General features: G+C 37.8%; 8 protein-coding genes, 1 long non-coding RNA gene and 2 pseudogenes across 15 annotated transcripts; 1 reads left to right on the forward strand and 10 right to left on the reverse strand.

The window, feature by feature from the left end:
- Positions 1-25,065: 25,065 nt before the first annotated feature.
- Positions 25,066-28,062, reverse strand: LOC110754770 (uncharacterized). The gene is made up of 2 exons (XM_088246757.1): positions 25,891-28,062; positions 25,066-25,334 (listed from the first exon to the last, which is right to left on the reverse strand). Exons 1-2 carry the CDS (start codon positions 27,119-27,121, stop codon positions 25,066-25,068), a joined length of 1,500 nt encoding a protein of 499 aa, XP_088102883.1. The 5' UTR covers positions 27,122-28,062.
- Positions 28,063-28,206: 144 nt separating this feature from the next.
- Positions 28,207-28,769, reverse strand: LOC148297392 (protein RALF-like 32). The gene has a single exon (XM_088246144.1). It carries the CDS (start codon positions 28,685-28,687, stop codon positions 28,346-28,348), a length of 342 nt encoding a protein of 113 aa, XP_088102270.1. The 5' UTR covers positions 28,688-28,769; the 3' UTR covers positions 28,207-28,345.
- A 2,857-nt stretch (positions 28,770-31,626) lies between these two features.
- Positions 31,627-35,996, reverse strand: LOC110754778 (selenium-binding protein 2-like). Its single transcript, XM_021955890.2, has 7 exons — positions 35,704-35,996; positions 35,011-35,206; positions 33,844-34,071; positions 33,381-33,612; positions 33,157-33,264; positions 32,707-32,979; positions 31,627-32,114 (listed from the first exon to the last, which is right to left on the reverse strand). The coding sequence occupies exons 1-7, from the start codon at positions 35,858-35,860 to the stop codon at positions 31,833-31,835; spliced, it is 1,476 nt and encodes a 491-aa protein (XP_021811582.1). The 5' UTR covers positions 35,861-35,996; the 3' UTR covers positions 31,627-31,832.
- A 917-nt stretch (positions 35,997-36,913) lies between these two features.
- Positions 36,914-39,192, reverse strand: LOC110754776 (Pentatricopeptide repeat (PPR) superfamily protein). 2 transcript variants are annotated; one of them, XM_021955888.2, is made up of 2 exons: positions 38,662-39,192; positions 36,914-38,493 (listed from the first exon to the last, which is right to left on the reverse strand). In XM_021955888.2, exons 1-2 carry the CDS (start codon positions 39,029-39,031, stop codon positions 37,199-37,201), a joined length of 1,665 nt encoding a protein of 554 aa, XP_021811580.1. In that variant the 5' UTR covers positions 39,032-39,192; the 3' UTR covers positions 36,914-37,198. The 2 variants fall into 2 exon arrangements, with proteins under 2 accessions (XP_021811580.1, XP_021811579.1); XM_021955887.2 differs by having other exon boundaries at positions 36,914-39,192.
- Positions 39,193-41,768: 2,576 nt separating this feature from the next.
- Positions 41,769-51,948, reverse strand: LOC110754781 (putative acyl-activating enzyme 16, chloroplastic). Of its 4 annotated transcripts, XM_088245233.1 has the most exons (20): positions 51,853-51,868; positions 51,707-51,726; positions 51,281-51,550; positions 50,417-50,608; positions 49,868-49,982; positions 48,991-49,078; positions 48,360-48,562; positions 47,481-47,599; positions 46,972-47,121; positions 46,633-46,700; positions 46,158-46,263; positions 45,140-45,298; positions 44,776-44,829; positions 44,617-44,697; positions 44,023-44,160; positions 43,512-43,671; positions 42,739-42,818; positions 42,501-42,646; positions 42,055-42,112; positions 41,769-41,963 (listed from the first exon to the last, which is right to left on the reverse strand). In XM_088245233.1, exons 1-20 carry the CDS (start codon positions 51,854-51,856, stop codon positions 41,871-41,873), a joined length of 2,304 nt encoding a protein of 767 aa, XP_088101359.1. In that variant the 5' UTR covers positions 51,857-51,868; the 3' UTR covers positions 41,769-41,870. The 4 variants fall into 4 exon arrangements, 3 of the variants coding, with proteins under 3 accessions (XP_088101359.1, XP_088101357.1, XP_088101365.1); XM_088245231.1 differs by having other exon boundaries at positions 51,281-51,726; positions 51,853-51,871; XM_088245239.1 differs by lacking the exons at positions 41,769-41,963; positions 42,055-42,112; positions 51,707-51,726; positions 51,853-51,868 and having other exon boundaries at positions 42,497-42,646; positions 50,417-50,668; positions 51,281-51,417.
- Positions 51,949-63,125: 11,177 nt separating this feature from the next.
- LOC110754769 (exopolygalacturonase pseudogene) lies at positions 63,126-64,355 on the reverse strand (annotated as a pseudogene).
- Positions 64,356-67,646: 3,291 nt separating this feature from the next.
- LOC110754768 (F-box/kelch-repeat protein At3g06240-like) lies at positions 67,647-68,416 on the forward strand (annotated as a pseudogene).
- Positions 68,417-75,277: 6,861 nt separating this feature from the next.
- LOC110754783 (F-box protein At3g07870-like) lies at positions 75,278-78,090 on the reverse strand. The gene is made up of 2 exons (XM_021955895.2): positions 76,761-78,090; positions 75,278-75,571 (listed from the first exon to the last, which is right to left on the reverse strand). Exons 1-2 carry the CDS (start codon positions 77,932-77,934, stop codon positions 75,549-75,551), a joined length of 1,197 nt encoding a protein of 398 aa, XP_021811587.2. The 5' UTR covers positions 77,935-78,090; the 3' UTR covers positions 75,278-75,548.
- Positions 78,091-103,200: 25,110 nt separating this feature from the next.
- On the reverse strand, positions 103,201-106,242 carry LOC110754784 (F-box protein At3g07870-like). Of its 2 annotated transcripts, XM_088252053.1 has the most exons (4): positions 105,374-106,242; positions 104,950-105,214; positions 103,708-103,769; positions 103,201-103,628 (listed from the first exon to the last, which is right to left on the reverse strand). In XM_088252053.1, the coding sequence occupies exons 1-3, from the start codon at positions 106,103-106,105 to the stop codon at positions 103,732-103,734; spliced, it is 1,035 nt and encodes a 344-aa protein (XP_088108179.1). In that variant the 5' UTR covers positions 106,106-106,242; the 3' UTR covers positions 103,201-103,628; positions 103,708-103,731. The 2 variants fall into 2 exon arrangements, with proteins under 2 accessions (XP_088108179.1, XP_021811588.2); XM_021955896.2 differs by having other exon boundaries at positions 104,950-106,242.
- A 3,317-nt stretch (positions 106,243-109,559) lies between these two features.
- On the reverse strand, positions 109,560-111,406 carry LOC110754786 (uncharacterized). 2 transcript variants are annotated; one of them, XR_015837030.1, is made up of 2 exons: positions 111,292-111,406; positions 109,560-110,750 (listed from the first exon to the last, which is right to left on the reverse strand). It is a non-coding gene; the product is annotated as an uncharacterized LOC110754786 (long non-coding RNA). The 2 variants fall into 2 exon arrangements; XR_002526383.2 differs by having other exon boundaries at positions 109,560-110,901; positions 111,292-111,405.
- Positions 111,407-112,321: 915 nt separating this feature from the next.
- Positions 112,322-127,338, reverse strand: LOC110754782 (putative acyl-activating enzyme 16, chloroplastic). The gene is made up of 18 exons (XM_021955894.2): positions 126,910-127,338; positions 126,307-126,498; positions 124,316-124,430; positions 123,218-123,305; positions 122,545-122,750; positions 121,322-121,440; positions 120,748-120,897; positions 120,355-120,422; positions 119,527-119,632; positions 117,068-117,226; positions 116,705-116,758; positions 116,544-116,624; positions 115,473-115,610; positions 114,693-114,852; positions 113,557-113,636; positions 113,275-113,420; positions 112,821-112,878; positions 112,322-112,741 (listed from the first exon to the last, which is right to left on the reverse strand). The coding sequence occupies exons 1-18, from the start codon at positions 127,132-127,134 to the stop codon at positions 112,649-112,651; spliced, it is 2,238 nt and encodes a 745-aa protein (XP_021811586.2). The 5' UTR covers positions 127,135-127,338; the 3' UTR covers positions 112,322-112,648.
- Positions 127,339-142,791: the final 15,453 nt, after the last annotated feature.

Genomic DNA, 142,791 nt, shown 5'->3' on the forward strand with positions numbered 1-142,791 from the left:
AAAAGCTTTGGACGTTAAATATCCCGTTTGTTGGGTATTAGGGTCGTTTTTTTTTCTTTTTTAATTAGGAGTAAATTGGCTTTTTGTTTTAGGATGATGTGTCAACATTTAAATCCCTTAGATTAAATTTTAATGAGGTGGCGTATGGAGAAAAAAAGTAAAGCAGATCATAGCAGAGAAAATCAGAGCAGAGGATCTGAATCCAATATATTGAATGAAAGTGGCTTTTAAATAGCCTTACAGAACAGAAAGCAAAAGAACACGATCCCATGACTAACAGTCCCTGATATCAAGGGATCCTCCTAAAGAAAAGTTCAAACCTTATCTACTTCCTTAAAACAAAGTTTATTTCAACTAAAACTAAACAACTTTAACAAATAGTAAATAATAACTTTTCATTCTCCCTTAAATTGAAAAGCAATTAAGCTTTCAATTTAAAGACAAACTTGAGCAGATCCCCAGCAATTTCCGCATCTTTACGAATGCCTCCAACTTTAATGGCTTGATTAGGATATCAGCAACCTGCATATTGCTTGGACAGTGCTCTAACTCAATTACTTCATTTTTGACAAGATCTCGAAGGAAATGGAATCTGACATCAATGTGCTTGCTCCTCCCATGCATTACTGGATTTCTGGACAGCTTAATAGCAGAGCTATTGTCACAGAAAATCACAGTAGGCTTATCTTGTTGAAAGCACAGTTCTACGAGCAACCTTCTTAGCCAAACAGCTTGACTTGCACTTGAAGTTGCGGCTATGAATTCAGCTTTTGTTGTAGAGAGAGTAACAACTGGCTGTTTTTTCGATGACCAAGAGATAGCTGCTAAACTTAGCATGAATACATATCCGGATGTACTTTTCCTATCATCAAGATCACCTGCATAGTCACTGTCGCTGAATCCCATTAACTCACCCCCAGCTTCCTTCTTGTTTATAGTTTCCTTCTTGTAGAATAGACCAAGGTCTGTTGTTCCTTTCAAATAGCGAAGCACTCTCTTAGCTGTCTGATAATGAAGTTCAGTAGGTGAGTCCATGTACGTGCTAATAAGGCTCACAACAAACATCAGATCAGGTCTGGTAGCAGTTAAGTACATTAGGCTTCCCACTATCTGCTTGAAGTGAATGCTATCGACTCTTTCTCCTCCCGCATCCTTCTTAAGCTTTGTTCCTGGAACTATAGGATTTTGGACAGAATTGCAATCTTCCATGTGAAATCTTTTGAGAATTTCCTCAGCATATTTCTTCTGTCCAATAAAGACCCCATTGCTTGTTTGCTTCACTTCAATTCCAAGAAAATAGTGCATTTTTCCCAAGTCTGTCATCTCAAATTCTTCCATCATGGACTTCTTGAATTCTTTGAACATATCTTCATTATTTCCTGTGAAAATTAGATCATCCACATAAAGGCATACAATAAGAATCTCACATTCTTTACCATGCTTGACAAACAAAGTGTGCTCGTATGGGCACTTGGTGAATCCAGCTTTCAAGAAGTGTGACTCTATACGACTATACCAAGCTCTTGGAGCCTGCTTTAGTCCGTATAGAGCCCTTTTTAATATGTAGACCTTCTGTTCTTTCCCTCTTTGCACATATCCAGGGGGTAGATCGATGAACACTCTTTCATTGAGCTCTCCATATAAAAATGCAGACTTCACATCAAGTTGATAGATTGACCAATTATTTTGTGTAGCTAAGGATATAACCAAGCGTATGGTATCATGACGAACCACAGGGGCAAATACTTCTGAATAATCAATACCATATTCTTGAGTATAACCTTTAGCTACTAACCTGGCCTTGTACTTGTCAATCTCTCCATTTTCTTTGAATTTGGTCTTGAATATCCACTTCACTCCCACTGTTTTTTCCCCTTCAAGCAAGTCACTCAACTCCCACGTATCATTTCTTTCAATAGCTTGTATCTCCAAGTCCATGGCTTTTCTCCACTTTGAACTCTTCACAGCATCATCAAAATTAGCGGGATCATTCCCACCAGTCAAAGCAATTTGAGCAATGTTCTCATTATTTGAGAGCTCATTACCGCTCACATAATCTATCATCCAGCCAAGGGGTCTTCTTTGCCTTGATACATTTGGTGAAGCTTCAGTAATTCTTGGTGAATTGTGTCCAACAGGTTCATCTTCTACTTCTCTGGTTGTGACTTCTTCAACACCATTCACTGCTTCAATTTCTTCAAGATCAACACCAGCTCTCTTTTCTTGTTTATTGTTCCAGTCCCAACCATTAGCTTCATCAAATACCACATCTCTACTGATTATGATCTTTTGAGTCTTTGGATTGTACAGTCTGTAGGCCTTTGACTCTTCACTGACTCCGAGCATCACACATTTTGTGCTCTTATCATCAAGCTTGGTTCTTAGATTGTTTGGAGTGTGAACATAAGCCAGACAACCAAAAACCTTAAAATAATTCACTTGAGGTTTTTTGCCACTCCATGCTTCCTCTGGTGTTACATTCTTCACAGCATGAGTAGGACATCTGTTTAGGATGTGTGAGCTCCAATTCACAGCTTCGGGCCAAAATTTCTTTGGGACCTTCATTCTTGCTAGCATGCTCCTTACCATGTTCATAATGGTACGATTTTTCCTCTTGGCCACATCGTTTTGTTGTGGTGAGTAAGCTGCAGTTAATTGCCTGTGTATACCATTCTTCTCACAGAAATGAACAAATTCATTGGAAGTAAATTCTCCACCCTTGTCAGTTCGAATAGCTTTAATAAACACACCAGTTTCTTTTTCAACAGAGGCTTTAAATTTCATGAAAACTACTAGAGCTTCAGACTTCTCAGTAAGAAAATATATCCATGTTTTCCTACTAAAATCATCAGTAAAGGTTATGAAATACCTTTTGTTGCTGTTGGAGATTGGGTTAACAGGTCCACATATGTCAGAATGCACCAATTCAAGTATTTGTGTGGCTCTCCAATTGCTCTCCTTAGGAAATGGCTCACGATGTTGCTTTCCCACCATACATTCTTCACAAACTTTTGAAGGGACTTGCAGTGGAGGAAGACCTTTCACCATATTTTTTTGTTGGAGTGCTTTGAGACCATTGAAGTTTAGATGTCCAAATCTATAGTGCCACAACCACGTGTCCTCTTCTGTTGTGGATTTGAAACACATTTTCTTTTCAGCTGCTGATTCAGTTTTGAGCAAAAACATGCGGTTGGAAGTCATATCAGCTTGAATGATCAAACCTTTATCAGGATGATGAATCTGACAAGAGTTCTTTTGAATCAAAATGACAATTCCTTTCTCTTGCAACTGACCAAGACTGATCAGATTGCTTTTTAACTCAGGAACATAAAATACCTCAGTTATACAGTGCTTCACTCCATTGACTTCAATCCTTATGTTGCCTTTTCCCATGACACGAAGACTGGAGTTGTTTCCAAGCTTCACATTATCCCTGAAAGATTCATCCATTTTTGAAAACAGCTTCTTACTTCCACTCATGTGATTGCTGCATCCAGAATCCAAGTACCAAGTGCTGCTCATTTGATCACCTTCATCTTCAACATATGCCATCAGCAACATTTCTTCCTTAGTCTCAGCCACATTAGCCTTATACTCCTTCTCCTTCTGAGGACATTCATACTGAAAATGTCCAAGTTCATGACAATGGTAACACTCCACAGTTGATTTGTCAAATGAACCTTGTCGGCCTCTCCCTCTTCCACGACCTCTGAAACTGCCTCGACCTCTTCCTCTTCCTGGTGAATAAGTCTCTTGACTAACCTTTAGATCTTGCTTTTCCATTTCATGGCAGGTCATCCTTTGTTCATGTACCAGCAGACTACTTTGCAGTTCATCAATTGAAAGGGCATCAATATCCTTTGACTCTTCAATTGAACATACAACATAGTTGTACTTAGGTGTCATAGACCTGAGAATCTTCTCAATCACAATGACATCTTCCATTCTATCTCCATGTATCCTCATTTTGTTTGCAACAGTCAATGTTCTCGCAAAATAGTCAGTGACTGTTTCTCCATTCTTCATTTGCAACATCTCGAACTCTTTGCGAAGAGCTTGCAGTTGTGCACGTTTGACTCTAGCCGTGCCTTGATACTTTTTCTTCAAGGAATCCCAGATATCCTTTGCCGTATCCTTCTTCAGAATTGTCTCCAAAATTGCTCGATCAATGGCTTGAAACAAGTAATTCTTGGCCTTCAAGTCTTTGAGCTTCTGATCCTCTAAGATTTTTTGTTGAGCTTCTATCAACACCGTTCCTCCTGCATATGCTATGATTCCATTCTCCACGAGACTCCAGTATTCTTTAGATCTCAAAAAATTCTCCATTAACATGCTCCAATGGTCATAGTGACCATCGAAGCGTGGGATGGACGGTTGAACAAAGCTGCTTCCTTCAGTCGACATTGATACTTGCTACGGCAAGAGTTGCTGCTTTCTTTGCTCTTCAGGCCCCAATTTGGTGCTTTGATACCAATTGTTAAAATATCACTTATAATTGAGAATGTAGAGTAATATATTGAATGAAAGTGGCTTTTAAATAGCCTTACAAAACAGAAAGCAAAAGAACACGATCCCATGACTAACAGTCCCTGATATCAAGGGATCCTCCTAAAGAAAAGTTCAAACCTTATCTACTTCCTTAAAACAAGGTTTATTTCAACTAAAACTAAACAACTTTAACAAATAGTAAATAATAACTTTTCAGTAGCATGGTGCCGATCAAGCTCAAGCGTTCGAATTATCTGCCCTTGTGTGCTCTGTTTGCCCCAATTCTTCGTCGCTACAAGCTTCTTGGACTCATTGATGGAACTGAGCCTTGTCCGGTGCCATTTTTACCAGACCGATCACTCAATCCTGCTTACAAGAGTTGGTATGAGAAGGATCAGAATCTTCTCATCTGGTTCAATTCGACACTCTCTGAGGAAGTCATTCCGTTTACTATTGATGTTTCTTTGTCCAGAGATTTGTGGCTCAAACTTGAGCAGCGCTTTGGTGGTGTTTCTGATGCTCATATTCATCAGCTTTGTTCTCGTCTTCAGAGTATTCAGAAAGGCTCCCAATCAATGGCTGATTATCTGCAACAGATTAAGGAAATTTCTGATTCCCTCATTGCAGCTGGAGCTTCGGTTTCGGACAACGATCTTATTGCTGCTACACTGGCTGGGCTTCCTGATGAGTTTGAATCATTCATTGATTCTATCATGCTTCGTCTCTCTTCAACATCTCTTGATGAATTACATGGATTATTACTCACAAAAAGGAGCTTTACATGACTCGAAGGAAGAAAATTGCCTCATCTGCGACCACTGAACCATTTCATGCTCTCTCGGCCCAAGTCTCACCGCCTCTTCTTCCTACACCACCTCAGGCATTTGCTGTTCAACATCCACCCCTTTAAAACTCTTTTTGATATAATTCCAATCGTGGCAGGAACAATCGATTTTCCAACAATCGAGGCAACTACAATTCTGGCAATAATCAGGGCAACTACAATTCTGGCTATTATCAGGGCAGCCACAACTCTGGCTTCCCTTCTGGTTTCAATCGTGGTCATAATTCCAACTCTCGTGGTTCCTTTTCCTCTGGTGCTCGTGTTCCTTGCCAGATCTGTGGAAATACAAGTCATGAGGCCATAGACTGCTATGATCGCATGAATCCTGAAATTTATGGTAAAATCCCTCCCACCAAGCTTGCTGTAATGTGTGCGCACTATACATCAAAGCCCTCTCCTTCCTGGCTCATTGACTCTGGCGCAACTTCTCACATTACCAATGACATCTCCAACATCTCCTCTCCATCTCCTTACACCGATGAAGACAAAGTCTATATTGGTGATGGTAAAGGTCTGTCCATCAACCATATTGGTTCCTCTTTGTTACATACTCCCAGTACTTCTTTTAAATTGAAAAATGTCCTTCATGTTCCTCAAATGAAGCACAACTTGTTGTCTGCTTTTCAATTTGTCAAAGACAATTCATGTTCATTGACACTTGATTCTGATGGATCCCTTGTAAAGGATTGTTTTACGGGGAAGATGCTTTTGCGAGGACCAGTTAGAGATGGATCCTATCCTTTGCAAAGCTCTCCTTCAACTGGTACTCTTCTTCAATTTCTTCATCAACATTTGTCAGTATTAAAGCTCCAGTGAAGATTTGGCATAGTAGATTGGGTCATCCCTCCTCCAATATCTTTCGAAAAGTGATTTCTGTAAGTGGTTTTCAGTATTACTTGCTGTTAGTAGATGATTACACCCGATATAGCTGGTTCTTTCCCTTTAGAAGAAAGTCTGAGGTGTATTCTACCTTTGTTACTTTCAAGACATATGTGGAAAAATCTGTTGGTAATCAAATAAAGGCTATCCGTTCTGACTCAGGGGGTGAATTCACTAGTGCTTCCTTTCAGTCTTATCTTAATTCGCATGGAATTTCTCATCAGTTCAGTTGCCCACATACACCTGAACAGAATGGCTGTGTAGAACGAAAGCATAGGCATCTTGTCGAAACAGCCAGAACCTTGTTAGTAGCTTCTAATGTTCCTAAAGTCTATTGGGTTGAAGCTCTATCCACTGCTACTTACTTGATCAACAGGTTGCCCATTTCTGGTCTTGCAAAATCTCCATGCGAGTTTTTATTTCATACATTCCCAGATTATACTAGGCTAAAGATTTTTGGGTGTAGTTGTTACCCTTGGTTAAAACTTTATGTTTCCTCTAAACCTGATGGCAAGAGCACGCAGTGTGTTTTCCTTGGATATAGTTTACAACATAAGGGTTATAGGTGCTTAGACATGACCACTGACAGAGTCTATATCTCTCGACATGTCTTATTTGATGAGAAGTCGTTTCCCTTTACTGCCAAGTCCGCATCAACCTCTGATTCTTTCCCTCCTATATCTCCTGTTATTGACCTGCAATTTCCCATTCCCACCTCACCCTCTGTCTTACCAAGTTCTCCCTCCATCCATCCTTCTTCACATGCTCCTCATCCTAGTGAATCTGTATCACCACACAATTTCAGCCCTTTGCAATCTCACTCCTCTTCTCCATCTTTACCAAGTCAAAATATTCATCCTATGGTTACAAGATCAAAGAATGGCATTTTTAAGCCTAAAGCTTATACTGCTACCAAACACCCTTTATCATCCTCTCTTGATTATGTGCCAACAACCTATCATCAGGCCTCTAAATTTGCTGCGTGGAGATCAGCCATGCAAGCTGAATTTAATGCCCTCCAATCAACTGGAACATGGATCTTGGTTCCTTCTTCTTCATCCCATAATGTTGTAGGTTGTAAATGGGTATTTAGAATCAAGAAAAAGCCTGATAGGACCATTGATAGGTATAAAGCCCGGCTCGTTGCCAAGGGATTTCATCAAAAAGAGGGCTTGGACTATCAAGAAACTTTTAGTCTTGTGGCAAAGCCTGTCACTATCAGAATTTTGTTAACTTTAATTTTGCTGTGCAATTCAATTGGTTTCTGCATCAACTCGATATTAGTAATGCCTTCCTTCATGGTGATTTAAAAGAAGAAGTATTCATGCATCAGCCACTTGGCTTCATTGATCCAAACTTTCCAAATCATGTGTGTCAACTCAAAAAGTCCTTGTATGGCCTCAAATAGGCTCCCAGGGCATGGTTTGATAAATTGTTTCAAGCTCTCAAGTCTCTTGGTTTCACTCAATCATCATCTGACGCATCCCTCTTTGTTCTCAAGGTTCCAGTTCTTGTTATTGTCCTTGTCTATGTGGATGACATCTTGGTTAGTGGTCCAGATTCATCAGTGTGCAATCTTTTCATCAAGAAACTGAGCTCTTTGTTTCCTGTAAAGGACTTGGGTCCCTTACATTATTTATTGGGCCTTGAAGTTCATCGAACCAACAAGGGACTCTTTCTCCATCAGGGCAAATATCTGATGGACTTGTTACAAAAGACAAAAATGGAGGGTGCTAAGCCTTGTTCTACACCTCTTGGTACTACCAAATTGGATCACAGTGGTACACCTTTGGAAAATCCCACAGAGTATAGATCCATTGTGGGAGGCGTACAATATTTAACTTGGACTCAGCCTGATATCTATTTGCAGTTAATCAAGTCTGCCAATTCATGCATACTCCAACTGATTCACATATGCAGGCAGCCAAGCGAATACTCAGATTTCTCAAAGGTACATCTTCACATGGTATATGGTTTCATAAAGGTCCTCTCACTCTATCAGCCTACTCTGATGCAGACTGGGCTGGCTGCACTTTTGATAGGAGATCCAAGGGTGGATTTTGTGTGTTTCTTGGCTCAAACTTAGTAAGCTGGAGTGCTAAAAAGCAACCTACAGTAGCTCGTTCGTCTACTGAGGCTGAATATCGATCCCTGGCTCACACTGCTACTGAAGTTACATGGATCTGCAAAGTCTTTAGAGATTTTGGTTTCTCCTCCTCTGTTAAACCTACCATTTGGTGTGAAAACATTTCTGCTATCTCCCTTGCATCAGACCCTGTTTTTCATGCCAGAACCAAACATGTGGAAATTGATTACCATTATATACGGGAGCTGGTTCTTGCAAATCTGGTTACAGTTCAATATGTTTGCAGCCAAGACCAGATAGCTGATATTCATACTAAATCTTTGTCTAAGAATCGGTTTCTCTTTCTTCAATCCAAGCTTTCTCTTGGAACTCCTAGTCTTTCCAAGCTCAGCTTGAGGGGGTGTAAAGATAAAGATGCCAAGTCAGCTCATTTAGTTTGTTAAGTTGTTATGTTGTTACAGGTTGTTAGAGAAAGTTTTGTATAGCTTTGGTTATATATATACACCTCAAATGTAAATGTAATTAACAAGGTTAGTAAATGAGAAGAGGATTATTCAGTAAAACTATTCTTCTGTTTTCCTTTGGTTTCTTTGGTTTCTTTATTTCCAACTCATAGAACGGTAGGAGGGACAACACAGGTAGAGGGACACAACGAATAGGAAAATGAAAGAGATACCAAATGAGAGCAGTAAATAGGGCTTTTGGACCTCAATTTTTTATAGGGAAAGGAAAGAGAGAGAGATCATGGCGGGGAGGGATATCGACGTAGAGAAATTGAGAGAGAAAGACAGAGATGGAGTTTGAGAGGAGAGAAACTGAGAGGTCGGAGAAAGAGAGAGGAAGTTTGAGAAAGGTATCCATTCTGACCGAAGAAAATAGCAGATTGTTTGAGAGGAAGAAGAAGTCTGAAAGGAAGTGCGGGAGCGTGAAAAAAATTGGAGGGAGTAGGCTTCCTTCCATTGCAACAGTTTCACTAAGTTTCGCTTAGGATTGCTTTTTCTGATCCGTTAGATTAGATCCAACGGTGTTCTTTCGTAGAGGTTCTCAAGTAGAAGTCTCCACCAGAGAACAGCCCAAATACCAAAATAGGAGGCCCCAAACAACAAAAGCATCCATTTTTGCCTACTGTTAGTTGGGCATCTATTTTTATGTTTTATGTTTTATTCTAAATTATATTTTGGAATTTGCATATGGGTGGCGTCACAGTGAAAAAGTGGGTCAAACTCTCCTCCTTCCCCCAAGTGACAATATTAAATCGAAACTCATGTCTCATCCATAGCCATGTATAAAGACTGAGTTATTCAATTAACCAGTGGTTTCCAAACCTTGACTGGTAAAAAATGAATATGTTGATTCATACATAGCGAGGATTAGATTTTATCTGTGATGGGCTAGTTTGTTTATTTTCTGTGACCTATTCAAGAGGCAATTGGAACAATTAACTAATAATCATTTCACTGAAGGGCATGTAATGAAAGGATAAAAACAAAATGAATATGTTGATTCATACATAGCGAGGATTAGATTTTATCTGTGATGGGCTAGTTTGTTTATTTTCTGTGACCTATTCAAGAGGCAATTGGAACAATTAACTAATAATCATTTCACTGAAGGGCATGTAATGAAAGGATAAAAACAAGAAGGGAATCTTTGTTGCCCTTTGTATCCAGCAGCCCTTTCATGTTTCAAGTTTTGATCGAATGCAACAGCTTAAGGTGTATGCCCAATACCCAGAAGTAGAAGACATCAGACAAGATCAAACATCTTCACCTACAATGACCTAAATGAAGTTTTCACTAGTTAAAAGCATTTGCCATAGCCCCATAGAACCTACTTGAATTACCAACTAGTCTTTGGTCTAGTGGTATTTGTCTCCAATTGGTTAGACGAGGTCCCAAGTTTAACTCACATGGATGGTGAGGATGATATAGAATTGTGATGAGTTCGATATATCTAGTTGTGAGTATACTAGCCCGTTATAAAAGTACATTGTAAATATCCTATCATTTGTCCCAAAAAAAAAAAAAAAATTTACCCCTGCATAATTGGATATTGGTAGCTGTATTTAATAGCCAACGGGTAACTGAGCATATAACTATAAGTCTTCACACACTTTAATGTGGAAATCAAAGTAAAATTTCACTGTTTAAACCATATGGCATAAATAATTTTATGCAACAAAGATAGTATCAAGCAAGGAAAACTAGCTAGAAAAGTGTATTCGAAATGACCTTTGTAGAAATTACAAACCAACAAGAATTTGAGATACTGGATATGAACAAATCACAAATTCATAAAGGTAGATCCAACACTTGATAAAGAGAAAAAAGTAACAAAGCAATTAACCAATGATGCCAAATGTAGGGCATCCCCGTATCAGAGTCTCCCTTGCAAACATAAAATGCAATCATTCAAATGTTCCACTCCTAATTAAACTCCATCTTGCAATGATTGGCTAACATATAAGGATACGTCATCAGGTCAAGTGGCCAAGGAAAACAGCATTGGTGGTTGTCTTGGTCTTCCTTGCTATGTGCAATTTCAAACATCTTAATTACTTCATGATTCTTTTTTTGTTGCCACAGTTAGGAAAGGGGAGGGAGTATTCTCACACACACACGTGACACGCACAGTGTAGTTAGGAAAGGAGAGGGCACACACGCATAGTGCCATGGGGGATCGAATTGCATACAACTAGCCTGCATGCCAACAACTCTACCATTGAGCTAAGACCCCATTGGCAATTACTTAATGATGTTTACCTTTGTCAATTAGTTTCAGATAACCTTGGTGTTAATTTGTCCCCATTCAATTTTTATTAGTTCATTTAAGTTCATTTTTCCTACATAAGGTTATAGAAGATGGATGGAGAAATACAACAGTGGTGGAATTAATAACAACACTCCTAATTATAAAAGTAGAGGTATTAGCAAAGATGGATTGCTGTCATGCCATACATGCTGTCATAATGTACACACTGGCTGGATTCTTATTTCTTTTACAAGGCAGTAGTCAAACAATATGGATAGAATATTTTCAGGTTGTATTTCATTCTCCAAAAGGAGGTATTTATAATACAAAGGATATAACCCTAGTAGGGTCAAACTAGGAAATAAGACAAAATCCTAATTACATAATATATGTACAAAAGGAAAGAAATATAGTCCTGATAAACTAGGAAATAAATCTCCTAATTAAGCTAGAATCTTGCTAACACTCCTCCTCAAGTTGGAGCAAAGATGTCACGTATGCCCAACTTGTCAAGCGAGTTGAGAAAGACTGTGGTAGACACAGCTTTCATAAGAACATCTGTCAGTTGATACTTTGATGATATAAACGGAAAAGAAATAATTTCAGCATCCAACTTCTCTTTAACAAAATGTCAATCAACCTCCATGTTCTTTGTACGATCATGTAACATAGGGTTATGCGCAATTGCAATTGCAACTTTATTATTACAATACAAATCCATGGGTTTTTGGGGTCCAAACCCAAGATCTCTCAACAATCTTCTCAACCATAGTAACTCGCACACACGTTGAGCCATCCCAAGGTACTCGGCCTCGGCACTAGACCTAGACACCACTTTTTACTTTTTACTCCTCCAAGTAACAAAGTTACCACCAACAAATGTGAAATACCCAAACGTAGAACGTCTATCAGTGACTGAACTAGCCCAATCAGCATCTATATGCACTTCCACATCTGTATGACCATACTTGCAAAACATTAACCTCTTGCCAGGAGTTACTTTTAGATACCTCAAAATGAGCATCACAGCACCCATATGATCTTCATTAGGAGAATGCATAAACTGACTCACTACACTCACTGCATATGCAATATCAGGATGTGTATGAGCTAAATAAATTAGTTTCCCGACAAGTCATTAATAACTCTCTTTATTTGTAGGGACTTGATCAGGATACAACCCCAACTTATGATTATGTTCACTAGGAGTATCAATTGGTTTACAATCCAACATTCTAGTCTCTGCAAGTAAATCCAAAATATACTTTCTTTGAGACAGAAATATACCATGTTTAGATATGGAAACTTCAATCCTAAGAAAGTACTTCAAATCACCCAATGACTTCATCTCAAACTCGGAAGCCAGATACTTCTGAAGATTTTGCATTTTTGCCTGATCATCTCCAGTCATAATCATATCATCAACATAAATAATTAAAGCTGTCAATTTACCTTTATAACGCTTTAGAAACAAAGTATGGTATGAGTTACTCTACACATACCCAAATTTCTTCATAAATGCTGCAAATCTCCTAAACCATGCTATTGGAGACTGCTTCAATCCATATAAGAACTTTCGCAGCTTACACACAACACCCTCCTTAGAGGTTATAGGAATACAAGGAGGGAGATCCATGTAAATCTCCTCATTTAGGTCAACATGTAGAAACACATTTTTGACATCGAATTGCAATAAGGGCCAATCGCGATTAGCAGCCGGGGACAATAGTACACGCACAGTATTGAGCTTTGCCACTAGAGCAAAGGTCTCCAAATAACTCACTCCATAGGTCTGAGTATAACCCTTCGCTACCAATCTAGCCTTGTAACGGTCAATGGAACCATCAACCTTATGCTTCAAAGTAAACACCCATATGCATCCAACAACTTTCTTCCCTCATGGAAAAGCAACTAAATCCCATGTTTTATTCTTGTTCAAGGCATCCATTTCAACATTCATGGCATCCATCCATTTAAGGTTAGATAAAGCATCCTGCAGCTTAGTTGGCACACATACACTAGATAATTGACACAAATATGATGCATATGACTCAGACAAACGATGAGCTGACATATAATGGCTAATGGAATACTTAGACTTAGCATGTATATCAGGAGAATATTGTACTTTAGATTTCCCACGAGTGGTTCGTGGGGGTAACTGATAAGTTGACACAGACAGATCATTAGAAATTACCTTACTTGATTAACTATCACGAGTAGATTGGGGCACTGGTAGGGCAGAGGGGGGTATTGCATCAAACTCATCTATACAAGAATCATTGTCACTATTTTCATACACAGGCGACTGGTCGCTTGCTTTAGTGCGACCAGTCGTTTCGACACCGAAAGCACCTGCTTCATCTCCAGATATGGGCGTCGGGTCGAGTTCCAAAGGGCCACATGTCGTTTCTTCATAGAGACCACATGTTTCATCTTCAAATATGGGTGACCGGTAACTTGCTTCAGTGCGATCGGTCGTTTCCTTCCAGAGAGCAGTATCTTCAAACACCTCATTCTTCAATTCAAGTCCAAGATTCTCCAATCCATGACTCTCCAATTCACTCCTCTCTCCCCTTGAATTGGAGAGGATGGAGAGACATAATAGGATACTTCTTCATGGAAAGTCACGTCCAAAGTAACATGCACCTTCTTGGTAGGTGGATGATAGCACTTATAACCCTTATGAGTAGAAGAGTAAGCAATAAAGACACATCGCATAGTACAAGGATCAAGTTTACTCCGTTGATGAAAGTAGACATGAACATAAGCAACGCACCCATAAACTCTAGAGAGAAACTTGGAGACGGAGACAGGAGAAACATAGTCACCAAACACAACATGCGGAGTCTTGAAATCAAGAACCCGACTAGAAGTACGATTAATCAAATAGGTAGCAGACAAAACAACATACCCCAAGAGATGATGGGGAACAAACATGTCCAACATAAGGGATAGAACATGAACAACATGCCCCAATGTATTGTTCACATATTCACCTCCGTTATCAGTCCGAAACACTTTGACTCGAACATGAAAAGGGGTAGACACCATGGCACAAAAATTAGGAAGAATAGAAGCAACATCATGTTTATTCTTCATCAAATACACCCATGTTAAGCGAGTATAGTCATCAATAAATGTAACAAACCAACGGAAACCATTAGAAGTCACACGAGCAGGTCCTCATACAATATTTAGTAATGTAATTCCAACCAACATAATAAAACACACTTACCAACGTTTTCTTACTATATTAAAAGTAGATAAAAATACTGAAACTCCCACGATTGAGTTACTTGTTTAAAGTCTTGATTGAATACCACCAGATTTAGTAACCCTCTTTAAAAAATCCTAATAGTCTTAATGGAATACCCCAAGAATTTTTAGATTATTTAAAAATCTTAATTGAATACCACAAGACTTATTTATCCCAAAATAGTCTTTTAAAATCCCAATTGAATACACCCCCCTAACTCTCCATTTTGAAGGTGCGGCCTTCGAATGTACTAAATCAAAAGGCTTTGCAGCTTTACTGTCACTCAAAGGGAACACAATGCGATGGCTCTTGGCCAAAATACATGTGTCACACTTAAAGCTGGACTCATCATAAGAGCGGAATAAAGATAGAAACAGACGCTTAAGGTAGCCAAACGACAAGTGTCCCAAGCGACGATGCCATAACCAAATTTGTTGTTTGTCTTTGACACTGCAACTTTGAACAATATTAACGATACGATCACGAACTGGTGTAGAAGGCAATGTCAAATAATATAACCCCCCCTATCCGTTTACCATGCCCAATCGTCTCGTGAGTCTTGAGATCCTAAAAAGAGCAATGTGTAGGATATAAAGTAGCAGAAGCATTAAGTGATCAAGTAATCGACCAATAGATAACATGTTACAATGGGTATTGGGAACTAGTAACGTACGAGACAAGGATAGAGTAGGACTGAGGGAGATTGTGCCCTCGCCAATAATTGGAGAGGCCAAGCCATTAACGCTAGTTATGTATGGGTCACGGGTGCTACTAGACAACTCATCAAAAAATTAGCATCATAAGTCATATGATCAAAAGCACCAGTGTCAATTATCCAAGTATTGGAGCCAATACCTGGAATAGAGTTAGAAACACACAAATTTGCAAAAGCAGCAGCAACATCAGCAACAATAGAGTTCTCACCCATGATTGGAACAGAAACTCAACAAATCGTGGTAGAGTATACAATGGAACACAACAGAGGCACAAATATGACATATGCACAAAGACAACAAAGGCATGAACACGACGGAGTACACAGCAGAACACAACAAAGGCACAAATACGGCAGATGCACTAAGACAGGAATGGCACGAACACAGTAGAGGCATGAACACTATAGCACAACACACAAACTCAGGAGGGCACACACGACACACGTTGAGAAAAAAAAATATGGAGCTAGAACACGAGTGGGCACAACACAAAGGTCACCAGAAAACCTGGCTCTGATGCCAAGTCAAACAGTATGGGTAGAATATTTTCAAGTTGTATTTCATTCTCCAAAAGGAGGTATTTATAATACAAAGGATATAACCCTAGTAAGGTCAAACTAGGAAACAAGATAAAATTCTAATTACAATATCTATACAAAAGGAAAGAAATATAGTCCTAATAAACTTAGAAATAAATCTCCTAATTAAGCTAGGATCTCGCTAACATAGTGAAAGTTGACACATTATTATTTTGCACTACCAAATATTAAAAGTAAATAGCAATTGCAAGAGAGAGTTTTGACAACACATCTTAAACCCATATATATCTGATGTGCAGTCACCACCAGGGTATCTCATTTCATGAGCCAGTGTAGGACCATCATGTTCAGCTCCAAAGTCAACGAAAAATTTTGGGTTTATTACAAGACCGTCATTCTCAGTGTTAACATCAAGTTGTATTATGTGAGATCCTTTATCCAAAAGGTCCGGGTAAAACTGGCGATCCCAAGTACTGAAGAGCGAATTGTGGATGTAAAGTCGCTTCCCATCCAAGCTTAACTGGATCATCTGTGGTCCATCTCTCAACTTCTTTCCCTGAATGGAAAACATAAACTCTATCAATCTTACAAGGCAAACTATATTGCGAGGATATATATATATATATACCGTTTGAAGGACTGGATTATATGGCTTAATAGTTTGGTGGCCTAAAAACTACTTGGATTAGATTATGTCCGAGCATGCCAGTCCCACATGTATTAGGATTATGAATCCCACCAAAAGGTTGAGATGTTGAATTGGATTATGTTTCGGCTTGAGCTTAGGAAGTGGAGGCTTTGGACCTGTGAATAGGTATATATGGTTTTGATGAGGTTCTAACGGGTTTGGGAATTATGATCAGTTTGTGGGACTCTATGTGGGGGAATGAAGAGAATATTTGTGGGACTTGAACTGAAAAGACTGGGACTCATCAAATATAGGCATGGGAAGGTCTTACTTGGGGTATTTTAAATTTTGACTTCTCCCAAATTACGATTGTGCCACTGCACTTCCGTAGATCATAACTTCCTCGTTAAAACTCCGATTTGAGTCCAATACATGTCTACGAACTCGTATCGACGCACTATACACAATGGTACTACTAAAATCCCCAAATTTTTTTCCAAACAAAAAGTCAACTTTTAAACCTATTAAAATATTCTCGGGGTAGAATTGTCTTTTACTTGAATATTTTAATAATTATATTCTAAGTCTCAAAAGATGTTGGAAATGTCACAAGGATTTGTAGGATATTCGTTGGATTTGTTGGTGTATTTTTCTGATTTATTATTATGATTTTTTTTGAAGTTAAAGCATTAGAAAATAGTAATAAATGGAAGAGAATGGCAAGTGGCAGCGCTGATGACTTGTGGTGCTACGCGAGAATAACACCTGTCTAAAGCATTGATGATGCAACATTAAGGTGCTTCCACTTGTCATTCTTTTCCATTAATTACTATTTTTCGATGCTTTAATTTCCAAAAATCGTAATAAATTAATAAAAAATCATAAATATGTACGGAAAAATCCTATGAACTCCTTTTAATTTTTTCTTCATCTCTTAAGCATTAAAATATAATTTTGAGATAAAAAAAATTCAAATAATTTCTCAAACTCAAATTTATTTATATACTAACTACACACCAAGTTTAAGATCATTACTCTTCCTCACTACAACTCTTCCTCCAATTATTAATTCAAATTTTGATTTTCATGCCTCATAGTTGAAGATAATGTCGCATGAAATTTGTAGAAATTAACGATGTATTTTTTTGATTTTTTAATTAATTGTTTGTGAATTTTTAAAGATAAACAGACAAAATAAAACTCTGTTGACACGTGGCGCTACACGAAATGACGCTTGTCAGAAACACTGATGATGCACTTTTCTAAAAATCATAATAATTCATTAAATAGCATAAAAATACACACACAAAAAACTCTACAAACTCAATGTGACACTTTCCACGTCTTTTGAGTTCATCTTAAAACATTCATAAAAACACTAATGAAGACTTAGTCAAAAAATAAAAATAATATTATGAAACTTTAGTGAATAGTAAATGAAGCGATGTTGAAGCTCTAGCGAATCCTTTTGAAGCGTTTACAAATTTTTGGTGGCAAACAAGTAGTGATGCAGCATTGCAATTATGACTTGTGTCATTTCTCTATTATTTGTAAAATTTTAAAATTTTAAAATTCATGAAAATATACGTAAAATTATTACAAGTTCCTAGGAACAACTCTTCATATTTGAATTGTCAAGGGAACCAAAGCTTTACACAAGGGCCTGCACAAATTAAATGAACATAATAAAAATAAAACCAAGCTGCTAAAATTCCAATATTAAACCCAAAAAAATAGAAGCCACAATTTAACATTTAGAGGAATACTCAACAAAAAATGCAGAAGTACCAAACGTGTTTAAGCAATTTCTTTTTCTTTTCTTTTTTCTATATTTGATTACTTTCACAGCAATCACGAAATGAATCCTTGTCCAATCACAAAGGCAACCAAAGCTTTAAACCAACGCTGCACAAATTAAATAAACACAATACAAATCAAACTAAGCTCCTAAAATTCCCAAATTAAATAGCCAAAATTAAAATAAGCTGCACATATATTGCCCTTGTTTCGAATAAAAGGGTAGCCACACTACTACAAAAAGGGCAAAAGACGACCAAGAAACAACGACGGTAGACCAAAAAACCATCGTTGTTTTTTAAAAGACGACGGTAATAGAAACCCGTCGTAGAAACATATCTTAAACACCTAAAAAACCGGTATACGCATAGATACTTTTAAATCACGACGCACCAAATTAAAAAAGCGTCGTCTTATCATTCCCTATAAACCACGACGGTTTGTTAAAATGACGACGTACACATTTTTTACCATTATACGTTTATCATTATCTATAAACCGTCGTCTTAATTTTAATTGGTTTTTAAGATTTATTTATTGGATTTTTTTTCCTACGGAGGTAGATAACCCACGACGGTTTATATAGGAAACCGTCGTCACTATCAAATTAGAGTGAAGTCTTACCAGAATGAACTCTGTTCCTCATCATAATCGAACCAACACACGAAGGCAATGTTTTAGAAATGGATGATGTGTGCGTCTTTGTGTCTTTGAGATACACAAAGGCACACACACATCCACATCCAAAACATTTGCTTTAAAAATGACGGCCGCAACAGAAAGACAATTTTGTAATAAATTGTCCTAAACAGCACTACTGTATGACATTAATTTTGTAATAAATTGTAATGTGTTTTCTTCACTTTCATTATGCAGGTTTTGGCCACAAAACAATCAGTACATAAAATACTGGTTCAGTATTATAAAACGACGGTCCTCATAAAACTGTGAAAAACATACGTCTATTTTCATAAAATTGTCAATAAAAAATGACGTTTTGGAGCATTCAACGACGGCATTGTATTTACCGACGTCTAAAAGCGAAGTAAAATTGAAGAAAGACGACGGTATTGTGAAACAGTTATTAACGATATCACGTCGGAGAAGCATAAAGAGCCGACATGTAATTACAAATAACAAGACTCCAGTACCATAATACCGATGTCTAAAAGGCGAGATATCAAACCTGAACTTTACAAAAGACGACGTCTTAGATCATGAACTCGTCCGTAACAACTCAAAAATCGTCGTCTTAAAATTTTACCACATCGCTTGTTATGTCATAAACGAATTGAAAAATTAACAATTCACGACATTATTTGAAATCCATAGGTAAATTTGTCGACGTAAAATGATATTTGGACGTCGTTCTTTTACAAAAACAACGTTATATGGGAATATCCGCGTCTCTTTTTTATTCTTATGTCGTTAAATATATTTTCCACGGCGATTGGCTGACAAACTTCGCCGTCTCATATAGATTAGACGACTATTATTTTGGTAAAGACGACGTATAAATTTAGAAACATGGCTGTCTTTTACATGATGACGACGTTGTATATAAAATACTACGTCGTTTATAGAAATAAATATGTCGTAAGTCATGAGCCTAACATATTTTTCACATCGTTTATTTTCAGATCATGTCGTTAATATAAATTTATACGGCGATCGACTGGAAATTTTGCCGTTTTAAAAATATTAGATGACAGTTTTGTGTTTAAAGATGACGTATAAATTCTGAAACACGGTTGTCTTTTAGTTGTGGACGACGTTGTTTATTCAATATAACGTCGTTTATAGAAATACAAGTGTCGTAAGTAATTACCGTAACCGCTATTTCCACGTCAATATTAATGGAAAAAACGAAGTGGAAAAATCATTTAACGACGGTGATATAAATAGATGGGACATAGTATGTTTTAATAACGTCTTATTTTATTTATTTAAAGACGTATTGTTTTATTTACACGACGTTTTTTTGTATAAAATAGGTCGTCTATTCTTATCCTTGACAATTTTTTAGCTCATTTTTCAGTATACAAACGTCGGTTGTTTTTTGTTAATGACGTTGTTTGTTATAACAACGACGGTGATTTACCGTCGTGGTTTTACTTTGGAAAAGATGTCGGTCGATTTCACGACGGTTTGAAAACCCGATACACGACAGTGAATTCCCGTCGTCTTTTGCCTTTTTTGTAGTAGTGGCAGAGGGGTGAGAAACATGAGAAAAAAAAAAGATGAAGAGAAGTTACCCCATATACCGGTTGAAATGATACATAAATGACCCATTATCCCCATAGACAACCTGAAATATGCAACAAACATGATACACAATGATATCAGGATAGAAAAAAGTTTCTCACGTAAGAGGTGTTTTCTCAAGGTCCTGAATTTTAAACAAAATTGGTAGGGACATTGACATTCAAAAGTAAATTTAACAGAGATGTTGCATATGTGTCATAGGGTGTATAACCATATCCATGATGATACATAAATGACCCATTATCCCCATAGACAACCTGAAATATGCAACACGCATGATACACAACGATGTCAAGATAGAAAAATGTTTCTCACATAAGAGGAGGTTTATCAAGGTCCTGAATTTTAAACCAAATTGGAAGGGGCATTAAAAAATACTTACAAAGAACAAAGTTGACATTCAAAAGTAAATTCAACAGAGAAGTTGCATATGTGCCGTAGGGTGCATGATGATACATAAATGACCCATTATCCTTATAGATAGCCTGAAATATGCCCCATGATACACAATGATGCCAGGATAGAAATAAGTTTCTCACGTAATAGGTGGTTTCTCAAGGATACACAATGATGCTAGGATTCAAATAATTTCTCAAACTCAAGTTTGCTTCTATGGTAACAATAACACTAAGTTAAAGATCATTACCCTTCCTCTAATTATTATTACGTTCACGATCTCTAGTCGAAGATAATTTTGCAACGATTTTGTAGAAATTACCAGGGTATTTTTATGACTTTTTATAAATTTTTTGGGAAAATTTTAAGGTTAACGCATAAAATTGAAACTCTAATAACATGTGCCGATCACAAGAATGACACCCATCAGAAGCACCGACGACGCACCATTCAAGTGATGCCACTTATCATTCTCTTACGTTTATTACTATTTTTGAATTATTTAACTTCCAAAAATCATAATAATTCATTAAATAGCAAAAAAATACATAAAAAGAAGAAGAAAAAAAGCAATTCTACAAACTTCTTGTGACACTTTCTATATCTTTTGGGTTTATCTTTTTTCAAATTAATTGTAGAGAGGATATCACAATAGTGGTTCACATCTAATGTAGAATTGGTTAAGAAGTGGGAATTACCCCACATCCAAAGGCCACCAAGATTATTATCAATGGCTAGAGACATCATTCCACCAGCTTTAATAGAACAAACCTGATGTAGACAGCTTTGGCAACAACAAAAAAACTAAAAACGAGTCTCTTATCTTCATCAGGTATTTAATGCATCGATGAAACAATTCTTTCCATACCTGTAATGGCATTTCACTCTTCGTCGCAGATCACACCTTAAGGAACCATTCCAACAAGCAAAGCACCAAAAAAATTTCTCCATTTACACAAGGTTGGCCATCCATTCAACAATTAAGAATGTAAACGATATAAACAAGAAGCAAATACAAAGAACTAGGGATGCACTTTCCATAACTAAATTCTTTCATTGTGGAGAATTAATGAAAGCTGTAGCCTGTATATAACCCTATACTGAAGGATACATATGTTGTAACCCCAACACCAAACTGATCCATCATATGCCATCACACAAGTAAAGTTAGAACAGAGTAGAATCATGTCCGCCATTCAACTATTTTGTGTGTGTTGTTAGTTCAAAAACGATTCAAGCTAAACCTATTTCTAGATGTATATTCTTGGTTCTGATTTCTACTATCCTCTACGATTAGTTCACAAGTTATTGTGAAGCCTACAAGAACTAAGCAATGAGCTCCACTCCGACCAAGCATGTCCACCACACATGCGTAATGCTCTATTTTTGGATCAATTCCATACAAGCTCTGCATCTAGTTGAAATATTTTAGCCCCTCCTTAACCAACCTAGCATGGCTACACGCAATTAGAACTCCAATAAACGTAAAGCCATCAGGCTTCTGCCCCAAACTTACCATTTCTCCAAATAGCTCTAAAGTTCTTCCTGAACAGTGTGATGAACTTTAAGCATCTAGTGGATCCTCCAATAAGGATTCTTGTTTGACTTGCTTGAGAAAGAATGGAAAAATTGTGAAAACAAAAACTAAGAAAAGTGAGGAAGCCTACAAGCATACAACGTGCAGAAAGAATCACAAAATAATTTAACAAAAGCCTTATCTTTGTGCAACACCAACATACCATCTAACAATCAAAGATTGAATAAACTCACAGTAATAATCTAAACAGTTCTAAATGCCCATTTCATAATAGAATTGTCACTTTTTTGAGAACCCAATTACTAGTAAAAACATCAAAATCTGACTACAAGCTAAATCTCACCAGCAAGAGCAAGACTGTGGTAAGCACCAGCGGCATATAATAACCCAAAAGCGATTATGGTAGAAATGACTATTTTCAAGTCCTGTGTAGATCTGAACCCTTAAAGCCCCAAATTAACCCAAATCCACCATGAACACCATTGATTTGTAAGGATCCCATTAAAAGTCCTAAAATGGATTAAATAAATTTCAACAGATCTATACCCTAAACTATAAACACACCATTCACCCATTTTAGCCCTAGAAGTTTCTAGGTTGACAAAAACATGTTAAGATTTAAGGATGATGACAATTAAATAAGAAGAGCTTGATCAATGAGAGATAGATGAACTTGCCGAAGACGACGTCATAGGAAATGGGAAAGGACATGTGGCCATAGAGGTAGTCAGAACTGCTGGAGGAGGCTGACGACAATGATTAGGACTTTGCAAACGAGCACTCTGTCTCTAAGACCACTGTTAACGATGGCTTTGAGAATTCCAAAGCTAGAGTTGTATTTGTACTTGGGCAAAGAGAGAAGAAGGGGGAGTAAGAGAGAGGGGGTTTTATTTGTAGGTCTGCTAAAAACGAAAGAGATACCAAAAGAGAAATTGAGATAGCAAGACATGAGGGAAACTGAGAGAGCAGAGAAAGAGAGAGTGAGTTCGAGGAGAAAGGTATTGATTATGACTAAGGAAAATAGGAGATGGTATTGAGAGGGGAATCTGGGAACAAGAAACTCTGAAAAAGAAAGGCGCGATTGGAAAACGGGTGCCAAGACACGGGGCTAGGGGAAGCGCAGCGTACCCGTTTTTATTGTAAGTTTTTTTTTTCTTCAGCTGTTCAGATGATTTTGGATGGCTAGGATTGATTCTCATATAATGGCTAGGATCTATACCATTTCTCCAAATACCTATGTAGTCTCTCTCTCTAGCCCTTTTTTTTTTCTTTTCGTTTTTTCTCTTGTTTTTTCCTTCGTTTCTCCTTCTTCTTTTTTCTGCGTTTATCTTTTTTCTCTCACTACTGAAATTTCCTACTTCCATAAGGTAAATTTATCCCAAGGAGTTTTCAAATCCTGAATTCGTCCCTGAACGGAGTCATGATTTCATCTTACAAGACCTCTCTCAACACAAAGAGAAATCTATCCTCTAAGATAGAGAGAATTAAAGACCGATTGACAAGAGAAAATATAGAGAAAAAGAAACGAGAGTTTTAACGGTATTTATTATCAAATAACTTTAGCATGTGATAATAATAATAACAAAAATATCACAAAAATGCTTATATGTTGTAAATGGGGATGGGGCACTAGGTGAAAGTGAAAGCAAAATTTATAATTAAGTTGAAGACTTTGTTATGAGCCTATAGGCTAGGTATAACGACGTAATAAAAGATGTGGTTGGAGTCACTAGTGCTAAGAAGAAATGAGTCGGTGCATTACGTCTATAAATGAATGTAGTGTATTTGAGATGTATCATAAAAGTATTTACAATTCTACTATTATATAATTTAGTACTCTATTCTCTCTATTTTAGAATAGAATATTATTCATCTTATAAATATATGTAATTAAAATATTCATGGTTCCTTTGTTAAATATATGTTTCTTCTATGAATAGATTTTGGAGGCCTTAAAGATGTGACAATGTGGTTATTGACTGTTGTCAAATAATTTATATCTATACATTATTGCTTTTGGATGTAGGCCTCTCTTCTTATAGAGTCCACATCACCATCCTTGTCTCAGAGTGATCTTTACAGATGCTTAAATAAGAAATTTGAAATAATTTTTATTGGAATTCCTTTCTGCAGGGGTCTTGGCTTCTAGCAAGGTCGCTGAAGTTGCAGATGGTTCTTCTAATGTCCGAGAGGTATGGAAGCTTTCGTTTAAGTAGTCATGGAATTCATCACCAATTTGAAGAATCAAATATGCAGACAAGGAAGTAGAGAATATTTGGTCATTAGATAATTTATCTTCTCTAAACCTCTTTTATTTTTCTTTTGATTTACTGTGTCTATATGCAGACAAGAAGGATGTAATGCAAATTCTTACTTTTTCAGTCCCAAAATAGAAGTTTTTCTTTAATTATTTATATTTAGTTGATTTTTTATTTATGGGTTCATCGTTCATGTTTCTTTTAGAGTGCTGCTAAACGAACCCTAAAATTAACTGAGTATACCCTATCATCAAACTATTTATTAAATTACTAATTTACCCTAATATAAAATTACCAAAAAGAATATATTGAATTGTGAAATAAATATAATTTTAATAAGTACACCCTACTCACCATATTCAACCCTAATCAAACATAGAAAAGTTTTCATATTGCTTGGTGCCCATGAACAACGCCGCGAGTATTGATGAAGGCGCAAGGAGGTGTCGTTGAATGGTGTATAGCAGATAGGAAGGGATAGATAGCAATGATTCTAATCCAGCTAACTTGCAACAGTATCAATCTTCGATGAGTGACGAAGAATTTTTCCTTTGCCGAGTAAAAAGCGATCTTCATGATCATCTGATAAGGCAAACTTCCCACATACTTTAAATAGATCAACCTAGAGGAAAAATGAACTTGATTCTGTCAGCTGCAATATAGCCTTCATGACAAAAGAAAAAGAATTAAATTTAGTCACTGAATACAAGTAGATTATAACCAAACAAGACAGCAAGCTGGATATCAACCAACAAATAATCATACAAGTAGGTTTACTTAATTTAAGGTTGAAGAAGATGAGAAAGTATGGAATATTAAATAAATTGCAGACATTGAGATTTCCGCTGGCCTCTTTATAACACCACCAAAGTCTTCTATGCCCTTGCTTTCCTACCAAAGTAAAATTTTTAAATAAATTGTAGACATTGAGATTCATGAGTGTAGAAATTGCAACAAGCAAGAGCTGGAAAAGTATAACACTCATAAAAAGAGAAACCTGGTTTAGGATTGGTATTAGGGTGTCGTGTAATAGAGTGTATTAGGGTGTACCAAGGGTATTTTTGGTAGTTAAATAGGGTGTACTTAGTTAATTTTACATTTTGATTAAAATATTAGGGTGTACTAAGTTAATTTTAGGGTTCGTTTAGCAACACTCTTCTTTTATTATTGATGCTGAATTTGTTGTGTTGCAATATTCATTGAATATAGGTATTAAAAATTCTTGATATCTCTTCATTCTTGAACTTACACTATGAACTAAGAGCAGTGTAAAGATTTGGATGTGGTTGAAAGTTCATGGGAGAGTTTCACTAATATTGCTTGGTCATACAAGTTTAGAATCCAATGAAATAATTAGCAGTTAAAAGATTTAACAGGATTGTAACTAGTTCTAGCGGTCTCATGGGAAACTATTTTGCAGATACAACATGCATTTTAGGACGCAAACCTCTCAAAGCTTTTAGGGTTTCCGCATCAGGCATCACCCCTTGTTCGATCATTTCCTCAACGAGCCTCGAAGCTTCACCCATCCTTTTAGCTTGCATATAGCCGTTGACCAAGGCTTTATAGCAAGAAGCAATGTCCGGAGCATGATCTTTTATCACCATTAAATCAATGACCTTCTTTGCCTTATCCATTTTGCCATGAAAACAATAACCATCAATTAGCATACTGCAAGTTATTTTGCTCAGCTCCATACCATATTTAACTTTGGCCTCAACTACTTTATGAGCCTCTTCTGGCATCCCTCCTTGGAAGAGAGCATCCAAAAGTATTCTCAAAGTTATGATATTAGGTAAGACTCCCTGAACTACCATTTCATCAAACAACCTTGTGGCTTCAGCCCATTGATCCGTACGGCACATGCCATAAATTAGAGAGCTGTAAGTGACAACGTTAAGCCTCATACCTCTTTGGGACATTAGCTCCAACACGGAGAGCGCTTCCTCTGTCCGTCTCTCCTTGCAAAGAGCATGTATTACAGTGTTAAACGTTACAACATTTGGTGCAATTCCTTCATCCAGCATTCTATTAAACAACCTTGTGGCTTCTTTCCATTGCGCGGAATGGCAGAGGCTATTAATTAAGGAGCTGTAGGTGACGACATTAGGCTTTACACCTCTAAGGAACATTTCTTCCAAAAGGTTAAGTGCCTCTGCCGTCTTCCCTTCCTTGCACAAAGCATCCAACACAGAAGTGAATGTAACAATATCAGGGAAGGCTCCACAATCAATCATGTTTCTAAATAGCAGCACAGCTTCTTCCCACTTACCAGACTTGCATGCTGCAGAAATTAAGGAAGTAAAAGTGAAAACATCAGGCTTTATGCCTTTGTTTTTCATTTTTTCAAACAGAGCAAGTGCTCGTGTCCAAAGACCCATGTTGCATAATCCATAAATTAATGAAGTGTAACTGATGATATTTGGCGCAACGCTTTTGTTGATCATATCTCGAAATAGGGTCAGCGCCTCATCTATTCTTCTATCTTTGCATAAGCAGTCAATGATTGGATTATAGCATTCAGGGTTAGGCTGAAACCTTCCATCTTCATACATTTGCTCGAGTATCTCAAGCGCCATACATGTTTTCCCATCTCTGGACAACCCATTAATTATAGTAGCGTAAGTGATTTCACTGCATGCTAATCCTTTCTCTTCTATTTTCCGGAGTAACTCCATTGCCTCAGAGAGCGACCTACACTTGCAAACCCCATGAAGCAAAGCATTCAAAGTATAAGCACTGGGCTGAAGACCATGTTTAAGGATAGTCGCTCAAACAGAGAAACCCAAGTCCACCCGATTCATACGGCACAAGCAATTGATAACAACATTCAGTGTATCGACTTCCGGGTGTAAGCCAACACAAGCCAGCATCTGTTTATACATAGAAACTACAGTGAAACACTGATTCATCTTGGAGAGTGCCCCAAACAAATGATTAATAGCCGAAATCGAGGGAATGGGTTTCATTTGAATTACGGAATCGAAGTGACCCAGTGCTTCATCTAACCCAAGATTACCAGATTTACAACGCGCTTTTACCAAATCCTCAAAATCAATGGTTTCCTTAACACTAACAGTATGAGAACGATTGACAGCAAAAGAGCAAAACTGGCTTCTGAAAAAGACGAGCCCAAACACAGAATAGAGAGAAGAAGGATTACCCTTTTGGAGAAGCGTGAGCCCTGGAGCTCTTTTCGCCATAATTTTCGTCATCATCGACCAGCTCCTAAGGCAGAGCAAGCAATTCACGATTTTTTTGGTCGAAATGAAAGAAATTTCATTGGCAAAACAAAGATAAACATAACAAAACAAAACTCAACCTAAAATACCAAAATAAGAGGCCCAAAACAACAAAAGCCCACAAAATAAAAAAAATCCCAACACCTAACTCTAAACAGAACAAGCCGCTGTCGCCGCCACAAGAAGAGTAAGTGAGAGGGTTTGGTTGCTTCAATTTTATGTCCATTTTTAACAAAGTGATATTCTAAATTATATTTTGGAATTTACATATGGCGTGGCGACGCTAAAGTGGGTCAAACTCTCCTCTTTCCCAAGTCCTTAAAACTGAGAAGGAGTTCCTCTTGTAAGGACTCAATTGTAAATACCACATCAACCACATATATATCTTCAGAAAGTAAAGATGAAAACTTTTCCTGACCCTATCTCAGCATAAGGCGATCATCTTTAGAAAATTGAATGTTTGCGAAATAGAAAAAGGCGATTGATACAAAACCCTGTGAGGAGTGTGCTGCATCTGAGGCTTTGATCTTAAAATTATGCACGAGTTTATTTGACATCAGTCACTGAAAATTCAAAAGCAACAGCTATATAGCTACAAGTGTACTGTAAACACATAGCACTGTCAAAACCAAATCGAAATCCAAACTTGCACATGTGTGATCACGAGTCTGATCGACAACGATAGTACTTAGAGCAGCCTCTGTTGTGAGGGTTAGATGGAGGAGGAAGGCAGCCCCCTGTTTTGCTATAAGCTTCGCCTTTACCACCGCCGTTGCAAACTGGCTGGTCCGGCTTTAAAGCCCCAGGTGAGATGTATTTCTTGGTTCCAAGAAACCTCCGGCTAATCTCCGACTCCATCAGCAACTCGCCTTCTCTGTCACACTCTGCTATCGAAGCATTGCACGATGTGTGTGAACTGCTCATCCATGTGGCAGCTGTGCTGAAATAGGGAAGGCCAAGGACTAGGAGAAGGAAGCAAAGTTTCAGAGATAAAGACACCATTTTGTTGTGTGTGTGGCTTCCCTTTCTTCCCACTTTCAACCACTTTATAGAGAATCACATTTGTTTTCCCCTTTTTTTTCTTTTAGAAAGATGGTTAGTGGAATACGCATTATGAAAAAGCAGAGGGACCGCACTTCAACAAACCTGAAATTTCACTCAAGCATGTATTTTATTTTCCATGTGTGGTTAAAAGTTTCAACCAATGTTTGGTTACAGAAGAGTAAAAAACAATTAGTATATAGTCAACAAATTTTTATTATTATTAGGATTCTCATGTTACCTCACCTACCTTTTGTGTTGAAAAAACCCCTTCTTCTCCGATGGAAGCCTTAATTCTCGTGGTTAGTAATTCAAATGGTAATCATATCTCCTAAAGAAAAAGAAAAATTAAATTAAAGAGTCGTAAGTTGTCCAGTGCGGTTACCACAGTGATTGTGGCCCTCCTTCTTCCCTTGCTTGGCACCCAGGATCAAAACTCCTGATTTCTTTCCTTTAAATGTAACCGGAAAAAATAGAGTCGTAAGTTCAAAAAAAATATTATTTCTCTCTCAAAGTTACATTTTGAAATATTAAAGGACTGGCATTCCAATTTCTCAATAAGGATTAGATATTCTAGAGAAACTAGAATAATTGGGATAGGTAAATCTACATGATTATGCTTGTGCTTGCATAGAGTATCAGCACAAAAATTAGTACAGAAGCTTATTTGGCAAAAACTTGCATCGGTAGTTTTATCTGATTGTGAAAGAATGGGATTAAAAGTGACAATATTACAATAGTTTAAGCTCTTAATTCCTTCACCAAGTTCATGCATACACTCTCTAGTGGTCAAGCTCTGCACCTGTAGATTTTGGAGCAGGCTCTATACCTAGGGTTTGATGGTGGAGGGAGACAACTGATGCCGTAGGGTTTTCCTCGTGGACCTTTACAAACCGGCAGATCCCTCTTGAGAACTCCTGGAGATAGAAATTTTTGCACTGCAAGAAACCTCCTACTTGTTTCGGACTCCATTTTAAACTCTTCACCATTTTCACCACTGCAATGTTCTTTATATCCATCGGTGCCGGTTTCTGTAGCACTGGCTCTTGAATGAGAGGCCAGAGCTTGAAGAAGTAGTGGGACTAGAAGTGCTGCAAGCATGATGAATAGGGAAAAGGTTCTTCTAACCCTACTCTTCATCTTCATTCGTTTGTCAAAGCTAGCTTTAAAAATGTACCATTTATAGCTTGGTTGCCTTTATTTTTTTCTCTCTGTTTTTAAAAATGTATCTGCTTGTGAGCAATTTTTGTTTGAATCTTTGTGGGTCATGGTGTTTCCTAGTGGGGTTTCTACACGTAAGAGTAACAGAGATAAAAAGTTTGATTTTGCTGAGCCTTTAGTAATTCATGACATCTCGTGTGTGGGGAGATGAGTTTTTTCCAGGTTGTTTGAAATTGGAACCACAAAAAAGCCAAAGGAGGTCGTGTCATGAAGACACTAATATGTAACTTGTGTCCAAATAGGTTTTGCAGGGAAGTACCAAAATAATTGGACCCCTGTCAAATCTGTGATGGGCTAGTTTGTTTCTTTTCTGTGACCTATTCAAGAGGCAATTGGAACAGTTAACTAATAATCATTTCACTGAAGGGCATGTAGTGAAAGGAAAAAAACAAGAAGGGAATCTTTGTTGCCCTTTGTGTCCAGCAGCCCTTTCATGTTTCAAGTTTTGATCGAATGCAACAGCTTAAGGTGTATGCCCAATACCCAGAAGTAGAAGAAACCAGACAAGATCGAACATCTTCACCTATAATGACCTAAATGAAGTTTTCACTAGTTAAAGCATTTGCCATTAGGCCCATAGAACCTACTTGAATTACCAAGTAGTCTTTGATCTAGTGGTATTTGTCTCTAGTTGGTTAGAGGAGGTCTCAAATTCAACTCACATGAATGACGAAAATGATATATATTTGTGATGAGTATGATATATCTAGTTCTGAGTATACTAGCTCGTTATAAAAGTATCTTGCAAATATCCTATCGTTTGTCCCAAAAAAAAAATTATTTAGTAGCTGTATTTAATAGCCAACGGGTAACTGACCATATAACTAAAACTCTTCACACACTTTAATATGGAAATCAAGGTAAAACTCCACTGTTTAAAGCATATGGCATAAATAATTTTATGCAACAAAGATGGTATCAAGCTCAACAATGACCTTTGTAGAAATTAGAAACCAACAAGAATTTGAGATACTGGATACGAACAAATCACAAACTCACAAAGGTAGATCCAACACTTGATAAAGAGAAAAAAGTAACAAAGCATTTAACCAATGATGCCAAATGTAGGGCATCCCTGTATCAGAGTCTCCCTAGCAAATATAAAATGCAATCATTCAAATGCTCCACTCCTAAACTCCATCTTGCAATCATTGGCTGACAGATAAGGATAAGTCATCAGGTCAAGTGGCCATAAATCCAAAAGAAAACAGCATTGGTGGTTGGCTTGGTCTTCTTTGCTATGTGCAATTTCAAACATCTTAATTACTTCATGATTTTTTTTGGTTGCCACAGTTAGAAAAGGGGGGAATTCTCACACACACGCAAAGAGGAGGGCACACACGCACACGCAAAGAGGAGGGCACACACGCACAATGCCACGGGGGGATCGAACTGCATGATTCTTTCTTTGTTGCCACAATTAGGAAAGGGGGGAATTCTCACACACATGCAAAGAGGAGGGCACACACGCACAATGCCATGGGGGATCGAACTGCATACAGCTAGCCTGCCTGCCTGCCAACTCTACCATTGGGTTAAGACCCCATTGGCAATTACTTAATGATGTTTACCTTTGTCAATAAGTTGCAGATAACCTTGATGTTAATTCGTCCCCATTCAATTTTTATTAGTTCATTTTTCCTACACAAGGTTAGAAGATGGATGAAGAAATACGAGGGTGGAATTAATAACAGCACTCCTAATTATAAAAGCAGAGGTATGAGCAAAGATGGATTGTCGTCATGCCATACATGCTGTCATAATGTACACACTGGCTGGATTCTTATTTCTTTTACAAGGCAGTGAAAGTTGACACACTATTATTTTGCACTACCAGATGTTAAAAGTAGATAGCAATTGCAAGAGAGAGTTTTGACAACACTTCTTAAACCCATATATCTGAAGTGCAGTCACCACCAGGGTATCTCATTTCATGTGCCAGTGCAGGACCATCAGGTTCAGCTCCAAAGTCAACGAAAAAATTTGGGTTTACTGCAAGACCGCCATTCTCAGTGTTAACATCAAGCTGTATTATGTGAGATCCTTTCGCCAAAAGGTCCGGGTAAAACTGGCCATCCCATGTACTGAAGAGCGAATTGGTGATGTAAAGTCGCTTCCCGTCCAAGCTTAACTGGATCATCTGTGGTCCAGCTCTCAACTTCTTTCCCTGAATGGAAGACATAAACTCTATCAATCTTACAAGGCAAACTATATTGCAAGGATATATATATATACCATTTGGTGGGCTGGATTATATGGCTTAATAGTTTGGTGGCCTAAAAACTACTTGGATTGGATTATGTCTAATCCTACCAGTTCCACATGTATTAGGATTATGAATCCTACCAAAAGGTTGAGATGTTGAATTGGATTATGTCTAATCTTGCTAGGCCACGTAAAAACATATTTCAGTTAATCCAGCCCCTTAATCATGTGTAGTACCAACACAACTGGATTAGTGTTATACTCCAATCCAATGTAATCCAATACAATCTCATAATCCAATCCAATTCCTCCAGTCACCAAACATGGAATATATATGCCTCATAATATCGGATATATTTTTACTACAGTCGCAAACTGAATGAGACATATACACGGGATAAAGGTAGCACAAGAGATGCTACCTTCTCATGACAAGGTAGCACAAGAGATGATGCTAAATAAAAGTAGACCAACCAACTTTTTAATCTGGAGCAATAAAGGCTAAATGATACCTTCAGATACTAAATTGACACAGAAATAAATATCATACAAACCTGGATCTCTGGAACATCAAATTGACTTGTTGTACCATCTTCAGCCTCAGCCACAACTGGGCTTCCCTTTTGGATTAGCCCCCCAACCCATATTTGGCCTGTCAGCTTAGGATTTTTAGGGTCCTCAATGTTATACTGTCTCACATCTCCATGAAGCCAGTTCACAAAGTATAGAAAACGATCGTCAAGTGAGATTAAAAAATCAGTTATAAGCCCAGGCATCTCTGGAAGAATCCAGTTCTGCACCTTCAATGACTTCACTGATATTGCAACCTGGCAAAGTAAATTAATTTATTAGGTTTTCATGACCATGTACTTTTATTTTCTAAAAAAAGAAACAAAAAAATAATAAGATCAAAGAGAAATGTAGAACTAAATGCACAGACATGAAAATTGTAATAAATATGGAAATGCTTGGACAACAACAGGATTAGATATTGTGTGTGATACCTCATGACTCCACGAGCCATCTTCTGTCTTGAAGAACCGGACTATGTTACTTGTCAAGGCACACCCAACAAATCCAGTGTCCTTGGAAGGATCGTGCAGGAACCTTATCTGCAAACAGTGGGATTGAGTTATAAGATAGAGGCAGAGTCACTCATAATGTCTTAATAGGAAAATAAAACTGTAAATTAATATGAGGTAGTGTTGATTCAGTTTATATAACTCACCTCCAAGGGTAAGAGCCCTGTATTTCCAAGATCCAATGTTTGTTTCAATTCGCCTTCAGGCCAGCTGTAGACATGAAGATGCCTCCCATAGAGACCATCAGCAACATGCTGAGGGTTAAAACCTTTTGTGAAAGCAGCAGGGGCACCCCATGATGTGCTTATCATTGTCTTGTGTCGCGGTTGGTACCAGTAATCATAGCCAAAAAGTGGACTGTGCCCTGGTTTCTCCCACCTGACAGATTTTAGGACAGCTAGAAGTTAGATGTGCTCATAATTGTGGTAGATGTAACAAGCATGATCAATCTCATGTTACATGTTGGTAATACTTTATATCGTAAAAATATCTACCAAATATTATGCAGTCATACACACGTACATTATGTGTGTCTGTGTGTGGTAAAAAGATGACAATTTATTCAAAATCTACATAAAATGAGTTGAGTTTTACAACAGAAGATCTTACCTGCCCTTCACATTAAACTCAGCGTCTAGGAGAAGAAATCCACTTCCTGCAGCACTTCCATCTTTATCTCCCAGGCATGAAACCAATAAATCGCCAGAAGCAAGGCAATGGGATGTGTGTGGGTATGCCAATCCAGTCTTCTGTATGATCTCTTCAGGTTCAACAACTTTATGCAAAGAGGGAGCCCTCGGATTTGTTTTTGTGTCTATCGCATATATACGACCAGATCTAAAAGATAGAATAGGCTTAATAAGAAGTATATAACGAACAGCTGATTCTATGTATTTGATGGGCGAAAAAATACTTTTAAGCCTACACGTAGGTAAATCATTGAAAGACCTCACTTGCCATCTTATGGAAAGGAGTTGATAATGCTTAAGTGATAATTAAAGCATGTAGAGAACTTGGAGAATAGATTGACTGAGGGGAAAAATGAACACCAAAATCTATTACTATAGCCCATAAAATCACAATACTAGTCTCTCTGTAAGAAGATACTGATGTAAAATTTTCGGAGAACAGACTGACAGCCCAGTCAAGCCAAAACAAAAAAATGTTTGAAACTCTAGTTTTTCTCGCATTAAATATAAACAAGGATGTCATTACTGGAAAATCTTTTAAATGCTATGCAAATGTAAATCTTTTAAATGCTCTGGAAATGAAAATCTTATAAATGCTCTGTAAATGAAAATTAAACTTTCCTATTCTATGAGAACAGTAAGCAGAAGACAATGAGTTCAATTGAACAGCTTACACTGCTTAATTTACATGTAATGCCTAAGTTCTTGACTCAAATTAAGAAAGGTAGCTTTGAAAAAAGATTACATGCCAACTTATATGTGCTCTCCCCTTCTACCAAAGTTGCACCACATTCGCATACATCAGTTGTGCTTTTAAAAGACCATTTCAGAATCACAAATAAGGGACAGATTCTGAATTGATACAATTTACAAGCATCAAGAAAATTCAAGTTTGAAAAGTTGATCTATGCAGATTCTTAAATCTCAGTTTTCGTTTTTCTCTGTCCTAAACAGTTGGCTGCCCAACCAAATGTTTCACTTGCTTCAGTTCATAACAAAAGGACTGTCTTATCAAAATAACTCATTTCCCATTAAAAACAAAAAGTACGAAATAAAAATCGATGCGACATAAAACTTAATCTCTTACATTAATGCAGGTAGGACCAAGAAACGCCGTTGTGCAGATGGATCTCCATAGCAAGAACTGCATGAGTTCCAGCCCGTATGATGCAGTTCATCACCAATATAAGGCACAGGCAGCCTGTGGATGACTTTCGAATAAGTAGGAGAACTTGGATCTACGTCAACTGTGGCGAGATAATCAGGCTTCTGTATTCCGGTTCCTGTTATATTTTCATTTTGAAGAATTAACATCATATTCACAACTTCATGTCAAATGTAAGGAAAAAAAGAAAAGTCCATATAAACTCCATAAGCAATAATTTAAAGAAAGAACAAATCAAGGAGATAAATTCATATAAACAAAAACACAAACAAGAAAAAGGTTCAATTCTCTCCTCCCAAACCATTTGTACAACATAACAAAGCAATTCTTCTACCATCAAACACTTAAAAAGGCCATTGAAACCAATTTCACCTTGACAAATTAACTGTCTCTTATTACCCTATACCTCTTTAAAGTTCAAATCTTTTATTGTATCTGGCTAATCAAAAACTAGATCATCAAGATGGGTTTTCTTTGCAACCTTCTAATTCAGGCTTGTACCAAGAAAATCAGCCCAAGCACAGAAAACAAATTGAAAAACCAAGAAACTCAGACATATCCAAGAAGAACAAAAGCTCAAATCTTCATGATGAGACCAAAAGTGGAATTGGGTACCTGAGTAAACGGCAGTGACATAGATGAGAGCCTCTTTTGGACCAGACATGGCGTCCAGTGGGGTGGCGTACCCTGGCCCAGTTTTGCAGCATGCTGCTCCATTGCCCTGCCTCTTCCCTACTGTCTCATGTTGCAGAACCGCCACATCTGTAGCCATCTCTCTCTCCTATATCTTCTCTCTCTCTAAAAGGCTGTGATAAGATGAATAAAGAAGAAGATGACGAAAATTATGAAAAAGAAGAACAGTAAAGGAGCTCTTTGCACTCTCACACAACACGTGAAGAAAGGAAGAAGCAGAGGGATGGACAACGAATGCATATGACGTGGCAGATTCCTATAAATCGTTTTCGTCCGTATTTGGTCAACGTTTTTGTCTTCATTCGCATGTGTCCAGGGGGGATGTATCGGGTATTTCCTTTTTTCGGTAACAATGTATCGGGTATTTCGCTGTTCAGGTTTGGAAAGTCTAATGCATCTTACTGTGTTCGATGAGACGGCTGAAACTACACCACGTGTCATGATACAAGTGGATCAAGCCTCGTTGCTTTTGATGACAATCATCCGAGTGATCGAAGTGTGTGAACTAGGCAAAGACTTTGGTTACAGGGATTTTTCTTAAATTGGTTTCGTTTGGATAAGGTCTGTGTGAATTCCATTTGTTAGGGCTTTTTGGGCTTCTAGTGATTTTTCTTGTTGGAATCTTGACCGAATTACATAAAAGATAAGAACGAAGATGACATTGGCTTAGAAAATTAGTTTGAGGAATTGTAGAGCCATGACTATTCTAATTTTATCAAGCACCAGATAACCACAGATCTGAAAATGCTTGGTGGAAGATCTTTGTCCAAATAAAAGCACATGTGTTTGACTATGAGTTAGTTTCTCAGTGAGTTTTGTGTTGAGTTCGAATAAGCTCATTTATTTACTCATTTATTTTCTTTGTTATGTATCCACTACTTTTATAACTTTACCAACTAGTAATTCATCTAGTCAATGCTGATTAAAGAATAATGGGAAAACTATTCAACATACATTAGAAAGGTTAAGCCCCCAGCGCACGCACGGTTTAAAGCATCTACAATCACGTTCCCAAAGCTATTTTAGGAGCTCTCTATAAAATTTGAACTTCAATTATACTCTCTAGTTTAGAGAATCATAAATACTATAATTATTTTTTAATTCAATATAATTAGTCCATCTCTATGCAAAATAATATTAAAAAATAGTTTGCATTAATTAAAAGTTTAAGATATACATAAAACGAAGCAACATTAAATTATAGGGAGTGACTAGAAGTCTTTTCTCTCTCCTCATATTTAGGAGCTCTTAAATGTCTCCCTATTTTAGGAAGTGGATAGAGAGCATGGTTGGAGTTGTATTTTTCCAATTCCTCTTTATAATTTGTCTAAGGAAGTGGTTTAGTGAGCCCATTGTGGATGCTTTTAACAACTGATGAAGAACTCGAAAAGGGAAGGGATACCAAAAAAATATAGTTTCACCAAAAGTCATTGCATGAACATTCCCCGTTAGAAAAATGGTGGTATCTAGTGGCATCTCGAACAACAATGTCCCTCTTCACAATGCTGCTTATGAATTTCAGTACAGTATGACAATCTCCACAGACACGAAGATTTTTCACTATCCGGATAACTGTCCCTGGAACAGCCTTAAGCAGCCCATAAGCCACTGCCAACCTCTCACTATGCCAAAATAACTGCCTTTCCTTCTCTTGGTGCTCCATGTCATGTAAAACAAAGCTACTATCAGGAACATAGCCTCTTCTCCTCATCTCTGCATCTAAATCCTTAAGCAAACTGAACATCTCATCCTTCATAGGATGAGATGTCTCTCCAGCATAAAACACTTGGGTTTCCTTTCCAATGTCAATGCAACTATAACCAGGCTTCTTCTTAACTTCTCTAGCTGCCATCAACTTTCTCACCTCTGCTACATTTTCCCACATACGGGCACCGGCATAGACATTAGACAATAGTATATAAGTTGAAGGGTCTTCTGGTTTTAAGCTTAAAAGATGATCAGCAACCCTGATTCCCGTTTGGGTATCCCCATGATGCTTGCAAGCACTTAATAAAGCTGCCCAAGTGGGTTCATCCGGCTCAAAGGGCATTGAATCAATAACATTTGAAGCTTCACCAAGGTGTCCAGACCGACTAAGAAGATCCAAAAAGCATGTGTAGTGCTGCAGAGAGGGGCTAATTCCATAATCCTCCATCATGGATCTGAAAAGAGCACGTCCTTTGCTAACTAAACCAACATGGCTACATGCATAAATCAATCCAACAAAGGTAACTTCATTTGGCTTTATTCCAACTGCAACCATTTCATCATATAAACTCAATGCTTTCTCAGCTTGCCCATGCTGAGCCGCCCCAACAATTATAGAAGTCCAAGAAACTACATCTCTTTGATGCATTCGACCAAAAATATCCTTAGCAGCTAAAATGTCACTGCATTTTGCATACATATCAACTAGTGCATTACTGATAAACAAGCAAGACTCATAGCCAAGACGTATAACTAGACTGTGAACCTGCTTTCCAAGCTCCAGTACTGCCAAATTAGCACAAGCTCCAACAATGCTGGAGAGAACTAATGGGTCTACTATATGAACTCCCTCTCTTCTCATTTCAATAAACAAATAAAGTGCATCAACACCATGTCCACTTTGTACCAACCCAGATATCAACGCAGTCCAAGAAAACAAGTTCTTAACCGGTAACCTCTCAAACATTTCAAAAGCATCTGATTTCCTTCCACTTCTGGCATACCCTGAAATCATAGCAGTCCAAGAAATCACACTTTTGGACAAAATTGAATCAAAAGCTGCACGAGCATTATCAGGTAATCCACATTTCGCATACATATCAACCAGAGACGACTTCACAACATCATCAACACAAAACGGGGACAAAAAAAAGCGGGCATGCACTTGCTTGCCTTGTCTAACAGCCCCTAAGCTAGAGCAGGCCTTGACAACGCTGGCAAACACAAAGTGGTCCGGCTGCAAACCATCAGACTCAAACATAGCGGGGAACATGGAGAGAGTTCGGTGGGGCATGTTGGCTTGGTTGTGGGCAGTGAGAATGGAAGCCCACGAGACATGGTCTCGGTGAGGCATTTCGTCGAACAGGTGGAGCGCGTCTTCGACTAGACCGCATTTGCCGTACGTATCCAAGAGGGTGTTGGGTAGTGGAACGCATAGATGCAGGGCTGTTTTGATGAGTTGAGCGTGGAGTCTTTTGGCGGTAGAAGGCGTCCGGCGTCTGGCACAGAGTTGCAGTTGGTGTAGAAAGTGAGACGCTGGCATTCATGACCTTCACTGTATAAAAGCCCACCCGCTGGTCAGACTTTTATTGCCCAAGTTATCAATGACAAGTACAAGGGCTATGCATTTTTACGTTTCCCTCTTCTTCTACCCATGTCGTTTTAATATTTTAGGGTTTAGTGGTGCACTTGTATTTCTTAGATCCCCCTTTTTTATTCCGCCGTCTCTATTTCATAAAAGTTTTTATTTGTTTTTTGATAACAAAGTTTAAATTATTCTAAATTAAATTTAGGGGAGGGGAACTCGAACTTGAGTGCAAGAGGACGGGCTCACTTTCCTGGCCAACTAACCTAACCCACATATGCCAACCACTTGTATGGTTATATGTTGTATTATATACATTTATGATTATTATATGATTTAATGGAAGCAAAAACTTTAATTAAACAAAGGGATAATTACATTTTTGGTCACTAGAGTTAGGGTCGAATTTAATTTTAATCACCGAAATTTCAAAATTTCAATTTTGGTCACATCAGGTCAAATATTTCAATTCCGTCAATTTTATTAATTAAAAAATATATTTTTAATATTTAAATTAAAACTAAAGAAAATAATTTTTTACTCTCTCTCTCTCTCTCTCTCCCTTGACAGCCATAACCACCCAACCTCAATCTCTTTACCCAACCTCTCAAATTCAAACTGCTATTGGAGCTTCATGATAATTCCCAAAAGCAAGCCCGCCCTACAGGGTGTGCGGGCTGGGCGACGACATAGGGCCCCCACAAAAATAGGGCATTCTAACCGTTGGATCAAATTGGTAAGCCTGATCCAACAGTTAAGAGCTAAGATCTCACCTAATGGCCATATATAAGGCCTTCACTATAGAATGACTCTAAGTATGCTAGCAAAAAAAAAAAAAAAAGCATTTTATGTGTGAAACTAATGCTTTTTCGGCTTTCCTTTTGAACTCTTTTGGGCCTTTTTCTTTATCTTTCAAATAAATGGCCATTTTTTCACTTAAACTAACCTACTTACCCCCTAAATTTGAAACTTTTTATTAGAATTTTTGTTCAAATGAGGTAAGTGTTAAAGGCCTCATTTTTCATTTTTGTCGAGGGCCTCCAAAATCAATGGACCGGCCTTGCCCAGAAGCCTTCTCTCTCCTCTATCTCTTCCCACCTTCCCCACCTCCTCACGGCCATCACCACCCACCCCACCACCTCCCATTCCCCAGCTCCTCACGAAGGAGTATCTTCCATAATGAAAACCATGATAGAGAATTGCACAAGTATTAGTGTGTGTCATAGCAAATGCGGAAGAAAAATATGCAAAAAAAGAAGAAAAAAAAACTAGTCGAAGAGAGAGAGAGGGGTGGGTTATGGGGTGCATTGGAGTGGGATGGGGAGGGTAGGTGGTTGTGGGTGACAAATGGAAAAGAGAGAGAGGAGGGGATGGGCACGTTGGTTTTGTTATTTCCGGACGGGGTATATTCGTGTGTTGATTCTTCACCCTTTGACCTTCCTTCTCTCTCATCATCCTTGATCCCTGCGAAAAAAGTTGGAGTAAATAGACCACACCCCAGTGGTGATGGCCAAAGGCTCTCCAATGCCTAAGTCAGTTAAATATTCATAAGAAAGATACTAAGATAATAGAAAGGATGGAGGTCCTCTCTCAAGGGGAGACCCTGGTGGTCAGAGTCGTGTGTGTGGGTGACCGAAGCTGTGAGGGAGAGAGAGCCAAGAGTGGCATGAGAGAAAGAGAGCTTTGGTTAGGGTTTTAGAATTAGATCTTGTGTGTTGTGTAGCCATGTATTTATAGACTCCTTGAAGACTAGGGTTTGAAGAATAATCATTATTTGGTTAGGATTATTCTTACCTATAAATAGGAGATTGGAATTAATCAAGGAGATTTGATGGAAATCTCATCCTTGATTTGGGGAGATATTCCCATATTAAATCAAAGATAATTTTCCTAATTAAATATGATTTAATTAGGATAATCAGTTGACCTAAGGATATTTTGACGCAGAAAAACAATAGAACGTTTAGACCCACAAGAGCATGCAGGGCCAAAAAGGTCTGAATAATAAGCATTAACAACATAAAGGGGCAAACTACACAATAGATGTGTTAAATGGGTTGGGCTGGCCCAGCACAGCGCGAGCCTAGCCTTTTTAATGGGGCACGACACGGCCCAAGAACGATTATTGGCGAGTTGTGCTAGGCACGACACGAAAGCATGAGGCATGCCTGGATTAGAAAATAAGCCCAATGGACCGAGCCGGCCCAACATGGGCCGTGGCCCACTTCAAGCCCGACCGACCCACTTAACTTTGTTTTTTTATTTTTTATTTTGTCAAGACCCACTTTACATAAACCATCTATTAGCCTCCTTCCTCTCTCAATATTTACATATATGGGCATTGATTTGAATCACGCTGTGCTCAAGCACAACATGAGCACAGCGTGATTCAATATGGACTTGGACTTTTAGCCGGGATTAAAGATTTTAATAAATGGCCTAGTACGGCACAACCCGATTGATTAAACAGACTGGCCCAAGCCAACTCAAATAATATACGTTTGACACCTCTACACACCCACAGCAATACAAGTTAACTTCTACTTTTGTTCGATTTTCTTCTCACTTTTTGTAATTGAACTTCAATATGCGTCCAAAATTAGGACCCAAAATTTTAATCTGTCACAATTTAATCACAAAACTAATTTTTGTGTGTGTAATATGTAACATAAAAAAACTTATTTTAGGCCCGATACTCGAAATATAATTAAAAAGCCCAATATTTTCATGAAGAATTCGCTATGATATATGTGATCCATGCATACTAGCATGAAAAAATAGATACAATTTTGCTATTTCACTTGAACAGATTGTCTATTTGGTCCTTGTATTGAGCCACGATTCTATCCCTTCGAATTTTCATGGTTGGAGTCATTAAGCCACTGTCAATCTGCAATAGAAACAGAAATGTATAATCAGTCAAGAAGTCACAGCAGTAACTTGCAAGGCTAAGGACAATGCTGATGGCATGGATGTTTTACCGTAAAGGGTTCATCCGCAATTAAGATTGGTCCAATTTGAAATGAACGCCCTGAAGTCCTGCTCAAAAATAGAAGGAAAATTATGAGCATGTTTACCAAACAGCTAAACCTTCTTAGACAACTGAGTCTCAAACATGGCAGAACCTGTCCAAAGCTTAAAGTTATAGGCCATTTGGTACATTAAGGCAGACTTAAGGGTTGTGAGAAATTAAAACTAATCATCTCGGAATAATTTGCAGTTTTTGACATTTTGGTTTAGACCCCAAAAACTTAAGCTGTTAAGGAAACGACATTGCGAATCAAGGTAGCAATATTTAGTGCACTTCTATGGGACTTTCGTTTACTGAACCCAATGAGAAAAAAAAGATAAAACAAACATAACAAAACTTGCAGTCATGCAAACCTTGTCCGGTATAATCCAAATAATGAACCTAGAAAGATTTTACCATTTTCTCAATTCTTCGTATAACAAGTTTGTCATTCTGTCGTTACTTAGGTCAGAGGCATCAATATCTACAAGAGACAACTTTTTTGCTGCAATTAAAGCCTCTTCTTTGTTTGGAACAATTATTGCCCCAAGGCGTCGTTGATCCTACATATATGAACGCCCACCACATACATAATCAGTATATCAACAATACAAGTGGGAGAATGAAAACAAACTGAAACTGATATTCGATTAACCTGGCCAATGACAACAATTTGTTGAATTAAACTACTTCTCAAGGCAGCTTCCTCAAGCTCTGCCGGTTCAATATTTTCCCCTAGTTGAAAAATGCCGACAAGCTCAGTGTTAAGGAAAAGGAAAAAGAATGAGAAAATAAATAAATAAATAAACACAAAATCATATGAGTTGCATTCACTTTCATAAAGTAGACTTCAATCAAAGATAGAAACTTAAGAGTAAAAGATAGTTAAGAGGAACAAGAAAGTAAACAGCTGAATATTTTTCTTGAGATCCAAATGCATAAATAAATAAGAGCAGCCTGCTACTGGATAGTGTCAGGCTCTAGCCTGCAATAATTTGTTCTTGCATAGAACATAGCTTAACCAGAAAAAATTAAAACATTTATGAAATAGAATAAGCTCAAGTTCGCCATTACCATAAACACAAATGAATTTTAGAATGAGCAAAGTTCTCTGTGCATATAAATTCATATAGTCGAGATATCCGGAAAGATGCAAGTGAATACATATACCATCATAGCATAACTATCTATTTATCTATCTCCATAAAATATAAACATGCAAGACTATTTGCATCTGACGGAAAACTTAAGATTTGGCATTTAAGTTTAACACAAATGATTACATTCAGCACTTAAATTTTCATACAATCTTCAATACTAATTATGGGATTTCTTTATACTTTTAGTTTCAAATTTTCTTTATTTTTCAAGTAACTAGTAAGAAGATCCATGATAAATTTGAAGAAGAAAATTAAGCTATTAGTATACCTGTTGAAAGAACTATAGTGTCCTTGGCACGTCCTTCAAGGACAACCACACCTCCACAACGACGACTTCGCCCTGTTGAATGGTGAGGAGCAATCCAGCCTATGTCTCCAGTGTTTAGCCAACCATCATCATCCAGAATGTGCTTTGTAGCTCCTGGATTCTAGTCCAAACATAAACAAAAAGGTCACAAAACATATAATCAGGTAAGGGAAGAGTATGTTGAATTTGGATAGTACTAAAAAGCAAATTCAAAACTGTAAGAATTAAGTTCAAAAGAAATTCGAAATATGAAGACAATAACTATGAGATTTCTCAAATATATTTATCCACCCACATTCCTAACCCTATTTGCACTTCATGTATAACCAAGAAGGTGTAGATTAAATTTAAGGACAACGGAAGTCTACATATAGACAAACAGGCATAGATATGTATATAGATACACACACATACACACACATATATATATTGGTACACATGTAGGAATGTGAACAATAAAAATTATTGATACCTTGTAGTATCCTTTCATCACTGGTGGCCCCCTAACTTTTAAAATGCCACTTAAACCAGGGGGGAGAACTTCACTAGTTTCAGAATCTACAACTTTGAACTCTATATGTCGAATTGGATGCCCAACTGAACCAACAACCTTTAAGAAAGTACACAAAAGAGAGAAAAAGAAAAGTCTTTTAAGAATAGAACTAAAAGATAAGTCTGAAATGTCTGAAGACATAACCCAGTGCCACCAATTTCAACAGACTTATACAACCACAAAGTAATCATTGTAAATTTCAAATACAAATGTAATAACCAAAAAAAGATAAAGTTGATATACAGAAACTGAGTAATAACTTTGCACTAGCTATAGATAATTCTAGCAGTATGGGAAGTGATTGCTTGTTCATGGTATGACCAGTAATTTAAACAGAATGGCATCCTCATTTGTGAACTCTTTTATGTTTGCTATTGATTCCTCAGGTGAAGACAAAAATGGTATATCAAGTGCAACTCAACAACACAAACTAACACTCCCCTTGTTGAGTAAGTCCACAGAACAAGGAAACCAAATTGGGCCGTACACATAATTTTAAGTAATATTTCTTACATTACAGTTTGGTCGTCGAGCAGCAACAACAGGAGAAGTCTCTGTTAAGCCATATCCATTCAGCAGTTTCATGTCAATTGCCTGCAAGCATACAACACTAAAATGATAGCTGTTATCTAAAACATCTATTGGGCAAGAAAAATATGAGTGAAACCAAACCTCAAAAAATTTATCAACATGTGAAGGCAGACAACCTCCTCCACTGATGCCAGCCTGCAGGAAGCCACATAATCCCCTTATTAGTGCCTCAGTTTCTAATGAACACCTCAATATCTAGTTTTATCAATCAGATATGCTTAAAAAGATCAATAAAAGTAAAGAGAGAGTACAGATTCCCTTCTGCAACAGAGTTACCTCTGCAAATGAGAAAACGAAATGTAAAAAGATTTGTTTTAGTGAAAGTAATCACTTAAAGAACTTTTTATCTGGCTTTATCTACGAAGGTAACCATGGAATACCACTTTACAAAAAGTCATGTAATAGTACAAAGAAGCTACAAATAACAACGCAGAAATAAGATGACCTTTGATATTCCAAGAGCAGAGTGAATATTTCTATAAACTAGTTTCTTTCCCAACACATGCAAGGGCCATAGTAATGCAGCAATAACTCTTGCCCATAACCAATCTGATATTGAAACAAGATATGGCGGTTGCTTCTGGTTCCTCGTCAAATATGTCCCCTATAAACCAAATCGAAATCAATCAATGCAATTAAGTTTGGCTCAACAGATTGATCATACGATTCAAATAGATTCCTTAAAATAAAAAAATAAAAAGAGCAATTGAATTGTTATAAAAGACCCATTTAACGGTTGGGTCATGCATTTCAAGGTTATGTAAATTAGTATATAGATTCCAACAAAGCTGGTGTTTCTCTTTGTGTGACCTCTTTCATGTCAAGGCATAATACGTTATTGGACCATAGTGCATGAACATGAGCATTTACCAACGATATGTAGCCAAATCTATCAAAGATAATAGGTCCGTTGATGGCACATTCCATTGGGGTATTTACAGAACCCTTTCCCATCTCCACAAACTAAGCTAAGTATGAAGGAGATAAATATAAGTGGGGTTACCTTGAGGGACCCCACAATCATTTACTTTGGTTACAGTGGTTTGACCAGCAGTAATGTTTTATTCTTTTACAACAATCTCTGTTTACTAAGTATCGACTTATTTTAACTGAAAAAAAACACAACCAAAAATAAGAAGCAAAACGCATGTCCCTGTTAATTACTAACAGGAAGCAATTCGAACATACAGAAAGGTATTAATTTAGTTGTATTACAGCAATAAGAAGCCATGAACCCATTAAAGAACAATGAAATAGTTACGTCATACCATGGCAGACTTATATCATATGTTATTAACTGATTTTTCCACAAAATAATAAATTATTAAAACAATCACATTATCAGTAATTGACACGAAAATGAAATAGAAAAATAAACGTGATGTGTACTGAATGTTTGTTTGGAAATGAGAATAACAAATAACAGGACTTGTTAAAGAAGACTAAAATCTCAGATAATGAACCTCATAGATCCTCTTAAACTCCATGTATGCCAAACTGATCCTTATGAATGTAAGTGCAACAAGCTTAAGAACTGTAGAGCTAGAAGAAATTTGTTTCTGAATCCCGCTGCAAAGAGACAAAATAAAGAATTTAACATTAACAAAAAAAAAAGAAAAAAAAGAAAAAAGGAATCTATTCTATCTCACCTAAATAAAGGTCTAGATATACAAGTAAACTATGCAGAGCATTCATCATTCCCTCCTTATAATTACAGTACAAGATTTCAGAATTGAGGAAATTTAAAAGAGATCTAAACAGACATCTCAGTTTAACATCTGAAGCTAATTTGATCTTTATTTGGCACATCCACCACATGATTTTAACCAGGCAATGGAAACTCAACCTTACTGGTAAAGAAATGAAAGGGGTTTCAACAGATAACCCTATATGAGCATCAACTTTAAACAAACATTATGAACCCAAGAAAAGATATACCTGTAAAGTGTCTCATACACTAAAGGAACCGAAATTACATAGTTTGGTTGATATTGCCGCAAATCATCCTATCACACAATAAAAGCACCAATCAATTTCAACTTATAAAATCATAACGAGACCTAAGTATTCCATTTCACACTAACAGATTTTCTTTTAATTCTTCTACAAAATCACTGCCAAATAGTATAAAGTTAATATAGAAAGCAAGAATTGTTAAGGCAAGCCCTTAGAGTGTCTTGCCACTAAATTTTAGCTCTGAAATAGCATTTCCAAAAAAATTGAATATACCAAAGAAAATAACATATTGCAAGAAAATCAGCATCAATATAATAATACCTTCAATTTCCTCACAATTGTGTAAAACTGCTCAATGCCACACGTAAAAGCGAAGTACTCACAAGCTCGTTCATAGCAATGCCAAGGTGGGAGCATGCTAAGAAATTTGTCCCCACCTACAGCAGGTACAATGTCTGAGAGGTTCTTTATCTGGGAAAAAACAACAAAAATAGCCTCACTATGTGTCATATATAATTTATTATGGCAAGTACTGGTTTCAATTATACCAAAAAGAAACTGGGGAAGGTGTTTCAAGATGCAGCAAATACTTGCCCAAAATGCAATGCAAGTAAGAACAGCGGAAAACAAAAGAAATAGTTAATAGAACTGCCTCTTTCAATAATCATTGACATACAAACTCACATAATCATCCCTAAAAAATACAACTAAAAACAAAACAAAAGTACCCAAAATCTATCTCTATCATAGAACGTCATAGAACGTTCAAAGGTGGGGCCTACTATTTTAGATATTATATCTTCGTCAAAATATACACCCCAAATACCAACCTGATGCATCAGATTTCGATGGGTGAGGATGACTCCTTTTGGGTTACCACTTGTTCCACTTGTATATACTAATGCAGCAACATCATCTGGTTTGATAGGTTCATGCAGACAGTACTGCTCTGCAATCAGAATATTTACATTAGAGGCTGCATACTGACCAACCATACCGTAGTCCATTTACAGAAACAATAGAAGAATGTTTAGCAGATAACCAGTGGAATACAAGTCATTCCATGAAATAACTGTCTCTGTTTTCCAATTTCTAAGTGACATGCCTTTCCATCTGAGGGTATTCTGTCGCCTAAATTTTTTGTAAACTTCATGGCATACCAGATGATTAATGCCAAAACTATAATCACAAGAGCCCCAAGGTTAACTCTTTAGGTGACTTTGTAATTCAACGAACAAATCTTACTACTTATCTGGGGCAGAGCGAAGACAAAGAAAAGAAAAAACAGAAGAAACTGACTAAACAATCCAATCCAAGTTGTTTGGGGTCAGACTTGAAAGTTACAATACCAATTGGTTCAGCCGGTTGTTCTGTCAAGTTTGGGGTTTAAAAAACCAAAAAAGCCAACCCAATCCAATTCATAAACTTAGGTATTTTAATGAGGTGTTGTAATTTTTATGGGATTGTGTATTATGCTTTGCCTGCACTTAATTATTATGTTCCAGCCCTAAATCATGATTTATTTTGTCTAATATTGCATGCTTTGTGATAACAAGTAACACTGAAATTATGAAAAGGGCTTAACGGATAAAAGAAAAAGAAAGAGATGATTGGCGTACAAGCATCATCAGAATTAAGCACAGTAAAGGATTTAAATGTATTTCAAGGCAAAAAAGAAAATTACTAACAGAAACAGATGGATGACATACGTTTATCATCAGAATCAAGCATAATCTTACGACTATCTCGTCCCAAATCTAGAATCTCCTTGTAGTTAAAAATAGGAACCTTTCCTTCACTGACCAGGCTTGACTTCTCCCCCCATAACAGAACAATAAATTTAATAGGCTTGGAATAGAATTCTTCTGAAAATCGATTTAACAATTCAGGACTGTCCACAGCAAGTGCAACACTGTTGTAGCAATGAAGTTAAACTCAAAATTATTCCATGGAGTCAGCAATGCTTTTGTAAATACATAAACTCATTCATTATAGTTCCAAGTACTTTCATTGATCTCAACCAAATCCCACTTCTAACTCCCTAGAATGGGAAAGTTCAGATTAAGATACACAATGAATTCAAATAGATATGAACTATCTTATTCATTAAATACATATATTATTCAAGAAACAAATTTGCACTCATTGACTCTCAAAAAGAGATCTGATGTGAAAGGAACCTACTAAAACAAGTTGCACTGAAAACACAAATGGTGTAGAACAAAAATAAAAAACCAAGAATAGAATACATACAACATAATGCATAAATCATATATTTAGTAGACATCGGTACTATACTTGACATAAATAGAATTTTAAAGGGAGACTTTTTTCCCAAACCTATCAGAATGATTGTATATTTGTGATAACTCTTCAACGGATGACCTCGAACCTCTTGCCACATTGATTGCTCCGGTGGCCATTATACCTAAATCAAAATTAATCATGACAGTAAGCTTTTATTCTCAGAGATGCATAAAGGAGATATATGAATAAATTGGCAGAGACACATAATATCATGTCCTAGCATATTAAAATTTTCTTTAATGAATTTGATCCTAGAATAGAACTAATCAGCTAAGCATTGTCCAAAGTATCATACAGAATAAAAAAAAATTGTTTCAAGATTAATCTAAAATAGGAAGTGCTTTTTAGCCAAACACATGGGTTAAGTGATATTGTGATAGCCGCATGTCATACGAATATAGCATTACATTCCTCAACTTGAATTCTCCAAAGATAAGAGTTTAGACCCAGCAGGTTCAAGTTAGTTCTATAAAACAGATACAAATCGCTTGCCATGTGGATGGCATGGATTGAAACAGCTGCATACTGGCCACAAAAATACAGTGAATGGTTGATACAAGGGAAGTGCAAAGTTTACAGTCCCTCTATTAGCAAAAGTTAAAAGATAGAACTAATTTCTTTAAAATTAATATGCACAACGATGTCAGGTGAGATGTTTGAGAAAAGATTATCTTAAGGATTTTCTGCTATATTTTGCTACATAAAGACTATGCACTTGACTTCCTGTCAAGCATGCTTTCAGTTCATATTCCAAGCAACAAACCTGAAGAGCACAATGACAATATCAGAGCAATAGTGTGGCCATAGAGAAAATGAGCATACCACATCCTAAAGAAGTAATACAAGATGGCTATAAAGAATTGATTTAATGAAACATTTTTTAAGCTACAATGTTAAGAAAAATTCATACCCTGATCCGCAACAAGCCAACGGCATGAATTATCAGCAAAAAGTGCAATTTTTTCTTCTGGCTTTACTCCAACAACTCTCAGCCCTTCAGAAAAATCCAAAATTTCCTGCTCAAGCTGCACAATTAAAGAAACAAAAGGACAGACACTCAATAGATCTGTAAAATGCTATACATGAAAATAGATTAAATGAAAAATAAAGTCAGAGTATGAGATCATAAAAACTTTGCAAGAGTAAATTGATATAAACAACCAAGTTGATGGCCAAGTCAATGTTACAAAAAGTTTACGTATGTCACTGATTGTTATTCATTTTTAATAGAAATTTATATTTACGATCAAAGAAAATTTATTAAAGTCAAAGAAAGAACAAGGAATCTTTGTCTGTTCAATGTACTCCCACTAAATCTACTAGTTACAAAACAGGAACCTTAATCATTGCATTAATAAATCCCCATATACTGGTGAGTGGGTGACAAAAAAACAGAGCAAAGAAGTCATGATAAAATAAGCACAAAAGAGATAATCAAGAATAAGAAAGGAAAATTAACCTCTTTATAAGTTAAATTTGAAGGTGGGTCATGGTATGGATCCACCAATGCGATACGGTCACCAAATTTCTCAGCTGAAGATCTCCAAATGTCAGGAACTGCTCTCCACTCATCAGATACCGAAGCATCATTACCATCTAGTAACACACTTTCTAGAAATGGGGAATACCTTCGTATCTGCACTTCCTCTCTCTGAAACAGGATTTTCATTTAGTACAAATACATGAAAGTGCCCGCTAGCTGTATAACCATCTGTATAGCAGACATTCAAAGCCTTCTACAGTTAAGGGAAAACAAAGAAAAACTTTATAACATATGCACAATGAGATCAATAAGACCAAAATGGTTGTATCCTTTTGAATATGGCATGATGAAGATAGATCATAGTCATGAAATTCCATGCATCTCACTTTTTGAAATTCTAGAGCACAACACTTACTGCCTCTATGAATGTGGAATCCTTTAAAGCAATCCAGCAGAGGGATAAGAAAAACAGATCAAATCATCTAGGCAGAGAGATGATAGCTCTAGAAAACTCTGGAATTAATACATATATCAAGTTCTACTTCCATTTTTGTAAAGAATCAATATAAGAACTTTAACAAAGCCATAGGTGGCAAACACAGAACCTGATTGCCTAGTACTTTTAGTCAGAAGTACATTATATTCCTCAACAATAAAAAATAATATCTTACACCTCATTTTAAAAGTCTAGAAATGTCAACTAAGCTCCTATTTCTGAATTGATAGAATTGGAGACACAGTAACATTAAATGCCAAAATACCAAACATAAATTTGTATCACAGCTAGACCAACCAAAATAACGAAATCAATTGCGAATGAAAAGGGTATTTAGAAATCACCTTTGATTGGCAAAACAGACGAAATCCACGATTGAGAGAAAACCCCCCTCGGCTTCCATAGCATTTTCTAAGAAAGATTTGTCTGCTTCTGAATTTATGGTTAGAACAGAGGAATTGGAGGGCATGCCCACAATCAAAAGAGTTGCTCAGAATGGAGTTGGGCGTTAACAAAATGGTGGTGGCCATTTGATTGACCCAAGCAGAAGCAGAAACTGAAACTATGGAAACTGGGTTCATCTGAGCTCCTAATATAGCTTTGTCTGTGCTTCCCTTTTCATATATGCACAGAAAGAGAGGGAAAAGAAGACGACAAGCGAGAAAAACTAAAAGATGAGAGTAGTGATAGTGTTTGTGAAAAGTACTGTGAGAGATTACAGGAAGTTGAAAGAGAAAAAAAAAAAAAAACTGCAGAAAATGAATGAGTACCAAGGACAACGTTTTTTCAGCTGAGTCGATGGAAGTTGTTGACGTCCGAACAAGAACATGAAAGAGATAAAGGTTTAATATTTGATAATTTATGAAGAAGATGCATAATTGGCTTTTAATTAGACATGAAGTCGAGTTTGTCTTACGCATGTGATGTGATGGAGAGGCTCTTTCATTTCTTAATAGCCAGGAGCTTAAACGGTCACTAAGAAACAAACAGAACGACTTTTCTTTTATATAGACACCAGATAAGCGAAGCTTTTCTTGGTTTCCTTCTGCTGCGGTCGTTTCCTGAAGGGTCAAATTATATTTAGTCCCGCATGAAATTAGTAGTTGCGTACGTGGTGAAAACCAAATATATTTGGTAATTTTGAGATGCATTCCAATTTTTGGAATTCCTTTCGGAATTGATTTGGACTTGCTATCCAACTTGCACCTTTAAAAATACCTACGTTCCTCTTTTACCAGTTTTGCCTCTCCTTAAGAAAACAAAAACAAATATAATAAGAGTACACAAGTTATTAGAATTTGTTTTCAAACAAAAAAAATTTCCATAATTTTCAGTAGCTTTTCCTATACAATAACTACCACTAATCTGACACATACAATAAGATATCGGGTCGGATAGGATTGCCGACAACCAACCCTTCCTAAGCTGGGGAAGGTGACCACTACCCCTCCTCCCCTCTGTCCATCCTTTCCCTTCCGCTCCTCTTCTCCCATCATTTTCCCTCCCTCCCTTTCCACTTTCCTGGGGGCTCTTGCGGCCCCTCTCTCCCCTTCCTCTTCTCCTCCCCAGATCTACTTGAATCTTGGGATTTTAGCCTCGATCTCTTTTGATATAGGTTTGTTTGTGTGTTTGTTTTGTTTGGTTGTTTTTGCAGTGTTCTAGGTGGCTGGTGTTGTCTCTGTTTCGGTGGCGACAATAGTAGTTACGCTGGATTGGGTCTCTCTTCGAAAGAATTGTGATACTTGGTAGCTGATGTTTTGTCTTTGTTTCGACGGTGACGGCAACAGTGAAGCTAGTGGTAGTTATTGGGATGTAGTGGTTGTTAGCATGACTTGTGGATCCGCATTTACTTTCCTTACACACCAAGGATTCCCATATTAAATATAATTGATTTACTTTAATTCATAGTTTTCTACTATATACAGAATTATGAGTTATTACTTTCCTTGACCTACAAGGATTTATTGTATTATAAATATGACCTCCTGCAAGGAGAAGCATACAGATAAAATTCCCACAAACAATATTCTTTCATAGGTTTTAATATTTTAGCATGGTATCAGAGAGTGATCTTGGGATTGTTGCTAAACTATAGCCAACCACATGCCGATGCCGCCATGGGGGATCAAGATCCAATCATCCCTCATGAAGGTAGCACCACTGATTCCTCTACCACCCAGACCTAGAAACTAGAAGAATTGAAGACCCAGATGACCCAATTTTTTAAAATCCAGAATCAGTTTTGAAGATACAAAACTAAGCCTCGACCCTTACCCTCCGATCTTAGTAGAATTGATGTCAAGAATGACCCAGTTAGACTTAGACCCAGACTCCAACTTAGACTCAGACCTATATACTAACCAAGACTTAGATCCTGACCTTGAATCAGACTCAAACCTAGATCCAGACCCAGATCTAGACCCAGATACCGACCTAGACTATACCAAATGAAATTTCTGCTGCACATATTATGACTTGTCGAACAAAGCTCCAGACAAATGGAATAGATTGCACATACTATGGTGATCCGAGACACATTCGTGAGACCTGTTTCAAATTGAATGGCTACCCCGATTGGTGGGATGAACTCAAAGATCGAAGACGACGTGAAGCTGCAACGCGTGGTTCTGGTTATGTATTCCATACTTCGAATACAAGTGATGCAACGAGATAGATCATTAACTCTAGCGCAACCGATCATATGACATTTGATCCAATGGAGTTACTTATGCTGTGACAGGGGCTGGCACTGTTGCTCTCTCGTCCTCTCTGTCATTGCCTAATACTTTACTTGTTCCATCTTTATCCAATAAGTTGATCTTAGTTGGTCAATTACTAAACAATTGAATTGTTAATCTATTCGAATTTTCGTTTGCTTCAGGATATTCACACTAAGGAGATTATTGGTCGAAGTACTAAAAGAGAGGGCTATATTATGTAGATGACTTTAGTATAGGCATGGCTAATAGTGTGACACATTCCTCTAATAGCAAACAAAGAAAAATCTAGTTGTGGCACTATCGTTTGGGGCATCCATCCTTTAGTTATATGAAACATGTTCTACCAGATTTATTCTCAGGTTTCAAAGACTCCGACTTCAAATGTGACACTTGTATTTTGGCCAAGATTAACCGTGTGTCCTAACCGTTTACGTTAATTTACTCTGATGTCTGGGGACCCTTTCGTTCAGCAAGATACAACTTGTCCTCAGACACCACAACAAAATGGTGTTGCATAACGAAAGAATCGACATCTTAGCCCGAGCATTTCTAATTGGTGCTCATGTTCCTCGCCATCACTGGGATGATACTATCGTCACTGCAGTTCACCTAATCAACCACGCCTCCTAGTGTCTTGAACTTTAAAACTCCATTATAAGTGCTCGCACAACACGTGCCCCTACCCTCTGTTTTGGTGCTCACACCTCGAATCTTTAGATGTGTGGCCTTCGTTCATCTCCACAAAAATCAAAGCAGCAAACTTGATCCATGTGCCCTTCGTTGTGTTTTTGTGGGATATGTCACTCATTAGAAAGGCTACCGATGTTATCATCCTCCTTCTCGGCGCATGCATGTCACTATGAATGTCACTTTTTTGGAGTTCGAGACATTCTTTCATGACTCAGTATCCAATTCTTCGCTTCAGGAGGAGACATAGAGTGAATCACAAACTTGGAGAACCTTAGAAGATGGAAAAATCGACGCATGGACGAAAACGATCAATTGTTCTGACAATAATGACCTATCGCTTCAAACAGTAAGCTCCTTGGACAAAACGATCAGTAGTTCTGATTCTAACGACTAGTGGCCTCAAATAGTAGAACAAGATAGCTCACCTCGGGATAAAATGACCAGTAGCCCTGAAGAATTCGATTGGTTGCCTATGTTTGAAACGTCCCCGGATTTGACTACTTCTAACTTTCTTGAGAAAGAAGACGAACCTAAACACACTAAAGACCCCTCTCATTCAACAGTACCAAACAACCAATCTCCTGAGAATATCCTTGAGGTAAATATTCCTACAACTCGTGTGAATTTAGTTGATGATTATATTGGATGCCAATTACCTTTTAGGCACAGCCATGGAAAACCACCAAACCGATATTCTCCTGATATTGGGAAGATGTCAAAGTACCCAATTGCCAATCATGTGTTCACTCAAAGACTGCATGAACCACGGAAGGCGTTTATGCATCAGTTATGTGTTATTTCCATTCCCACTAAGGTGACTGAAGCATTGAAATATCCGAAGTGGACCCAAGCAATGAAGGAAGAACTAAAGGCTATGGAGAAAAATCAGACATCGACGCTGGAGATATTACCCTCAGTAAAAAAAACAGTTGGATGCAGATGGGTGTTGACTATCAAACGCAATGCCGATGGGTCCATTGAACGATACAAGGCCAGACTTGTGGCAAAAGGGTATACATAGACCTACAACATCGATTATGAAGAAACCTTTGCCTTCGTAGCAAAGCTTAACACAGTCAGAGTGCTACTATCACTTGCAGCTAACTTGGATTGGCCATTCCATCAGTTTGATGTAAAAAATGCTTTCTTGCATGGTGAACTCACAGAAGAAGTTTACATGGACATTTCACCAGCATATACAACATCTACTCAGACTAGTATGGTGTGAAAGTTGCGAAAGCACTATACGGTTTGAAATAGTCACCACGTGCATGGTTTGGACAATTCACTTTGGCAATATTGAGGAATTTTGGGTTCTAACATAGCAATTCAAATCATACTCTGTTTTTGAAACATCAGAAAGGTTAGGTAATAGCTTTAATAATTTATGTTGATGATAAGATTATTACTGGGAATGATGAACATGAAATATTTCGGTTGCAAGACTATTTAGATACTAAATTTAAGATGAAGAATCTAGGTGGACTCAAGTATTTCTTGGGGATTGAGATGGCCTGATCAAAGCAAGACATATTTCTATCTGAAAGGAAATATGTCTTGAACTTGCTGACAGACACATGAATGCTAGATTGAAAATCTATAGACACTCCTATTGTTCATAATCATCATCTTGGAGAATATTCGGATCAGGTTCCAACTAATAAGAAAAGATACCAAAGGTTAGTGGGAAGATTGATCTATTTGTCACATACTCGACCAAACTTTGCTTATGCGGTGAGTGTAGTCAGTCAATTTATGCATTCTCCAACTGAAGACCACATGAATCTAGTTCTTCGAATACCTAGATATTTGAAGTCTGCACCCGGAAAAGGACTTATGTTCTCAAAACATGGTCATCTAAATATTAATGGTCACAAAGATGCAGATTGGGCAGGAAGTATAATGGATAAGAAATCCACATCCGGTTACTTCACATTCGTGGGAGGTAATTTGGTTACATGGAGGAGCAAAAAATAGAAGGTGGTCGCCTTATCCAGTGCAGAAGCCGAGTTCAGAGGTATGACCAAAGGAATTTGTGAACTCATTTGGTTAAACAGGTTGCTTACTGAACTTGGGTATAGACCTACGTCTGCAATGAATCTCTTTTGTGACAATAAGGCTGTAATAGCTATTGCACAAAATCCAGTTCAACATGATCGCACCAAACATGTTGATGTAGATCGACACTATATCAAACAAAAGTTCGAAGCTAAAGTGATTCAGTTTCCTTTCATAAAGTCCAAGGATCAATTGGCGGATATTTTGACAAAGACAATTTTCAATAGAGCGCTCCACAATTCATTGGACCGGTTGGGCATTGTTGACATCTATGCACCAACTTGAGGGGGAGTGTTGGCATGACTTGTGGACCCTCATTTACTTTCCTTACACACCAAGGATTCTTATATTAAATGTAATTGATTTTCTTTAATTCATGATTTCCTACTATAAATAGAATTAGGAGTTATTACTTTCCTTGACCTACAAGGATTTATTGTATAATAAATATGATCTCCTACAAGGAGAAGAATACACAGAAAATTCCACAAACAATATTCTCTTATAGGTTTTCATATTTTAGCAGTGGTGTGTCCTTTGAGCGGTTTCGTCTTCGATTTTAGCGTATGTTTTGATGTCCTTTTCCATTGTTATGTTTTTCTTTTGCAGCTCATCTCTGCTCTACATTGCCCGAAGACCTATGTTTGGTCATAGGAGTTTTCTTTGTTAGATTCTGATTTGAGTTGGGGTGTTTTTTAGAGGTCCCTCTTGTTATTGTTTTTGTGCTCTTCCTCTGTGTGATCTCCTGTGTTTCTGTCCTTGGTGTATTTTTGTAGTTCGTGGGCGCTCAAAGGACTAAGTTTTTCTCATAGAAGGCTTCTTTTGATAGTTGGGATGCGATGCGGTTCTCTTTGTGGGTCTACTGTGCTGTTGTTTAGTTGGTTTTTTTATGTTCTTGTAACAGTCTTTTGTGGTCTGGGTCAAATTCTCTTGTGAGTCCTTGACATGTGTGGTTCTCTTTTCTTACTCTGGGGTTTGTCCCAAATGATTTTGCTAGGAAGGTTTTAATGAGACTACTGTATTCATGCCAGTATTTGTATGCCATTTTGGCTTATGAATGAAATCTCATTCTAAAAAAACAAACTACCACTAATATCTCTCTCTTTTTTTTCTACAACCTCGTGTGTAGGGATAAATATTTTTAATAACTTGAGCTACAAATCCCCTTGTTCTTAACTATCACTAATCCCTTTTTCTCTGTCTTTTTTTTTTCTTTAAGATTTTTTTTTTCTAAGTTGAAATGTCAAATATAACATGATTTTAGCAAAAGTGGTTTTTGAGGATGCTTAGGTGCAGGTTTAGGGAAGATTAATTCGAAAAATACCATCATTAATTTTTTAAAATAACACCACCTCCACCACCAGCACATCCTCCTCCTCCTCCACCTCCACCACCTCCACCTCAACCACCACCTCCTCAACCCCATCACTTCCACATCCACCTCCACAATCGCCATCCCTACCACCACCACTATCGCAACCTTCATCACCACCACCTCTTTCACCACTACCTTCACCTCCATCTCTTTCACTACCACCTCCACCACTACTTCCACCACCACCACTACCACCACATGATTAGTGCATAACACTTTCAAGATCATGTCTATTTTAGTCATATATATTGTTACAACAATTTTATATTAAAATTTACCAAATAATTTTGACATTGCTTTTTGTACTAACATATCACTTTCAAAATATTGTTTACCAAACACGGAGCTACTTTACTTAATAGCTAATTATTTTCAAAGCACAACATAAGCAACTTTTTTTAAAAAGTGACTGCAATCCCAAAATCGCCCTTAAGCCCCGTTTTGGGATTGCTTTCTTTCGCCAAAAATCGACTTCACTTTAAAGTTAAACAGTTTAAGGTGTTTGGTAAAAATAAAATATGCGGATTATTTTAAAAGCAATGGCCTCCTAACAGCAGATTTTAAAAGCACCCTCTAGGTTGCTTTTGAAAACTGCTTTCACAAGAAGCAGAGAATAACCTTTAATGATTTTTTTCATGGTTGCACTATTTGACCTCTATTCTTATCTTCTTCACCTGCCTTTTAAATTTAATTTAAATTTAAATTTTGATTTAAGAAATAAAAAATAAAGAAAATCAACACATCTGCAAATTTACCTTTCTTAAAATCGTACACCATTCATTTTCCTTCTTTTTCTCTTTTTGTTTTTTCTAGTGATGAATCCTTTTCATATAACGTGATTAACTTATTTTTGTGGAACCTATTGCTTGCACAAAGTAAACTGAGGAACAAATGTTAATTTGTTTTTTAATCTTATGCCCAAGTGGACTGAGAAGTATTCCTTTTGGAGGGCGCTACAAGGATCCAAGATTGCACAGTTCAATGGCTATTGTATCAGCACCTATCAAGTGGATGTTGCCTGGATTTTCTTTCATAAGATCTGCTTGATTTCTCCTCCCAAAATATTTGATCATAGTGGCGGAAATCTAAGCAAAGGATCCATATCCCTGTTATGGTCGTCACAATATTTGATTTTTATTTAGGGTTAGGGTTAAGAAAAGAGGGAGTAAATTTTATATTTTTTTCATGATTTTTTTTAGTTTGGTATATATGTCATTTGTATTTTGTCAAGTTTAGTCATATAGCATTGGTTAGTTAGCATTTTTAAGACAATAGACAAAATTCTTACATTTTAGATTAACTACAATGTTTTGGAGAGACAAGAGTTACTATGCATGTGGTGGTTGCATATTGCCACATCAAATTTCATCTAATTGGATAAAATTTATGATTTTGGATTTGAGTGCGAGCCGAACCAAACTACGAGACCAAAACTCTAATTCAACTTTTTTTTTCATTGTACAAATAAGGGAGATTTACTATTATACCCAATATAGGAGCCCAAATAATAAAAAAACCATATATAAAATAGACTTAAAAAACATACCCAAAGCCCATTTGCAACATAACAAAAAGGCTTTCTTTGTCCAAAAAAAAAACATAACAAAAAGGTTTTTAACTTCTTTTAAATTACAAAACTGTCATTGCTTTCTTAAAACAAATCCAATCCCAAAACCTCCTTAAAAAATCCCAAAACACTCAATAGGGCATCCAAGTAATTTAACAATCAAAATTAAATTCAATAGGGTCAGCTATCATTTTTTGGGTTTTTTTTTTAAATTTGTTTATAGAAATTAAATGGTGTAGGGTTTATTTATAGTTTTAGTGCTAAGAATGGGTATATGACAAAATATCTCTACAAATAAACTAGGTCATCTTCAATCCACCAGAAAATTAGGAGTACTATTCTCAAATTTGGAACTCCAGTGGCTTTCGCATTGCTCGAATGCATCGGCATTAAGTGTAAATTCATATAGCTATACCAAATTTGATAACAGAACTAAGACTTGGTATTCTTTAAGTGGGACTTACCGAATTTCATCTCTTTCCCTTAGATTCTCATTGGAGCCACTAAACATGATTTCGAATATAGTATTGGTACCTACCAAATAAAACCTCCCTATAGCTAGTGCTAAGTATATGTGGTCCATACTCTTTTTTTTTAAATTTGATCAAAAGAGAAAATTCATTAAATAAACTTCAACATTACAATAATCAAAGACATCAACAAGACATTTAAAATACCAATTTCAAGAGGGTAACAAACTAACATGCTAAAAGTAAAACTAAAGTGGACAAAAGCCACATTAAAACTATTAGTCCACATCACCATGATTAACTATAAGCCCAAACAAAGCCCACACACCTAACATAACCGAAGCTTTCAACGTCGAAGTCAGACATAAAAAAAAAGAAGCATCTCTACGCCACCGACCAATCCATTCAGATAAATGCCCTAAACCCTAAACCCTAAATATAAGTCACACATCGGAAACTTGACTAAATAAAATACAAGATATAATGAATGGTTCCACTACTAATATCACCGAGGCCTTTTGTGATAAAACCCCACACCTATTGGACTTTGTAGGTTGTTAAGTTGGGGACAATATCGTCGTTGTTAATAGTGGGCCGCTGACCCGCCTCTCTGAAATTTAACATGGTATCAAAGCGGCTATCCTACACATGTTTGTAAGCTCAATCGTTCTTTATATGACCTTAAATAGGCTCTGCGGGCTTGGTTTCAGTGTTTTTCTACTCATCTTGAGCATTTGGGCTTTGTTGCTTCCAAGGCCGAAACCTCATTATTCATGTACTTTCATGGGTCTATTACTATATACTTGTTGATTTATATTGATGACATTTTAGTTACAGGGAATAGTGGGTCTCATTACTCAGCTAATTCTCGATTTGGGCCATTAATTTTCTATGAAAGATCTTGGTCCCTTGGATTACTTCTTGGGCATGGAAGCGGTATGGACCTCCACCGGTCTGCATTTATCTCAATCCAAATAAGTCCTGGATCTCTTGAAACGCACAAAGATGTTAGACTGCAAACTGTTGCCAACTCTGCTGTTGGTGGCTATCGGTTAAGCTTGCATGATGGTGACCCGTTGTTTGATGTTTTTGAGTATCGTTGTGTGGTTGGGGCTCTTCAATATCTTACGTTCACACATCTAGAAATTGCCTTTTTTGTTAATCAAGTCTGCCAATTTATGCACAAGCCCACGACGACTCATTAGACTGCCGTCAAATGGATTCTTCGTTATCTCAAGTCTGCCTCTGATGATGGCCTTGTATATAAGCCTAGTCCGCTAAGTCTTACTGCATATGCTGATGCTGATTATGCTGATGATCCTGATGATTGTCGCTCTACTGGAGGGTATTATATCTATCTTTGTGATAATCGTTTCCTAGAGCTCTAAGAAACAACAGGGTGTTTCACATTCTAGTATTTCTGCTGCTGCCTTGTCCTTGGTACGTTCGTTGTTTCATGATCTCCGTCTTCCCCTCACTCCTCCACGTTTTTGGTGTGATATGTCAGTGCAATGTTTCATGATCTCCGCCTTCTCCTCACTCCCCCACGTTTTTAGTGTAATAATGTCAGTGCAATCTCTCTTACTTCTAATCCAGTATTTCAATCCCGCACTCATCATATTGAGGTTGATTATCACTATGTTCAGGAGAAAGTTATTCTCAAGGAGCTCAAGGTTGGTTACATTTCCTCTAAGGATCAGCTTGCTGATCTTCTCATCAAGGTTCCACTCTTCGGTTTTGTTACTTACTCTCCAAGCTTCCCATTTTTCGTCGTCCACTCAACTTGTGGGGGCATGATGAACCTAATCCAGACTTGACGTGATCTCCTGTTGCTAAGCCTTATCTGTGTTTACTATTATCTGTTATTATGATAAATATCTTATTAATAATTATCTTGTAAAGAGTTTGTCTCCATGTAAACTTGTAAACCCTCTGTACATGAGTTCTATATAATTAAACACATGAACTGCTCACCTATCAATTGTGGGTTGAGTTTATTTGTTCTTGTTCATTCTTTTTCAACCTTCCACTTGTTGAGATTAAATGTACGTTCTTGGTCTCTTGCAAATACACTGAAGTTTCTGTAGTACCCATTTAGCCTGCAAACAAACCAACTCTCACTCAATTGGCATGGAGTGAGATAAAATGACCACAATAATGAAAATTGAAGATAAAATGGGGAGTCTTACATTCTGCAATAAACGAAAGCAGGAGCGAAGTGAAATCTTTTATCATTGTTATAAATGACCTTAGATCATATACCTGCACACTATCCATGATTCAACATACATAAGCACCTTCCTCTGATACCACATTCTATGTACACAACACCAAAAATATGTAACTTGGTACATGACCATGAAGCACTTCAAAAATAAAAATAATAAAACACTTAGAAAGAACTGACTACCTATATACACAGTTCCCCAACTAATCACAGAAAGAATTCAACAAGGTCATTTGACTTGCCAATTTGCCATGTCCACTTAGCCAACTGCAACACAAAAATTCTTAGAATATATATATATTGATTAGTATAGCAAACATACAACCCAAAAATGACATAACAGCAAATTGAATTATGATCCAAGCAACGAACCAAATCAACATCAATGGAGAGCTCTCTCCCCTTAAATAGAAAAATAAAATAAAAATGGAGCTGCTTAGAAATCCCAATGTTAAGAATCTAAGATGTTGTAATTTTTTACCCAACTGAAATCCCAGTGTTGTATCATGTATGTAATATTGCTATATTTCCATTATCTGGTTTCTGTATTAACTATCAAGTATTCAAGTGTGGTGTGGTTCTCTTGTATCGTTTCTCTGTCTGTGGTCAGGGATTTTGTATCTGTTTCTTGGTTAAGCATGGTATTGTTGTTCGCCATGTCTGCTTTGTTTCTGTGCTTCGTTTCTGGTTAGTTGAGTTTGGGATTTGAAACCCAGAGAATCTGTAATGCCATTCCTGTTACTTCTATTTGAGATGTAATTCATATGTGGTTTCTTAGTCTCTAGTAATGGTAGTTTCTTGTGCATGCTTGCTTGAATATTTAGGTCAAGATTGTACATTTCTGGTTTTCTGATTGTAGTCTGTTAATTCTCTGTCCTCGTACGTGTTATCTTTTTACATCATATGAATTGAAATATGACGCTTTATTCCATGTTAATTGCTCCGGATTAATGCTTCTCTCCTTTGTACATGGTCTACATGTTATTTATTTATTTATATTGATACAAAGGAGAGAACATGTAGCACAAAAGCAAAGTAGAACACATCAATTTATGTATAGAGAACATTAATTAGTACTTTCTCTACTTCTTGGATAAAGGAAGAGGTGCCAAGGACGATGTAGCACAAGCAAGAGCCTTTTTCACACCAGTAATTGTGGGCCTGACATTAGAACATAGAGAGGTAAGAGGGCCTTGGTCTCCACCGTAGGTGAGATCAATGTCAGTCAACTTCACATTCTCACACGGTACGCCCCTGCTACATACAAGCTTGATTGCAAGTGGAGTGAAAGATGAGCCCTTAATGTTCTTGAAGCTGACATTGTTGATCTTAACTTTTGACGGAGGCTTTTGGTCACACCGAGTATATGGGCAATACAATTGGTCTATGAGGATAGGGTTACTGACGTTAACCATGATAATATTCTCATAATGTATATCTGAGGCAATACTGCTAGGCGAAGGAGAATCTGGCCATGTTTTGATTCTCACACCGTTCTGCGTATTAGTCAGGGTGCAGTTCTTAACTATGATCCCGGTCACAGCCTTTTCTTCCTTATATCTTCCAAGGCTTCCAATGCTTATGCCATGGCCTGGCCCACAAGTAACATCAGTCACTGTGATTTGGTGGGAGTCATCACCAATAGAAACACAGTCATCCCCAGTTCCAATCTTTGCATGAGTAATGTTGATACTAGTCGAAGCCCCGATATGGATTCCATCTGTGTTTCTGCTCTCGTCAGGTGCTGTGATGGTAAGATGTTGAAATGTAGTATGCTTGCATCCGAAAACATGCATGTGGAAATTTTTGCTGTTAAGTGAAGTTATGTCTTGAACTCTGGAATTGGTGATGAATTCGAACCTCAGATTAATGGGAATCGGTTTGCAATTTTTGTTTTTGTGGCAGTCATTTTGACCCCAAGCAAGTGCTCCTTGGCCATCAAAAATCCCACCACCTGATAAGGTGAGCTTGTCAATGTACTGAAAACCAACCCAAGTATCTGGTCTTGTGAATTGGCCAGCGTTTGTTGGAGCCTGCAATGTGCCTCGAACTTGCATCTCAATAGGAGCCTTACAAGGGCCTCTGAAAGTTGCTTCTTTTAACTTGTATGTCCCACTCGGAACAACAACTTTACTTGCCGATGGCGATGCACATGCATCACTCCAAGCCTTGGCCAAGGCCTTAGTGACATCAGAGCCAGGTTTTGCACCGTATGTTGCACTTGTCACATCAAACACACTAGGATTAGCTTTAGCTGTAGATGCTAACAATAAGAACAAAAGCATTGCCAAGAATCTTAATTTCAGAGCCATTTTGATTTTCCTTCCACTTTGTTAATTTTCTTCTCTCTTTTTTCTTTGGAAGGATGATGCAACTCCATTTTGAGCTGAGGCCAATTTATAGTCCGATTGGGAAGGCTCAACACCATGAAACTATCCAACCAATCACTAACTATTTTTATACGAAGTTGCATTCTAGTTCAGCCTTACATCCTATAATTAGTAAGCTGTTTAGCCTTAAGAATATTCATCACCAAATCTCTATCTAGAACGTGCTAAGCTATTTGTAGTATTGCTCTCCTCCTCAGATCACTTAAAATTTCTAGAAAAGTAGGACCAAAACCATACGCATACATACCTGGATAGAGTTTGTTGATGCCTAAAATGGGTTCAACAGAAGATGACCTCTTCGAGATCGAGGTCGGGCAATTCTTCCGGACTAGGTCAGCGTGATCAACCAAGTCGTCCTCCAGAACCTGCAAAATAAGATAGCTTCAGTGGGTGACACCGGTGTGGTGCCGGCCAAGGACCCTCCGATGCTTAAGTCAGTCGAGTGTTTGAGAGTAAGATTGCACAATAGGTTCTAGTGCTTAGAATTGCGTACCTTTCACGGAGGATGGCCTTAGCCTTTTATATCATCCCAGACGACCTAATCCTTCTCGGAGTGGAACTCCATAGCAAACCAGCTCTCCTCAAACTAGGACTCCAGGACAACCTAACCCTCCTCGGACTAGGACTCTATTTAGATAGGCGTCTTGGTGATCCCGAAATATCCCAACTTCTTTAGGACTAGAAGTACTTTGAGTGAACACCACGTAAACCAAGTTGATGTTAGCCTCATGTGCACCGGGCTCAAGCTCATGGACCAATGGGCCCATACGCCCACAAGCCCACATGGGTCAAGGTGGAAAAATATATGGCAACTAAGCTCGAGCCTAGCCCAACCACTAACACAGTGGTCTGGCCCAGCTCGACCACCAACACTGTGGTCTGGCACAGCTCGACCACCAACACCGTGGTCTGGCCTAGCTCGACCACCAACACCGTGGTCTGGTACAGCTCGACCACCAACACCGTGGCCCAAGCTCATGAACCAACACCGTAGTCTGGCACAGCTCGACCAATAACACCGTGGTCTGGTACAGCTCGACCACTAACACCATGGAGTAGCCTAGCTCGGCCTAGAGGTATTTTACCTCACAAACAGAGTTAACAAGATCAACAGGAAAAGACCATGCCTAAATAATTGGCCCATTTACATATATGCTTTTTCTAATCATCCATCATCCAACCTAATTAGCCTGGGTGTAGGTGAAAGAGAGTGGTAGTTATTCATATGAAGCATGCGTTTTATTAAACTTCAATTTTAAACTATTTTTGGTTTTATGTTTTTTAGGCTTAACTAATTAATGATTCTTCACACCCCCACACACACCCCCCACACCCCACACCACACCACACCACAACACCCTCCCAATATTATATAATTTCAGTCTCACTTTATCCCATTTTGCCTCACCTAACAACCATGAGCTCTCTGTGTAAAAAATATTCATTAAAGATTAAGAGAAAATTCATGGTATGGGAGCAAATGTTCCAGCATCCAATTCACAAGGCTCTAAGTGGACAAGAAGAATATCACCTAGGTCATTAATTGGGCCCATTTATTTGGCTAATTAATTAAGACCAATAAATATGGGATATTATCTTTATTTGAGAATATAATCTATATATATAAAGCAAAAGGCAGAGAATGGTGAAACATTCAAAATACCAGAAAATGCCCTTGGTTAATGCATTAAGAATTGAAATTATTAATTAAATGAGGATAATATGGTAAATTCACACTTTTTCATATTTCAAAAAATAAAAATAAAAATAAAAATATGATAATGGATTCTATTTTTATGGAACACAACTACCCATTATCTTTTTTAATTCTAAAATAAATTTAATTTTTTTTAAAAAAAGCCTCTCTTAGGCGCGGAAGCGCGTGTAGAGAGGCTAGTCACCAATTAAAGATAATATCACCAATTTGGGATTATTATCTTATTTTGGGGATATTATCATTAATTAGGGAATATTGTAATCTAATAGACTAATTTAGAGTAGTGTGAGGGTTTAGGGACCCACTAGTGACAGACAAGAATGTCTGTTAGAATTCGTCAGTTACACATTTCAGTATTTGTATGTCATGTACGTGGAATGTAAGAAATTACAGAAATTACAATTTCACATGTTTAGATACTCATAAGAGAATTAGAATTTAATTAGAAGTAACAATATTTTTTTTTCTTCAACAATCTGGTATTTTCTGCGTGTAATTTGGCAAATCCTGAGTTGATTTTTCCAAACGCTGAACTTTCCCTTTTTCACGCTCTAAATCCTGCCTTTTGTTAAAATCCCGAGTTATTTTACCTCATTCAAACACACTGTGTAGTTCACCGAGTTTCACCCTTTAATACATGATGTTTTTTTGGTAGGGAATAAAAAAAAAATGTGGCACCATGCTATTTGTAGTTAATATTAAATGTGATTATATTTTTATTTCTACATGAAAAATAGAAAGAGAAAACGTATAAGAGCTCCCACGAGCTTCCTGCTTCCTCCTCAATCTTGCCTTCCCCTTTCTGTATTTTCCTTTCACTTTATGCCACGTATATAGCATAAAATAATGAATTTTTTAAAAAAAGGCAAGCTGTGAAGGAAGTTAACATTCTTGTAAATAAAATTTGTATCTTTTTTTTATTTTTAGTAAGTAGATGAAGTATTGACCAAAAAAAGTAGATGAATTTACAAACTAAAAAAAGACGAAGGGATAAACAGGAAACAAAACAAACCACATAACATGGGCTACAAGATACGCACACGGGTACTTGCACCACCTTCCGCATTCTCTGTTTGGCGTGTCAAAGTGTTGAGTGGGCAAAAATATGAAGAGAATTATACAATGCTTCCGCCACCCGGCAACCAACAGAAGCAGACCCCTAAAACAAGAAGACGATGATGAAGACGAAGAGCATGATCAGAAACCCTACATTCTGCAATTGCCAGACCACATAATACTGGAGATTTTCTGCAAAATCCCAACAAAAACTCTCATCCAATGCAAGCGTGTGTGCAAGTCTTGGCGTTGTTGTCTCTCAGACCCTCAATTCACCAGAGAACTATTTTCACGAACACCCGCTTGCCTCTTGGTTACTGGCGTCCGCTGGCACTGGGGCCACTTCTTGGTCGACCTCGACGGGACCTGGAACCCAAACGTCATCGCCTTGAAGCTTTTCAGTAAAATAAGTCTCCGAACTACCATGGTAGGCTCGTGCAATGGCTTCCTCTGTCACTACTCGAGATGTCATCTTCACATATCCAATCCCGTTACTGGTGAGCTTTTGTCTCTTCCAACACCTTCAGAGCTTGGTACCCTTGGAGACTGTTATGGTTTTGGGTTCAGTCCCATCAGTGGTGTTTATAAACTAGTTCGGATTACGTCTCGAGAGGGAGGGCCTAAACAAGTAATGGTTTTGACTGTTGGCTCTGGGATTTGGAGAAACATTGGGCAACCTGCCTACTCTTTTGGTAGCATAACTCCTTGTCATGGGATTTATCTCAATGGTTTTCTTCATTGGATTGTTCGCAGTTGTAAGGACAGTTCGCGGCTTTTGGTATGTGCCTTTGATGTTGAAAGCGAGCGGTTCCAAGAGTTACCACTACCGCCTTCTTCTTATGATCTGGATAAAACTTATTTTAAGCTCGGAGTATTAAAAGGTTGGCTCTCTGTAATTCTTAACTTGAATGGCGATATCAGTGTTTGGGTGATGAAGGAGTCTTGGACTAAAGAGCATGAGTTTAAAGACCCAGTTGGTTCTTCTGGCACTTCAATATTGAAATTTACTGAGGAAGGGCAAGTCTTGGGGTTAAATTATGATGATCATTCAATGCAGGCTTACACTCTCGCAAGAACGGGCCTTGTGAGGGTTGAGGTTGATGGATTACCTTTAATGATTTCGGAGGCATGGGACCTTGTTCCGAGCTTTCTTTCGTTTAAGGATATCACCATAGGGTTACAGCTTGAAGGTACCATATGTCTATCCTGAGTATTTTGTATTTCCTGCTCTCTGCAATTTGAACTTTTTTTCGGTTGAAAGTGCAATAAAACTTCATCTTTTAATTTCAAAAAAAGGAACTTGTAACAAACGTTAGTTTGGACCTTGTAATTTGAATTAGTGCGAAAGGAAAGTATTTTGGAGTTGTTTTCCATTGTTGCTTTATTTGAATAATATTTTGTTTTCCCTGCCCTTATTCTTTACAATTGTGGTGGAAATTGTTAAGGGAGATGAAAGTTCGTTGGGCTATACCAAAGCGGTGTTTTGAGTTTCTGAGCACCAAGTTTGAGGTATTTGGCAGTTTTCTGGAACATGTGGATGGAGCGCAATAGAAAAGGCATACTGATTTTAGGGACTTTTTTTTTTTTTTTTTGGGTAAAAATTTTAGGGACTATTTTCATTCTTATATAACGCTGGATTTGTTAGCAGATTTTCCGAATTTAGAGCTTTTTCTCTTACCTTTTTTTGAGTAGTCTTTTATTGTATTTTCTCTTTTCCCTTCAGATTGTGGATTCCTTGTCCATTGTTTCTAATTAGCTCTTCTTCTACTTTAACAAATTTATGTTTCGATTTGTATTATATTAGAGCACTTCCAGCGGTGCCCCCTAGTCTAGGCAATAGGGGGCCCAAGCCCCAGTTTGATGTTCCAATAGCCTTCAGTAGCCAGGGCAGCTGGTGGGCTCCACAAGCCTGGGCAGGCCCAAAGGCAAGAACAGCCTTGGTTATTGCCTGGGTTTGCTGATGTCAATGATGACGTCAGAAATGGAAAAAAATCTTAAAAAGTACTAAAAATTTCAGGATTTTTAAAAATAAATACTTAGTCATATTCTTCACTTCCTACTCCAAAACTCTATACAAATTCCTCTCCTCATATCTTTTGTGAATAGTGGTTGCCCTTAGATTACCATGGCAAATTGGCAATGGATGGAAACACCACAAGACTTTTGCAAGGACTGCCACTATTCATGTGAATAGTAACAGCCCTTACCTAACCCTTACCATTTGCCATGGCAAATGAGTGGAAGTGCTCTTAGTGAAAGGTTTTTGGATTTATAATATGTAAACAGTGATAGACAGGAATGCTTGAAATTTGTGTGCATTTCTTGCTTAATTTCTGCTAGGAAGGTAATAGTTTGCACCCATAGGGAATTGGTCGTGAGGTACGACATGAATTGCATTGTTTCCTTTCCATCCTTGTATTAACCTTTTGAGGTATTTGTACTAGTACTTGCGTCTTATGGTCTTTGTGCTTATAATTTATATGAATATAATTATTGTTTTTCTCTAAAAATAAAAACAAAAAACAAACTCATGACACTTTAGTTCATTGAAATAGAAAACTTAGTGAACCCCGCAAAGTGTCCCTCATATTTTAAGAATCCCCAATAAAGGGGGACATAAATATAATCTCAATAAAGTATAATTAATTAAATTTAGGGTACTAATTGAGTACTATAATTTATGCTCAAATAAAGTAAATTTAAAGGATACAAAGATAAAGTTCATGGGTGTTAAGTGACGTAAGATGAGGTAACTGAGACCCAAGTTATAATATATGGGAGGCAATAATCAATCATTGAAGCCTAAACAACAGCATAATACATGCTTGAATATGTTAATGTCCATTTGTCCATCCGTCACATCGGCAAATAACAATTCTCATTAGTGTAAATGGTGGAAAACCCCCCTGGATTATTTCGACTGTTGAAATGTCTACCCTGGAATTTTTTTTCAACCAATTTAGCCTTCGTATTAAATTTAATCGCCAATTTCACCCCTGCCATTAGGTTTTCCCCAATTCCATCCAAATGCCTGTCAAATATAAGGGTAAATTTGACATTTTACAAGGTAATGCATTAAGAAAAATAAGGAATATGTAATATACTATATTTAAAAGGTATAGCCGCCTGGCTATACTGGCAATTTCATTGTACAGAGGAAACCTTCACAGAGTCCAGACGTACCTCGTCGATGGCTTATGCCAACCCCTAAAATTTCTCTCAAGGACTTCAAATCCCTTTTAACCCGTCGCTCTATAGCTCCCCAACAAAACAAAAATAAAACAACACCATTAATCAATCACATGTTGTTGCATTTCAGCAACAACATAAGCAGAGGCAGAAGCAGAAGAAAACCCACCCTAATAATTCTTCTCTTCGAAAAACGCCCAATCCTTCTCAGGCCTTCTTCGTCGGCGATCGCATAACAAATTTTAAGGCTTTCGGAGCTTGCTTTATGTTATGGGGATGGAGGTCGAGGTTTCCGGTTCGAATCCCTTGGCCGATGCGAAATTGAGGAGAGCGGATTTGCAGAAGGATAAGCTCCGCGTGAAGCGGAAGACTCTGCAGGCTGTGCTTGAGCAGTGCCAGAGAGCCCTCGAGTCGCTTGATACCACTGGGGGTGCTGACGGCGACTGCGATGGAGATGATAGCGGTGAGGATGAAGACGATGATGATGATAACAGTTCTCGTATTGCTGTCGATGACGATGAGCTCCAACAAGGCCGCAGATCGACGAGTTCGTGCCCTGACTGCAAATCCGACGAGGTATGGATTGGGGTTCCGTGTGCGGTTTGAGCTCAATTTTAGGGTTCGATTTTGATTGAATTCTGGTGTTTTGGGGATTTTGATTGACCATACGAAGGAAGCAGTCAAAGGGGGCTGAGGACTGAGGTGTGAAAGGATGATATTACCCTCAGCAGACGACTCACGTGCCTCTCACGTGGTTTTTTTGACGGCCATTTGGATGGAATTGGGGAAAACCTAACGGCAGGGGTGAAATTGGCGATTAAATTTAATACGAAGGTTAAATTGGTTGAAAAACATTTCCAGGGTGAACATTTCAACAGTCGAAATAATCCAGAGGGGTTTTCCGCCATTTACCCTTCTCATTATATTATGCTGCTTGCCTTCATTATGTTACATGTAAACAAAGGGGCGAGCTCAAAATATATTAAACGTAAAATAACCCCAGCATCATATCCTGAAGCATCTTCCTCTGAAACTAATACCAAGCCACACTGTCCCAAGCATGAAAAAACTACCACTCTCTTTTATACGATCAATAGACAAAGAGAAATAGTTTGTTTTTTATTTTCAAGGTTGTTACGAGATTGGTCTTGCAACACTTGTATCCTAAACATAAACTCATCTATTTTTAAACTATTATAAAACAAAATAAAAACCCAAATTGGAATATAGGTTAATACTTGTCCTAATATTACAAAATATTTAGATACACTATGCCATCTACCTTAGTTGTCAAATCTCTTATGTTTAGCATTTATATTTAATTCTTTTTAATTTGGCACCTATTTAATATTGAAAACGTTTAGATAAAAATAAATCAATGAATACATAAATAAAAATTGTAAGTTTATAAAATTAAAAAAAAAAAGATCATTAGAGTTTAAGCTAAATATTTTCGCTAGCTCACCCATTAAAAGCATAGCATAACTAAGATTTCAATAATTAGAAAATGGCTACCATGTGTCTTAGTAAAAGAAAATTAGTTACCCTAGTCATGGGAACAAAGCAAAACTACATGGACAAGGAAATAAAAAAAGATGGAGAGTTACGACTACTCTTCCTTGCTCCAAGAGTGAATAGCGATTTCTCTATGATCTTTTGAGCAAAGTCGACCACTCTTATTTTAAAGGAACCTAAACCCTATAGAAACTGGGCCCTAAACAAGTGATCTTACACGAAAACTTAATTGCCAAGTTGTGTAATGGATATCTCAATTCATCAACCTAAAATTGATGAATTGAGCTATCAATTAGAATTTGGGTACCTCAAACCCCCAAACTAATTATGTAAAAGATCCATTATTCTTTTTTGAGGCTTTGTTCAGCATATTTCATACTGAAAACTCTCATCCCACATTACATTAACGGTAGGCAAGCTGTGGAGCTCCTCCAAGGCCTATTTCAGTGGAGTCCTCACTTGGCACGCCTGATCAATACAAATCATACGTAATCTGTTCAATTTAATTTTATGGTATCTAATACTCAGTAAGGGAATTTATGCAACTAAAGTAAATTGAACAGATTTTTTTGTAATAGAGTTGACGAAATTGGGCACAACTAGAGGGAGAGAGTTCATGCGGGATCCAGATGCTCTACTTGGATTCTTTCTGTCATGATATGCTTGACTTCTCCCCTCCATGCGCCACCTCATTAAAATTTAAGGCTAAAAGTTACTTTTGGTCTTTGTAGTTTGGCACGTCAGTCACTTTTGACCTTGTAGTTTCAATTCCTTCAATTTTGCCATTGTAGTTTTATATTTGTAGCAATTCAAGGACATGTTAGTATTCTTGCCAATTTCTTTAACAATGGCAATTTCTTCAACCCAAAACCCTTGAGCGTAAAAACTTGTTTGAAATTCTCCCCATTTCATATTAGGACTCGAAATTCAACCACTAATCCCAATTTTTGAAGAACCCTAAACCCAAATGACCAATTTCAAGCCCTAATATGAAATTAGGAGAGTTTCAGACGAGCTTTTATGCTCAAGGATTTTGGGTTGACGAAATTGCCCCTTGCACCATCAAAGAAATTGACAAGAATATTAACTTGTCTTTGAAAATACGAAACTACAGGGTCAAAATGTAGGATGGTTTGGGCTATATCTTATTTTATTATTATTTTTTCAAAAGCAAGCAAGCCTTTTGGATTTTTCAAAAGCCAACAGCTCTTTCCACAAATTATGTAACGCCCGCCCTTGCGGTTCTCTCACGCTGCTGACTCAGATGATGTCAGCTAGCCTATATTTCAAAAAATCCTAAAAATTGTTTTTACTTTATTTTAATTCAAAAAAATTACTAAATTTTTTCTATAAATACCAATCTCATTTCTATATAATTTCTCACTTCTTTTCATCCGTCTACATAATTTTCCACAATTTTTTCATCCATCCTACAATGTCAGGTGTTGAGGCCCAAAAAATCCACGGTTCGGCCCAAATAAATTATCGGCCCAATACAATACCTTACCGAGAAGAAACCCGATTTGGGCACGCAAAAGTTCGTCATATGCGCTTGCACACATGCCACGCTAAGCAAATAAGCAACACGCCACACTACAAGCTTAAGTGGGCCCAAGCCATGCAAGATACCTGGGGCTTGCTTGAGTGGGTTGTGGTATGGATGGTAATAAGTTGACATGAGGCCCATTGATAGGCCAAGAAATGGAAGTTCCGGGGTTGCTTGGGAGCCTCGGAACTCAGACCCATTTCTTAGGCCCAAACATGTAGGTGAGCACAAAGAGAAAATATCCCAACCAAAAAGCCCAATCGAAATAGCCCATTAGCTTAACCAAATTAGCCCAACACCTCAACAGAAAATAGGCCAACACTTGTTGATGTTAGCCCATTTATTTTGACAAACCAACCCATTATCTTAGAAGGCCCATACAATTAGAAATGAAAAGCAGCAAAAGCCTCAGCCCCTTGCTGAAAACACATAAGCCACGAAGGGGAAGTTTGAAGGTCCATTATACAAAGCTATTGGGAGGGAAGGAACAAATTTTCAAGCAAAACATCCAAGGAACCAAAAGATATTGGCACGCAAGGAGCCACCCTTCGAACCAACATGTATACCAATCTCTTTCCTTCATCAGATCTGACCATGAAGGAGGAAAAGAAAAGGAGAAAATGAGATATTTGAAAATGGGAGTTCTGAGGCAGCTGCGGGAAAGGGCCTTGGGCTCCCAAAAATCCTTGATTTTGTGGGATTGGGCAGAGTGGATTTCACCAAAATAGGATGATTGAAGGGATGAGGGGAGAAAGGATGGGAAAGACTTGGCAAAGTGGGATGGAAGCTGTTAGGGTTTCTTGGAAAAAGATGGCTTCCAGCGCCTATAAAAAGAGGCATTTCCTACTCATCATCACAACACACAACTGGAGAGCAAGCTTCCTCTCTCACCTGCAAAACTCAGTAATTTCGTGCTTTGCTTGCCCATCTCACCCATTTTTCTTCTTCTGGCAGATTGTTCCAACACTTGACAGAGTCTCTGTCAAGCTGCCGGAAGAAACAATCAAGCCACCCATCCCTTTCTCTCCCTCCTTTCTCAGCCAAACCTCTTTGCAAACTCTCCATCTCCTACCTTAATACCCCTTTTTCCCCCAAGAACACTCAGTTTTCTCTTCGGTGCTAAACTCATGTCGATTTTGCTCCCATGCCACAAGCTTCTCATGCCAAGCCAAGAATTTATTCGTAAGCAGCCATTATTTTCGTTGGTGAAGGTAACCAAGGTGTTTCTTAAGGCTTTACAACCATTTCGAAACATTTTAGGGTCTGATCTTTGAACTCAGACACAAGGGGGAAATTTCAGTCATTTTGCTCCTTACGGTGGCCCAGCCCATCTATAGCTGCCGGAAGAAAAAGACCCCTACACCAGGAGATGATGCTTATCTTTTCTAATTTGTTAGTTGTTTTTAAATTATACAATATATTTAAAGAATATACTATAAACTAATGAAAAAATTGAGGCGTCTATGATTTAGCCTAACACTGCTTGTGACGGTAAAAATATAGCCCATTACTACTATTCCTTACAAAACTATAAATGATGGGCTAAATTTTATGTGTGCTATATTTAACCCTCCACTATTGGAGATGGCCTTATAATTCATTTGATTATATTTTAATGAGGTGGCATATCAAGGGAAGAAGTCAAGCAGATTATGGCAGAGAAAATCAAGTTGAGGATTCGGATCCATTTAGGAGGATTAATTGAGGCAAAATGAGGTAAAATGAGAACGAAGTTATAATTGGGGGCAAATCAATCGTTAAGCCTAAACAAAAGCACAAAACTAAAGGTAATTTAAAATTGAAGTTTAAGAAAACACGGAATACACGCTTCAAATGTGAATCTTCATTTGTCCATCAGTCTCACGCCTGCAATAACACACCACGTCTGATCTGTTCGAATTTAAACAAAGTGGTAAACTCAAAAATACATTCAAGTAAAATAACCCCAACATCATGAGCTGAAGCATCTTCCTCATAAACTATTACCATGTCATACTGTCCCAAGCATGAAGAACTACCGTTCTTTTACCTACACTCACTTTGATTAGCATCAACAAACACCAGCAGAGCTAAATAATGTATGACTGTGATTCTACATTGTCTGCGAAACCCCCGCTGTTGCAATAATCCAAAAAAACAAAAACAAAAACAAAGGTGCATATGTTAGGATCAACTTGTCCATAACAGAATGATAAATAGATTTCATTCTTATCAGGAAGCTATGTACAATTCCCATATAATGTATTCCTATCACCCATAAAGACAACACTAGAGGCTCAAAAATCACAACTCAAAGATACCAAAAAACATCATTACAGAAGTATCATCAAGGCCTCAAATACCTTAAAATAACCTCCAAGACAAAGACACCTTTATTAGATTTAGAAACACAGAATATCAATCCTACAGGCACTACAAACTGCTATGTGTGTTTTCAGGGGTTTCATCAGTGAAGGCACTGAGAAGAAGGAGAACACTCTTTGGAGATGTGCCATCTTGGCTCTTTTATGGTGTGTGTGGCTGAAACAGAATAACAGAATCTTTGAAGCCAAGGAGGAGGTTGTGGAGTCAATCTGGGAGACGATTAGACACTTTGCTTCTCTGTGGGTATCTTTGCCTAAACATTTTTAAGACTTTTCCCTTAGAGAAATTCTTCTTGATCCCTCTTGAAAAAAACAAAAAAAAAGTCTTCTTGATGGAGGGTGGAGTGTTGGACTGAGTGTATCTTGGAAACCTCCAGTTCCTAAGTTCCAGTTTTCCTGCTTCTGATATTTGGCTCTTTAACAGTTTTGTTCATGTCTACTAGTTTTTATGTTCTGTTCTTGTAAGCTGAGGGTACTTTCTATGGGCTGCTAGTCCACTTTGATTGTACTCTTCACCTTATTAGTACAACTATTGTGTTTCCAATAAAAAAAGAGAGGAATTAAACCTACAAATTGCAAGCAGAATGGAAAGAGAACTCAAAATCCATGGTTCTAAAAATATTACAAATGATTCTCTTTCAATTAATGATCACTGAATTCTGACTTGTGAGTCAACTTTCATAATACAGAGTTATTATTTGGAAATATCATTGATCGAAAATTCACATACAAATCAATTCTTAACAGAAGACAAAAAGAACAATCAATCAAAAGCTGGGTGGAGACAACTTTATACCAGGGTTTATCTGCAACTCAATGGGAAAAAAAACAAAACAAAACAAAACAAAAATACAGTAACTAGGCATCCTATTACTAGTATCAATGATAAAAATAACATTGAAACGTTTAAAATGCACATAGCAAGGTTTGACATAAAGTACCTGGGAGCTCTAACCCTTTGGTAATATCTTTAAGTGAAACAAAGCTTGGAATAAGGTCCCATGCCTCCACAACCATTGCAGGTAACTCATCAACCTCAACCCACACAAGTCCCATTGTTGCCGGAGTATAAGCGTGCAAGTGAGACAAATGTAACACCAAGACTTTCCCTTTCCCTGTAAATTTCAATATTTCAGTACCAAAACAACCAAGTGGGTCTCTAATTTCATGCTCTTTAGTCCAAGACTCCTTCACACCATAATCCTTCATCACCCAAACATTGATTTTAACTCTGGAGCTAATAATGAGGCAGAGCCAACCTTTCAACACTCCAAGTTTAACACGAGTTTTTTTCAGGTCCAAAGAACAAGGCGGTAGTGGCAACTCTCGGAAGTGCTCGCTTTCAATGTCGAAGGCACATATCAAAAGAGAACCCTCACTACGCCGCCGACCAATCCAATGAAGAAACCCTTTGAGATAAATCCCATCATCAGTTATACCAAAAGAGTTGACAGAGCCCCCAATGTTTCTCCAAATCCCAGACCCCACATTTAAAACCATTGCTTGCTCCTCAGACCCTTTGATTGGAGACATAAGCCGGACTACTTTATACACATTACTGATGGGACTAAACCCAAATCCGTACTTACCAGGAGAAGTTCTACAAGGATTAGTGGGTTCTGGAAGAGTTAAAGACTCACCCGTCACGGGATTAGATATGTACAGTTGGTTGCTGACTTCAGAAAGCAACTCGTGGCAGAGGAAGCCATTGCAGGAACCCACAATGTGTATACCCCTACTACTCTGGACATTTGGCTTTATACTGAAAAGCTTCAACACGACGTCGCTCGAAGCCCGGTTCAGGGTCGAAGCCCTGTCGAGGTCGATGAAGAAGTGCCCAGTGTCCTTGGATGTGGGTGTGCGGAAGCCAGACACCAAAAGGGAAGCGGGCGTTCGTGAAAGTAGGTCTCTGGTGAATTGAGGGTCTGCAAGCCAACAACGCCAAGACTTGCACACACGCTTGCATTGAATGAGCGTTTTGGTTGTGATTTTGCAGAAGTTCTGCACCATTAAGTGGTCTGGCAATTGCAGAATGTAGGGTTTCTGATCGTGCTCTTCTTCTCCTTCTTCATCATTTGGGGCTCTGTTTCTGCAGCACAGTTTAGTTTTCTTCATCGTTGAAGCGGTGTCGTTTCTGTACGGACTTGGGCTAGGTCGGAGAAGAGTCTCCTTGTAGTAGAGGAGCGTTCAAGCTAGAAGTGCTCGCTGCAGCAAGAGTCTCCTTGTGGCAAATTTTGAGTGAGAGTACCACTATCTGAGGTGGTGATACAGTACCATTCTATAATTTCTCAAGGAGCTGCTCTAATATATGAATGCACAATCACATCAATTAAATTAAAAAGTGTGAATAAATCATAAAAGAAAAGAAAATGTTAAATTAATTTTAATTGATATGGATGTCTATCTCATTTGCCACATAAGGTGATGTGGTAATGTGGTATACAAATGTGATGAGAGTAGCATTATTCATTTTTAATTTATAAAGCCTCGTTCTATATTGAATCTGAAAACCAATTTTGAATTTTAACTTGTTTTAACCCTTAGTGGGTAGTTTTTAGTGTCCCTTTATTGTATTTGTACTCTGCTCGTGGCATAATTTATGAATACAATTTACTTCTCTTTTTTTCTTTTGGTCAAAGTAGTTCATTTCATTCAAGGTCTAAAATATCGAGAGTTTCGGAAATATCGGTGGTCCAAAAACACGGATACATCGATGGAAATATCAAGGAAATATCGATATCGATAAAAAATGAATAAAAATCGCGGAAATTGTGAGAAAAATTTGAAAATTTTTATTGAAACTTTAGAGGATGTTTACTTAGTCAATTGCCTATTATTTTATCACAAAAAATTGGAAGAAAATGCATGGCATGGTGGGTTTGAGTGATTTAAGTTGATTATGTAGATACTTGACAAACACTGTAACTTTAGAAAATATGTAGTAATTAGTGAAAGAAAATTAAACACACCATAATTTTTTAGTTATAATAATTTACTACAATACATTACACTTGATACATATGATAAAATATATGAGCTTGACCCAAAAAAACAAAGATAAAATGTATGAGTAACCTAGTACCACATAGAAAGAATTCCTATTAAAGTTCAAACTTAGTATCATATATAATGAACAATATTAAAACTCGAAGTCAATAATAATACAACTCTATAATTATAACAACAAAAAAATACAACTTCATAATAAAATAATAAATAACATTAAATATATGCCTAAATTTATCCATAGGGAATTCTTTTAATATTGAAATTTATCCTAGATAATATTAGCTTGCAGACATGTTAAAGACCTTATAAATATGACACGTAGAAGACACAATCACAAACTCATCAGCAGTGTGGTGGATAAGGCGCAGTCAGAGCCGGCCCTTGGGGAGGGCAACTGGGGCCTGGGCCCGGGGCCCATAATTGAAAGGGGCACCCAAAAAAAATCAAGTTAAGCCATATATTATATACGTATAGAACAAAACAAATAAAAAAACAAAAAGTCCTCAGAAAAAAAATAAATAAATAACTAGGCGTGCATTTTTGTTTAATCCTCCCTTCCCAAAAGCCCGTGCTAACCCATATATGCTAGCAAATATATTGTTTTTTAATTCTATCCCAAAAAATAAAAACAAAATAAAACCAGACCATACTAGGGTTTAGATTCTTGTTGTCTCAATTTTCTTATATATGTACCTATCATACCTCACTCACAGTCACACTGCAGCCTCTCTCCTCTCCATCGCCTCTCTCTTTCCCTATCCTTTCCTCTCCATGACAAAAGAGAAAAGCCAACAGAGCTGTAAGTCCTTTCTCTTTGTCTATTTATTCTCTATGTTGCTGCTATTTTCCAAACAATCACTTTATATAGGCATTCTTGCAGATTCAAGGTCGCCAATTGAGAACTTTTTTATTTAGAATTGAGATGGGTTTCAGGTGCAGACCCAGATAAGCAACAAAGATGATTTTTCTTGGGTCTTAATCAGTTTTGCAGGGAGAACGTGAGTTTTGTAATGGATTACCTCGTTTAAACATGAAAATTTATCTGAAGATTTACCAAATGAATTGTTCATATTCATTTGGAAGAATAAGCAGAAAATGAAAATGAATTGAAAGTTTATGATGCAAAAATGGCAGATTTACTTTTAGAAAAGTTTCATGTGGGAGAAACTAACTGCAAATTCCCTATGGATGAACACGATGACATTTTTCCTCAAATTATTATCATCAAACAATAACAAATGGGAAGGCTCATGTTGTAAAACAATGAATGCTATAATTTTAATAAAATTAATTAGTTGATAAAAAATTTATAATTTTAATGTATACATTATTTAGGGCATACTTTAGATTTTTGCCCTGGGCCTCAGATTACCCGGGGCCGGCTCTGGGCGCAGTGCGTGATTAAGCTGCATGGAATGCCTACTTCTATCATCAGTGACCGTGATCATGTGTTTATCAGCGGGTTTTGGAAGGAATTCTTTCGTTTACAAGGTTCTAAATTGTGCATGAGTTCTGGCTACCATCCTCAAATAGATGGCCAAACTGAGGTGCTTAACAGATGTTTGGAAACTTATATGCAGTGTTTTTCGGGTTTACAACCAAAGCAATGGGTTCAATGGCTTCTGTGGGCTGAGTGGAGTTATAATACTTCCTTCCAAGTCTCGGCAAAAATGTCCCCATTTGAGGTTGTATATGGTCAGCCTCCTCTAACAGTGCCGATCTATGAAGCAGGCACCACTCAATTGGATTTTGTAGACCGTAGTTTGGTTGCTCAAGATCGAGTACTCTCCCTGTTACAGGCTAATTTGCTAGCTGCTCAAACTCGTATGAAGGTTCAAGCAGACAAGCATCGAATTGAGCGGGAGTTTCAAGTCAGTGATTTGGTTTATTTGCGTCTGGTACCTTATCAGCACCTTTCCTTGGCTTTTCCATAAGTTGCAGCCGAAATTTTATGGCCCATTTGAAGTTCTTTCTCGAGTGGGCACTGTTGCTTATCGTTTGAAGTTGCCTAGCTCTTCTAAATTTCATCCTATCTTTCATGTTTCATCCTAGCTCTTCTAAACCCAGCCATGGGAGAGGCATGGAATTCCTGGAGTATTTTGGAACGCCACTCATTGATAGGAGGAACGAACAACCTGTCCTTGTAGAATAGGGTGTTATCGTGCCATGAAAATCCCTTTGGTAGGGGGAGGGTGTTGGCGCAGAGGCGCTGGATAATCAGCTGTGTATCAGGGTCTTTATGACAGTCCTCCTTGATAGCATCCAAATATGTAAAAATTGGTTGAGAGATGCCTAAGAGAGGGAGGAGTTCATGGCGCCGTGACAAAGCATCTGTAGTAGAGTTTTGGGAGCCAGGTCTGTAATGGAGCACAAAGTTGTAACCCATTAGTTTGAGCAACCAACGTTGTTGGACCGGGGTAGTAATACGTTGATCCAAGAAGTGGTGAAGTGTCTGGTGGTCCGTGATGATACGGAATTGTTGGCCAAGAAGGTAGGGGCGCCATTTTTGAATTACAAAAATGACAGCCATCATTTCTTTTTCGTAGACGGATAGTGCCAAATTCCTTCCTAACAGAGGTTTGGAAAGAAAAGCAATTGGGTGGTCATTCTGTGAAAGAACAGCGCCCAGTCCTCCCTGAGAGGCATCACATTCCACTGTAAACTGGTTGGAGAAATCGGGCAGTTGAAGGACTGGTGTAGACGAAAATGCAGTTTTAAGGGCAGCAAAGACAGTGTCGGCTTCATGGTTCCAAACAAAATTGTCTTTTTTAAGTAGCTGTGTGAGTGGGCGAGCAATGAACCCAAAGTTTCTCACGAATTTGCAGTAGTAGCCTGCAAGTCCGAGAAAGCCGCGTAGAGATTTTGGGGAAGATGGCTTGGGCCATGTTTGAATGCAATCTATTTTAGTTTGATCCACTGCAACGCCTTGGCAGGAAATGATGTGGCCTAGGTACTCGATCTGTGGTTGGGCAAAAACACACTTAGACTTTTTTACAAAGAGGTGATTAGTTCTGAGAATCTCAAAAACAGATTGTAAGTGAGTGATATGATCGTGTAGTGAGTCACTATAGATTAATGTGTCGTCGAAGAAGACGAGAACAAAACGGTGTAAGTGAGGGCGAAATAAATCATTCATCAAAGATTGAAAGGTGGAGGGGGCATTTGACAAACCGAATGGCATTACGAGGAACTTGTAGTGCCCATCATGTGTGCGGAAGGAGGTTTTGTGAATGTCATCAATGTGCATCCGAATTTGATGGTATCCGGAGCGAAGTTCAAGCTTGGAGAAGACCGATGCACCGTGGAGTTCATCAAGGAGCTCATCTATAACAGGTATGGGAAATCTGTCTTTGATGGTGACAGCATTTAAGGCACGGTAATCGACGCATAGACGCCAAGAGCCGTCCTTCTTCTTGACCAAAAGAACTGGTGAGGAGTAAGGGCTTGCACTCGGCCGAATGATGCCCACTGCCAGCATTTCGTGGATGAGGCTTTCAATCTCTGATTTTTTTAGATATGGGTATCTATACAGCCGAACATTGACAGGGGCAGCACCATGAATTAAGGGGATGCGGTGGTCAATATGGCGAGGTGGTGGTAGTGTGACAGAGGTGTTGAACAAGTCGGAGAAGGTATCCAAAAGGTGGTGAAGAGCGGGAGGTGTGGCAGTGGTAGTGGTGTCATCATGGTCTGGTATGCATGGGATAAGCTGTGCCAAGAAGCCCTCTTGTTCAGCCAAGAGAGTGTGAGCCATGAGTTTGGCATCAATTGCAGTAGTGGAAGAGTGTTGGATACCTGTCAAGCAATAGGAGTGTTCGCCCAGGTGGAATTTCATAATCTTATTCTTGAAATCCCATTCAATAAGACCCAATGTCTCGAGCCATTCGGCGCCCAAGAGGAGATCGCAACCAGCGACGGGTAAGAGTTTGAAATTAGAAGTAAGAGAATAATCTTGAATCTGGACAGAGAGGTTTTAAGTGGTGCCTTGCGTGAGTAAATGCTCCCATGTGGCTGTGTACAGGGTGTGGGGGGCAGAGCGATCAATTGGTAAGCCCAAGCGTGTAGCAAGGCATGGGTTGAGGAAATTGAATGTGGCTCCGGAATCTATGAAAATGTGGATTGGAACATTATTGATGGTGCCCTGTAAACGCATTGTGCGGGGATAATCTGGACCTTGGATTATTTGGACTGTGAAGTCGGTAGGAGGATCCACGGGCACCTGCTCTGGAGGAGCCAGCTCTTGGTGACAGTCATGAAATACCGAGGAGTCATCATCCGGAATGGTGGACTCAATAAGGGCGAGCGTGGGCTTGAGACAACGATGACCGGGTCTGTATTTTTCATCACATGTAAAACAGAGGCCCTTGGAGCGACGCTCATGTGCTTCGGCTTGGGAGAGGTGGCAGGAAGAAGGGGGTAGGGGTTGGTGTGAAAGGAGAGGTGGCTGAGGTGAATGAGAGTTGTTGGAGTGTGGTTGGGGGGTGGGAGAGGTACGAGGGTAAAAGGGTCGGGTAGAGGTACGTCGAGCTTGCAATTTGGTATTGAAAAGCTGAGATAAACGTTTAGCTTCAGAAAGGGTGTTGGGCTGAAGAGCTTGGACATCAAAGCGGAGCTCCTCGCGGAGGCCGCCGACAAAGACCCATTTTAGCTGAGTATCGGACCATTCGGGTGCTCTGCAAGCAAGCTTGGTAAAGAGGGTGAGATAGTCTGCTAAAGATCCTGTTTGCTGGATATGAGAGGGTGAGGCCTCAAAATCGCAGATGTCGGTCGAGCCAAAGTGCTGAAGCAAGGACGTGGTAAAAAGGGTCCAATCTTTTGGAAAGCGTTGTTCAAACCAACGCATCCATAAAGACGCGTCCCCGGAGAGGTGAACAGCAGCAACCGTAACTTTATCTTCAGCAGGCACCCCATAGTACGTGAGGAAGCGCTCAGCAGAAGCGATCCATCCGTACGGGTCATCGCCGGAAAAGCGTTCGAGATCAAGTTTAAGTGGCCTCAGAGAAGCATGGGAAAAGTTTGGGGTGGGCAGAATGGAAGTGTGGGTGGGAAAAACAGAGTGTGGTGCGATGGTAACTGGGGTGGGAGAAGGAAAAACAGGGTACGAAAGGGAGGGTGATAATGGGGAAAAGGAGGGTGATGGAGAAAGTCGTTGTGGGAGAGAGGGTGTGTATGGGCGGGTGAAGAGTGGAAAGGATGGGGAAATGGTCGAGGAAGGGCCAGGGTCTGTAAAAGTGGAAAAATGGGGGGTGGAAATGGCTGATGTGGGCAAAGGGGAGTGTTGTGTAGATACAGCTGCACCAAAATGGATTCAGTTGCATCCTCAACTTGTGATACTCGCAAGTGCACGAGCCGTTGGTAGTTTAGCATATGTAAGTGCGAGGTCGATCCCACGAGGATTGGTGATTGAATGATCCAATTCATTTTCCCTACACAAAACAGAAATGAAAAAGAAATGAAATAAATAAAACAAGGAAGAAAGAAATAACTAACTCAAGCAGATAAGTTCCCAAGTTCAATTAGATTAATGGATTGATTCTAGCTAAAGTATGATTAAGCCATGGTGTGTGGTCATAACCTTGTGTTCCTAATTCCCTAATTTGATCATTTGTTGTCTAACCTAAAATTAAGCATTAGGAACCCATTAAGCATAAAAGAACAATTTAAACAACCAAGCATGTATCTAATCCCTGTTGTCGAATGTCCATACATACTCTTCCTATTCATAGTTCAATTCGAATTAAAGCATGGTGTCTACTCTTAATTCAAACCAAGATAGCTAACATGCAAGCCTAAATGGTGATCAATCATTCAAACTAGCATATTAACTTATAAGCATAATGAATAAGAACAAAAACCATAATTGAAACTTGGAAACTAATCAAACTTGAAACTAAAGAAAAGAATTTACATAATGAAAAGTAAAGTGGAACTAAGAAAAACTTAAGGAAAATTTCAACACAAAAGATTTCATTACAACAATTGAAAACTAGAAAGAGAAACTAAGAGAATTTGAGGGAGAGAAGGGAAGGGAGCTCTAGAGAAGTGTTTGAGAGCTCCCCCCCTTGGGGTGTGTTTACAAGCTTGGGAAACCTCACTATATATAGGCCTAAGGAAGCTGAAAATCTGAATTAAGTATGGCTAATGCATACAACACTTGTTTTATAAAATCTGAAATGGTTGATGCACTTCACTAATGCATACAACACTTGCATTATAAAATCTGAATTGGTTGATGCACTTCACTAATAAATCCCACCAGCAGCCCTAGCTCATCTTCATGTCACCATGACCAAGCTTCCAACCAGAAATAATAGCTCATCCTGAGGTCAGCATGACCAGCAACTTCAAGGGCTTACGAATTGGGCTTCCCTTAAGCAAATTAAGACTTTAAGCACTCAAACTTGAAGTTCAGAATGTCTTCTTTCCAGCCATATATCATTTGGGCCAATCCAAGGTCGGAGGAGGAAGTTAAGGGCAAAACAAATTGCTAACTCATTTTGCGCGCTGATAAAATCCATCCTGAGCATGGCTCTGTGTTTGCTAGGTAACAGACTCCACAATTATCCAATGGGGCTGAATTTCGGATATGTTATAGTATACAACCATTGGAACAACTTTCATGAAGAATGTGGCCTCATCCGAGCTATGTAGGTTGCTGAAACAAAGCTTGCAATATGACCTACGAAACTGGGCTGGCAGGGGACTGTAGCCAAAATTGAGTTTGTCTTTAAGCTCTTCATCCATTCATCCAAATTAGGCCCTAACATGCATGGATTGCATCATTTACTATCCAAAGCCATCATTATTACCTAAAGCTCAATGAACTGAAAGATAAACACAAAAAGGATTAAAAGCACAAGTTTAACTCAAAAACATAACCAAATCATAAGCTAGAAGGGTACAAAATGATATACAATTATGAACCGATCAAATACCCCCAAACCTAGATTTTGCTAGTCCTCGAGCAAAACAACACAAAACAAAGTTAAAAACAAAACAAGAAGTTAACTAGACCACTTTCGTAGGTAACTCGATTGCATTGAGCGAATGCAACAAGCCTTTAAACCTCTAGGCATCCCTAGTAGGAGGAGTTGTGTCTCCTGAGGGTTTAACAGTTACGATACCCACAAACGTTTTTCTAACTCTACAAAACAAAATGGTTAGAAAACTTATTAGATTTGTTAGTTCTTAAGCAAAACCAAAACCAAAAACAAACATAAAAATAAAAACAAAACACAAAAAACAAAAAAATCAAAATCAAAATAAAAACTCAAAACAATCTTTCCGAACATTTTGTGAAGAGAAATGACTCATGCACATGACTTAAACGTTTTGACAATAAAAGCTCAATTTTAGACATTATTCACAAAGCGGCAAAGTTCAAAACATAATATGCTCAAAGTGTAGTAGTGTGATAGCCAAATGCAACAAATTCCCCAATCTTAGTTTCCACACAATTTCAAAAATCATACCAAGCACAAATGCAACTTCAAATCTCACCAAAGTTGTCCTCTCACAAATGAATCACTCAGAAGAGGGCTACAATGCAACACTCAGTTATAGACATGGGATTAGAGTTAAACCATAAAGGAGTTAACTCAAAATAGGAAGATGAAGAACTTGCATTAATATGATCTCAAGAAGGATGCCAAACACTTAAAAGTAATAAAATGCATGCAATTCAACCATATGACATTTAAGATCAATTTAGGTCTTTATTATAGGTTGTAATGGGGCCAAGGGTGTAAGGTGAGTGAGAAATGAAAGGTATGGATAATACAAAGTCCAAGGAACTCAAAATGTAAGAACATAAAATAATTGTTTACAAGACTTCGAATCATCACGATTAGATTTTTTTTCTTTTACATGATCAAAACTCCTTATACCTTCATTTACATTGATTCAAACTCCTTTCCAAACACCAAATTATTTTGAAGGCCCAAAAATGAAACCCAAAAACAAAATTTCATTCAACTACCATTTAATCATAACTTTTTTTTCTTTTCTTTTCTTTCACCAATTGTGTGATTTTATTTTTTTTCTTTTTTTCTTCTATGTAATATCCCTTCCCAAACTTAGCATGAAAAACACATCCGAATTAGAGCTCATGAGTTCCTTAGAAAGGTAAATATTTATTTTTCGGGCTAAGGCGAGGAAATATAATTGGTAAAATGAAAGAAAAGGTTTACATGTAGGCTCAAAATGGTTAACAATGGAAAATCATGCTTAAGCATGCATAAGGTTAGCTTGAAAGACACAAACGATCCAAAGAGGGCCTTAATATCATTTCTTTAAATGTCATGAAATCAAATTGCATAAGAATGAATGACTTTTAAGTGTTCAACCAAATCAATGAATAATGAGATCAAACAACAACTTTGATGACAAGAAAATAAGAGTATGTGTATAACACTCATGAAATGAAGCACAAGGCTCAAAAGCTCACATTATATGGTTATATAAGTCTAATTTATGCTTGATACAATTCTTTGGGTCATGCAAATCCTTTAATTGGAAAATTATGAAACAAATGGCAAGTGCAAAGAAGGTTTCGAACATATCATGCTAGAACGATGCCAAATTAATTAATTAATGAATTATTATTATTATTATTTTATTTTACAAGAAGAATTTACAAGGAACAAAAAAAAAAAAATAAAAAAATTCAATTTTCATTTAAGTCATGCAAACATTTATCACAATCTCATCAAATGTGTTCGGAAAGTAACTCAAAACAAAACAAGACTCAAAATATAGAAAAACAAAAACAAAAAAAAAACAAAAAAAAAAACAAGCAAGAAATATATATATATTTTTTTTAATAAGAGAAACTAAATTTACTTGGTAAACTCCAATACCCCCAAACCTAGATATGAACATTGTCCTCAATGTTTAAAAATTAGGAACAAGCAATGTCATAACAAGAAATGAAAGGTACTAAAGTAAATATAAAATCACAAAACACACAAGAATTGAAATAAAATAATTACAAAATAAAAATTACAAACAAACAAAAAAAATAAAAATAAAAAAAACGAAACAGTAAAACACTCGAAACAGAAAACAAACAGTCTTACACAAACCAAAACCCAAACGATTGAAAGCCCAACCCAAAAGAAGTTAACACACTTTGAAACCTAACAACGGTGAAAACCCGAAGCCCACAATGAAGTCCGAAGCCCACATGTTATTAATTTATTTATTTTAATTTAATGAAACGTGAATTGGGAGTGCGAAGGCGGGTATTTACGAAACAGAAAAAGTGTGGTCCTTGATGCCTTGGTTCCTGGGAAGTCACGGGGAAAATAGGTGAGGGACGTGTCGGCGTGCAGAGGCCGCTTTCACATCCCCCAAGCTAGAATTATTAGACTCGTAGGAAGGCGCGACGACTTTTTCACTTGAAGGTGGTGAAAGGTGAAAATGCAATTAAGGGGGTTGGGAAACGGGTGCGGCGACATATAGAGATAAGCCGTAAGGGCCGCACAGAACTCAGAACCGCAATGGCTAGGGTTAGCAAAAACTAAGTCTATAAAAGGTAAAAAAAAGAAAGGGTAAAAAACACAAACTCAGAAACACACAAAAGAGAAAAGAAAGAAGATAAGAAGTGAGAAATCAAATGGCCTCTTCCTACCCCTTTTCGTTGGATCTCAACCTAGCTCCACCGACTCAAACACGAGGCCAAGCAGCGGCACCAGTATGGATGCCCTACTTTGCTTCCGCACGGGGGCCTGTGACAGTAACTGACTCAATACTCCTGGACAACGATGTTGCCATTGGAGTGGGCAGAAATCTGGTGACTCCTAAAGATATACGTGTTCTGGGGACAAGGGATGACAACCGGGTTGTGAGCGATGCCCTGGCACTGAGCGTGCAGAGTACGGCAACAGTCGCAAGTTTGGGTCATCGCCTACTTGCGAAGTCCCATGAGGTAGAGGTGCTGAAAGGTCAGTTGGCGGCGGAGCGAAGTATGGTTGAGGAGTGTCAGACTGCTATAAAAAGCTTGAAAAGGGAGAGGTCAAGGATAGTGGAGGTGAATCGACACCAGCTAGAAGTATTGCGGGACGAGAATAGAAACCTATCAAAGATGGTAGAGTTGTACTCTCGCGACATGCGAAAACAGCTGGAAGACCTAGACCGACCGGGTAAACGCAAGCAAGCAGATCGTGAGAGTAGTTACGCTCAAGCTAAGATTGCGATCTTTGGGAGCTCAAGTGGTGAGCCCCAAGAGGCTGTGCATGAAGCCCAGGAAGAGGACAGCCAGAGGGCCAAACTCAAAGCTCCAATGGTCGAGACACCGAGCACTGTGAAGAAATGACTTCTACTGCATTATTGATGTTTTTATTTTAATTTATTTTATTTTTTTGGTTGTTTTTGTCTTTATTTTGTTTTGGAAATAAAAGAGTAAATTTGCAGAAGGAAAAAGAAAACGGAAAAGAAAGCACACTTTCCAAACTTAAATCAAACGAAGACGACAAATGGAAATGGAAGCACAGTTCCCTAACTAAAATAAAATAAAGATGACAGCCGAAAGGAAAAAGCAAAAACACAAAGCTCTAGAAAATGAAAGTAACGGGCAAAAACATAAAACACCAGAAAACACGGAAAAAAGAAAAGTAAAGTGAAAGTAAAGGTGCTCCCCCTTGAAGCGATTAGGTCGAGCATGCCCGGGAAATCCGAAATGGTGTTGGCTCTCTCTCTCATCAGCGTATGTCTATTTAAACCACACATCTGCAAGCGGATGATACCCAGCATTTCTTCCTGCAAACTCAAGGAAAAACATCAAAAAATTCAGAAGCAAAACAAATGGCATCCTCATGCACTCACCTTGATGATCTCAACCTTGAGCTCTCACTTGCACCACCGAATGCCCAGACAAGGGCTCCTCCAAACACTGTCTTTCCAAACTCTACATATCATCACGGCACGGCCTCAAACTTTGCTGAGGCAATACCGAACTTTTCTGAGGCAATGCCGAACAGAGCAGCGCTGCTGGGAGGCATGATTGGCAGCAAGCTCACACCGACAGATCATCTGCATGTGGCACAGAGGTCTGACAAGGCAGCGGTGGAGGAGTCCCACAATTTAACTGTGCTCCATGCGGTCTCCGCTACCAATTTGGGCATGCGCCTACTAGCGAGGACAAGGGAGTGTGCCGCGATGAGCGAGGAAATATCTTCCTTGAAGGCTATGGTGGCGGACTTGCAGAAGCGGCTCTACTGTGCCAATCAGCACGTGGAAGCACTGCAGAGGAAAAATGAGGATCATGTCGAGCTGCTGCAGATTCTGCAAGTAAGAGAAAATAGAGGCAAGCCATGATGATGATGAAGATGAAGAAGAAGAAGAAGAAGAAGAAGAAGAAGAAGTTTTTTTTTTTGTTTTTGTTTTTGTTTTTTTTTTGTTTTTTTTGTTTTTGTTTTTTTTGTTTTTAATGCAGCGTTTGAAATAAAAATGTGTTTTAACACTCAGAAATAAACTAACTAACCATACCACGTAAATAAATAAATAAACTAACTTAACAAAACAAAAACAAAGACTATACAGAAAAGAAAACAAAGAAAATAAATAAATAAATAAAACTTAATTTAAAAACACACGAATATACAAGCACTCACGGATGACCAGTTAAGGGCCTTAGAAAACACAGCCAGGGGATCCGGGAAGGTTGGAGGGGTCACAATGGTCCCGCTTAAAACCCAAACTTCTTAGACACCGAAGGTGTCGCCTAAAGAACTCCTAGACACTGTATTAACGGAAGTGCTCACTGGGGTTACCATAAGTCGGCTCATATGAAAAATAATTTTTTTTTTTTTTAAATTTTTTAAAAAATATATTCTCGTAAGAAAAAGAAACAAAAACAAATTAAGATAACATGAAACAACAAACCATAAACGAAAATGAACTAAGTACTCTAAACAAACTCAAACAAACGATATAAATTATTGTACTAAAAGAAACAAACCAAGAAACCAAAGAAAAAAAAAACAAACAGCACTTTCTATCACCTATTTATCACCATTTGGACAGATTCGTTTCTATGTTTTTCAGCTTCGACCTCTGTTCAGTTTTTAGGCTATAACGTTCCAACCGTAAGTCCAAATTTTACGTTCTTTATATGGTTGGATTCAGCATAGAAAAACAAAGAACTCAACGCAATCCAAAAGGCAAAAACAACTACGAAAATAAACAGAATTCAAAGAAGAGAAAGGATTGAAATGCTCCCCCTTGAAGCGATTAGGTCGAATGTGATGCACTTGGAGGTCGCGACTTCTCCCATTGCTCCACACTTCCCATTCTTATGATTGAGGTTGCCATCTCTCTCCATTTTTATTAAGCTATCATAAATTGCTAAAACAAACACACAAACTTGAAACAGAATTAAAGGATTACGAAATATAAAAAAAAAAACTAAAAATGAAAAGGAAAAATCAACACATGTCAAATTCCATGCTTCAAAGCAACAAGCACCAATGGGTTGTGTAAGCTGGGATTTAAACCCAGTTCTCTTGCTTGTTGGGCAATTGTCCTTTTCTGTTGGACTACAAACACAACTTGTCCATTAATGTCATTAACTTTAAAACTTGAAATTGTCCAGTTAAGAAAAAAAAAATAAAGTAGGAAAGCCAAATAGAATCAAACAATGTTACCGATCCCCGGCAACGGCGCCAAAAACTTGTTGTGTAGATACAGCTGCACCAAAATGGATTCAGTTGCATCCTCAACTTGTGATACTCGCAAGTGCACGAGCCGTTGGTAGTTTAGCATATGTAAGTGCGAGGTCGATCCCACGAGGATTGGTGATTGAATGATCCAATTCATTTTCCCTACACAAAACAGAAATGAAAAAGAAATGAAATAAATAAAACAAGGAAGAAAGAAATAACTAACTCAAGCAGATAAGTTCCCAAGTTCAATTAGATTAATGGATTGATTCTAGCTAAAGTATGATTAAGCCATGGTGTGTGGTCATAACCTTGTGTTCCTAATTCCCTAATTTGATCATTTGTTGTCTAACCTAAAATTAAGCATTAGGAACCCATTAAGCATAAAAGAACAATTTAAACAACCAAGCATGTATCTAATCCCTGTTGTCGAATGTCCATACATACTCTTCCTATTCATAGTTCAATTCGAATTAAAGCATGGTGTCTACTCTTAATTCAAACCAAGATAGCTAACATGCAAGCCTAAATGGTGATCAATCATTCAAACTAGCATATTAACTTATAAGCATAATGAATAAGAACAAAAACCATAATTGAAACTTGGAAACTAATCAAACTTGAAACTAAAGAAAAGAATTTACATAATGAAAAGTAAAGTGGAACTAAGAAAAACTTAAGGAAAATTTCAACACAAAAGATTTCATTACAACAATTGAAAACTAGAAAGAGAAACTAAGAGAATTTGAGGGAGAGAAGGGAAGGGAGCTCTAGAGAAGTGTTTGAGAGCTCCCCCCCTTGGGGTGTGTTTACAAGCTTGGGAAACCTCACTATATATAGGCCTAAGGAAGCTGAAAATCTGAATTAAGTATGGCTAATGCATACAACACTTGTTTTATAAAATCTGAAATGGTTGATGCACTTCACTAATGCATACAACACTTGCATTATAAAATCTGAATTGGTTGATGCACTTCACTAATAAATCCCACCAGCAGCCCTAGCTCATCTTCATGTCACCATGACCAAGCTTCCAACCAGAAATAATAGCTCATCCTGAGGTCAGCATGACCAGCAACTTCAAGGGCTTACGAATTGGGCTTCCCTTAAGCAAATTAAGACTTTAAGCACTCAAACTTGAAGTTCAGAATGTCTTCTTTCCAGCCATATATCATTTGGGCCAATCCAAGGTCGGAGGAGGAAGTTAAGGGCAAAACAAATTGCTAACTCATTTTGCGCGCTGATAAAATCCATCCTGAGCATGGCTCTGTGTTTGCTAGGTAACAGACTCCACAATTATCCAATGGGGCTGAATTTCGGATATGTTATAGTATACAACCATTGGAACAACTTTCATGAAGAATGTGGCCTCATCCGAGCTATGTAGGTTGCTGAAACAAAGCTTGCAATATGACCTACGAAACTGGGCTGGCAGGGGACTGTAGCCAAAATTGAGTTTGTCTTTAAGCTCTTCATCCATTCATCCAAATTAGGCCCTAACATGCATGGATTGCATCATTTACTATCCAAAGCCATCATTATTACCTAAAGCTCAATGAACTGAAAGATAAACACAAAAAGGATTAAAAGCACAAGTTTAACTCAAAAACATAACCAAATCATAAGCTAGAAGGGTACAAAATGATATACAATTATGAACCGATCAGGGAGCTAAAGGTGGAGACTTGGCGTTGTGTGTGGGAAGAAGGGGATAGGTGTGGGTGATAGCGGTGGTGGCGGAGCTCGTCGAGGAAGGTTTGCTGCAGCTGAGCAAACTGGTTTTTGATGGAGGACTGGAGGTTGGTTTGGGCGGTGGTGAGGCTGTCGACGGACGTACGGAGAGTGGAGATGCATGTTTCGTGAGCTTCTTGGGTTGAAAGGAGGGAGGTGATGGTATCTTGGGTATCCTGGAGTTGGGTTTCCCGGTGGTCATGGCGAATGTCCATGGAGATGGTGGCCGGGCTCGGTTCGTGAAGGGTAGCTTTCCCAGAACTCATGGTGGGCTCTGATACCAGAATGATGGAGCACACGGAGTGTGACTCTTAAAAGAAAAAGACAGAAGTTGGAAAAAGGCGTAAATGAGTGAATTGTATATTCTTGTCTGCTATAGTCTAGGACCTCAGGTCCTTTAATACAGAATGATATCAAATAAGACAAGAATAGGGAGAATGCCACGTTGCTAGCTATCTAACGAATATACCCAGTATTCTGAGGTATTCCTTCTTAGGTGGAGAATTCTAGAGAGTTCTATTGCAAATGGTGAAGTTGGCTGGGCTATGGCCTTATGGGTTTCTCTGGTGTGTTGGGCTGTAGCTAGGGTAGAGACTGGTCTCATCACGAGGTCGACCAAGAAGTGGCCAGTGACCCAGAGGGAAGCGGGTGTTCGTGAAAATAGTTCTCTGGTGAATTGAGGGTCTGAGAACCAACAACGCCAAGTTTTGCACACGCGCTTGCATTGGATGAGAGTTTTTGTTGGGATTTTGCAGAAGATCTCGTTATTATCCAGACTGGCAATTGAAGAATGTAGGGTTTTTGATCATGCTCTTCTTCTTCTTCATCATTGTCTTCTTGTTTTGGAGGTCTGTTTCTGTTGGTGGGTGGGTGGCGGTGGCGTCGTTTAATTCTCCTCATTGATCGAATCGCTGTAGTTCCGGCACCTGGCCAAGATCGGAGAAGCGTCTCAGGGTTTGAGCTTAAAGATTCAAGCCAAGCCGAACCGAAGAGCTGAAAACAACTAAAATGGGCATCACTAATGGGCTCGGCTAGTATATTATTATTTACTAGGTGCTTTTGGACGCCCTTGGCGACCCACAAAAATGTGGACCTCGATCTTTTTTGGTATATTCCTGCGATTTATTTTTATAGTGAGCAATTTCAGAAAATATTATATGTACTCAAATTTAAGATAGTTGCATACTAGCAAGTATAGTTAAGTTGGTTGAGCTTTTTCACCTTCATTCTTATAAGCAGAGATTCAAAAAACCGAAACACTAAATGAATATTTGAGTAAACTTCATTTCCCCAATCACTTGTTGTCTGCCGCGCAAATCTTACGTCCTGAAGTTTCGGGCCGAGGGGATATGCGTTAACACGCGGTTTCCTGCTTTTGGGTGCGGTGCGGTTTGTGCGCGGGCGTGCCAGCACGGTCTACCATGCGTCGATGAATTGATGAGTGTTGGATGGTTGAGTGGTGCGCCTGTTTGAACTCGTCTTCCTAATCAAACGATTGTAGCCGAGAGAGGAACTGGTCTCGGCTGTCAGGTTCACGGCCTGAACTACAAGGCCGTTGAGTGATGGTGTAGGTGGTGGGTTTTGGGCGGTGCTCCGGCGCGCTGCTCAGGGAGCGACGGTCGTATGATATATGGGGTGAATGAACGGACAATAAGGATGGTGCTCCGGCGCCTTGAAAATCAAGGGTCGTATGATATATTGATGAATGGATTTTCCTTACAATCTACCACTACTCCTAGGAAAGCAAGTAAAGATATTGAAAGTGCATTACAGGAAAAAATAAGTTGCTCCGTGGGAGGCTTTGTTTTGGTGTTGAACCCTTTGAATGTAGCTCGAGTCTTGTATTTATAGGAAGAGTCCCTGGAGGAGTAATCGAGGCTAAAAATCTGCATGGTGGAGCTGGCTTGGAGCAAGTGGGCAGTCCAATCGACATTTGGGATCGTGAAGTATGGTGGTGTGGCCCCAGAAATCCCGGTGAATGTTGCTTCGATTCAGCTGCACCAAAATGGATTCAACTGCATCCTCAACTTGTGATACTCGCAAGTGCACGAGCCGTTCGGTAGTATAGCATATGTAAGTGCGAGGTTGATCCCACGAGGATTGGTGATTGAATGATCCAATTCATTTCCCCTACACAAAATAGAAATGAAAAAGAAAATAAATAAAACAAGAAAAAAGGAAATAACTCAAGCAAATAAGTTCCCAAGTTCAATTAGATTAACGGATTGATTCTAGCTAAAGTATGATTAAGCCATGATGTTTGGTCATAACCTTGTGTTCCTAATTCCCTAATTTGATCATTTGTTGTCTAACCTAAAACTAAGCATTAGGAACCCATTAAGCATAGAAGAACAATTTAAACAACCAAGCATGTATCTAATCCCTGTTGTCGAATGTCCATACATACTCTTCTTATTCATAGTTCAATTCGAATTAAAGCATGGTGTCTACTCTTAATTCAAACCAAGATAGCTAACATGCAAGCCTAAATGGTGATCAATCATTCAAACTAGCCTATTAACTTATAAGCATAATGAATAAGAACAAAAACCATAATTGAAACTTGGAAACTAATTAAACTTGAATACTTAAGAAAGAATGTACATTACAAATAAAAGTAAAGTGGAACTAAGAAAACTTGAAGGAAAATTTAGTAAAAACATTATTGTTACAACAATTGACAACTTGAAAGGAAACTAAGAGAATTTGAGGGAGAGAAGGGAAGGGAGCTCTAGAGAAGTGTTTGAGAGCTCCCCCCCTTGGGGTGTGATTTGAAGCTTGAAGGCTTCTCTATTTATAGGGCTAAGAGGGAGGAACATCATGATGGATTTCCACACCATCCTTCATATTTTGCTGCACCTCAAGCATCTTCACATGGGTTCAAAGGTGATCAGATGTGGCTGCCTTTGCTGCCAACCCATGTGGTTGCCTTTTGGTTGCTGAAAAACGAGTTTTCTGAACCAGGCTTGGCGTAGGAAGGCCAGAGGTTTCAAAACGTATCCAATGGGGCTCAAATTTGGATATGTTATACTAGACACCCATTGGAACAACTTCTATGAAGAAAGTATTTCCATCGGACTAGTAGAAGTGTGCGTTTTGGCCCTTGCAAGTTGGCAGCCGAACAGAGACTGGAATTGACTTCATTTCATTTATGCTTTACATGCATGCACATGCTTTCTCTTTAATAGCTCCATCATGTACCAACTTGATCCTTTAGAATTTCACAGCTGGAATACCTCCCCACTTCACTCATTATGTTGGATCCAAAGTCAGTTGCAGCATGGGTGAGGCACATGGCTTAAAGGAGGAGACAAGGCTCAAAGCTGGCAGCTGCAAATCCTCCTGAGCATGGTTCAGTGTTGGACGGGCTGAGGACTCTAGATATGTTCAATTGGGCTGAAATTTGGATATGTTATACTAGACACCCAATTGAACAACTTCTATGAAGAATGTCTCCTCATCCGAGTTGTGCAGTTTGCTGAAATGAGACCTGCAATGTGACTTACGAAACTGGACTGACAAGAAGTGTGGCCCAACTTTGGTTTTGTCTTTAAGCTCTTCTTCCATTCACCCAAATCAGGCCCTAACATGCATGGATTGCATCATTCCCTATCCAAAGTCATCATTGTTACCTAAATGTCAATTAACTGAAAGATAAACACAAAAAGGTTTAAAAGCACAAGTTTAACTCAAAAACATAACCAAATCATAAGCTAGAAGGGTACAAAATGATATACAATTATGAACCGATCAGTGAATCTCGGCCGTCGCTCTTGATCGGGTTCTGAGCTTCTGGCCGTGGAGACGCACTTATGGCCTGGATAGCTGGTGAACCAATATCTCAGGCTGTCAGAATTCTTGTGAGAATGTCCACGTCTAATCGCTCTGATCCCCATCACCAAATTCTGACTTCAGTCACTTCCCACTTTCCCTCATGCATTAAATGCTTCCTTGTAGCCAGTGGGTTTGCTACATTAAACAGGCACTACTTCATTAAATGAAGCCTGGGTCCCTGCTATCACGTGATGATCTGATTTTAATATTTCTGGCCGCGATTTTGTTTGGCCTCGGCCTCGGCCTCGGCCTGCGCTTGAGGCCGAGATGATCATGCCTTAGCATTTCTTCTTTTGTCTTTAGGAAGGCGAAGTATCCTGGCGAAACGCTGCGTTTCAGTTTTTATGAACAAGTGCCAGGGCCGAGAGAGGAATTCCTTCGGCCACCTTATGGCCGTGATTTATCAGGCACAAACACTTGTACTAAAAAAAATTTAATATTGTAACATTAAAAAAAAACACCAATAATATGGAATCCACATTTTACACAACAAAGAAAGGAATAAATAAACTTTACTCAAATTATGTACCCCTACAACAATGTATGCAGCCTAGGGATGGAATTTTAGAATGCAAAACTGCAAAAATGGAGGTATTACCGCATTTGAACCTAACATGCGGGAAAACCGACCACAATTTGCAGTTTGAGGAACAAACCGCAATTGCGGTTGCGGTTAGGAAAAAACCAAACTTGCGGTTACTGCAAACCGCAATCTATTTTTAATTAATAATTAAAATATATTTTTATAATTAATTGATATTAAGTAATAGCCACGATCATATCTAATCTAATCTCTCTCTCTCTCTCTCTCTCTCTCTCTCTCTCTCTCTCTCTCTCTCTCTCAGACTCAACTCAACCAAGCCTCTCACGATCTCAGTTGTCTTCTCTCTCAACTCAACTCGATCTCTATCTCAACTCAACCTCGCCAACACTCTCACTCAAAATCAGCCTCTCTCAAGTCTGTATGTTACCCTAAACCTTAACCGCTCTCAGCCTCTCTCAAGTTTGTCTCCAGTCAACCTTGCTGGCGTTGCCTTTCTCACTCAACCTCGCCACCACGATCAGTCAAGCTCATCCTCAATTGTCGTCGATTTGGAGCTATACTGATCAATAAGTATAGCCTCAAGTAAACCTAATTTCTGAAATTGAGGGTTTCAAAATTAGGGTTTTGAATTTTGAATGGATTATGGAATTGGGAATAATAGGGTTTCGATTTTGGGAGTGTTCTGTTCTGGATTCTTTTTTTTTTGTCTTTTCAATTGAGTTAAATATTATGATTTATGCCTATGTTGAATTAAATTGTTGAATTGAGTTAAATATTATGATTTATGCCTATGTTCTGTTTTGGTTTCTGTTTTTATGATTTTCAATTGATTTGATTTTTGTTTTTTTAGTTTAATTTGTTGTTTTGTGTTTTAATTTGATTGTGTTTAATCTGTTATTAATATGCCTCTATGTTGTTTTTGTTGTATTGTGTTTAATAGATGGAGTCTAGCTACTCTAACACACCTAATGCCTTTAATCCCCAAACACAAACCGAAAACACCGAAAACACAACCTCCAACTCAAACACAAAATTCCACACATGCGGGGGTTGTGATGGGAGATAGGAGGAAAGCACCAAAACCGATTGTGTGGTTACATTGCACAAAACAGATAAAGAATGATGATAATGGGGTAGAGAAGATTATATGGGTTTGCAATTGTTGTAAAGTGGAGATGTCGGCGGACCCTGGAAAAAATGGGACAATAGGTTTAAAAAATCACATAGAGAGGAAATGCAACTCTCTCCTCTCTCCTCTCTATCAACGAGGTTATGCAAATCAACCTTCCTTGACAACGGATACAATAGGTAGTGGATTGGTCCCTCACACATTCAATAAAAAACAATGTGAGTTAAAGGTTGTGAAGTTCATCATCATTAAGGATGAGCATCCTTTTAGAGTATTTGAGGGCTCGGGTTTTAAGGAAATGATGTACGGGGTGCAACCTTGGTGGAAGGTACCAAGTAGGAAGAGGGTTGGCGAGGGGGTGTGGGAGTTATTCATAGTTGAAAAGGCAAAGATAATAAGTGTGATTGGTGAGTAAAGAGTTAGTATCGTTGTTTATGCCTAGAAATCTCAGCCTATGAGGCCGACCGAAGAAGCAACCTCTCGGCTGAAGCGCCTACCTAGAAGAAGAAGGGACCAAGCGCATCGAATTGTGTTTCGTTTCTCTCGTAGGATAAAGGTTGAGCCGTGAAGGCAAAACCATCACGGCCACGGCCTCGGTGAACATAAGCGAAGAAATTAATATACTCCTCAGACACACGGCCAAGATAGGAAAATCAAGTGGCGTCAGGGTCCCACGCTTCATTTAATGAAAGAACGCCTCTAACTACAGATCAGGGCCCATGATCCACATAAGAGCATTTAATGCACAAGAGAAGAGCGGAAGTGATTGAAGTCAGAGTATGGTGAGTAAAATCAGCGTGTAAAATCAGGGCGATTAGGTGTAAAAATCTCACGATTTGTAAGATTGAGTCACCTACCACCAGACCTGGGCATTAAATGCTCCTCCAAGGCCCAAGACGCAGAACCCACGATCAGGGCGGCGACTGGGATTTATGGGGGTCACACCACCATACTTCACGTTCCCAAATGTCGACTTGACTACCCACTAGCTCTGATCAACCTCATCATGCAGATTTTCAGCCTTGCTGTCTCTTCAGGATTTCTCTAATAAATACAAGGCTCCAACTACGTTTAAAGGGTTCAACACCAAACACAAGCCTCCCACGAAGCAGATTATATTTTCCTGTCATTTATCTTCTTGTAATGCACTTTCAATACTTTTACTTGCTTTCTTAGGAGTAGTGATAGTTTGTAGGAAAATCCATTCATCAATATATCATACGACCCTTGATTTTCAAGGCGCCGGAGCACCATCTTTGTTACTTTTTTGTTCATGTCATATATCATACGGTCGTTGCCACACAGTAACGCGCCGGAGCACCACTTGAAAACCCACCATCAACACCACCATTAACGGCCTTGTAGCTCAAGCCGTGAACCTGACGGCCGCGATCAGTTCCTCTCTCGGCCACAGTCGCTCTGATTAGAAGTCAGACTCAAACAGGCGCGCAACTCATCTATTCACCCAATCGCACTATCCTCAAACGCACGGTAAACCATGTTGGCACGCCCGCGTACAACTGCACCGCACCAAAGAAGGACGACCCGTGTTAATGGAGATCCCTTCGGCCCGGAGCACTAGGCCGTGAGATTCGCGTTGGTCAACAATCGCAACCGATACTTGGACATCGATCCAAAACATAAATCACATGGTTGTGACGATCCACTTCATGGATTTTGATTGTAAGTTGCACAAAAGAATAATTAGCTTAACAAAGATCACTAGTCATAAGGGCATTGACGCAGGGAAAACCCTATATGCATGTTTGACGGATTGGGGTATACACAAGGTGTTCACAATTACCATTGATAATGCTTCCGCCAATGATGGGGTGGTTAAGTACATGGCACAAAGCCTAAAGGCAATGAACACCTTAATGTTGGATGGGAAGTACTTGCACTTGAGATGTGCTTGTCACATTCTTAATTTAATTGTTAAGGATGGGTTGAAGGAGCTTAATGCCTCAATTGAGGGTATAAGAAATTGTGTGAATTTTATTCACTCTTCTCCAGCGAGGTTGGATAAGTTTAGAAAGTTTGTCATTGCATGCATGATGGACAAGATGGCAAATGTGCAAATGGATGTGCCTACAAGGTGGAATGCAACCTATAAAATGCTTGAACGTGCATTCAAGTATAGGCAAGTCTTTGACAAGATGGCATATTCTTGTGAAGTGTTTCAAACTTACTTTCTAGAGGAAAAAAGAGTTGAGAAAGTGATGGTTAAGAGAGTGGGACTTCCAAAAGATGATGATTGGGAGAAGGCATTAGTTTTTGTGCATTTTCTCAAAAAAATTTATGAAGCAACATTAAAGCTTAGTGCAACCAAAACTTGTACATCCCTAATAATTTTCCTAGAATTGGTTAGGTTACAAGTTCAAATAGAAGCGAAAATGAAGGATCCTAGAAATTCCACTATGCAACAAGTAGCATCTACAATGAAGTTGAAATTTGACAAATATTGGGGGAGCTTTGAGGTTGTGAATAAACTTATATTTTTGGGTAATATGCTAGACCTAAGGATTATGCTTCAAATGCTCCAAATAAGCTTTGGCAATCTTAGAGTGGATGCTAGAAAGCAAGATGAGATTGTTAAGGAGGTTGTATGTTTGAATGAATTGTATAATGAGTATAAAAGGGTTGTGGGTGTTGTGAGCCAAATTGATGAGGATGAGGTTGATGATGAGGTTGCACAAATTGGTGACGATATTGATGTCACATTTCAACTAATACAACAACTTGTGCAAAAAAGGAAGGATGAGTAATCCATTGAGATATACAATGAAGTGGATAAGTATTTGATGATCCTTTTTTAGAGCCCTTTGAGCAAACAATTCAATCTCATGAATTGGTGGAAAGGGAACCAAACAAGATATTCAATTTTTTCACAAGTTCCCAAGGATATCTTTGCAATTCCAAGTTCTACGGTTGTTAGTAAAAATGATTTTAGCCTAGGCAAGAGGATTGTGGATTCTTTTAGAACCTCTTTGCATCCTAAAATGGTAGAGGCATTAGTGTGTACTTGTGAATGGCTTAGGGCAGACGAATTTTCATTTTACAAGAAACCCACAGATGATGACCTTGAATTCTACAAGGAAATGGAATATGTTACAACTTGTAAGTAATTAGTTTATTTATGTTCATGTTATTTATGCTTCTTCTTATAATAAAATGTACTAAACTTGTGTTGTTTTATTTGTAGATAGCATTGATGCTCATACATCACAACCATGTCCTTCAAATCCACTCACCACCACCACCAACACTTGAGTTCTCTTTTGGGTTTGTATTGGTGCCCATAAGTTCGAATTGCATTTTTCTTTTGGTTAGTAACTTTAATTAAATTTGAATTGCATTTTTCTTTTGGGTTGTAACTTCAATTAATTTTGCATTACATTTTTCTTTTAGGTTGTAATTTTAATTAAGTTTGCATTGCGTTTTATATTTTTTTATAGGGTTATAACTAAATTTTAACATTATTTTCTTGGGTTTAAATTTATTTATTTCAGTTGTAAATTTATTTGCTTAAATTTGTAAAGTATGCTTAAACTCAAAAGGCTTCAAAATAAGCTTCAAAACTAGGCCTACAAAAGTATGAAAAAGATCAGATTTTTCTGACACAAAAAGACCTAGCTTAAAGACCTAAAACTTTCTAATTTAGGCCCAAAATATCCCAATCGGTTTAAATGTTTATTCGCGGTAATCAACCGAAATTGCGGTTATACAACCATGCGGTTAACCGCAAAACACGGGCGATTTGCGGCTTTAAAAAAAACGAAACCTCAAATAGTCAGGTGATTTGAGGTTTCGCCCAAAATTTGCAGTAACCGAATGGCAACCAGCACTAATGCAGCCCCCACTTCCATCCTGCCGCAGCGCAGCCATCACAGATCCCCAAAAAACCCAAAATCTTAATTTATGAATTCAATCTCCCTATCATTTGATTTATAAAAAAAAATTAAATATATCACTTTATAGAATCAGCTTCCTTTCCTCATTCACGAAAATGTTCTTATTGATTTTAATTATAAAAAAACCCTTCGTATTTATATACATAGGCATTTACATTCCGTCTGAAATTTTGTTAAAATTCTTCACGGATGACACACAAGATTATCACCTTTTTAACGGCATTTTTATCTAACACTTTTCGCTCAAGTCACCTCCCACCCCGTCTGCCTCATCTTTCTCTATACGCCTTCTCTCTTCACCTCATCCTTTTATTCATGAGCTATACATAAGCTTTAGAAGCTGAACATAAATCTTTTACACATAAGCTTTAAAAGCTGAACATACCAAGTTTGAGCTCGAATGAGCCAAAGCAGGCTAAGCACGACACAAACTTGAACTACTAAGCCGATTTCAATCCTAGACAAGATTACAACCTTATGCCGGGTATTACCTTCCTCGCAGGAATGAAGTAAGAAATACACACAAATTTCAAGAATTCTTGCCCGTCACTGTTACAGGCTATAAATCCAAAAACTTTAAATAGTATACTATGCTTGAAGAGACAGGACAGCAAGGAACTTGCCTAAACAGGGAATCGAGCGGATGGGCACCACAGTACAGTGGCGGGGCTTTGCCCCTTCCTAGGAGTGGTCCTAGGCTCGACCCCCCGCATCAGCGTGTGTGTGAGTTTGTAGATATTTATAGACCCTTTCATTAGGAGAGGCCTTCCAAAAGAAAAAAAGAAAAAAAGGGGAATCGAAAAACTATTGGACTGGCTACCTACCTATGCTTTGCAATGCTTATTTCATACAAATTGCCTGCCCTTTAAAATGCTTCTGTAAATTCCTAGATAAGAGATTTACTTGTACAGATTCTCTATTTTCTCCTTGTACTGAGCAACAACTCTGTTCCTTCGAACTTTCATAGTTGGAGTCATTAAACCACTATTGATCTGCAATTACAAGGTATTATTAATCAGCCAGACGGTCACATCTATACCTTGTGTGACAATGCAGGTATGGATGTTTTACCGTAAAAGGCTCGCTCATTCACAGTCAAGATTGGTCCAGTTTGCAATGCACACCCTGAAGTCCTGCATGAAATAAAATGAAAATATTAGAGTGCAATGGTCTAAAAGATTACTTAAAACAATAAATCTACATTTGTTCCCACCCCAACCAAAATTTCCCGGTATTATATAATAAGCATTTGTGACACTTCTTATCCCTTTTTTTTTTTTTCATATTAGATACTATAATCTAACACGGAGGAATGTATGAATAATCCCATCAACTAGATGTTGAAAGAACTTTTTTTTTCTTTTGAAGAGAAACAACAATTTATTAAAGTAGACAATCTGATTAGAAAGAGTGGATAAGGAATCCACAATATAAAGAGAAGGGAGAAAAGAAAACACAAAAAAAGGCAAGTAAGAAAAACCTCAAAATTTGAAGGATCAAGTATCACTTCGCAGCTGCTAACAAATCCAACATTATAGAAGAATGATAATAATCCATAAACTCAGCTGAAAGCGATGCCCATAAAGCTTCGCAGGAACTCACTCTGTCCCAGAGTTCATCTACCCTCGCACCCTTATAATCCTCAAATATTCTTATTGCACTCCATCCAAATTGTTCCACGAAAATGCCAACAACAAGCACCCCCGTAATGTTTGGGCTTTCTTCCCCCTCCCCAAAGCCTCAAACTTGGTGCTCAGAAATTCAAAACACCCCTTAGGGATAACCCAACCGGCCTTCATCTCCCTAAACAATTTCCACCACAATTCTAAAGAACAAGGGCAACGAAAACAATTCCAAAATCCTTTCCTCTCCACCAATTCAAATAACAAGATCCAAACTATCATTCATCAGAAGTTTGTTTTTTGTTTTTTAAAAGGAAAAGATTTTATTTCGTAAGAGAAAACTGCAGTTTAGTGGACGTTTAATCCACCAATAGCAGAAGAGAAAGAGCATTAATTCGACAAACTACATCTAGCTTAAGAAGGCAAAATTAATTATAACACTGCAGCTTTCCTATCTAGAATAACATGTGTCACAAGTTAGAATGTTGAGCCATTTCTCAGTAACAACTGACATAACAGTAATTGGATGGATCCAAAATAACACAAGGGGTGATGTGCAACTAAATGGAAAAAACTAAACAAACTACACTAACTAGGCCTTCTATCACTACCATTAATAAAAAATGACTTTGAAAAGTTCAAATTGCACAGAGCAAGAAATACAAAATGCCTTAGGATTGACATATGGTACCTTCAAGCTGTAACCCTCCGGCGATATCCTTAAGCGAAACAAAGCTCGGAACAAGGTCCCATGCCTCTGAAATCCATGAAGGTAATCCATCAACCTCAACCGTCACAAGGCCCGTTGTTGTGGGAGTATAAGCCTGCAATCTACCCTGATGTATCCCCAAAACTTGCCCTTCCTCAGTAATAGCTTTCAACATGAAAGTGCCAAAATAACCTACTGGGTCTTTCAACTCGTGCTCTTTAGTCCAAGATTCCTTCACTCCATAATCCTTCATCACCCAAACAATGATATCATCATTCAAGTTAAGAATTACAGAGAGCCAACCTTTCAATACTCTGAGATTAAAATAAGTTTCATCCAGATCATAAATACAAGGGGGTAGTGGTAACTCTTGGAACTGCTCGCTTTCAACATCAAAGGCACATACCAAACGGGAACAATCACTACTACTGTGACCAATCCAATGAAGAAACCCATTGAGATAAATCCCATGAGGAGTTACACCATCAAAAGAGTAGGCAGGATGCCCAATGTTTCTCCAAATGCCAGAGCCAACAGTCAAAACCATTACTTGGTCAGGCTTTCCGTATGGAGACCAAACCCGAAGTAGCTTGTAGACCTCACTGATGGGGCTAAACCCAAAACCATAACAGTCACGTGTATCAGGATTTGGAGGTGCTGGGAGAGATAAAAACTCGCCAGTAACTGGATTGGAGATGTGAAGATGACGGCTCAAGTCAAAATGGACTTCTTGGTGACAGAGGAAGCCATTGCACGAGCCTTCAATGGTCATACAAAGAGTTCGGAGACTTCTTATACTGAAAAGCTTCAAGGCAACGTCGTTTTGCCACCCGACCCTGTCGAGGTCGACCAAGAAGTGGCCCCAGCGCGAGCGGAAGCCAGTGATCATGAGGCAAGCGGGTGTTCGTGCAAACAGTTCTTTGGTGAATTGAGGGTCTGAGAGCCAAGAACGCCAAGACTTGCACACGCGCTTGCATTGGATGAGGGTTTTTGTAGGGATTTTGCAGAAGATCTCCATTATTATGTGCTCTGGCAAATGCAGAAGGTAGGGTTTCTGATCATGCTCTTCTTCATCGTCGTCGTCTTCTTGATTTGGGGGTCTGTTTCTTTTGGTTGGTGGTCGTTTAATTCTCTTCATTGATCGAAGCGGTGTCGTTGCGGTAGGCTGGCTAAGATCGGAGAAGCGCCTCACTCAGACACTCAGAGTTTGAGCTTGAAGAACGCTTCTTCAACCCAAGCTTGGGTAGAACGGAAGAGCTGAAATGAGTTAAAATGGGTATGAGCCGAAATGACTAGGAGCACTTCCAGCGCTCTGGGCTGGCCCGGTCAGGAGGGGCCCGAGGCCCTTCGCGCAGTTCCAAAGGGCTGCTGGTGGGGACCATCAAACTGGGCAAGCCCAATAGAGCCCGAGCTTGAGCTAGTGCTTGAGGCTGATGACATCAGCATTGAGGCTAGGCTAGCGTCAGCGCACGGGATTCAAATTTTTTTACCGTTGGTGCGTGGAAATTTCAAAATCATATGTGCTGACGCCAGCATAACATCAGCCCTGCTTTCCGCCAACGGCTACAAGCCACGTGTCATGTTTTGGTGTCTCTAATCCTAATTTTTCCTCCAATCCAACGACTACCAATTTTTGTGTAAAAAAATATTGACAAAAAATTTGAATTTTTTTTTTTCTATAAATACCTACCAATATTCTTCACTTTCTACACCAAATCTTCATACATTTTGTTCTCCTTCCAATATTATTCACTTTCCACACCAAATTTTCTTCACTTTCCAAATTTCATTTGTGTAAATATACTAATGGCATCTTCTATCGAAGCTAGAGGCTCGTGGACAACCATGAAAGATGTTTTGTTGTATAAGTGTTGGGTCCAAGTTGATCATTGCCCGATCACGGGAAATGAGATGAAGTTCTCTCATATGTGAAGAAAAATTCGGAAGATCGGGTTCCTCTCGTATGGAAATGACCTTGGCTAGTAGGTGAATTTTTTTGAATAAACAGTTAGGGAAATGGAGAGATGCATTTGCAAAAGCGAGGGACAACATTCAAAGCAGCGAAAATCTTGCCAACGAGGTGAATTATTTGTAATTGCCATTTTATTAAATTTAATGTCCTAATTTTTGAAATTTTATTGCATTTCAATTTTTATATATTATAGATTATGCAAGCACAAATGTGGTTCAATGCCATTGACCAAGGTAAAAAATCTTTCAACAATCACTAATGTTTATGAGGTTGTGAAAAATTATTTGAGATTCAAAATTATTCCCACGAGTCCGACTGTTGTGTTGAATGAGACATCGCTCCACGATTCAACGGTATTGGATTCGCCATTGGAGTCCCCGATAAATCAAGACTCATCAATCCAAAGGGAGCCGATGCCTATTGGGAGAAAGGTGACAAATGCCAAGAGAGGAAGTAATTCCACCAATGATTGTGCAAAATTTTTGGAGCAAATTGCTCTGAACGGCACAATGAGAATTGAGAGAGACATTAAAAGAGATGCGGATGAGAAGGCAAGAGATGAAGCATTTGCAAGAGAAAGAGAGTATGCACACAAACAAGACATGGATATGAAGAATCAGAAAACCATAACCATGGATACAAGCCATATGCCCCCTAAAACAAAGTAATTTTGGAAGTTAGAACGAATGGATGTTTTGAGAAGAAGGCTTTTCCGTGACGATGGACCAAGGAACACCGATTGGTTAAATGATGAAAACCATTAGGTTGTATTGCTTGTCTTTTATTTAATTAGTTGTATTGCTTGTATTTTATCTAATTAGTTGTATTGCTTGTCTTTTATTTAATTGGTTAAATGATGAAATTTGATATGTGAATTTTATAATAAAAATGGACACGTGGTAACTGAAAATCTTATCCGAAAATTTTGTTCAAAAATTTAATTTGAAATATGAGATGTGAATTTTATAATAAATATTGACACGTGGCAACCGAAAATCTTATCCAAATTAATCGTTTAAGTTAAATAAAAAATAAATATTAAAGTGAATAGTATTTGCCCTTTGCCATGGCAATGAGTGGAAACACAACAAGCCTTTTGCAAGAGCTGATACTATTCATATGAATAGTAACAGCCCTTACCTCCCCTTGCTCTTTCCACCCATGATCCATGGCAAAGGGAAAGGGCAAGTAAAGGCAGGCACTATGCACATGAATAGTGACTGCCCTTGCAAAAGGCAAGTTATGTTTCCACCCATTGTCATGGCAACCTAATGGCAACCACTATTTACTGGGATTAAATTTATTTATATGTATGAGATTAATAATAACAAAATTGCTAGGCATGTATAAAAAAATGTTTCTGAATTTTTTGGAAATTTTCATAATTTTTTTCGATTTTTTATAAAAAATTTACGTTGATGACATAATCGCCCTCAAGCAACAACTCAGGTAGGGATGACAAAAATCCCAACGGGGGCAGGTCTCCTTTGGGTCCCCGACCTTAACAAGGGAGATTTCGGGGCAAAACAGGTATCAGATACGGGAATCCCCGAACTTGAAAAATCCCCGACGGGTATGGGGAGGGGATGGTATTGGCGTCCCCGTCCCCAAACCTGATCCGAAAATATATATGTTTATATTTAAATAAATAAATATATAATTATAATATTTATGTTTACCCTTAAGTTAACCTCCCTTTCCTAATTCTTCCTGGTCTTCAGCTGCACCTCTCTCTCCCCCTCTCTCTTCTCCTAATTCTTCATAATCCTAATCTTCTCTGTATCTCTAGTCTCAACTCCCTTTCCTAATTCTTCCTGGTCTCCAGCTGCACCTCTCTCTCCCCCTCTCTCTTCTCCTAATTCTTCATAATCCTAATCTTCTCTGTATCTCTAGTCTCAACTATCAAGTCTCTCTGTATTTAAACTTTATCGCAAGTCTTGATTACAAATCCACCGTAATCTTTTTTCTCTATATAATATATATGTGCTTGGCAAATGGCATTTTTATGTGTAGAGAGAATATTGTTTAAGCTGAAAGTCTCAAATTCATAGAGGCCTTTGGTGGAGATTTGTTCTCAGGAGAATCTTGTCCACCTGTTATGTATTCATTTGATTTTATGAAGAAAAAAAAAAGGATTGGGGGCGGGTATGGGGGATAGTCCCCCGACAGGGACAGGGACGAGGATTCCCCGAAACCTATTAAACGGGGATGGGTTCGGAGATTGGGACGGGGATGGAGAGCGAAGACGGGGATGGTATTGTCATATCCGGCCCCTACCCGACCCGTTGCCATCCCTAAGTTCAGGCTGTTTTTGCCTTTGTGCCTGCCCAGGCTTGTGAAGCCCACATCTGCCCAGTCTACTTGCTGCAGGTTGGAGCTTGCTTCACGGGCTTAGGGGGTCTCTTGCCCGAATTTGGGTGTAGCGCTGGAAGTGCTCTAATTGCCTGGCCTAGCTAGTATACTTTTCTGCATTTCATTTTCAGGTATATTCTAACTTTTAAATTAATTTTCACGTGGGAAATTCAAATTTACACTCTTATATAACCAAATCCACGGATGATCATACATCTGTCCAACATTTGTTAAATTATCTCCAACCATATTTGCTTCTCGAAAGATATACCGAAAACAAAATGGGAAATTTGATTTAAATATCATGGACAACAGAATGAATGTTTAAGAGTACTTGAATATCCTTATTGACAATTTGTATTAAAACCTTCGAATCTCCCTTGATCTCTAAATTGGAACGTCGTAGTCTAAGAGTTGTTTGAAGAATACGACGAAGAGCCGGTTGAAGAGTACAGCAGGGGGTTGGACGGGGAAGAGGGGGCAATGGGTGGGAGTTGAGATCTAATAAGAGGGGTATTTTTTGTTCCTTTCTTTTTTCGTGAGGGAAGAACTGGTTTCACCTTAGGGCACGAAATGAAGTCTTCTCCCCTACCTCCCTTCTGCATCGGCAGCTATTCGCAACTGCCTTATCTGTTTTGCTTTGCATCTCTTAAGACCTCATGATCAGCATTACCTCAAGGCCAACCTAGACAAGGCTTTCTAAAACCTTTGTATTTATATACATGAGCATATACATTCCGTCTGAAATGTTGTCAACATTATTCACGGATGACACTGATTATCACCTTTTTAACGGCATATTTGTCAAACACTTTTACTCAACTCTCTCCTCCCACTCCGTCCCTCTCAGCAGCCTTCTCCCTTCACCTCTCATCCATTTTCCCTGAACTAGTTCTTTCTTGTTTGTTCCTTCCTGCCAAATCTATTCATAAGCTTTAGAGGCCGAACATACCAAATTTGTGAACGAGTCTAATATTTTATTCATGTTTGATTTGGTTCCCTTAAGTATGACCTCGAACGTGCCAAAGCAGGCTAAGCACAAGACGACCTCGACCTATCAAGCCAATTTCAATCATATACATGATTACAACCTTATGCAGGGTGTGCTGCACAACTGCTGCTGCAAACTATTAGAAATGAAGTAAGAAATGCACAGAATTCAAGCATTCTTGTCTGTCACTGTTACAGACTATAAATCCAACATTATAGTAGAATGGTAATAATCCCTAAACTTAGCCAAAAGTTTCCCAGAAACTCACTCTGTCCCAGAATTCATTTACCCCCGCGCCCTTATAATCCTCAAATATTCTTATTGCGCTCCATCCAAATTGTTCCAGGAAAATGCCAACAAGCAGCACCCGCATAATGTTTTGGCTTTCTTCCCCCTCCCAAAACCCTCAAACTTGGTGCTCAGAAATTCAAAACACCCCTTTGGGATAACCCATCTGGCTTCATCTCCCTAAACAATTTCCACCACAATTGTAAAGAACAAGGGCAAGGAAAATAAAATATTCCAACTCTGCAACAATGGAAACTAATTCCAAAATACTCTCCTCTCCATCAATTCAAATTACAAGATCCAAACTAACATTTGTCAGAAGTTTGTTTTTCTGAAACGAAAAGATGAAACTTTACATCGTTAGAGAAACTGTGCAATTTAGTGGACAAGTAATCCACCAATTGCAGAAGAGAAAAGAACATTAATTCGGCAAACTACATCTTGCTTAAGAAGGCAAAATTAATTATGACACTGCAGCTTTCGTATCTAGAATAACATTTGACAGAAGTAAGAATGTTGAGCCATTAATTAATAAATAAAAACATATCTTTCCTCTAATACCCATTTCTCAGTAACAGCTGACAAAACAATAATTGGATGGATCCAACATAACACAAGGGGTTATGCAACTAAATGGGAGAAACTAAAGAAAAAATGACTTTGAAAAGTTCAAATTGCACAGAGCAAGAAATACAAAATGCTTAGAATTGACATATGGTACCTTCAAGCTGCAACCCTCTGGCAATACCCTTTGTTTTTCGTTGTCTCTGTTTATGAGGTTTCTATGAAATTCAATTGACCCAAAAAAAGGGCCTCGCTAATGGGTATGATACCCTTTGGTATATTTTTTGGAATTTTAAATTAATTGGAAATTTTAATTTACACTCTTTTGTAGAACTAAATACACAAGAAATTAGCATACATGGGTTTGCCCAAATTGGTTAGAGCAGATATGCTCTCCATTATACACCAGAGTTCGAATCTTCCTCCCACGCTATTGGAATATTCTTATTAACAATTTGTATTAAAATGAAGAGTGCTGCTATTTTTACCCCTTGTTTTATCTCTGCTTCCATTAAAGGATGGGAAAACTATAAGTTATTATCTTCAAGGTGCAAGGAAAGAGAGTGTTGGTGTTTTATTTTATTTTATTTATTTATTTATTTATTTTAAAAATTTACATGATAGGTGTATAGATAAAGTGGAAGTAACAACACTCAAAATGAGTCCTACAATTACAAGCATAATGGAAAGAAAACTCAAACTACATGATGCTACCATTTACATACAACTTATTCTCATTGATTTAATGATGAATGTTGTTGACAAAGTGAGGAATCATTGATTGAAAATCAAGAAATACAACTAGGGGGGCATTGAACCTTACCGAGGCTCATAAAATCAACTAACATGCGTCCTGAATAAAAATCAGGGGCAGTTCTACTCAAAACAAATTCAAAATCGTCGTGAGTCAACTTCCATAAAACAGGAATTTGTTTTTGGGAAAATACCATTTGTTTTAGAAGTCATATAAAAATCACGAAAATTAGTAGCAGAGGGTAAAACAAAAACAAAAAAAATCAGGAAGAAAAATATGACGTAAACAAAATTGATTTGTATTTTTAATCCCTCTGGCAACATCTGTTTAAGAAGGGGCTCACCTTACCTTATCTCAGGAAGAAAAATATAAGTAAGAAATGCACACATAAGCATTCTTGTTTGTTACTGTCACAGAATACGAAGACCAAATATACGTACCATACAAATTACATTAAATTATTACAAAATTACATATAAACGTATACAAGATTACAGCCAGGAACTTAAATAAACGAAGGAAGTTGAAGTCTTGCACTGGCTACTGTTCCTTGTACCTAGGATATATGCTGCTTTTCATATACAGATATGCAAATCTACAGATTCTAATTAATGAATGAGGTCTGAAGAGATAGCAAGGAACTTACATAAACAAGGACTCAAAAGTTTATTGGAATGCTACATACCAAGGGCTTGCTAAACTTATTTCATAAAAAGTACATGCACTTCAAAGTGCTTCTTCAAATTCCTGGATAAGAGGTTTACTTATACAGACTCTCTATTTGCTCCTTGTACTGTGCCACGACTCTGTCCCTTCGTATTTTCATAGTTGGAGTCATTAAACCACTATCAATCTGCAATAAAAGGGTACAATTAATCAGCCAGCCAGTCACATCTGTAACTGGAATGACAATGCTTGCAACGATATTTTACCGTAAAGGGCTCATCCACAATCAAGATTGGTCCAATTTGAAATGAACACCCTGAAGTCCTGCATGAAATTAAAGGAAAACTATAAGGAAAAGAAAACATCAGAGTGCAATAGCCTACAAGGTCTGCTATAGTTGCTTACTGGATTTGGATGGCCTCTGATGGCCATAGGCCATAGACCCTTTTGGTTTCTTAAGTTTCTATGATTGTTTAAATAGCATGGTTTTATGTTTTTTCTTTATGAACCTCGACGATACGAGGGGGTTTGATGGTTTTTTAATTATGACAATTGTTTGCATGAGTATATAAGAAGAAACATATTTTTATTTCCAAGATAACCAATGATTGAGTAATTAATTCTAGTAAGCACAATAAGTTGCACGTTGAGCCAAGGTTTGACATGCACAGTCACACAGTCCATCCATTATATCCGAAATAATTGAAAAATAAATTTTACCATTTTCTTAATTCTTCATATAGCAGGCTGGTCATTTTATCCTTACTGAGGTCTGAGGCATTAACATCTAAAATAGACAACTTTTTGGCTGCAAGTAAAACCTCTTCTTTGTTTGGAACAATTATTGCCCCAAGTCGCCGTTGATCCTACATACAGGAATGCCACCAAATGCATAAAATTAGTACGTGGCCTCTTAAAAGTGGCAAAATATAGATAACTACAGTTCTGGAAAGTCCAATACAGAAAAAGGAAAAGAACAAAAGAAAGCTGCTGAAACTCAACCTGGCCGACCACAACAATTTGTTGAAAGAGACTACTTCTCATGGCAGCCTCCTCAAGCTCTACTGGTTCAACGTTTTCACCTAATTTTTCAAGCAACTCGTGTCAAAGAACAACCAAAAATACCAAGTAGGGTATTAAGAAGAAACAAAAAAGAAATGAAAATGAGTACTAAGTTATAAGATCGGCATCAACTAAAATACCTCACTAAATGACTGCTTTCAGATTTTAGAATATGGAAACCATAGATGCCCTGACCCACATCCAAGCAACTTAAACTTTTGGGAATAGTGTTCGTCCAAAAAAAAAAACTTTTGGGAATAGTGAAGCCAAGTAAATTTGAGATCGGCATGAGCAAGCAACTAAAAGCTCTTAATTTGAAATGTAAATGAATAAATAGATAGAGGGGAGCTGGCAACTTTAATAACCCGTTCTTGAAGAAACACAAATTTCCATGTAGGATGTCCATCAATATATAACGGGCACTACACACCACATACATATAAAAGATCTATACAATTTACAAAGTATGAGTGTCACAAGCCCAAGAAAAAGAAAATGCTGAAAGTTAAACCAAATGGCATGGAAGGTAAAAGGCACGTGGGCAATTTTCAAGTAAGTGAAATTGGCTTGGGTAATTCCAGGCCTGGTGTTCAACCTCACTGAGTGAAAGACAAGTGGGTTTTTGGAGGTGGGAAGAGGGTTAGAGTATTATTCAGGTGCAGAGTTTTAGCGGTAATTTGGGTGAATGACAACAGAAGAATTTTGAAAGAGTCTTAGGAGGCGGAGGTGGAGGAGCTGCACGATAGCGTGGAGTTGTTGTCATCCTTATGGGCATCTATCAATAATATTTTTAGAGATATCTGTCTGCAATTCTATTAGATGGGAAGGCAGCAATAAGCTATGATTTAGTGGGTATATGGATAAGATACAGGATAGGAATTCCACTATTTTCTTTTGATTCTGTATTTTGACGTGGGTTTATTGTCCACAGGCTGTATTGCTTGATTTCTATTAAGGAAGGTTTCTTTTTCAATAAAAAAAATCATATGAAATTTAGGGTTTCTATTTCAAGTATTCACTTCCTAACAAGAAGATCCATGACACTGTAGCAGAAGAAGATTAAGATTTTAGTATACCTGTTGAAAGGACTATAGTATCCTTTGCGCGTCCTTCCAGGACAACAACACCTCCACAACGACGGCTTCGCCCTGTTGAGTGGTGAGGAGCAATCCAACCAATATCTCCAGTATTCAGCCAACCATCCTCATCTAGTACTTGCTCTGTAGCCCTTGAATTCTAGTTGAAGTGTGAATGCAAAAAGGTCACTTGACATCTTAGGTACAGAAAAAGTTTCATGAATTCTGATTATAATATTAAAAATAAAATTCAAAAGTGCAAAAAATCAGACATTGTTCAGAAGAAGACTAAGAATTAGAAGAGAAAGGTCACTTGACATCTTGAGGACATCATGCTAAACCAGTTCAGTACCTCACATGGTAAAACAATTAATCTGGATTGCTCCCTAATGAATACTAGAAGACTACTGATGATATTAAAAAGGAGTTTAGAAAATCTTTTCTGTGGGGACAAAGACTCTTAAAGAAGAACATACAAGATTCCTGGTTATGAGGCTCCGTTAAGAATGTCTATGTTATGTCTTACGAAGATTTCCCTGGTTCCAGATCACACTCATGCAATTTAGATATAACAGAGCATCTCGAGAAGAACGCACGAGATAAGCTTTAATAACTTTTCTTCGCAGTATTATAATACCCAAAGTTTTATGTCATTACCAAGTTTGCAGCATTTTAAATCCATGGAACTTATTTATACAAAATGACTACAAAATTTTTAGCATGTATCTGAATAATTCAAAATTTAGAAAGCACATTTTGATTAACTAAAATTAATGTCACCTTATAGTATCCTTTCATCACTTGTGGGCCCCTAACTTTTACAATGCCAGTTGAACCTGGTAGGAGAACTTCACCGGTTTCAGATTCTACAACTTTGAACTCTGTATGTCGAATTGGAGGCCCAACTGAACCAAGAACCTTAAAAAAAAATATATCATTGACATTGTCATACAATGTACCACTGTGTGCAGAAAAAAAAGTAGACAAACAACAAACCACATGAAAACAAACAAAAGGGAAATAAATTGACGTCTTAGAAGTGGTTAGAGTTTATGATACTGAACTAGTAATTCCAATTTTGAAAGACTTATTCAACCAACTAAAACACAATTGAATATTTTGGAAAATAATTTATATAAGCTAAAAAATTAAATTAAGATATGGTAAATAACTCTCTATTAGGAATAGGATTAATTCTAGCAACAAAGGAAGTAAGTCAGTGATTGTTTATGGTAACAAGATAACCGCCAAGATTTGTGAACTTGTAATATTCAAAACTGATTCTGTTTGAGAACAAACTATCTTACCCAGAAATTCAGAGCCATGCATAAAATATATAGATCTTCGGTCTTTCCACCCATTGCTCATTGGTTTTGGGTTAGGTACTATAATTCTATATGGTATCAAAGCAGGCAAACTGAGCGCCAACTTACTGGTGACATATGCTTATTCACCCAATATAATCTGTCCATGTGTTTGGTTCAGTCATGCCACACTTGAGGGGGCATACTGAGAATAGAATCCCACATTGGGAATTCCAAGCCTTGCACCACAATATATAAAATATTGCGCCTTTCATCACTTACAATCTTTTTTTTTTCTTTTTGACATTTACAAGCACTGAGAACAAATTAGGGGACTCCAAGTGATCCTATTGATTATCATCATAGATCTTAGAATATTTTTGTCAATACAACTTTGAATTTAACTCCTACAAAGCAACGATAAATTTTTCTGAACGGTACTTGTTTATTTTATTCTATTTTCTGTTATCACATGCATTATCATAGGTGCCATTAACCAAAAGGTAGATCTTGTACATTTTAATGTGAATTAGATTGTATTTCTCACATTACAGTTTGGCCTACGAGCAGCAATAACAGGAGAAGTCTCTGTTAAACCATATCCATTCTGCACTTTCACACCAATTGCCTGCAAGTGTACAACAGTAATATGAGAGCTGATTGTCCAAAACTTCTCTCTGGCCAGAAAAATATGTCTGAGAGTCTGACCTCAAAAAACTTATCAACATGTGGCGGCAAACTGCCTCCTCCACTAATGCCAGCCTGAAGGATGTGAAGGAAACCCCGTCATTCCAGTCAACAGCAAAATTGCTAGTTTATGAACGGTATATACTTAAAAAGATCCAGAAAAAGCAACAAGAGAATACAAATTTTCCTCGGAAAGCATAGAGACTTTTGCAAATGAGAAACAAAATGTAGAAACTAACTGAGTAAAATAAATAATCTAAAAATATGATGACCACTGATATTCCGGTGATATGTGAAAGAAACCCACAAAATACCCACTTTTCACAATGTTAAATTCCAATAAAAAGGAGGTGACTACAAGAAATGATTTAGAAATAAGACAACCTTTGATATTCCAATAGCTGAGTGAATTTTACTATAGACTAGTTTCTTTCCCAACATATGCAAAGGCCATAAGATTGCAGCAACAATTCTTGCCCATAACCAATCATATACTGAAGCAAGATATGATGGTTGCTTCTGGTTCCTCGTCAAATATGTCCCCTATCAACCAAATTGAAAGAATCGGATACAATAAGATCGAAAGGAAAACTAATTGTCAACAAACAATACATTAGACATAATAAGATCAATAATCAAGTTCGAAACCAGTTGTAAATCAGTTTGATACAAGATGATAGTGAAAGATTTACCAGAAGATTCAAATACATTAGCCAAACCAAGTATTTTTGTTAATTTTTTATAGGACAGTCAAACAAAATTATGAAGCAGTAGATTTATTACAAAATACCAATTTAACTGGTGGGTCACACATTTTCAAGGCTGCATAACTGGTTTAGTTATTGATGTTTTCGGAGTGAACGTATATTCTAATTAGGATCAAGGATGAAAATATCGGTGATACAGATATTATCGGGCCTTCAATTTACGGATATTTCGGGGGATATATAGATGTCGTTTTAGGTATCCAGGAAAATCGACAAAATAAATACAATTAGACTTAACACAACAAAGACAACATTATTCAAACAAAACCCAACCCAACCGATTAATACATAACCCAACATTATATTACAAGAGTTAGACTTAATGATAAAGGAATTGAGAGATAGAAGATTAGGTGAAAAATAAAATCAAACAAACAAGAAACCGAGCAACCAGATAGAGGAAAGGAAGAGCCAAAGATAGCCAAAATGACTGAGGAGAGAAGAAAGGAGTAGCTACTAAGTATTAGAGCTTGGTTTTTGACATTGATTCAATGGCTGGGACCTATGATTACTTTCAAAACAGAAGACAAATTTCTGGGTTATTTCTCTGGTATAGGGGAAATATCGGTAAATATCGAGGATATTGGGGGTTATTGGGGATATATTGCCGATAAGGGGGAAGAAATAGGCTTACCCCCCTGTGTCTATATCGACACCTAAAAAAAGGGATATATCAGCCAATATATCGGGATATCGGCCGATATTTTCATCCTTGATTAGAATTCTGGAGTGGTTTCCTAGTTTGTTTACAGGTGTGATCAGTATTCTATTTGAACCCTTTTAGAGTTATAAATTAATGTGTTCTATTCTCCCTTTTTTTCTCAACATGGTATTGGAGCATCAGTTCAAAAGCATCCTCCAAAACTGCTATCTAAGTTGACATTTGGAATCTTATGCCTCACTTAAGGTACTTGAAAAGTCTAAATCTCTCCACCGCATAGCTGATGTGGGACCCAAAGTATTACATTGTGATTCAAACTTGGCTATTGATAATCCTACCCACAAATTTAAAATATATATCTGCTCTGTTTTGATGCTGAAAAGTGTTTAGCCCCGTCATTGCGGTCAACTACATGATGCCATGAACGCACACAATGTCTTTGTGTTGTAGATGCAAGTAACATCATCCATCTTGTGGGTAGGCACATGATGTCCAAGTTGTTATAGTAGGCAAAATTAATTTTAGTGGGTTCTTCAAGTGGAGCATCAAAATTTTAAATTTAGAAGTTTTGGTTGAAATTGTGACTAACTGATTCCCTTTCAATTTGAGTGACTGAAGATGTGAATATCACATTCAAAGAAAATTCATGACTCATAGTCACAATTATTCAAATTGGCCAATTTATAGCTGACTTTCACAAGTTAAGTAACATGACCTCTATGACCTGAAATCAAAGAACCTCCGATGCTTAAGTTAGACTTGAGAGATTCCAGAGTACTAAGTTTTGTAACTTTAGATCACGTACCTCAAATAGTTGAAGGCCTTGGTTATTTATACTGTTCCAAGTAGTCTGGATTGTTCTCAACCATTGATGGTTATGTAGCGTGAATCTAGAGGTTGAGTTGAACTCAAATGTCCTGTCCCTCGCCAACTAGCCGTTTGGCTTGGGAGTGCGGGTGGTTATTTGGTGGAGTGACCCGAATTTAATGGATCACTAACAGCTTGAGGGGAATTTTAACCAGTCATGTTCTGGCTCCAATGATCTCCTTTCGATCGTGGAGCCCAAAAAGGCTTGCTAGCCCTTTCAGGCTTATTACCCTCAAGCCTGTCTGGGCTTGACAAGGGATTTCTTGGCCCAATGCATGGCCCAAGTTTTACCTTATCCAACAAAGGAGCTTCCTACAGAATGGCATCACTCACAACCTAATTAATGTGTAATTACGTGTGTGCTCTTTCCAACTTCTTGGTCGAGGTTATTTCCATCTCTTTGCATTGATAGAGTCCATGTTTAAATATCTTATTGGGTGTAGAAAATGTGTTCCCACTTCCCACAGTGTTCATATTATCTGTTTTGTATGGCCAATGAGAAAAGAAAATAGCTGGATCTGAACACGAAAAAATGCTGAGTGTTGTACCTCATAAATCCTCTTAAACTCCATGTATGCTAAACTGATCCTTATGAATGTAAGTGCAATAAACTTACGAGCTGCAGAGCTTGTAGAGATCTGTTTCTGAATCCCACTGCAAAGAGAACGTAGATGACATAAACAAAAATATTAAAGAAAAGAAAGGAAGAAGCTATGAGAAGGAATTAGTTTACTGTACCCAAAAAAAAAAGGGTTTTAGATAAGCAAGATCGTGTCATTTAGATAAGCAAATTCATCTATAACAATAAGAAACACAACCGAAAAACTCCTCAGCCTTGCTCAGAATGAAATTTTTGTTGTTGTCTAGATAAGCAATATCATGTCGTTTAATATGCTAAAATGCTGAAAAGTTAAAGTTTAGAAAGCTAAACCTTCTTCAAGAAGAAATCTGAAAAGAGAACTAGTGCTCTGATGTCATAATAGTAACCACTCAAGGCTCTATTTATACCCACCTTTAGAAACTAAAATAAAATAATAATTACAAAAAACAAAGAGTTTTAACAGTAACCCTAATGAAAAGCTATCTTTAACAAACACAAGAAATGAATAATTTTTCTACAATATTTTTAAAGTTGATGATATGCGAACGTTGTAACCACTTGAGAGATCACAAATGCTTTTCTCTGTAACAAATGTGTGAGACACATTCTGTGACGAACGTTAAAAAACAAAACAAAGAGAACAGAACAAGGTAAAGAAAAGGACACACGTTCACACAAAGAAAAAAAGACAGTTGTCCAGAACACTTTTTCATGGAAAAAAAAAAAAAAAAAAGCAGACATATGCAGTGCCATAATTCCCAAGAAAAGGACATACCTGTAAAGTGTCTCATACACTAAAGGAACTGAAATTATGTAATTTGGTTGATAATGTCGCAAATCATCCTATCAAATAATATATTCAATTAGAACATCATAAAACCAAAGAAGCATATCATATAATTGGATGTGAAATAATTAGTTTTTTCCCACTTTACATCACGCTGACAATATTCTTGTAATTTTTCAGACTGCTGGAAAAAGTTAAGGTAAAGTTATTTCCAAAGAAAAAGTTGTTAGAATTGGATCAATATGCAAGCCACATCCACAACCTCCCATTCATGTACTTGCTCTGGAAATAACATTTCCTAAGAGTATAATAATAATATAGTAAAGCAAACAGATCAACTTAACATCCATGAAAATCAGCAGCAATTCAAAATAGTAATACCTTCAAGTTCCTCACAGTTGTGTATACTTGCTCGATTCCGTACGTAAATATGAAATACTCACAAGCTCGTTCATAAGCATGCCAAGGTGGAAGCATGCTGAGAAATCTGTCCCCAACTTCAGCAGGTACAACATCCCAGAGGTTTTTTATCTGTGAAAAGAACAAACCAAATGGCCTCAAAACCGAGTTAAGAATTACGGGAAAGACATTCATTGGCTTCAATTATAAAATAAATAAATAAATGAAACTGGGGAGGGTATTCCAAAATGCAGTAAATTGTCTGCAATAGCAAAGCAAGGCAGTAGTGGGTACCCTCAGAGGCCAAAGGCATTGTCAGTACATTAAGTCATACATCATAAGTTAATGGACTCATGGTGAGATAGAAGTTCCATAGTACACACCAGGTTTGCAAATTATATGGAGACATTCTATAAGAGATTAATTATGTTAATTTGGCATTTGATATGATGTAAGGTTTGAGGGAGGGTTCCCTAATGAGTTTTTTTTTCGGGTTTTGTTTTATTTTAGATATTACTGCGTCATCAATAATACCAAGGTTATTCGACATACAAACCTGATGCAACAGATTTCGATGAGTAAGCATGACACCTTTTGGGTTCCCAGTTGTTCCACTTGTATATACTAGTGTAGCAATATCATCTGAGTTGATGGCTTCATATACATACTGTTGCTCTGAAATTAAGCCACATGCCAATTACAGCCCATTTACCAAAAGAGAAGAATATTCTATAACTAATAGCAGTGCATCAAAACTAGAATTAACAGCACAGTAATTTTTATTAAAGAAATACAGCCATCAAGTATGCCAAACAACATTTGCATTCCCAAAGTCTGATCACACTATAATCAATCTTCCATTACACTTTTAGCCCAAAAAAAAAAATTCTTCCATACCAGCCATATCTCTGTCTGGTTACCGCTATTGATACGTAACAAACATGAAATACACCAAGCAAATTTTGCTCTTTTTTTTCCCTTTTGTATATGAAATATAGAGAAGTCTAAACAACAAGTGAAATTGCAATGATATATCTTTATATACATATATACATACTTATAAGGAAATGTTCTCTTGTCAGACAGTGACATATTATGCTTCTAGATTGTTAATCTGAATCAATCATCAAGCAGAATCTTATTTAAATACGTGGGTCAATATTTTGGCAACATAACATGTCAGATTTTCAGTAAAAGAATACCACCGTGTATATGCCAAATCAAGCTTTAGGACTTATATCCTACTTTTCTATGCCTTTGGTTTTGGTAAACTCTTGAAGGTCATTGTCACTTATCTCTAGTGTTAAGTTTCTAATTACTGCGCAATTAGGTATCTTAAGTGTTAAGAAATGTTAATCATCTGTCAAAGATTAAAAATCAATAAATTACAGATGTTTTTTACATTAATAACATTCAAGTTTACTGTCATACGTGTTGATGACACACTATTTTCTCTTTACATGTGATATGAATATGATTATCCTATTCCAATATTATAAAGTTTACAACATTTATCGATGAATCATTGGCTGGCTTAGCATGTTCTAAAGTTTCATTTAACATTTCCATGTTTTAAAACTTTTCATTTATATTTCTATAAATCTGGACTTCCCATATTTCTACCAACATCAACATTTTCAACCATGTTTACATCAAAAAGCTTATGTTTTGTGCAATGCATGCTTTATGATACCAAGTGAATGGAAAACATAAAGTTGAAAAAGGGGTTACTGGACTTTGAAACCGAAGTTCAGGAAGGTCGACAGATGGATGACATACGTGCATCATTAAAATCAGGAGCACTCTTACGACTCTCTCTTCCCAAATCTAGAATCTCCCTGTAGTTAAAAACAGGGATCTTCCCTTCACTGGCCAGACTTGACTTGTCCCCCCAAAGCAGGATTACAAATTTCATGACAACCTTGGAACCGAATGCTTCTGCAATCCGATTGAATAATTCAGGACTGTCCACAGCAAGTGCAACACTGTAGTAGTGATGAAGTTAAACTTAAGATAGTTTCATGGTTTCATCAAGGATAAAGAGAAGGAAGCATGTGTTCACAAATACATAAATGTACATCAGCACATGATATGCATGTTTTTGTAGGTCCCAAGTGGTTTTTAATGATCTCAAAGCCATTTTTGAGTTAAAAGGAAAAAATAAAATAAAATAAAAGCTCCTACTAACCTCATAGAATGCATTGATTGTCAAAGAGTAACTACTTCAACATTAGGAATTAAAATAAATAAAAAGAACTACACATGACAATGAGTAGCAAAATAGAACTCAATGAGACAAGCCATGTTACACATTAAGATTGGAAGTGAATTAAAAGATGCATATTATAAAACATAAGATATGTTATGAATCATATATATTAGTGAGACAACGATGGTGGAAATTGACTTGAATAAGCAAAACATAAAACTAAAGGGAGAGTTTTTCCCAAACCTCTCAGAGTGATCATATATTTGTAATAACTCTTCAACTGAGGACCTTGAACCTCTTACCACATTGATTGCTCCAGTGGCCATCATACCTAAATGAAAAAAAATAAAAAAAACATGAGAATGAGAACTACTATTCACTAATGAAATCTATTAATAAACAAAAATATAAAATTAAGTATCACGTGTAGTAGCTTAAATTGCTTTCATGTTTCCCTAGAATACGATTGAGCTGCTAAGCATTGTCTCAACTTTCATACTTTTTTATAAGAAACCACAATTTTATTATTAAAAAAACCATAAAGTACAAATAGTGAACAAGAAATCCACCAAAATACAACAACGAAAATCTTAAAACTAAGACACCTCTCATAACAAGGAGCACAATTCAGGATGTCAATGGACAGAAGGAAGCAACAACTCAAATTTTGGATGAACCGACGACAACAAAAACTATTCCCATAATACCATTTTAAGCAATGAGTGAAATCTTAACAACAAACTTAAAACAAAAATCCTATGCATTTAGTACACTAGTGAAATAGATTAGATTGAGCATAAAGGGCTGATATCCCAACAACACTTTCCTCACTTTTCCGCTCTGACCCTGTAGTAGTTCCAAAGTGATCTGAACATAAACGAAATCAAGCCAAACAAAAACCTACAACCATAATTCACAAGCGGACTACACTGGAAAAGTAAGAAATTAATTCCACAATCATACTCACACATCTAACATCAAATAAGTCCAATCATATCCCAATTGATTAGATTCCTCTGTGTTACAGTTCTAACTAAAGCTGCTGTCAACTTACAGAAAGACTCCTCTAGGTTACTCTGATAGGTGACATACGTTTTCACAAAAAAGAACTACTGCACCCCTTCAACTGCTTGCACATAATTTAACCTCAAAATCCTTATCCAAAAGGAAGAGCTGGATGAACTTGAGAGCAGTTACTACTACAAAGGGCATAAACCAAGGAACTGTAAATGCTTAAGAGGCCAAACCCAAAGCCATAAATCTAATATGGAGAAGAATACAAGATGGAATAGAGGATTGTTTTAATCACACATTCATAGGCCAAAAATGGTAAAAATGTACCCTGATCTGCAACAAGCCAACGGCATGAATTATCAGCAAAAAGTGCAATTTTTTCTTCAGGCTTTACTCCAGCAACTCTCAGGCCTTCAGAAAAATCCAAAATTTCCTCTACTAGCTGCAATTTCAAAGTAGTAGTATTTTATCTTCTTATTAACACTGGAAGACAGATGCACATTGGATTTATAAAAAGTAAGCATAGAAATAATCTTATAGGTAAGAAATCACTAAAATTATTTGATAGACGAGTAAATTGATAAAATGAACTAAGTTGGTCGACCCTCAATACTTATCACTGAGAGATGAGGACATATCAAATCCATGCAAAAAGTATAGCATAATCCATAAAATCAAATATAAGCTAACAGAAACATTTTCCTTGGTTAAGACTTTACACAGTTAAGCAAAACTACATTAAAAAGAAAGAGTGTGCACCCAGGAAAGTACAAAAAAAACAGGAAACATGTCTAATGACCCACGTGTTGCTTACCTGGTAAACCACAGCCCTCCCTTGCCTTCGCATTCCACTAAGAAAAACATCGTAGAATTTCGATCTAAATTTGCTATCACTATCATCCCAACTTAGGAACATTGAGAGCCTTTTCTAAGAGATATCAATTTTCAACATCAGATTTCTATTAATCAGTAAGCTGCACAGTAGTTAAGTGTTATTTAAATTGAAGGTCAATTTATTTATAATTTCCAAAATTTCAGAACATCTGGCAGTACTAAGAGTCCATTAATTTTTCTATTAGCTATAATTGCGGGTCTGTTTATAGGGATTTCAGTAGTTTTGATAGTATCAACTTTCACAGTTCCTGAATTTAGTCTTCAACTCACATCAGATTTAGAACTTAGAAAATATTTAGTAGCCTAATCATGTGTCTGTAAATATTTCGATATAGTGAAGAAAAAATTCAGAAAAATCTTCAAGCAACTATACTCCTTTTGAGAAGGCAGTTCTAACCAGAATCATAATCTCCAAAGAAATCTGTGTTAAGAAATATTTTCTTCCAATTCGTCTCTTTTCATTCGTTTTGAAAATCTTTCGATATAGAAGAATTAAGCAGAATCTTCAAGAAACTATGCTCCTTTTGAGAAGGCATCTCTAACCACAGCCATGATCTAGACAGACAACTGCATAAAGTAATTTTTTCTTCTAACTTGGACTTCTCCATTCTTTTTAAAATTATCAGATGAACAAGAAGCTCTTTTCCGTATTAATTTCCAGCATACCTGTAAGACTGAAACAACAATCCACACCTATTTTCTCAAGTTCATCATCAAACTCTACTTTCAAGACTCAAATACCATGTCCTTGAAACTAAATAACATATGGTAGCTAAGCTAAGTACAATATCCAGTACCTTCATCAAGTTCAATATGCAGTTTCATTCTTGCTCACTGATCCTACTTCAACCCACAAACTTGACAGTAATCAAGTGTACAACAAAACTAAGAAATTAGCCACCCACCCCTGTTAAGTTAACATTTATGTCATTCGCACAGTCAAACCCTTCAAATTATCACCATTTTCTAATTTGTGTTAACTTAAAATTGATCCCAAACTCCATATTACACACTAACAAACTGAAAACGCTAAAATGAGTATTAGTATTCCTAAATCCTAAGGCACAATCTTCACTAATATACAAAGGAGTAAAGAAACAAAAAAGAGGAAAAACAATTTTTTGATCCATTGCAGGCCCATGCAGGGTTCTGGAACAGGAAGTAAGCTCCTAGCAGAAGAAACAGGGAGTAATCCCCCCATCCCCTTCTGAAGGAAGAAACTAATCCCCAAGCCATTTTCTTTATTGACACTGGAGAATTTAAGAGTGCAAGGAACGATGCTTTGGGACCCGAGGAGTTCCTTCAAAGTTCAGACACTTGAATATGGAGGCAATGGGATTCAGCATTTAAAAAAGAAAAAGAAAAAAATAGTCATGATAAAACAAATATGAAGGAGAGAATTAAAAGCGGAAAAGAAAACTAACCTGTTTATAAGTCATACTTGAAGGTGGATCATGGTATGGATCAGTCAATGCTACGCGATCACCATATCTCTCAGCTGAAGATCTCCAAATGTCCGGCACTGCCTGCCACTCATCGGACACAAAGGCACCATTCCTGTCTAGGAACGCACTTTCTAGAAATGGTGAATACCTTCTTATCTGCATTTCCTCTGTCTGTAACAGAATATTTTGAATACATATATATGTCAGTTCCCTCTATCTCTGTTTCAATCCATATATTTTGGATCATCAGAGCATATACATTGTCTTATTCCGTACTTAAAAATTAATCTGCAAGGCATCTGATATGAACATGTTCAATTTCTGTAATACCAAGCACCTGATGGCATAAACTAATCCTCACTTTTCAAATGTCTATGAATGATCTAAACCCCAACTTCTATTTCAGGAAAATGCCATCTCATGCACATTCTCACCAACACTGATAGAATTAGTAACATTTGGCAGGCAACATTACGAACCAAAACATATTAAAAAGAGCAGAAAAATGCCAATACAAATAAAAAAAAGACCAATCAAAGTAATAAATTCATCGAAATTCTCAAAAGGGTGTTCAAGAATCACCTTTGATTGGCAAAACACTCGGAACCCACCTCGCCTTCCATTCCATGTTCCAAGAAAGACTTGCCTGGTTCTGAATTTATAGTTAGGAAAGAGGAATTGAAGGGCATGCCCACAATGAGAAGAGCTAACCAAGACCAAGTTGTTCCTTAAGGAAATGGTGGCCATTTGATTTGCAGAAGCAGAAGAAGAAACTGTGGAAATCGGGTTTACCACAGCTCCGAACATAGCTCTGTTTTTGTAACTGTGGGTTTGACTTGATATGGATTATGGATATAGTCAGAAGGACAAAGAGAGAGGAAGCGAGAAAAACAAAGACAGGAGCTCATACTGTTTGACAAAGTGTAATGATTGGGATCTTTAGCCGACCTAATATATAAAGTGTGATATAGATTGGGATCTTTGAAGTATTCGCCCATTACAAGTTGCAACAACCAAGTTTAAATAGTGAGGGGAATGTTGATCAAAGTGCATCAATTGCTTCGACCCAAAAAAAAAGTGCATAAAGTGAAACCTGTCGCGCGGACCACAAACGTTAATGTTTTGAAAAGTAGACAAGTTTTTATTTTTATTTTTTGTGCAAAGTGGAATTCATTAACCAAATTAAGAGGGCACAACAGTATCATCAAATAGGAAAGGCTCCAACCAAAGGCTCTTCAATCCAGGTTACAATAGAGATGCAGTTTAAAGCATGTTTAGCTAACATACGAGCAACCTGATTACAACCCCTTGGAAGGAAAAAAAACTGAAATATTCTCAAACAATTGCATACTCCTCTCTTAACATCATCAATGAGATGCGCATATGGTGCAAAAGAAGACTCCTCATCAATAATTAAGTTATTAATCTCTACTTGTGAATCAGACTCAAACATATGATAGAAGAGTGTTGGAAGTTTGAATGAAATTCAAGGACATTTGTCTCACATTGGTAGAAGGAAGAAAGGGTGAGGTCTTTATAACTGTGGAAGTCTCACACTTAGTGAATAGAAGTTGGGCCAAGTAAAACCCAATTAGGCTTTAAATTCGATTTGGGCATTAGGGTTTAGTGCATTTTAGTGCTCCAAATTTAATTATAAAAAAGATTGGCCTTGGGACACTTTAGATTTAAATTAATTAATTTTTTTTATTAATTTGGATTAGTTTAATTAACTTTTTTCTAACAGTTGTGACTCTTCTGATAAGGTTTCATAAATTTATTTAAATTAAACAAAGCCCCATTCTTTAAACACAGAAAAAGCATTCTACAAGCACATTCATATTGTCTGAGAGGAAAACAATCAAAGTTCACCAGATTCTAAGTCCTAGTACTAGGACTTAGAATACAGATAGTTGAATCCTGGGAGGCAGTCACCGATCGAACTTCAAGCACCGAGAAGGGGTGAAATTACTGTCTTTAGGACATTGCATCAAATCTGCAAGCCTCTATCTCAAATCCAAGTCAGTTCATTTATTTATTATTTACTGTATTTCAAATTACAGTTTGTTATAAATTCAATTTTGTTGGTGTTTATATATTGTTGATATATATATATATATAATCATTCGACCAAAAAAAAATATATATATATATAATCATTTTTATTAGTCACTGATTTTTGTTTATCTAATAAAGAGAACCCAGCATCTCGAGTGAAATTCAACTTGAATTGAAGTGCCTTAATCTCGGCATGCTTGGGGGAGGGGGTGGTGTCAAGGGGAAGCGTCATAGCCACCATTCACCTTTGTCATTTCTAATGACAGCACCAATTCCACCAACACTGGGAATATAAGGAGCATCTACATTGAGTTTAAATTTACCAATAGGAGGGGGAGACCATTTGGATGTTTTCTCAACAACTATATTAGACTCCCTTCTCATTAGCCCTCCATACTCCTCAGCCAGCTGCAATGCTCTATTAAAAATCATCTCCTCTGTTTGAGAGCAGGCTTCAAACACAACATTGTTTCTGTTTTGCCAAATACTCCAGCAGATGTATGCATGCAATTCAAATTTTGAAAGAAAAACAGTAGCAGCCTCAAAGAAATCACCATAAGTGGACAGATGCAGCCCTTTAAAAACCTCCACAAATCTCACTTTCTTCCAGACTTTTTGGGCACCAGGACGACTTTAAAACTGCATGAATAAACTTTTCAGAATTTACGTTACAAATTGGGCAAGAGTCATCATATACTATTTTCCCCTTGACTAAATTAGTTTTACAAGAAAGAGAGTTATGAATGGCCCTCCAATTAAAAAAACTGAGTTTGGGAGGTGTTGAAATTGGTAAAAATTTCATGGGTAAAAATTTCATGTGGAACCCATGTAGTAAATGGGGAGTGCAGAAACTCACGTGGGTTAAGAGCAACTCCACCCATTTGGGGGGGCAAGGGCAGCCACTATTCACGTGAATAGTAGTTGCCCTTGCAAATAGTATTGTGTGTTTCCACCCGTTGCCATGGCAAAGGGCAATTATTATTCATTTTTTTGTTTTTTTCACAAATTTTTTTACCTCAATAATTAATTTGGATAATATTTTCGGATAAGATTTTCGGGTTCCTAGGTGCACTAGCGGTCCCAAATTTTTTTTAGCGGAGGTGCAATATTGACTAAGTATGAAAAATGATTTTTCGGAATAATCATTTTCTCAAGATAATTTTTGGCGGCTTTTGTTCCTTACACATCAAATAAGAAAACTTGATTTTATGGGATTTTAGTATGAAATATATATTGACTTAATGAGCCATCATTTTTTGCATAAATCGTATTTTGCACTAAAACCGATTTTTCATATTTTGATTTGGTGGGAATTTGATTTTCTAGTATTTTTATTTGAATCCAAATGGGGGGTACTTCCTCATTTACATTGTGAACTTAAGTAAATAGAGTAATATAAAAATAAATAAAAGTAAAAGGACAAAGACATTTACTTAAATGTTGAAAATGAAAATAAGGTCTTGAAAGATATTTACTCAGAATATTTTGGTATTTTTTAAAAAAAAATTCGATTTTTTTCCATAATTTTATTGTCAAAAAAATGTCAGCCGTTGGATTGGAGGAGGAGAAGCAGATCGGAACGCCCAGGCCTTGACACCTGTCTTCTACAGACTGGAGCTTGCGCTGACGTCGTGCTGACGTCGTCAGCCCTCCAGCTCGAGCTCGGGCGAAACTGGCCTTCGGGCCAGCCTGTCTTCGTGGGTCCCACTCCCAGCCCGGGCTTGGGCTCCTCGCTGGAACTGGGTTTTTTTTTCTTCCCCCCTCAGCCTCTGTCTGGGCTTACCGCTGGAGTTGCTCTAAAGGGAGGAAACAAGGCATGTGAAGTATCAGATTGAGGAAATCAACTCTGAATTTCATATACACTTTTCAGCAATTAAATACACATAGGAATAACAAACACTTGTTTGAAATCCTAAAAGATAAAACAGTTTGAAACTATCTCCTAACTCTAAGGAACAACTATTTGAATGAATACAAACTGGAGAAACTAACGGGCTAATATTATCTGTACAATGAATTCAAAATAAAGAGACTAACGGACTGGTACAAGTGGTTACAATCCTCTGATATGCCCCCTCAAGATGGAGCTCGAGATCGAAGTCCAATCTTGAATTTGAGATCCAGAAAACGAACACGATGCAGAGGCTTGGTAAGTGCATCTGCGAGCTGATCTGCGGAGGATACATGAGCAACCCGAAGGACACCGTTCTGTACCTGGTTCCTGATGAAGTGAAAGTCAACGGCAACATGTTTCATTCTGGAGTGAAACACGGGATTGGAACAGAGTTGTGTGGCTCCAACATTGTCGCAATAAATAACGGGACAGCAGGGCAGTTGAACACCAAGATCAGTGAGGAGATAGCAAAGCCAGTTGAGCTCAGCAGCTGCATTAGCTACTGACCTGTACTCAGCTTCAGTGGAAGACCTTGCAACAGATTTCTGCTTGTTAGAACTCCAGGAGACTGGAGTAGACCCAAGATAGGTGACATAAGCACTGGTGGATGAAAAATCATTCTTGTCACCTGCCCAGTCTGCGTCCGAATAGGCGTGGAGATTCAATGGGGACTGACGATGTAGTTGGAGACCTTCATTAATAGTGCCACAGAGATAACGTAAGAGACGTTTAACAAAGCTCCAATGATCGGTGGTTGGAGTGTGCATGTACTGAGCGAGTTTGTTAACCGCAAATGCAAGGTCTGGTCTTGTAATCAAGAGATATTGAAGGCTGCCAACAACTGTTCTGTACTCGGTGGGATCAGGTAAGGCAGAGCCTAACTTTAGCAACGGTGGGCTAGTCGGAATGGGAGTGAGCACAGGTTTGGCATCAGTCATATGAGTTCTAGCGAGAATGTCCAAAATGTAACGCCGTTGAGATAATAAAATACCGTGCTGATTGGGGATTACCTCCACACCCAAAAAATAAGACAGCTGGCCAAGATCCTTAATTGAAAACCGATTAGCAAGAACATCAACAAAGGAGTCAATCATCTTAGTGTTGTCTCCAGTGATGATTAAGTCATCCACATAGACAAGTAGATACATACGATGGCCAGCAATAGTGAGAACAAATAGAGAGGTATCTGCATGGGAATTTTTGAAGCCAGAATAAAGAAGAAAAGTGCGAAGTTCATGATACCATGCTCTCGGTGCTTGTTTGAGGCCATAGATGGCTTTTCGAAGTTTGCAGACATAAGATGGATGATCTTGATCAACAAAACCTGGGGGTTGTTGCATGTGGACGTGCTCGGAGAGGTGGCCTTGGAGGAAGGCATTGTTGACATCAAGTTGACGCAAAGACCAACCCCGAGATACAGCAAGACTGAGGACAACACGAACTGTTGTTGGTTTGACAACAGGGCTGAAAGTGTCTAGATAATCGACGCCTGGTCTTTGATGAAAGCCTTTTGCGACCAAACGTGCTTTGAACCTGTCAATAGAGCCATCAGAGTTACGTTTAATTCTAAAAACCCATTTACATCCAACTACATTTTGTGTAGAATCAGGTGGAACAAGTTCCCATGTCCCGTTTCTAACTAAAGCATCACACTCATCAGACATGGCTTTACGCCACTTTGGATCTTTAAGGGCAGTAGACACGGTGGTTGGTTCAAGGTCGTTGGATTTTGAGAGTTGAGTAAGAAGGTTCATTTTAGTGATGGGTTTATGAATGTGGTTCTTGGCTCGGGTGGTCATTGAGTGAGTTGGAAGGGGATGAGGGTCAGGTGGGTTAGGAGGTGACGTTGGGATTTGTGGTGAGGGGGTTGAATTGGTTGAGGATGTCAAGGAGGGTTGGTGTGAGTGGGGGGGCTGGTTTGTGTTGGGGAATGGAACCTGTACTGGAGTGGATGTTGGGGCTTCATTTAGAGGTTGCTGAGAGACGGTGACTTCAGATGGCATAGTGAGTGGCGGCTGGGAAGAGGGTGAGAGAATTGTAATTGGGGCAGGAATCCAAGTGGCAATGGGGTTGGGATGACGACTAGAGGACGGACTAGACAGTGAAGAGTAAGGAAACTGTGATTCAACAAATTTGACATGTCGTGAGACATAAATTTTGGAGGTTGAAGGATCAAGACAGTAGTATGCACTTTGAGTGAGAGAGTACCCAAGGAAAACACACGGCTTGGACCGTGACTCAAGTTTGTGTGAGGTGTAAGGTTTGAGCCAAGGGTAGCATAAGCAACCAAAGACCTTTAATTTCGAGTAGTTTGGGACTGTCTGAAAGATTTTGTGGTAGGGGGAGGAGAGATTTAAAGTGGGAGTGGGCATTCTGTTGATGAGGTAGACGGCTGTGGCAAAGGCATAGGTCCAGTAGGAGATTGGTAAAGAAGCATGAGTGAGGAGGGCAAGGCCGGTTTCAACGATGTGAAGGTGCCTCCTTTCGGAGTAACCATTGTGTTCAGGTGTATGAGGGGGGGTGGTGAGATGAGAGATACCATTGGTGGAAAGAAAATTAGAAAGGGAAATGTACTCACCACCATTGTCAGAGTAGAGTGTTTTGATGGTGGAATGGAAGTGTTTTTCTACAATGGCTTTGAATCTTATGAAGACTTCTTTGACATCAGATTTGTTTTTGAGTGGGTAAAACCAGATATATTTAGTGAAATGATCAATGAAGATTACATAATATTTAAAGCCATTATGTGAGTAAATTGGAGATGTCCAGACATCTGAAAATATAATTTCAAGAGGTTGAGTAGAGACAATTGCAGAGCTGGAGAAAGGCAATTTGTGGCTTTTATTGCAAAGACACGCATTACATGAAAAATCAGATGACAAAGAGGAAGAGACGCCTAAGCAATTGCTAGAAACAATATGTTTGAGAATTGGAAAAGCAGGATGTCCTAAGCGATGGTGCCAGTCTAGGGACGAGGTCTTTGTTGCAGAGAAGGCAATTAAAGGGGAGGAGGTTGGCCACTCATATACACCATCTTTAGTCTGACCCTTGAGCACTGTTACCCCGGTCTGAAGTTCCTTCACAAGAAAAGTTGATGGTAAGAACTCAATGGAAACATTGTTAGAAGTGCAAAACTGTGAAATAGAAATCAGGTTCTTTTTCATAGTTGGAACACATAGAACATTGTTTAATGTAAAATTATTGTGGGGAGTTTTGAGAGAGGTGGAACCAGTGTGGGTGATGGCAAGGTTAGAGCCATCTCCGATCATGATGTCATCAGTGCCCATGTAGGGAGCATGCAGGGAGAGGTTGTTGAGATCAGACGTGACATGGTGTGATGCACCACTGTCCAGAAGCCAGGATGATGAGGTGGAAGGATGGGTGGCAAGATGAGCTTGTGGTTGCCATGGTGTGCCTTGTTGGGAAGAGCTGGAGGAGGGGGGAGTGTGAACTGGTATGAGCCGAAATGATGGACACCGTTTGGCAGTGTGACCTTGAGTCCTGCAAATTTGGCAGTAGCCAAGGTATGGCCTGGGAGGAGGACGAGTGCCCTGTGATGGATTTGGAGTTGCAGCAGGTGGGCGGTTGGTGGAGTTGGAGGATGGGCGCCAATTGGTGGTGGTGTTGCCTTGTGGTGGAGAAGGACGCCAGTTTCTGGTGTTGGTTCTGGATGTGGGATTTGCAGTAGCTGGAAAATGGTGTGGCTCAGGTGGGATGCTTTGAAGGGAGGCTTCAAAATTGAGGAGTTTTTCGTGAAGTTCTTCAAAGGTGATAGAGGTGTCTCTTGCTTGGACCGCGCGGACTAACTCTTTGTACTCATCACCGAGGCCATCGAGGATTTTGTCTGTGATTTCTTCTTCATCAAGGGAGGCGCCAAGAAGAGCAAGATCGTCGGCTCGAGTTTTGATGGATTGCATAAACTCAGTGATGCTAAGGGAGCCTTTGGTGGTGTATTTGAGTTGGTGTTTGATTTGTTTGATGCGGCCACGAGAGGGTTTAGCATAAGTGTTGGCTAGAGTTGTCCAGGCTTGTTTAGAGGTTTGGGCTTGAGCTATGAAGGAGATAATGGTGGGTGAAAGGGAGCCAATAATGGCGTTGAGAATCAGTTGATCCTGTCGGATCCATAAACTGTAGCTGGGATTGGGTCTGGTGGTATTTTCTTGGGTCAAGGTGGCTGGAGGACATGGTTTGGAGCCATCAATATAGCCAAGAAGATCATAGCCAATGAAGAGGGATTGGAATTGTAGTTTCCAGGAAAGGTAATTGGTAGAGGTAAGTTTGAGAGGAGCTTGAGCAGCAACGTTGATGCTGATGAGAGTTTGATGTGTTGCATTGGTGTTTAGGATGGTTGCAGGTGCAGACTCGGTGGCCATGAGTGCTGAAGAACAGGGGAGACGATGAGAAATGGATCGGCTTAGACTACTGATACCATATCAGATTGAGGAAATCAACTCTGAATTTCATATACACTTTTCAGCAATTAAATACACATAGGAATAACAAACACTTGTTTGAAATCCTAAAAGATAAAACAGTTTGAAACTATCTCCTAACTCTAAGGAACAACTATTTGAATGAATACAAACTGGAGAAACTAACGGGCTAATATTATCTGTACAATGAATTCAAAATAAAGAGACTAACGGACTGGTACAAGTGGTTACAATCCTCTGATATGAAGCAGCTGGAAAAGAGAAATATGTTGGCTGCTGATGAAGCATGGCTCGAGGCTTCTTTATGAGCTTGGTGCGCATGTGGGCATGTGGCTGGTCCCTTTTTGGCATGTGCGTGTGGCTGATTTTGGAGAGAAAAATCAGCCTTCATTTATTAACTATTAAATGGGCACCAAAGGAGAAAAGTTGCGGCTGCTTTCTTGGTGCTTGTCTGCATTCATTGGTGATTGAATAATGCCTGGCATTATTTGTCTTTGCTTTTCCTATTTAATAAGGAGACTTGGCAGAGAGAAGCATGTTTGCTTGTGTCACACCAAGGAACCAGAGAGAGAGACAGAGAGCACGGCAGAGAGGAGAAATGGGAGGGAGTGGACTGCTTGTGAGATGCAAGCAAGCAGTCCCACGAACTTCTGGAAAATGTTTCAGCTGGAAATTAGCTGGGTTCATCAAGGTTCAAGAGAGGATATATCCCTTGGGGAGAGAGTGTTTTTCATATTTATGAGAGAGGGTGTACAAGGGGTGTATCCTATTGGATACGGGACTCGGGTTGGGTGTAGAACTCTTGAGTGGTTAATTCTTGTACTTGTATCTTTCTCATGTTATAGTGAAGGTGGTGACTCTCTAGGAATGTAGGCAGTTTTTTGCCGAACCCCGTAAAATCTTGGTGTGTTCTCTCATGTATTTACTCATTGTCATCTTGAGCTTGTTGGTTTGTTTTATGTATTTCTTCCATCGGTTATGCCGTGACGAGGGGGAAACTGGTGTTTCCCCAACACGAGGTACCTCCAAGGACCACACTTTCCCCCAAATGGACTTTTGATCACATGAGTTAGAGGGGGAGCCAACATCCCCATGGCAACCACTCTTTTATTTTTTATTTTTTTATGTGCAAGAGCAACAAAAAAAAAATGTAATACATACTAAAGGGGTAATTGGCCTTTTTTTTTTTACACAAAGGCGATAGTATTTTATTGATAAATAGGAAAGATACAAGTATAAAAAATCAAACTAAAGACCTAGAGGATTAGGCGAGTACCTCTACATCGAGGGGTAATTGCTTTTAACCAGTTAAAATGTAGACACGTTTTAAGCCCTGGCCTTTTAAATAATGTTTTTAAGATTTTTGGCAAGACTGTTTGAGCATTAAGCAGGGGCGGAGCCACATTGGGACCAGTGTGGTCACGGGCCCCCACTCAATTGTTTTATATTTTAAAAGTAATATACTGTTATGTATTTCTATATGTATATTATTTCAAATACTTTACGTCTTGATATGTACTGACATGTGTTGTGGAGGGCCTATTAAGGCACAAGGAGTTGTTTCAAATTGCCCCTTTGCTCAGCTGGTAGTGGTGCACTCCAGGTGTACATATTTCCTTCATTTATTTTTATATTACTTCATTTACTTAAGTTTACAATGTAAATAAGGAAGTACTCCCCATTTGAATTCAAATAAAAATACTAGAAAATCAAATTCCCACCAAATCAAAATATGAAAAATCGTTTTTAGTGCAAAATACGATTTCGGCTAAAAATGATGGCTCATTAAGTCAATATATACTTCATACTAAAATCCCATAAAATCAAGTTTTCTTATTTGATGTGTAAGGAATAAAAGCCGCCAAAAATTATCTTGAGAAAATGATTATCCAGAAAAACCATTTTTCATACTTAGTCAATATTTTTACATAAAATATTTTTTCATGTATGATAAGAATGCATGATGCGACCTAAGGTTTTTTAAAGTTTGTGAAATTTGGATTATTTTTCTTTCTATTGGGTTTAATGGGGGGAAAAGCTTTAAAGATATTTGCTAAATCGCTACTCTTTGTCTATCCACTACTACAAAAAAGGGCAAAAGACGACCAGAAAAAGACGACGGAAGAACAAAAAACCGTCGTTGTTTTTAAAAAGACGACGGTAACAAAAAACCGTCGTGGATAAGTGACTTAAACAACTAAAAAATGGAGATACTGTTGAGAATTTTTTTATAACGACGCACACAAATAAAAAAGCGTCGTCTTATTAAAAAGCTTTTCTTCATAGTTAAAATCTGACCAAAAAACAACGACAGCAGGTATGACAAGCGTCGTCTTTTAAAAATCAAGTGTCCTTTTTTTGGTAAAGACATGGTTGTTTTGAAAGAACTCTCATCTATTATATGTAAAGACGACGGTTTTTTTATAAAAGGGTCGTCTATTATATGTAAAGACGACCCTTTTTATGAAAAGGGTCGTCTATTATATGTAAAGACGACGGTTTTGTTGCTTCGATTCAGCTGCACCAAAATAGATTCAGCTGCATCCTCAACTTGTGATACTCGCAAGTGCACGAGCCGTTTGGTAGTATAGCATATGTAAGTGCGAGGTCGATCCCACGAGGATTGGTGATTGAATGATCCAATTTGTTTCCCCTACACAAAATAGAAATGAAAAAGGAAATAAATAAAACAAGAAAAAAAAAGAAATAACTCAAGCAAATAAGTTCCCAAGTTCAATTAGATTAACGGATTGATTCTAGCTAAAGTATGATTAAGCCATGGTGTTTGGTCAAAACCTTGTGTTCCTAATTCCCTAATTTGATCATTTGTTGTCTAACCTAAAACTAAGCATTAGGAACCCATTAAGCATAGAAGAACAATTTAAACAACCAAGCATGCATCTAATCCCTGTTGTCGAATGTCCATACATACTCTTCTTATCCATAGTTCAATTCGAATTAAAGCATGGTGTCTACTCTTAATTCAAACCAAGATAGCTAACATGCAAGCCTAAATGGTGATCAATCATTCAAACTAGCATATTAACTTATAAGCATAATGAATAAGAACAAAAACCATAATTGAAACTTGGAAACTAATTAAACTTGAATACTTAAGAAAGAATGTACATTACAAATAAAAGTAAAGTGGAACTAAGAAAACTTGAAGGAAAATTTAGTAAACTCATTTTGTTACAACAATTTACAACTTGAAAGGAAACTAAGAGAATTTGAGGGAGAGAAGGGAAGGGAGCTCTAGAGAAGTGTTTGAGAGCTCCCCCCCTTGGGGTGTGATTTATGAAGCTTGAAGACTTCTCTATTTATAAGGCTAAGAGGGAGGAACATCATGATGAAATTCAACACCACCATTCCTTCTTTAATACAACCCATAACTCACACTTCATCTTGTCTATGTTAGTGTGGTTGGAATCAATCTCATCCCATACTTCTTTTGCTGCACCTCAAGCTTTCTTCACATGGGATCAAAGGTGATCAATTGTGGCTGCCTTTTGCTGCCAACCCATGTGGTCTTCTTTTGGTTGTTGAACAAAAACGAGTCTTCTGAACCAGACTTGGTGTAGGAAGGCCAGAGGTTTCAAAACTTATCCAATGGGGCTCAAATTTGGATATGTTATAGTAGACACCCATTGGAACAACTTCTATGAAGAAAGTATTTCCATCGGACCAGTAGAAGTGTGCGTTTTGGCCCTTGCAAGTTGGCAGCCGAACAGAGACTGGAATTGACTTCATTTCATCTTTTCTTTCCTTTTTGATTCACATGCATGCACATGCTTTCTCTATAATAACTCCAGTATGTACCAACTTGCTCCTTTAGAATTTCATTGCTGGAATGCCTCCCCACTTCACTCATTATGTTGGATCCAAAGTCAGTTGCAGCATGGGTGAGGCACATGGCTTAAAGGAGGAGACATGACTAAATGCTGGCAGCAGCAAATCTTGCTGAGCAAGGTTGGGTGTTGGACGGGCTGAGCACTCCAAAAATGTCCAATTGGGCTGCAATTTGGATATGTTGTAGTAGACACCCATTGGAACAAGTTTCATGAAGATCTTCACCTCATCCGAGCCCCAAAGAATGCTAATCCAAGGCCAAGAAGTTGACCTACGAAACTGGGCTGGAAATGGGCTGTAGCCAAAATGTGTTTGTCTTTAAGCTCATATTCCTCATATGCCAATCAGCCCTTAACATGCATGGATTGCATCATTTCCTATCCAAAGTCATCATTGTTACCTAAATGTCAATTAACTGAAAGATAAACACAAAAGGATTAAAAGCACAAGTTTAACTAAAAAAACATAACCAAATCATAAGCTAGAAGGGTACAAAATGATATACAATTATGAACCGATCAGGTTTTTTTATGAAAGGGTCGTCTATTATAAGTAAAGACGACGGTTTTTTTATAAAAAGGGTCGTCTATTATTAAGTAAAGACGACGGTTTTTTATAAAAAGGGTCGTCTATTATATGTAAAGACGACGGTTTTTTTTATAAAAAGGGTCGTCTATTATTAAGTAAAGACGACGGTTTTTTTATAAAAAGGGTCGTCTATTATATGTAAAGACGACGGTTTTTTTTATAAAAAGGGTCGTCTATTATTAAGTAAAGACGACCCTTGTTATATGAAAATGGTCGTCTATTATGAATTAAAGACGACCCTTTTCATATAAAAAGGGTTGTCTATTATGTAAAGACGACGGTTTTTTTATAAAAAGGGTCGTCTATTATTAAGTAAAGACGACACTTTTTATATGAAAAGGGTCGTCTATTATGAAGGAAAGACGACACTTTTCATATAAAAGGGTCGTCTATTATATGTAAAGACGACGGTTTTTTATAAAAAGGGTCGTCTATTATTAAGTAAAGACGACCCTTTTTATATGAAAAGGGTCGTCTATTATGAAGTAAAGATGACGGTTTTTTAAAAAAGGGTCGTCTATTATATGTAAAGATGACGGTTTGTTTTTAAAAAGGGTCATCAATTGTGAAGTAAAGATAACGGTTTTTTAAAAACAAGATTTAACGATTATTTCAACTCTGATTTTGATGATTTTTTACAGCTACACTCCTTGACCCTATATGAATACAATGACTGCATTCGATCATCAATTTAAAATATTTACACTAGTGGATACCACAAAATCTTATGTTATGTTTAATGAAAGTATAAATAAACTCTTAATTGTTAGTGAATATATTGTTTTGATGGCATACGCATTCTACGAAACTAGTTTCAATGATCCAACCGTCAAACTTGTTTGTTTACACATCGTGATCGTATACGCTAAAAATCGGGAAAAATAAATAAATCAAAGATCAAGTAACGGGACAAAACATTTCGACGGTTATAAACGAAAAATCAAGATTTAACGGTTATTTCAATTCTGATTTTGATAATTTTTTACAGCTACACTCCTTGACCCTATATGAATACAATGACTGCATTCGATCATCAATTTAAAATATTTACACTAGTGGATACCACAAAATCTTATGTTATATTTAATGAAATATAAATAAACTCTTAATTGTTAGTGAATATATTGTTTTGATGGCATACGCATTCTACGAAACTAGTTTCAACAATCCAACCGTCAAACTTGTTTGTTTACACATCGTGATCATATACGCCAAAAATCGGGAAAAAAAATAAATCAGAGATCAAGTAATGGGACAAAACATTTCGACGGTTATAAACGAAAAATCAAGATTTAACGGTTATTTTAACTCTGATTTTGATGATTTTTTACAGCTACACTCCTTGACCCTATATAAATACAATGACTACATTCGATCATCAATTTAAAATATTTACACTAGTGGATACCACAAAATCTTATGTTATATTTAGTGAAAGTATAAATAAACTCTTAATTGTTAGTGAATATATTGTTTTGATGGCATACGCATTCTACGAAACTAGTTTCAACGATCCAACCGTCAAACTTGTTTGTTTACACATCGTGATCATATACGCCAAAAATTGGGAAAAAAAATAAATCAGAGAACAAGTAACGGGACAAAACATTTCGACGGTTATAAACGAAAAATCAAGATTTAACGGTTATTTTAACTCCGATTTTGATGATTTTTTTACAGCTACACTCCTTGACCCTATATGAATACAATGACTCAATTTGATCTTCAATTTAAAATATTTACACTAGTGGATACCACAAAACCTTATGTTGTATTTAATGAAAGTATAAATAAAAAGGGTCGTCTATTATATGTAAAGACGGCGGTTTTTTATAAAAAGGGTCGTCTATTATATGTAAAGACGACGGTTTTTTTTTTATAAAAGGGTCGTCTATTATATGTAAAGACGACGGTTGTTTTATGAAAGGGTCGTCTATTATATGTAAAGACGACGGTTGTTTTATGAAAGGGTCGTCTATTATATGTAAAGACGACGGTTTTTTATAAAAAGGGTCGTCTATTATATGTAAAGACGACGGTTTTTTATAAAAGGGTCGTCTATTATATATAAAGACGATGTTTTTTTTTTTTTATAAAAAGGGTCGTCTATTATTAAGTAAAGATGACGGTTTTTGATAAAAAGGGTCGTCTTTTAAAACACGCGAAAAAATGGCCGCTTAAGTGAATTCGCGCTCGACAAATTTTCAAATTTTCACCCGTCTTTGAAAACCTTATCTCTCATTAACAAGCGTCGTCTTTTAAAACACGCTAAAAAAAGGCTACTTAAGTGAATTCGCGCTCAATAAATTTTCAGATTTTCCCCCGTCTCTGAAAACCTTATCTCTCCCTCCTTGAAACCCTCCTGCACTCTCTAAAACACCCTCATGAAACTCTCTACAAAATCATCAAAAAATCGATATCAATGAAGGAGTTGAGCGATTGAGGTCTTCGCAGATCCATAAGATGTAGAGGGAGGTTCTGTATTTGAGAATCAAAGCTGGTTGAAAGGTTTGATTTGAAAGATCTCGACCTTCACTTTCTTCAAAGAAGATCTCGCTCTCAGGCACTCAACTTGCTCATCAAACTCAGCGACTAGATCTAGAAAGACTTATGGAAATCGGTATATATATATATATATATATATATATATATATATATATATATATATGTTTGTTCATGTATTGTGCTAATTTCGTGGGATTTAAGTGAGTTTCTCATTTGGGTTTTTTATAAATATGCACAGCCGTCCCACAAGGCCTTCGTAATCAAGAAGAAGCTGACGAAGAAGATGAGGCAAAACATACCCATCCCTCACTAGATCCGTTTGTTTTTGGACCGACAACATCATCAGGTACAAAATACTTTTTGTTTTTGTTGTTTACTTTAATTATTTTGGAATTTCATTGTTAATTTTCTGAATCTCTGATTTTTCATTTGTTATGGTGCCACCACAAGAACAGGTTATGGTGCCACCACAAGAACAGGTACTTTGCCAATTATGCCAATTGTGTTCTGCTGTCATTCTAGAGCTGCATAGATCTTTTTGCTAAGGTTAGGTTACTACTAAACAAGTTTATGTTTAAGAGTATTGGGGTCTCTTTCGTGCAGGTCTTTCCTTTTCCGACACCAACAACTTGGAAAATGTGCAAGAAGGCAGAGCAAGTCAACCCAAGAACAAATTGATGAAGTTAAAATCAAATTAGTAGAATTTGTGAGCTTCGTTATTTCTAATTATAGGTAGGAAGTATGTATGTAATAGAATAAAGATTGGTTGACTATGTAATAACTATTGACTCTTCAAAAAACTAAAGATAATAAAACGATGGTTTTATTGGAAAAACCGTCATCTGTATATATTATCAATGACCTCTTTTAACACCATAACGTCTTTTTATATACAATCAACGACGGTTTTACTAAAAAATCGTTGTTTTAGAGTTAATAGACGACAATATTTCAAGAAATCGTCGTCTTCACATTTAATAGATGATGGCTTTTTAACAAAACCGACGTCTTTGGATATAATAAAACATAGTTCTTTACTTAATAATAGACGACCCTTTTTATAAAAAACCGTCGTCTTTACATATAATAGACGACCCTTTTTATATGAAAAGGGTCGTCTTTAATTCATAATATACGACC

Source organism: Prunus avium, chromosome 1 (genome assembly GCF_965620075.1).
Source record: "Prunus avium chromosome 1, drPruAviu1.hap1.1, whole genome shotgun sequence".
Lineage (NCBI taxonomy): Eukaryota > Viridiplantae > Streptophyta > Magnoliopsida > Rosales > Rosaceae > Prunus > Prunus avium.

What these genes read in the sequence shown, in the direction of transcription:
- LOC110754770 (XM_088246757.1), bottom strand. Translation starts at nt 27,121, where the DNA reads ATGGAGTTACTCCGGAAAATAGAAGAGAAAGGATTAGCATGCAGTGAA. An exon ending in AACCCTAAAAGCTTTGAGAG is followed by an intron (nt 25,335 to 25,890) that starts GTTTGCGTCCTA and finishes TTACTTTGGTAG; the next exon opens with GAAAGCAAGGGCATAGAAGA.
- LOC148297392 (XM_088246144.1), bottom strand. Translation starts at nt 28,687, where the DNA reads ATGGTGTCTTTATCTCTGAAACTTTGCTTCCTTCTCCTAGTCCTTGGC.
- LOC110754778 (XM_021955890.2), bottom strand. Translation starts at nt 35,860, where the DNA reads ATGGCTACAGATGTGGCGGTTCTGCAACATGAGACAGTAGGGAAGAGG. An exon ending in GAGTTTAATGTGAAGGGCAG is followed by an intron (nt 33,613 to 33,843) that starts GTAAGATCTTCT and finishes AAAATCTGTCAG; the next exon opens with GTGGGAGAAACCAGGGCACA. An exon ending in ATGGCTCGTGGAGTCATGAG is followed by an intron (nt 32,980 to 33,156) that starts GTATCACACACA and finishes TTACTTTGCCAG; the next exon opens with GTTGCAATATCAGTGAAGTC.
- LOC110754776 (XM_021955887.2), bottom strand. Translation starts at nt 39,031, where the DNA reads ATGCCAGCGTCTCACTTTCTACACCAACTGCAACTCTGTGCCAGACGC.
- LOC110754781 (XM_088245231.1), bottom strand. An exon ending in GTCTGTTTTGCCAATCAAAG is followed by an intron (nt 50,609 to 51,280) that starts GTGATTTCTAAA and finishes ATCCTGTTTCAG; the next exon opens with AGAGAGGAAGTGCAGATACG. An exon ending in CAATTGTGAGGAAATTGAAG is followed by an intron (nt 46,701 to 46,971) that starts GTATTATTATAT and finishes ATTGTGTGATAG; the next exon opens with GATGATTTGCGGCAATATCA.
- LOC110754783 (XM_021955895.2), bottom strand. Translation starts at nt 77,934, where the DNA reads ATGAAGAAAACTAAACTGTGCTGCAGAAACAGAGCCCCAAATGATGAA. An exon ending in CAAAGGGTTAGAGCTCCCAG is followed by an intron (nt 75,572 to 76,760) that starts GTACTTTATGTC and finishes TTATTGCAACAG; the next exon opens with CGGGGGTTTCGCAGACAATG.
- LOC110754784 (XM_021955896.2), bottom strand. Translation starts at nt 106,105, where the DNA reads ATGAAGAGAATTAAACGACCACCAACCAAAAGAAACAGACCCCCAAAT. An exon ending in CGGAGGGTTACAGCTTGAAG is followed by an intron (nt 103,770 to 104,949) that starts GTACCATATGTC and finishes TATTTCATGCAG; the next exon opens with GACTTCAGGGTGTGCATTGC.
- LOC110754782 (XM_021955894.2), bottom strand. Translation starts at nt 127,134, where the DNA reads ATGTTCGGAGCTGTGGTAAACCCGATTTCCACAGTTTCTTCTTCTGCT. An exon ending in TTGGCTTGTTGCAGATCAGG is followed by an intron (nt 123,306 to 124,315) that starts GTACATTTTTAC and finishes TTTTTCATTTAG; the next exon opens with GTATGATGGCCACTGGAGCA. An exon ending in AAATTGTTGTGGTCGGCCAG is followed by an intron (nt 113,421 to 113,556) that starts GTTGAGTTTCAG and finishes TCCTGTATGTAG; the next exon opens with GATCAACGGCGACTTGGGGC.